This window comes from Symphodus melops (genome assembly GCF_947650265.1).
Source record: "Symphodus melops genome assembly, chromosome: 18".
In the NCBI taxonomy this organism is placed as follows: Eukaryota; Metazoa; Chordata; class Actinopteri; order Labriformes; family Labridae; genus Symphodus; species Symphodus melops.
In genome coordinates, this window is record NC_136708.1 from 17,514,414 (window position 1) to 17,639,199 (window position 124,786).

The following is a 124,786-nucleotide window of genomic DNA, read 5'->3' on the forward strand; positions in this document are numbered from 1 at the left end:
ACGCTGGGGGAGAGAGTTGGTCGTGTTAAGTTATATAACTTGTTACGGCAAGTTATGTGTTGTTCTCTGCTGTAAACGGCGTGGTCACGGCCGACAGTGATCGGGTTATTAAGTTATTATTTGAACGCTCTCGTCGTCCTTTAACGTCCGTACGGACGCTACAGTATTTGCGGATGTTACCGGTAGCCTACGTCTGTGTAAATAGCTCTTGTTATAGCGTGGACACCTGCGGCTTATAATCAAGTGCGGCTTATATATGTACAAATACATTTATTTACTTATTTTTAGCCGGTGCGGCTTATATCCAGGTGCGCTCAATAGTACGGAATTTACGGTAATTTATAGTGGGTCTATAATGATTAAAACAATGGATGGTGGCCACAATAGATTGTGTCTGGTTTTGTCTTTCTGTTTCTTCTCATTGCATTTGTTCTGATTTCACCCTTTGAGCCCCTCACACCAATTTGTCACATCGTGTTTCTAGGGACACTGCAGGCTGCTAGGCTAACTGCACCAGCACCCTGGTGTTCGCTCTTGCTTGCATGCTCGTAAATATATCTTCATCAGCCGTGAAATTCCCATGGTCTAGACTAGAGGAATTATCTTATCTTTTCAATAGAAGTGAAGCCACCTCTGGGTCAAGTTATATCCCCAAAAGCAATCAAAGCTCCCTCCATGGATGAAAAGCTCTCCAGTGTTTACTCTATGTTACGCCCGATGCTGGTTAGATTCTAGTTTGGCTCGAGGGGCTTCTACAGATAAAACCTTTTTTGGGTTTCTTGCCAAAATTCTGCGATGGAGTCTGTGTTGTGCTAGAGGTCGGCCGTTTATATGTAATAACAAATTCCATCTTAGTTTCATTCTCCATCCAGTCGGGCACGAATAGAACGTCACTGCCTAGTTTTTGTGGAAAATCGAACCCGGGTTCGTCAAAAAATATAAAGTTATACAGGCAACACAGATGGACAGTGAATGTTTCATTTTTTAACATCAGTTTACCGTTCTCTTACTAATGGGCTATCAAGCGGGAATGGAAGTGTTTTGGAGCTATATGACTGCAACTACAAAAACATTTTTCAGTATTTATTCATTCACGATATTCATATATCAGTCAGAGTCAAAGAGTCTGTAAGATCACACACACAACTTTAAGAACACAGGTCTGGTTGACAGTTAACTTTGTTAAACTTTTTTGTTTTTCTAAATGTTTCATTCTTTACTGAACGTTTGACATCAACCGGCCACCGTAGAAGTTCCCCTGTAAAAAAAACTTAAAAAAGAGCAGAGTAACTTCATCCTAGGTTTTAAACTTTTTGCCAGAACTTGAGGATCCCTGATTTGAACTCTGTTAAGAGAATACATTAGGTTTAATGAACCCTAAGTTGGCATACTGAATCCATTTCATCCTTTTCCCTTCTCTGAGTAAAGTAAAAAATTAAAACTAATTACAATCGTGATCAGAGGATAACAGGCAAGCAGCCAGCACTTCAGAGAGCATCAGCCACCCTTGACTTATTGGTTAAGAGGCCTTTGTTTCTTAGGGCGGACGCCTTGTGTCCACTTAACCTTGTGACCGCGACGGCCCACGTTGGTTAAACAGCGGTCTGTAAAGTGACTGAATGTGGCTCGGCAGGATTAATCAAGCCTAACGACACATCTGTAGGGAAGATCCTGGGGAGGAGGGAGCATCAATCACCGTGTGGAGCATCCCTCTCTCGCTCTGCCTCTCTCCCTCGCCCTGTCTCTCTGTTGTCTCTCTCTCTCTCTCTCTCTCTCTCTCCCTCTGCTTCTCGTCAGCTGTATCGACCAGCGCTTTGGGCCCTTGGTAATTAAAAGGCATTGATCTGCCTCAGCCGCAAGATGTTGGGATGCGATCATGCAGCAGTGCACACTGGGACCCTAAAAGAAAACAGGTGTGTATCTAAACATGTTTCTTTGACTGTGCCATGTACATTAACATTTAATGTGTTTTCATTCCACATATCTCTGCTTCACTTGGTTCTGCTTCATTTGTATTCTTTGCAGTGATTGCATTTTTATCGCTTACATAAAGCCACCTCGTTTACACAGTCATAGAGCTGTGTGCATCCTAATGCTCCTCCAGTGACGCTCAGCCATAAGGTTAAATATCTAAAGGCCTTTAGGTCAGCGCACTCTTTCCAAATTGGAGTTGTGAGAGAAAACAAACCAAAAGAAATGATTGATTGTATGCATACACAAACCCTGGAGCTTATCTCCCCATGGACCACACACACACACACACACACACACACACACACACACACACACACACACACATTCTCGCTCTTCTTTTATTCCATCTGAGTGAACACAGTAAATCTAAGTGCTGCTAGATTGCTAGCGCTGCACATTTTTCACCCTTCGGAGAGAATGAGAGTTAACAGGGGAGCCTTTGCCCGGGCTGAATAAGGACCAGCTTATACTATAAATACACCCCTGACTCTTTACTCAGTCTGACATACTGACTGGGTGACAGCGAAGGCCACACATATCCACAGCCTCCATGCTTGATGGACTTTCATGAAAATATGTCTCTAATTTCTGTTTATTTCTGGAGTATATATTTTCCTTGTACTGTGATAAACTGCAGTGGCCTTTCATTTGATGTCCGTGACTGAGTTATACTTGTCTGAGCCCCCATCTCTCCCCGACTCTGTCCCTCATAAATCCGATGAATTACCCAGTATGCCCCCCTCTTTCCTCCATTAACTTTCCCCTCCTCTTTCTCCAAATCCATCCCATCCCCCCATCTCTCCCTCTTCTCTCCTTCCTGAACGAGTGATCAATTAAGGCCCTGTCCAGCTCCTACTGCGCGTCAGCACTTTCCCTCCTCCTCCCTGATCCCCTCGTTCTGTCATTTTTTTTCTTTTTTTTGGGGTGTCAGACCAGACAACACACAGAGAGAGAGAGAGAGAGAGAGAGAGTGAACAGACCAAAGGTTGTATAAAAAAAAAAAAGGGAGAGTCCTTTATTTCCAGGATGAGAAATGCTCTGTACAGATGGGAGTGTTTTTGTGTGTCAGTGTGTGCTGGAAGGAGAACATCCTTCGCCAAAATACCCTGGCAGGAAAGTTTACTTTCCACCTGTCAGGAGAGATGACATTAAAGAGAGGAAGAGAGCAGAGACAGAGGATGAAGAGAGGTACAGAGATGAATCGTACAGTTGTCTCAAGACTTAATGTAGAAGTTCACAGCGAGAAATAAAATATGTATGGCCATTAGAGGCCAAGAAACATAATGTTCAGTCCTATTGAGTCTTTATATGCTAACTTAATCAGGCTACCAGTTGTATTTTCTAATTCTCATTAAATCCCATGAAAATCTCAACATGTTTATTGATCAAACAAGAATTTCTCATCTATTAGAACCCTAATACATTTTTATGTGCTTTAGTCTTGCATAATGATTTCTACTCTGCACTGTGAATGTGCTGGACAAAGGTAGAACATAGTCTCAACACAAAGGGAGAAAGGCTCTGGGTAGTTTAGTCCAATAAACCCAACACTGTCATCTCTGGCTCAGAATGCACCTACAGTATATGGTGCCTGATCGAACCTGTTTTGGTAGCTTGTTCACACATGGGAAGATGAGACCTGGCCTTATAGTCTACCACATAAACACCACAAGATGTTTTATGCAAAGTGTATGTCTAAACATATCTGAGCTTGAGGCTAGAGGCAAGAGTTCAAGGTTGATATGTCACAACAATAAAGAGCAGATGACAGAAAAGGGATGAGATCTGTGTGGGTAAAAAAAAAAAAAAAAGCAAAGTCTGCCGAGTCAGATTACTGCCCTATCAACCTGGGTCATTTTTCAAAAAGCTATAGACTTACATGAGCCATATTGTTATTGGGTTACATTCATGATAACATTAACATGTGACCTTTGCTTATATAAAAAAAAAAACATCCTTGGTAAATCACCATATATGTTTTAATCAACACCTGAATCTGCTCTCTTAAAAATACTATATTTTCCAATGCTTGTCATGAATTACAAATTCAGGTAGTATTAGGAGATAATAAAGATTTAGCCTTTTTGTTAAAACATGTCCTTCTAGCCCAATTATATATAATGATAATATCTTTATGGGTATTTGAATGTGTTCCACATACAGTGTAGAAAAGGACTGAAAAACAGAATTCACATTGTAGGGTTTTCTTCTTTTTTTTCATGTGATTTGCACACAAAGTAAAAAATGAAGATTAACTCCAGCCGTATCCTATTTGCTGTTGTACGTTGTTCTCCTCGTACAGTCAGGCAGACTGAGGATAAACATCTGTATGTCTCTGCTAACAGACTGAATACATGCTTAAATAGTTAGTTCACCTTGCTCAACTCACAGCTATCTGCCACTACAATGCAAAGAAACACTGCAGAGGTGCAGTATACAGTCACGTTTCTCTCCAGTTAAAGACTATCATGGGCTGTGTAAGACGTACATAACAACCTGCTATTTAAACGATACTGTTTTCCAAATAGCCTACAGAACATCACATTGTAATTGCTGTTTTTTCCCTGATATTTCTTTATTTTCCCTTTCATCAGAAATGCCCCAAAGCTGCTACCACATGGTTCTGAATTTTGAAGGGAGTGTGACGCAAGCTGTAAATCAGTAAAGCCCAGACACACTGAGCGTTTATACAGAGCACAAATGGTAAGGGTACACTTACACTTACTCTTTGATAATCTTGGGCTATGTCCGCAATCACGTCCTTGTTTTTTAACTATAGACTAATTAATTCACTCTATATGGAGCTATAAAGATGTAGACTTTTTAACCAGTAAAATGTCATTGTCCTGTGGTGTCATGCTCAGGGTCGATTATTGTTATAGTGTTGTACTCCAGTGTGGTTAAATGCTAATGTTAACTGTTGCTTAGCTCTAAAGAAAATCAAATACATTGTTTGAACTTGAATAATGTCCCAACAGAGTCGACATTATATTGTCTTTACAATAAATGACCAGCATCTGAGATTTCCAGATGCCATATGACGTCAATCAGCAAAACCTGTATTGTGAATATGATTTTTTTGAAGTCGAGGATGACATGCACTAAGGAATGGCAGGATCAGGCATCGTATCTGTGGTCACTGTAACAAGGACTGTATCGCCTCGATACATGGGACACCTACTCAGCTACCAGCACCCCAAAGTGGATATTTTCAGAGCACTATGGGCTACTGCATAGATTTCAGTTGATTGCTTGTGTACAATACAACTTGAATTTGTTAAAATGAGATTTAATTTAAAAAAAAAGATCAAAAAGATTTTGAGCTAAGCTAGGCTAACCATGTATTCATTTGACCTGCAGCAGAGACACAAGACAGTTGTTTATGTTGTCTGACTCTCGAAAAGAACAAGAAAGAGTTTGATTTGACCAAAGCCAAAATCATTAAGACCAATTTGACTTTAGTGGTTGCCATTTTTGTTCTGATGCTGAAGTTTAACTGTGCATTTAAACCTTTTAAATCAGCCCATTAGAGGCTGAGGTCATACCCAGGGAAAAACAGCTCTATTGAAGTCTCGTCATTCATTTAAGATGTGAAATCACTCATGATAACAGACAGCACTTTGATGGGATTTTTCTTTTCCAGACAGATTACTTTTTTTTTTTTTTAATGATCTCTCCCTCTTTTTGTGCCTCTAATGTTCTATTAAACACACACCATTTCAGTGTTTAAACCTTAAGTATGAAATCCAGTGAGATCTGTAAGTCTATCAGGACCTGCCGGATACAGTTAGGTAACTGTTCAATGAGTAATAATTGCTTCAAGCCTTCACTGTGGTGCAGCGACTGGCCATTGCATCATTGATGACCAGTTAATTCAGTTTCTTGTCGCGATAAGCACAGCACACTGTGCCCGCTGCTGTGCAGCTTTTGATCTCTGCTGATTGTTGCAGATTGGCAATCATCTCAACGAGATACGGCCTCGGATATTTAAAGTGGTGTGTGAGCAGAGAAGGTCTTCATCTTTTAAAAGCTGATTAGTCTTAAAGATTATCCAAGGTCTTTCAATTTGACGGTCATTAGATGAATGATAGATGAGATCATCTCCTTTTCCTCTCTGCTGCAGAGTTCCTGATCTTAACTTGGCATTTTTAATATCCAACTTCACAACATTAACAATTGTCAAGGGGGATGAACAGTCCGTCATTCTGAACTGCCCTTTGTCTTCTGTCCTTGTAAAAGTCTCTTTCTTTCTGCCCAAACTCTCCTCCTCACATCACTTTAAACGATGGAGTCTTTTTTCGACATGTGGGAGTGAAGGACTGTCTTCCCTGCTTGAGAAAATAAAACAGCCAAATGTCAGTCTTATTTATCTTGTCCTATCTAATGCCCATCTCTTTTTCTCTCTTTCTCTCCCTCGCTTTAGGATTGTTCTTTCCAGAGGTTGCATTAGAATCTTTTCTTTATTTTTTCCTTTTCTAACTTCTCTTTCTCCTGATTTCGGTGGGAAAATCTCAGTCAAAAACAAAAATCCATTCCACCATGTCAACATTCTGAGAAAGCACCCTGCTCACCTTAATCTCATTTTAAGTTCACTTTGTATCCCCTTCCTCATCCGTTTTCTGCTTTTATTTCACTTACAAAACACAATGTATTGCAAAGAAAACCCTTTGTATTTTTTTTTTTCCATTTCCATTTCTCTCCCGATCACAAATCACAGAGCCAACAGTCCACTGGAAATTGTTTTCCCTTGGATCCAGGCCCACTCCATCCTTTATCCAATATTTAATTCCCTTCATCCTTTCCTTTGCACTTTCTGCTCTTTTTTCCCCCGATTTCTTTCAGACAAAGTCTTTTGACATAGCCTCCACAAAGTTAGGAGCAGACATGAGGATCGAGATGGTGCATATGATGTTGAAAACGCTGAATGCTACCAGACACAGACGGTCGATTACAGCGCCTGCAAATTTCCACTGGTCGGCCATGCTTTCAGTCTCGTCCTGCTCCCGGAAACGGTCCGCCATGTAACGCACCTCCTCCAAGATTGCCTGCAGCTGGGGGTCTCCTATCCCTGCAGACGAGCAGCCTCCAAGCCCTCCTGGTCCCCCTCCAAAGCCGCCTCCACTGGACACAGTGCTGGGGCAGCCTACAGTATCCATATTGGATGTAGGAGGTGGTGGGGAGCTGCAGAACTGAGACGGGAGGTGGGGAGGCGGGCTTCCTGCCACTCGCGGAGGCCCTGAGGAGAGGTTATTCCTCTGTAGAGCCTCAGAGAGCATTGAAGGGTCGTCCATGCTCTGGAAGCCCATGTAAAGAAGGTTCCCGTTGTTGTTGGCACTCGACTGTGCGTGGAGGTGAGGGTGCCCAGCGTGCAGGGGCCCCGTCTGGAGAGGAGCCAGGTTCTGTGGGTGCAGCGGATGGAGGGTGGGATCTTGAGGGTTTGGGATGCTGCCGCTCTGGGAGCCCGATGAGCAGCGCCGCAAGTGGGGGGCACAGGGGGGCCGCTCTGGGTCGTCGTTCTCGCCTGGTCGCTTCATGCGCAGGAACCAGGCCACCCACTGCAGCAAAACAAGCTGAACCTGTGTGAGAAAGAGAGAGAAACAAAGACTTGTAAAAATCAAAGTTCTGGGTAGAAGGTAGCAGAATAATAACGCATACGAAGAAGCGATGGAAATCACAAGTTGCTTTAAAGCATTGAGAGCCACCCACATAGTTTGACTTGCACATGATGCTGGTTAAGCTTGTTGAACAGCCTCGTTTCATTGTCAGATTGATGCCAGTGCTGTTTTCAACCTTGCTTCTTCTTTCAATTTTCAGCTGCACTTGTATAAGAAGAAGTATGAGATCCTCCGGGAGGCTCAGTTTAAGCGCCTCAGGCAGAGAAGCTTTTTGAGCTTTAAATGAATTTCCAGCGGAGAGGACACTTAAAAAGACAGCATTAGATTTAAACGGTGGAGTCACTGAGATTGACTGCAAGATTACTGTCTCTTAAATATACAATCATGAGCATGCAGGAATGCTTCAGTAAACTGCAGATTTAAGATAAAGAGAAAATTAGCTGCCGTTTACAAATTCTCAACTTGTTTTCTTCTGCTCTGTTCTCCCCGTTGCTCACCTTGTCTCCTTGTCCAAATTATGGAAAAATTCCCTTGGAAAGAGACTATAGCAAATGTCCCTTGAAAAGGGCATACTGGCCTAACAGCATCCAGATGGGTGTCTGGTACCTAATGAGAGGCTAATATCCAGATGACTGCTCAATTAGTCTCCACAGAGTGTTTGTTAATTGGTCAGGTAAAGGGGCTTGTTGTTGCTGCTGGTGATGTTGTGTTTGTCCCTATAGCTGCAATTATGCTCTCTGTTGTTTCGCTGCACTCATCTGAACCACATCAATTATCTAGGTAATTGACCATCGAGTGTATGAAGAGGCCATTCATCAACAGAGCCTCCTTGTCATGTATCAGTACAGAGAGCCTCTGCGCTCTTTTGCAGCCAAGATATTTGTAAAAGTATTGATCAATGTAGACCCGCCAATTGTTGTCATTTGTTTATTTACATTTCGGAAAAAAAAGGAAAATCCTCCCATGTAAAAAAGAGACCAGCTATTCTCTAAACCAACTGTGCAAAACGTTTGTATTTCACGGCACGATTTGAGACCCATTTTTTCCACATATTACTATTTCACATATTCACTTTAGAGAGAAAAAAAAAACTTTTCTTTAAAAGGTCCTTGAACAGAAGTCAAGGAAAATAAGATGAGGGAGTCAAATCAAATCCGCCCACATATCCAGCGCTCTTTGAAACACTTCTCCTGTTGGAGTCAGTGCCGAGGCTTCTGAGGAACACTCAGGCAGACTGACACCGCCCGATGAGTCATAGCCAAGGAAGTCAGAGAATGATGAGAGAAAGGAGACTGACATGCAGGAGCACAGGTAGAGTAACAGATGGAAGAAATGTGACGAAAATGGCAGAGCAGAGGAGGGAGTGGATCTAATGCTGATAGAGAATTCTTAAAGCAATAGATCAAATCTGAAACAGGGCGACCAGCAGTTAACCAGGCATTACAAGCTGGAAAGCATGATGTATGTATCAGTAATACACTACAGGTTACGATGAATAGTTTGAGCACAGCCTCACCCATTTGGGCATGTTTCCTCCGTTTGGATCGTGGTGATGATACTGCAGAACGATGACAGTGGCGATGACTGACATCCCAACGATGATCATTATACTGGCAAAGTACTGACCTGGGTGAACAAGAGAACGGAGCAGTGCTATAATCATTTTGAAATATTCTTACTGGCACACACAATTTCCTACTCTTCACCTCTATTTTCTACAAGGTTATCAGAAAAACACTTGTGTGATTCACCAGTATCCTCTCAGCATGAAGTATAGCGAATGTGGGAGATCATTTCATTTCAGCAGGAAGGGCCTTCGAAAAAGAAAGCCAATAAGGCTAAAAAAGTACCATGAATTTTTGAAATGTCTCGGATCTACGGCTGCTACGTCCGCCTCCTCGTAGCTTCTTTGAGACTTCTGATGCATTAAACAGATTTGCACAGCATAAGGAGAGATAATTATTCCCCCCAAAATAAATATGCTGCCTTCAGCACTCTGATGATTATAAACCCACTCTTTTATTTATGCATTTTAATGACCAGAATTTGTGTCTTTAGGCAAAGATGGCAATACAACTGTGTCAGACTGCAAATTTAAGCCCAGCAAACATAATTTCCGGCCGGGCGCCCGCAATCAATTTAGCCAATGAAGTTTTAAGGCAAACAGATGGCGAAAATAAAGCTAGGCTCCACTGAGGTTTTTGGAATTTGATGGTTCTACAATTGTGTAGTTGTGTATGTGTTGTAGTGTCTACTAATCCAAATTCTTTTTATGGTGGACATATTGCAAATATTTCTTTACACACACCAGGAAGTTTAAGCCAGGAGAATTATTGCAGTTCTTGGTCCAAGATCTTGCTTCAGAGAAATATCTACACCATTAGACAAATGTGCATCTGATTTACAGACATTCATGGTCCAAGAGGATGACTGCTAATGGCAATTGGTGAACCCCTGACATTTTTTTTTTTATTGTAGCATCATGAGGCCTAATTGTGTCATGTCAAATTAACGATTGAAAATAACTTCATCTCTCCTCTGAACTGCCATTAATCCACAAACAATGACGAAAATGTCAAATACGACAAATCATTCTGATTAGGTGATAATTAAAGCCTCCAGCATAGCGTCAAACAACGGTGACATCGATTGGGAAAATTGTCAACTCGGAGAGAAGCTCATTTAACATTGATCTATTACTGCGCATATGAAATCATCTCTGGCTCCACTATGGAAAAGTAAAGCGGGATCACAAAACAAAGTCATTGTACCTTTCCAGAAGAATATAATGAAGTATATCATGGAGAACCTACTGTGCCTCCTTATCCCTCCGAGATACCCCACCCTTCAAAACCATACTCCCTGACATTTTATGGATGTCTACAGGTGTAAGATTTAACCTGTAACTTATGTTGGAGCAACCTCTAATAGTGCAACACATTGAATGAAAGCAGTGAGTAAACTGGTGTGTAATTAATCCTGGCTTGACCAACAGCTGGGTCACCAAAACCATCTTGGACACGTAATTCAAGTCCAATTATTAACTGCCAAATGGAAACCATGGAAACAAGGAAAACATCATGACAACAAATTGAAAATTATTCAAAGATCCTACATTGATGAAAGTGTTTGACATAATTAAACAACCAGCCTGTTAGGAACCATGTGAACACATACCTATGAGGGGGACAGAGTCGGATGTGGCCGGCATGATCTCTGCAACCAGCAACATGAAAACGGTGAGAGACAGCAACACTGTGATGCCTGCAGGTAGACAGATACACAGATATAAGACCTTCATTTTACATCTGCATTGTGCTCAGTAATCAACATCTTGACCCCTGCCTGAGTCCTCGTACGTTCTCATTACTACTTTCACATCAGTGTGTTTTGGTTTTTGATAAATGGTCACACTCAGGTTCCAATTATGTAAATGACCGTCGAATACTCAAACAGTGAATTACATCTTGACATTCTGTAACCATACAGCAAAAAAGCACTTCTGTACAGCAAATATAGCCATCAGCTATAGACACACACAACACACACACACACACACACACACACACACACACACACACACGCACGCAGCCCATACGCTGTGAAGATCATCTCCATCTTCATTAGTCCACCTCCACACAGACAGAATAAAGGAGTGCTTTGCTGGCATAACTCAGAAGCATTCAATTAAAACTCTTAGATGTAGAGATAAATTATGTCCACCTTTTAAGGAAATTAAAAAAATGCTTCTTTATGTTGTCATTGTTCTCAGAAATGGAACTTCTTCTGTTTGAAAGCCGTCTCCTCTCACCCTGAAAGCCCAGTCACTTTGTCCCCATGTGTCCTCCATCAGAGGAGTGACAGAGTCTTTTCCTGGAAGGCAGTGTGTAAGCTCTCTCCCCACAATCAATTCACCAGCCTTAATTACATCAATAGGTTAATTGGCCGTGTGTAAAAGACTTTGCATTTTTTTGTTTCTGTAGAGAAATGCTGCGTAATGCATGCTGTGTTGGAGGTTAAGGATGTGCTTTGACAAAGCTGTCGCTGCGTTCTATAGAGTCCCCTCCAACTAAAACAGTGAGTCACATTTATCTCTGTTTTTAGACGTTTTAAGGGAAAATTCTGGCTCTTATAATACAAACCAGAATACAGCCTCTATAATTATCTGCTGAGGATTTTTTTTACTTATTTTTTAATTGTTTTGTCTGTAAAAATGGGTTTTCTTTCATTTTGTAAAATTTTGTAAACTAAAGATAGTCCATAAACAATCATACAAAGCAAAAGAAAACTCTTTGTTTCCTGTAGTCAAGTATCACAAAAGTGCAAATACATGTATTCTTATCAGTTAAATGATGTGCTGGGGTTCGTTTACAGTTTTTGATAGACACATTTCTTTACATGCCTGTCTTAAATATAAATGTGGTAAGTATTTTTGTATGTCTCCAGAATCTGTTAAATCTGTGTTGGAGTCTATCCTGATGAGGACAATATTACCCATCTTGTGTTCTAAAAAGCGTAAAACAGATATTATCTGTTTGCAGCTGGTGTTAGCTTGCAGCATGGCTTCCTCCCTCTTTTTCCAGCCTATAATTGTCTGATTTGATTGTCTCCCACCTTTTCTTATTCCTCCGCCCCCCCTCCACTTCCTTTTCCTGTCCTCCTCTATCATCCTTCTTGGATTCTTCGAGTTTGAGCTTCCTTTATGTTACACTCTTCCCTCACCCATCCGTCTCCGCTCCTTCTACTCACATTTATCATCTCTCTGTTTTATCTCTCTGTCCTCTCTCTCAGCGCCACATTTTCTCCTCCTGCTTCTTTCAGAACACTTCTTCGTCTTTAGCGACACTCCCTCATGGAAACATGTCACTCATCCACACGTTCATTCCCCTTAAACTTTTAAAGTTGATGTGTGAAGTAAGCAGCACCAGTTCAGGAAGTTAATTTGGGCTTCACCTCATACACACCTAACATTTCTCACTGTCCACAACCATCGCCAAATGCAGCCTCCCAGTCTATTTAAGCTGCACAATTCCTCATCTCTTCCTCTGCTCTGTCCTGCATGTGCACCATCCCAGCTGGTCCCAGAACCAACCCAGCATCCACCTCTGATAGGGGTCAAGATATTCTCATTACTGCCTAAACCTCTCGTGGATCACAGGGGCGAGGTTAAAAAGGCAGAGCTTTGATTCAAAACTCCAGCTCTCATCTCCTGCTGTGAAAAACATTTGTATCCAACACGAGCTGTCAGACTTAACTGCAGCTTCTTTAAAGCCTCAAAGCCCAAAGAGTCCTGCATTAAAATTCTGAACAGCAGTCAAAAAAAAAACAACAAACATGTTTACAGCCTGGTCAAAAGAATGGTTAGAGCATTTTAAAACACATCGAAAGAGTTGGCCCTGAAACAGGCGGAGACGACTCACATCTCTGTATGAGCTACAAAAGCATGCGAGACCATCTGGAAGAAGATGAATTATTTCTACATAGGTACTGCATATATAATGTCTGTGACTGCTGCCATATGGTCTGTATAAAACGAGATTTACATCTCACAGACTGGTGACTGTGAAGTGCCTTTATTTACTGTTTAAATACAGCAGGAGGGTTTTCTTGTTACAGACATTACATATGCATGTGGAGGACAAGAGATGGGCTGTACTGCTTTGTGTAAGAGGGCCACTGAGACCGACACAAAATAAAACGTTCTTGCTGCAGCTTAAAGCTTACTTCCATTCATGACAAATGTCCAGGGGATGTCTTAGTGTAATAAACAACGGCTGTGGCTCAGCTGGCGGAGTCGGTCGTCTCTTAACTGGATGGTCGCGGGTTTGATTCTCCTTGGGCAAGAAACGTAACCCCTATTTGCACCCACTAATTTGTAGGAGCATAAATGGGATCGGTTACTTCTGTTAGTCATTTTACAAAGAAACCTCTGCCGCCAATGGGTGAATAGGTAAGCATAACCTGCAATGTAAAAGCGCTTTAAGTAGTCAGAAGACTATAAGCACTGAACAAGTTCAAGTCTATTCTCTTTCTTTTTTCCAAAGATGATGACAATGTTTCGTACAACTCAAATCCATGTTGACTGGGGAAGTCAGAAGACCGGCAAATGTATTTCATATTTGGAACTGAGAAACAATCCAGATTTAATGATGATGGAGGGAAGACAGACTGCAAGATTGTGCATCATGTTTCATCTTGATTAACGTCCACTGAGGATCACATTGGTTTCCATTGCTCTGTATTCCCTGTGCCAAGATCTGAGTCAAATAACTGAACAGCCCACTTCATACCGGCATGTCTTTTTACCCGCCTGAAACTGCTTCTTGTCCAACTATTTCCTCCATCGTCGCTCTTTTTAATTCACTTACCCAGTGAGATCTTCTCCCCAGAGTCAGCTGGCAGTACAAAGATGAGCAGAGTCATCGAAGACAGCAGCACGCAGGGAATGAGGAGGTTCAGGGCATAGTAGAGAGTCCGCCTGCGTATCGTCACAACGAAAGTCACATCCGGGTACGGCTCTTTGCAACAATCATAAAAGGCCTCGCTTCTCGTGCCTGGAACTCCTGCAAGAACAGAAACAGAAAGAGTCACTCAGCTGCTTCATGGCTGTATGTGTTTTGATGTTTCCACCTTACTCACCTATCAGGTCCCACTCTCCGTTGGGCATGTAGCCTGAGATGTCGGCATCGTTCATCTGAAGGTCCAGCAGCCAACCGTCGTATGTCCAAGAGCCGAACTTCAACTCACACCTCTGAATGTCGAAGGGGAACCAGCGCACGTCCACGTTACATGTACTCATAAAAATTCCTGACAGAGAGACAAAGAAAGACAAAAGAACAAAGAGGCCGAGAGACAAAGCTCCACAATCAATCGATTAAATGACAACATTGACCCCCGCAAGTCCCCGCACAAAGGTGACAATGAAAGGATGTATCAGAGGACCACTTGTGATGTGCTGGAAACCTGTGCTGAATATTAAGCTGCCTGTCAGAAAGATTCTTTCATACATTTCATATCTTTGCAGCCTTACAGACTGACTTCTTCACTCTGCAAAGGTACATATTTTATACACAACACTGCATTCCAAAAAAGAGCGCACACTGAAATTGGATTTTCATGAACATTGTGCAAGTCTACACATAGGTTACTGTGTGTGAATTGAGTCTGCAGAATGACTCGAGATTAGAAAGAAAGTCCCATCAAAGAAATGTGTTTAAAAGAACTGGCAGCAGTGTCGTTTTTCTCAGGTTTTAAGTATTCTTTTCTGTAAGCAGTAGAGGCTGTCCGCCTGGTGGTTCAGCAATAGAAAGAATCATCAACGGTGAAACTGAAAATGAGATTGCACGCATAGGCGAGCAAAAAAATAAAAAAATAAAAAAATCATGAAGACACACTCGCACCAGACATCCTCCTCCTCAACTGGGAGTCACAATGAACCTGGCAGTGGTCTCTGACAAACTCTGGCCCTCAAAGTAATTACTGAAATAAACGAATCAAGTCTGTGGAGACATTCGGACGCACACAGAAGCAAAATACCGATGAAGCCTCACAGCCCTTAAATACATTCATTATGAGGTCGCCGACATGCAAATCAGCCTTCAGAGCAGAGGAAAGGATAAGTTGGGAGAAGAGAAAAAGATGTTAGCAGGTTGGACTCAAAGATGAGCAATGACGCAAAGTTTAGATGAAGAAATACATTTTGTTTGTCTGAACACTCCCTGCCCTCTCAGATAAGGTTACTCCCACCACGCTTTCACAAAGGGTTTCCTTTGCTTCATGGGGATGATGTCTTTATAATTACTTCCATTATGAGCTCCTGAGTCACTCATTGAGGCTGATGGAGTAAAAGCGCTTTCTTCACAGTCCACTGTTCTGTGCACGTTCATGCAATCTGCTTTCCACAGATATCCTTGAAGAAACGCTCACAAACAAGACACTTGGATCTTTCCACAGCTTGGAACAATCTCCCCCCATCCCTCTCTCTCTCTCTCTCTCTCTCTCTCTCTCTCTCTCTCTATTTCAGCATATTCACATAAAACTCCATTCATTTGGAGAACCACTTCCAAGACGGCATTACAACCCCGAAGACAAAATCCACTGTTTGCAAATGTTACCCAGTTGAGATATGACCCATGAAACCTGTTACACCTTATCTCTTGTTTTACCAACGAACCCAAACAAAACAACAGAACAGCTTCTGCAGCTACGGTGTCATTCTTCAAACAATGGTGTGCAGCAGACACCTGGCATGCTCCACCTTTTGAATTATTTACTGTGTCAAACCTCCTGCTCCAAGCCTGCCACCCACGGACCTGTTGCCTTTTATTTACTGACGGTAACAGCCCCGGGAAAAAAAAGACCACTGGAACTAAAACCTGTCATGTACGAGGAAGGCAGAAAAGGCTGGTTTGCTGCTCATTCTTCTACACCAACTTTCCTGCTTTCTTTCTCATTAGTCCCGTTGTTAAAGCCTCTCTTCCTCGGCTCTGCCTTGTTTTATATTCCCCCTAATTGGAATGTTTTCAGATCGCTGTATTTACATTCAGCAGAAGCATATTAATAAACATGGCCCCTCACTGGAATTGATAGGGTGACTTTCCTCGACATTTTCTTCACAAGGCCATTCGACTCAACCCCCCCCCCCCCCCCCCCCCAACTGGCATCAGGGTTTTAATCTCAATCTGAAAAATCTGACGTATAAAGAGACGACTCAGAAAGCACAAAAAAGACATGGAAACCCAGGAGGTTTGACTTTCACAGGCTTGCACAGGTCTTGCGTTGAGGTAAAGATAGGAAACTGAGGAGGCGAGCGTCTCCTATTTATAGGTATCGCTGGGAATCTGTAACCAGTGAGTAACCCAGGGATCCTGTTTTAAACTAATAAAATATTAATGTCAATGTACAAACAAGGGCGACGTGCAGAGACTGCAGAACGAGATTCCGCCGTTGCACCGTGGGGAGCGAGGAGAGTGATAGGAAGGGGAGAGAGGGATGAAAAAATGAGGGCATGAAGAAGAAGAGCGTTACCTGGAGGCAGATACTCTGCGTAGCCACTGGAATTCACCAGCACGTTGGTCTTAAAGGTGGAGTCAAAGTCATCATCTGCACTGAGGAAGGACAGAAGGGGGAGTGACACTACTTGTTGGAATATAACGTGGATGTAGGAGGTGTGTGTGTTCAAGTGTTTGAGCGTGTTTTACCTGTTGTACAGCAGGATGTCTGGTGTCCACACCTGATCTGTGGTGAAGCGGAGGTTTTTTACGCCGGGATGTTCGCTCTGGTTCCACTGGAGGTAGTGGTCAAACCAACTCTTCAACACAAATACACACAGACACAGTCTTAATCCCTCTGGTCTACACAGACAGGCTGCTTTAGCTCCAGACTCCTCTGATGTCAAGTTGAGATCTAATAGAATCTATGCGAATAAAACGTCTTACTTTTATCATTTTTGCATGGGTAAAAAGATATTTGTGTATAACAGCCTCAAATCAAATATGTTTTGAGTGAGTCATTAACTTCATTTACATGTTATCGGCTGCATAACGAAGTTCAAATGAAAGCTTTCTCGGGACATATTTCTCACTAATGTCCTTACCATCCGGAGCCATATGTTAGTAGTCAGGACCTGGTTCTTCTCATCCTGCAAAACATTAAAGAGGACACATTATACCCTTTTCCACCTTTTCAAACAGTCTCCAGTGGTCTAAATGAAAAATCTGAGCTGTGCTTTGGTTAAAATATAACATGGATCAAGCACCAGAGGTGGTTTGTTAACCTGTATAAACCAGCTCTCTCAGAACGCTCTGTTTTGGTGTGTGTCTCTTTAAATGCAATGAGCCCTCCCGCTGAGATTTCCGTGTAGACATCACTCCTTTGTAGCGAGAATAAAAATGGCGGACCTGCGCAAATGTTTTCTAGGCTGGGGGTGGAGTCCATGAGTGGAGATACCAGGGGAGGGGAGGGGATTTTTTAACAGAATCCCACTGCGACGTCACAAGGACAGCACATATAAAACAGAGCATTTTTCTCTGTGTTGTGTTTCACTGTAAGATTTAAGCAGACCACAAACAAAGGATTGGATGGATGTATTTCACATTTTGTGGGTTGGTAGACTCTCAGGTTTCCCAAATAAATGTTCAAAAACACTGTAAAAGTGGATTTCTTATGATATGTCCCCTTTAAGAAAAAACTATGCATGTCTCTTTTCTTAATAAATTGTTACTTCTGCAAACTCACAAGGCAGCTCATTAAATCTTATTTTACATCCTTGTTAAGAGACATCAAAGCTGACTTATTAATCCAAAAGCTGAAAAGTATGTCACTTTTATGATCAATATTAAAGCTCCTGTGAGGAACTTTTGGTTTGTGTCAGTTTCAGCACCCTCAAAGCTGCACTTTATATCCCTTTGCTGATCTGGTCCCGTGTATGTATACGCAGCTTTTCTAACAAAAATGTCATCCTGCTGTCTTTTGGCAGCCAACTCATCACTTACTGAGAATGTTAGTGGATAACTGGATATTGTAAACAAAGGCTGTCTCTGCAGTGTGCTGTAAATCCCTTTATCTGTCACCCATCCCTGCTAGGTTAAAGACATTAAAAAATTACTATATAAAAAAAAATTACTTTAATGCTTTTGTGGATCATACAGAAGTGTAAGGATTCATTTTGATTGGTTTTATATTCAACTATATACTATATATACTATACTAATATATACTATATTCAAAATCACGGTTTCAGGCATATTCAAATGTATAAAGACCAAATGATGATTTCTAAAAATGTTTATTAAAATTAAGATACAAACTAGAGGCCTTCTTTGTATCCTGTATGTATGTGTCTCTAAATAAATACTCGTGCAACTTTAACGTAGATGTCGTACACTGGGGGTTTAAGAAACACAGCAGCTGTACACACTCACCACGTCCATGATCTGTATCAAACTGAGGGTGAACACCACAGTGAGAGGGTGGGAGTCATTGCCTACTGGCCGCTCCATCCGGTTGTAGTCCTTCAGGAGGTTTTTCAGCAGGTTCCTCTGGTGAGGACCCTGCAGTGACACTGGAGAAGCAGAACGACAGAAGAGAATTCAGAGTTCACCTGTGAGAAACAAGCAGCTCTCCTGCTGCTGACCTATAAGGTCAACCAAAGCTTTAAGAGACTCTTTGTGCTGTGATGGATTCAAAGGTAAACAAGCTTACATCGAATGCTCTATGCATGTCAGTGTTTCTAATTACAACGCTGAAATACTAGGTTCTTACAGTTCATGCATTACAGGATAACAGAACCAGAATTTCCCCCCTGGGGATTAATAGAGTATAAAATTCAAGAAAAAAAAAAATAATAATAATGATAGTGAGAACATTCACACGTTTTCTTTAACTGCTAAAAGCACCTCTGCCACAATTTGAGTCCTTGCCTTCCATCTCCTTTGTTTAGTTTGCATTTGCATCCTGCCGGGAAACAAACTCACTACTTGAGAGATTTTAAGGTCTGAGTCGGGCAGAAATGAATGCTGAAAATGAAAATTCTCAGGAACTCAACTTTGTTATCCATCAATACATCCAAAAGAAAAGAGATGCAGGAAGATATAATGATGAAATCAGCAGAAATCAAAACAGCACACTAATCTCAACTCTTATGGTCTAACCTTTGCTGATAAATTATTCAGGAGAGGTCAAACTCCTCAGTCAGAGTATTTCACATTGATATTAAAATATACAGAAAGAAATCAACTAACAGGAGAAAGATTCTGAGGGTACCCTCAGACAAACAAACAGCTATCTAATTAGACCATAAGAGACATAACTGGCACTAATGAGAGTATATTAGAGCAACAGTATTTGGAAATGCTCAGAGGTGCTACATGTAACGTGTTGGGTATAGAAATGTCTATGAAAGAAATAAGTGCCAGCAGACTGTGTAAACTACAAATGTCAGAGCAGTTTTAAATGTGAAGGTCAAATTTGCTTCTTTTATGCGTATTAATCAGTGTGTCCATCTAAACAGCTAATCCAAACATGGTGTATTTGTTCAGGCAACTGTACAAGGAACTGACTTTCAAATATATTGGATTTCTCTGCTTGTTGCTAAAGGGACGCAAAAAAACAAAACTAAAAAGAGGGGGTCTTGGACTTAAGGATTTCATTCAGTTTGATGTTATGCAACATAAATAATGCACTGGAAAGAAGATGCTGAACATGATGTGGATGAGTTGTTTTCATAAAATGTGGAGGAGTTGTTATTTTCTGACTTAAAAATGTGGGGGTTCTGAGTTTAGAGAGTTCTTGTTTGCAGCAATCCAGTCTGAAACTTTTGCCTTATCCGTCCTCATTCTAGACTTTTAAAAAAAAAAAAATTTAAAGTCTTACGAAAACAAACAAGAAAGGATTTTGCTGTCTCTGCCTGTAGGGAAAGTTGTCTTTGCTCTGTCATTCACTGTCCGCCTTCACATTCAGCTATTACTTCTGCTGCCCAGAGTTCCATCAGCTCAGCTGCAGCATCACATCACAACACAACACAACATGGAGTCAAGATGGAAGAGACGATCTATATGTGCGATTCAGTTGGTCACTTAGTAACCTGTTTTCTGTGGGATGAGATCCCCTGACATGCATGCAGATTTGAAGCAGAAGAGGCTCTGGCAATGAGGGAAAGAAAAGCTGTGATTTGTTATGAAAGCTTGGATTCTTCTTCTGTCATCTGCCTCGCGGCATAGAACAATCAGCCTGTTAAAACATCTACGCATGGAGGTGTGTAAAGGGAGGTGTGTAACCTCTGGGTCAACTTATAGTGTTTTGTATCCAGTAAAATGAACATGAAGAGAGTTGTCCAAATTGTACACAAGCAAGCAAACAGGTGAGCCAGATTCTCACTTTTCTCTTCCTGGCATTTTTTTCAATTCACGGAAAAAAGCATCTAGACCACTAACACCAATTTCTATTTAAAAAATGACAATTTGACACTACAGTGCCACCGCTGCAATCTGATTCCTAAAATCTGAATGAAGATAGACTAAAAAAGACAGAGAGAGAATGAGAGACAGACGTGCAGGCTCACCATGAATCAAAGCAAAAAATCCAGAGAGGAGTAGAGCCACCGAGTGCCACATCCTGGTGGATGAGGAGCAGGAGAAGAGGAAGCTCCGGATTATTGAAGGAAGAGGAGGAGGAAGAGGAGAAGGAGGAGGGGAGGAGAGGAGAGGAGAGGGAGGACAGACTCAGGAAGCTGCTGGAAATCCCCCGTCTGCATCCAGTCTGCATCCGAGGGAAGAGTGAATGAGCGTGTGGGGGGAGAGAAGGGAGCTGAGAGGAGGAAGAGGAGGAGATGTGGCTGCTCTCTCTCTCTCTCCCCCATCCCTCTCTCTCTCTCTCTCTCTCTCTCTCTCTCTCTCTCCCTCTCTCTCTCTCTCTCTCTCTCTCTCTCTCTCTCTGTCTCTCTGGGAGGTGGGACTAAAATGGAGAGAGAAAAATGTCAGGGATGGGGGCGATAAGGGTTGAAGAAAAGGCAGAAGGTGGAGGAAAGCAAAGTTTTAATTGGTTCGTCACCGTGAGTGGACTTTTCAAGAAAGAAATCTGAGAAAAGTAAAACAGACGACGAACAGGATTAAAAATGATTGTAACAATGATTGGGATTGATTAATAAAGGGGAAAGTGTGATAAAGTAAAGATGGTGGGAAACGTCGGCTTCCAAAGCAGGGAAAATATACTTTAAATACCAGGACAGACACAAAAACATGTCTTCAATCTCTGCTTAAACCTGTAATATATGAACCATATATGCAAAGAAAAATACATACACCTGTCCTTTAAGATGAATTAGACTCGCTTCTTGCTTATCCCCGTGTTCTGTCACTGTTTGTGTGATCGTTATAACACAAGCAACACGACAAATATATGACACAGAGGATACTGTCACACAATGCTGGAGCAGAGCTATGTGTGTGTGTGTGTGTGTGTGTGTGTGTGTGTGTGTGTGTGTACAGTGTGTGAGCTCTGCAGGGGGTGGGCTTTGAATCATGGCGGCAGACGGTCTCCAGTTTAATTGAGAAAGTGCTGGGCTCTGCAGGAGGGCAGCAGGAATGTGCATAGTTAAACTCTACTCCTCATTTGTCCTCACGAAATGCTGATGCAAGGGCAGAGGCAGCGAGAAAGCGTAAGACTGAGAGAAGGGGGGGGGGGGGGGGGGGGGGGAGGAGGAGGAAGAAAGAGTTGGACTGTATAATAGATTACCCTATTACTTCAACTGACCCTTCGGAATTACCCCTCTCCTAGGCAGCCTGTCACACATCCCGAGCAATCCCCGAGCTGCAGATTCACGCTCGGCTGCACACAGGATGGAGAGTGGCCCTCGGAGGCTGAAAGAAGGATGGCCAAGTCACCGGTTCAACCAGATAAAACTGCACCAAGCGTGGAGCCAAGACGTACAATGTGCTCCAGTAATGCATCATCAGAGGAAGAGCATCCTGTTGCTGCTTCTGCTGCATCGCTGCAATTCTGCTGCTTTAACGTGTGCAAAATTGACTTTGGGTTCATCTCTTTAAAAAGAATCCTTGTGCTGTTATGCAGCAAGCACCAGTGTGACACTGTGCCAAAATAAAAATTCATTACGCCTCATAAAAATACAGATTGAAGGCACTGAGGCGTGGGTGACATCTGGTGGTTTGTTGTCCAACTGCATGCTGGCTGCAGCTCAAGCAACACTGGGGACGCTAATTTTGGAGAAGGTTGATGGTGTTAATTAATGAGGAAGAAACTGAGCGCAATGAAACTGGGAAATGAAAGTAGCTAATGCTATAAACAGAGGGCCGATGAGAAAACAAAACAGGCAGATGAATGAAAACACTAAGATGAATGTGAAAAATACCATAATAGAAAAGGGAGTGTGGATAATAAAGAGAGTGCCAAGGAAGTTAAAGCCCTCTGTAATAATTCTGTAGATCGTAGTTGTATTGCTCAGCAGCTGTGGTGACTACTGCTCTCCTCTCTCTGCGCTAAATGCTGAATTTGGGCTCTGACACTGCAGCCATCAGCCACGAGGGCTGCTGTGCTGTGTGTTTTTAATTACTCTGCTGATTGGATTAAGCCCACTCCTGCAGCTGACACGTCCCCTCCACTTAATACGGTGTTATCGACGAAACCAGCACATACATCCACTGGCCTGTGACGTCTGATTTGCCAGATGAGTAGAGTAGATGAAGTTTTCCTCTAATAGACAAGTGTATCTGACTGTGGCAGCACTGGAAAAAAAGAATGTAAGCCCATCCATTTTAAGGTGTGAAATGTATCATTAACTACTGAAGTGCCGGGTTAATTAATCACATTTTAATTAGCAGTTTTTAAAGTTAATTATTACGAATTTAAAAACAAAAATGCTAAGGTGTTTATTTAGAAAGTACATTCTTAAGCTGAGAGTACTTCCCTTGCTTGAATCTAACACTGTTTTTATTTTGAAATAAATTAAGGATATTGTGGAAGATCAGAGGTTATTACACTAACTAAGAATGTTTGTTGTCATGGGTTGAATATTACTTTTGATTGACAACCGAACTGTCTAGCAGTTTTTTAAAGTGAAATGACACATTCAGAGATTCAGCAGTGTCGTTCCATCACTGTGACTACAGGGACACACTACAAAGGTTTATCCATGGTGGGCCTAAAGGGACAAAATAGATTGGATTCATCACAAACAAAAAGAAATTAAATTATTATTATAAGTTGTTTTTGCTGGATTTTATTTGTTTCCAATTACCAGGGTTTCTTGGAGAAGCGTTAAAAATATGGTCATTGTCCATTCTGTACCTGTCCATTTGTTGACATCAAATTGAAACCAAGATATTTTCAACCTGTTTTTTTTTTTTCATTCAGGTATTGTTAAGAAAATATTGTTACAGTTAGAATAATACAATGATTTTGTGGGCATTCATATTTTCCTTCAAATTCTCGGATGTTCAGGATGTTTTGTGTTTAACAGTTGTACATTATACACTCTAAAAAAAAAAGGACAGTCGCTGGAAATATTTAAAAATATATTTTCAATACTAATGATCTGTTGTGACTTTTATTCCCTAACAAAATAACAACAACTGAAATATAATGTGAATGCATGTAGGGCACGATACAGATAAAAAAGGATCATTTCTTATGTAACATGGGACCTATTAAACTGGACACCCAAACGGTGACCAGTGACCTTTAAACACACAAAGTACTTTTTGCCTACAGATTGGGTTGAAGCAATTAAAATGTTGACCAGATGATCAACTGGCACTCACTAAAGATTCGGGGCATGAGGCAGATTTGCCATTTACCAGCCACAGCAATTAGTGGACTCAACATCGCCCAGTTTAATTTCACTTTCTTAGCAGCCAAAGGATGATTTGCAATAGAAGAGTCCAAATTGAAGATGTGCTGGAAACAGGCCACGGGGGCAAGACGAATTGACATACTTAGCTCGCGGCTATAAGTCTGGATTTACAAGCGCTTGGCCAGAGGCTTGAATTAATTTGAAGCCGTGCAGCTGTGCATATATCCTATCAGCATCTTGTTAGTAAATGGCCAACTTCATTTCAAAACATTTGAGATCTCTATTACCACAGCAAAGTGTGAGGGTTTTCTCTGTGACTGTGCAAAGTCATATTTTCGCTGTGAACATGAGATTTCATCCAAAAGGATTTCATGTTGACAGTCGTACATTGAGACTGTCAGAGACTGTCGGGAGTTTCATGTCCTCAAAATATCAAAAACAACAAACAAATCCAGGCAGCAGCATATGGCCAAATCTTAAAGGAAAACACTTTGAGAAGAATTCGTATATTTTACATCTGGAGGGACATTTAGAAACCAGACTGCTAAGGCTTATAATATGTGGAAACCCACAACCCCTCCTTCTGCCTCTCTCTGTCTTTAAATACATGCTGTCTTCAGGATAATGCTTTTTTTTTTTTTATCCTGCTATTCTGCGGATCCACCCCACCCTACCAGCCTTGCTCTTTGGATCTCTCGATTTGGAGGGGGCTCTATTATCTCCACACCCATCTGTCACCTGGATTTAGATGAACAAATGATGCTGAATGTCATTGTTACGACTTTAATGCTTAATACTCATCCTCGCTCTGTGCATATTGTTTGGTTAGAGGTTGACACATTTGATGTTTCATAAGCTTATAAGTATCAGATCTCTGTCTCGCTTGATTAATCTGCAATGCTAATCTGCTGAATTGGTATTGAGGACCTTTATTCTCTTTTGAAGATTATACTTTTACATATACAAGTTTTATAACCCACTGGGAATTCACCCACAAGAGACTGGTCCAATATAAAACTAAAATAGATGAAAGAGCATCTCTTTTTTTTTAGGCTGTAACAATAGTTGAAGGCTGATTTTTGACACCATTGCACACTTAAATAAGATGATGTCCCCTCCCTCACTCACGCACATATAGGGAGGAGAAATACTGCCAATCACGCCAAAAAAAAAAAAAAAAAAGAAAAGGTCTTGACAGATGACTGTGAGATGATTCTTTGACTTTTGATTTGTGCAACATCTGCAACTTAAAGTCTTAAGCCCTTCAAGCTTTAGAGAAGATGTCCTAAAGCTGGACAATCAAACAGCAGGAACCACGGACAAACAAGGGAACAAACAGGAAGAAAATGTCATGGATATCCACGGGTATTTGCATCATGTGTCGTCATATGCAGGAGAAGTTCATAACCTCTGCTTGAATCACTGGGAGGGGCTGAATGATGCCGAGGCTGCTAACGGATTGCTGGAAGTTCATACATGCAGAGCCGGGAGAACTATTTTCAAATGAGCACAGTTGCAGCTGGATTACTTTTTACCTGTAAGTTCTATCTTTTGTTGTTTGAGAAATTGTTGCGTTTGAGTGCCAGCTGTTACAGGATTTTATCTGAAGAATCTTTTTGTGCTTCTGGCAGATGTGACCTTCCTGGACCATACGGAGATTGAACTCTAAAATAAGCAGGGAAAATTGCAAGATTTAAAGCAGTTGTCAGAAGACTGAAGGCCTTTTTTTTTTTTTTACTCCCGGTGGACTGAAAAGTCTGAATAATAGGTAAGAATAAGTGACTCTGCATTTTAATCAACCTATGGATAAAACTTTTCATCATTTTGCACTTGTTTCAAAGTTTGAGGCTATATCTAGATTATTACGAATTACTACGTGTGTTGACTTAATGACTTAAAAGTAATGTGTTGCATTTTACATTTTCAATCATTTTAAAGTACTGTATAAAACATGAGTGAACATAGGAGCTTTAACATATTAAGGAAGTCTACAACGACTAAGCTGTTAATAACTAAACCCTACTGGAGCTGTGTCCGTTTTTTATCTGTTGTCAACCATGTCGAATATTGTCCTTCTCTTTCTAGCTTCTCTATTCAAACATTAAAAAGATTTGGGGAAACTTTACCTTTCAAGTCTGTCATAATGGATCACTCCCCCTCTATGAACCTGTCAGTGGTGGATGGAGATGACGTGGAAGACCACCACCCACTCCTCCCACAGAGGATGGTCCACGCAGCTCCGACCTGCTCTCCACAATGTGGGATCCACCAAAACCTCCAAACTCCAACCAATCCAACTGTGTGGCTGGACAGGACCCAGGCCATGGCCACCACACCGTTGTACAATGGTCATCTGTACGTCACATGTTCACCTTGCTCCGGCAGACGGGGTGACAAAGGCAAAACAAAGAAAGGTGAGAAACGATCAGGCAGGAGTAGACAGAATCCAGCGCACAATCACCAGTGCAAAGCTGGAAACTCAAGAGCTCTCAGACTGCAGGAGAAAGTCACGTCTTTTGCAGACATCCCCCTGCCTCCCTGTGGGTCCCCCATTAAGGGCCCCTGCAGGTCCCACCCGGACATAAAAGATGAGGGCAGAGGACGCTGCATGTCTGGTAACGTTACTTTAGAGATGCACGACTGGCAGACTCTCCCTGAGATCATCATCACAAACAAAGATGACGACTTCCAGCCACACTGTGACACCGCCCAGTATCACCAGGACCTGCAAGAGGCCAAAGACCTGCTGCCCAGAGCAGAAAGATCCGGTCAGAGCCCCAGTCCCCCATCCAGCGTAAAAAGCGAGGGGGACGATAAAGACGAGTCATACTGGAAGACTCACAACATTGGCTGGAGACTGCTGCGAAGGAGGTCTCTGTTTTTGAGGAGGCAGCGGCTGAATGACTGCGCCCTGGCAGTGGGGATGTTTGGTATGGTGTTGATGGTGATGGAGACGGAGCTCTCCTGGAGCGTCTACAGCAAGGTCAGAAAAAGAGGAACGCAAGGCTGTGGCACTGAGAAATTAACCACAGAAATATAATGCAGTGATGGGCTGAAACTGTTTTCAAATATTTAAAAAAGTATGTTTTAGTTTGAGGAAAGGATCCCATCACTATTTTAAAAAAGTATTACTGACTGATACATTTTTAGTTCTGACAAAAAAACACAATAATCAGATCATTGTATGATTTCAAAAGCGAAAATCTGTTATTTTTCACATAGATGCTACGCTTTCCCACAGCCCGATCTCTTTTGAGTCAGTATGAAAAATTAACCTCCCACCATCATTTTATTATGACGTCATGAATGTAGATCATCTGCATATGATATGTATGATTACAAAGTAACATAGGATTACTGGTGTAGTTCTGTATATTAAGCTTTGTAATCATGGACGGTGTGTGTGTGTGTGTGTGTGTGTGTGTGTGTGTGTGTGTGTGTGTGTGTGTGTGTCTTACAGAGCTCAGTCTACTCCCTCGCATTCAAGTCAGTCATTAGTCTGTCTACGTTCATCCTGCTGGGCCTCATCATAGCGTACCACTACTGTGAGGTGGAGGTAAAACATTATCTCTTTATAATGACCTCTTGTGTTTTCTCTGGACAGCTGTGGCTTTGAACTAAATTTATGTGGAGCTGAAAACAGGCCCTTTGAAATAAAGTGACCTAGCTGGATCAGTGAATGAGAATCCTTCACATTTTACACATTTTGAATTACCTTTGAATATTCAAGTGCAAAATCATAAACAAAGGCTTTCAGTACATTGTAAACATTATCGGCCTGCTTTTTGTTCAAGCCCTAAATTAGATATAATCTCCATCTTTACTTCTTCTTTCAAGCTTAGTTAGTTTTTTCCTTAATGACCTCTTCTTACCTCTACGTAGCTCTACGTTCATGACATCGGTGCAGAGGACTGGCGGATTGCCATGACAAGGGAGCGTTTGGCCCTGATCACATTGGAGCTTGCGGTGGTGGCCATTCATCCATATCCTGTGGGGCTGTTGGCATACTTTGAGCAGACACTCCATCACATCCCGCCTCACCTGTCGCTGTCAGAGACCGAGTTGGAGATTGTGCTGGCTCTGCCCATGTTCCTGCGCCTTTACCTGCTGGGCCGTGCCATGATGCTGCACAGCCGCCTCTTCACTGACACAGCGTCCCGCAGCATCGGAGCGCTCAACAAGGTGGGAGGTCACACTTAGAACAGTAGGTGCTCTCTCTACACAATCTGGCATGGATAGTTCTGTGATGAAGTCATTCAATACTTTTAGATCAATACAACATTGAAAATGAAGCCTTTGCACTGTCCATTTTAAAATGACTTAAAAAAAAAAACTGTGACAGTGGGAAATGAAAGGTCAGTGTTTTGGGCAGGATTTCCTCTTTGAACGTTTCATGCACAACTGTTTATTTTTCACGTCTAGGTGGGCCGAGGGGTCTGTAAAGGTGTGACACTTGAGGTGTGACTATCACAGTTTTGCTCTATGAACACCAGTGGTTTCACATGCTGATTATGTCCCTCTGCTGGCTCTCCTCTGCTTTGTCTGCTTTCTTTTCCACAGTCGACAATATCCGTCCGGCTAATCCCTTCCCTTATAAGCGCTATTTAGGAGTGACGAAAATGACCTTTGCCTCCCCTGTGCAATACCAAACCCACTATCCATGTATCAAGCCAGATTGAGAATGAGTTTTCTCATCCCTCATGTCCTCTGCATTATATAATCATAATCTGACAGGTGCTATCCTAAATATACCGGCTGAGAGGCACCGACTGTCAACATTATACCACAAATGCATCCTGTTTCTGATCTTTAGATACACTTCAACACTCGGTTTGTGGGGAAAACAATGATGACCACGTACCCCGGGACAGTGCTGATGATTTTCAGCGTCTCTCTGTGGATTGTGGCAGCATGGGGTTTACATGTGTGTGAGAGGTATGTGATCATGTAGGAGATTACTGACTGAATCTAAAGAAAGCTCAAGGCCTCTGAGTGAATTCATATTGTATTATTGGATGGAAAGAGGCTGTACTACAGCTCTGATACACCTGATCTCTCCTGATCTCTCCTTAGTACTGATTATGTGACTTTTCAAGATTTAACACCAGCCACTGAATCATCATAATTATGAAAGTACAGGAGAAATGAATCCTTTAGCCAAAGCAGTCAGAGAAGTTCAGCTGGACATTGAAGAAGGTTAAAGTCACAAGTTACCTTATAGATGCAACTATTGCTTTTATTATCTAAAAATCTTTTAGCTGTATTTTTTATTTATTTGTGTCCTTTTTGTTCTTTGTTTTCGGTTTCAGTTCATTTAAAATAGTATTCTCAAGTTACCCAGTTTTCTATATTTCGTTTCTTCTTCCTTTACACCATCCATGTGGTTTATAGATGATATATACATTTCAATTAATACATAAAAAGTTAACTCCAGTTTTAAGCATACTGTAATGTTTTGAATTCCACAGAGATACCTTAAAAAGAATCGACAGATACAAATTCAGACAGAAATTAAATAGAAAAAAAGGATGAGGTCGGGGTCAGCAGGGGAGTTGTGTTTGTCTGTGTTTGTGGGTGTAGAAACATTAGCCTAGATGTATGTGCCTGTTTTAGTGCTTTTGTGTGTTTGCGTCACCGTTTCTTACAGTATCAGACAGGTTTCTATAGATGTTATTTTATTTTTCTCCCATCTGTCTGTATTTTTTGTGTGAAACAAATGAGCTTTCACCGAAACTAAGTACAATGTCAAGAGTTCATATTTGAGTCCATTTACTTCCCACAGACATCACAACTACAGAGACCTGAGCAGCAACTACATGGAGGCTCTGTGGATGGTCTCTGTAACCTTCCTGTCCATCGGTTACGGAGATGTGGTTCCTCACACCTACTGCGGACGCACTCTCTGCCTCCTCACCGGGATCATGGTGATACATATAGATGATATTTACGGGTTCTTCTGTAGCGGGTCAGCACATTTTGACTTATAATGTCTGTGACTCTCACAGGGAGCGGGCTGCACAGTTCTGGTGGTGGCGGTGGTCGCCAGGAAACTGGAGCTGACCAGAGCAGAGAAACACGTTCACAACTTCATGATGGACTCACACATCACCAAGAGGGTAGACACCAACAACTCATTTTATGTTAATTATTTGGCATTTAGATCAAACTTGTTTAAAAAAGAGAATTCTTGCATTTGTGCCTTAACATTTTTGAATGCATGTTTTTATTTATTTTTTGATAACATCAATGTTGGTGGCTCGTGGTGCAGTGGTTAGTGCTGTTGCCTCACAGCGAGAGGGTTTGTGGTTCATATCCCCGTCTGACAGGGCCTCCCTGTGTGGAGTTTGTGCACGTGTGGGTTACCTGTTCAGGGGCCCACTCCTACAGTCCACAGACATGCTCATTAGGTCAACTGGTGACTTTAAATTCTCTCTTGACCCCGAATGGGGACACACAATACTAACGTATTCAAGTCAACGTTCATGATTGGTCAGAATCTCCCAAGGAAGAATCAAGGAAATGAGTTATACAATAAGATGAAAATCACTTATATTTGTTATGCAGAATTTCAGAGAGGGACGCGTTTGTTTGATTATTTGTTTTGTTTTTGCCCCAATGACTGGGATTACGTAAAAAAAACCTAAACAGGAGAAATTCCATTTCAAAAACAGAAGATCTTTATAACTCTAACATCTGTTTGTCTCTACTTTCTGCACTTTTTAAGTTAAGTTTGTGAAAAATGTTTATAGTTTACTTGTCTTAATCAACTATGTCTGTGTTATTCATCATCTGCAGTAAATTACTACATTTTATTTCCAGGTTATGTGCATAAACATAAAATAAGTCTGTCGGGATGATTTTCTACATCCTTTCACTAGATAAAAATTGCAGCAGCAAATGTGCTGAGAGAGACTTGGCTGATCTACAAACACACTAAGCTGTCAAGAGAAAGAGATCACACCAGAGTCCGCATGCACCAGAGGAAGCTGCTGCTGGCCATCCACCAGTAAGACACTCAGCCCTCTTATAAAGATGTTCCTGCACAAGACAGTGCAAGAAGAGTCTGTTTCTCACTTTATTTGTTAAGTACTGATGCTGGTATCTCTATAACCTGTCACTTCTTAAGACTGCAATATTTATTCCATCAATTAAAAACAAGTCTAGCAATGCCAGTTAAAGTGAGTACTTAGAACGGGCAAACACAGCCTACTTTCTTGTTACTTTTCCATCTATAAAGAATTAAGCAAAACAAGCATCAAACAGCGCCATTAAAAACATTAGTTTTCTATGCAAATGTTACATGTAGTTGTTCTACAGATACAGTGTTTATTTTGTAAGACAAACAGCCAATGGTGCATAATGATTTTTACATTATCCAGTAATTGTTTGTCTTACTGAACACTACTTAACAATTTTTAAGTTTGTTTGATTTACCCGTACCTGCAATAGAAATAACCAAAAACAAGACAATTAAATCAATGTATTTTTAGTTCAACAGTAAATGTTTCAGTTGCTTTAAATCTAAGTCTATAAAAGCAGCTCAATGTGTTGCGCTTAAGGGTAATTTGTTGTTGATCTGCAGGCTGCGTCGAGTGAAGATGGAAAAGAGAACACTTATAGATCAGGCTAACACACTTGTTGACCTCTGCAAAGTGAGAGAGGCAAGTGAACTCTTCATTTTACACAACATCCTGTCAACACCTCAACCGAGAAGCATCTAATATTCCCTGATGCTTTTTGTCTCCCTTTACACACACTTACACGTACCCCACCGTGGGACCCCAATGCAGATGCAGACCCTGATGTACGACGTCCTGTACGAGGTGCAGGGCTGCAGAACGGAGCTGAAGTCGCACATCCAAAGCCTGGATAAGCACGTGGAGGAGCTGAGGGAGGGTTCCAGGATCCTGATGCCGCTCCTGTCCAGCACCCTGTCCACACAGAACTCCTCCATCCGACACCTGCTCCGGGAGAGGGAGGGGAAGACGGAGGCCACTGCTGCGAGCGTGGACAGGTAGAGGAAGAGGAGGATGATCAGGGAGAGTAGAAGGCTTCTCAGGATGACTTGTTTGTTATGCAGTAAAATTAACATAATGGGACATTTTCTTAAAGACATGGAGGAAAGAGCGGATCAAATGAAAGCTGTAGAGACACGGGTACGATTGTAAAATATCAGGGTTTTTGTGGCAAATTATCACATTTAAAAGTCTGGGCCATCATTTAGTTTCAGGACACTTCTAGCATCTTTTCTGGAGCCTGAGAGACAAACACCATTGGTTCTCAACTCTGGCAAAGAACATTTAATGCTGGTCAAGTATATTAACTAATCCTGCTTTAAGATATTTTAAGTTTCCTTATGTTTTCAAAGACCACCTGAATACTGAAGGAAAACATTACTGGTAGCTTTGTTGATTGTTCCAAGTACATTTATGTAACATCCCTAATGTACACAAACTCCAAAACATCGCCTGTAGAGATTTGGGCAACTGCTCACTCCCATGTCAACCCACCATCAGTAAAACACAATCGACCCAAGTGTGCCGTTTACACATTTTCAAAGTTTGGTGTTCTGATATGATGCCATCCTTACTGAATGATGAAACTCAACTTGTAGAACTATTAAAAATGATGCGACACTGCCTTGTCATGTGTGATGAATCCTTCCACAGTCCTTACAAGAAACAGGAAAACACAAAATGCTTATTTAGCCAAAACAATATTTTATTAAGAGAGGCAGGGATGGAGGGCGGAGTTACAGCAACAACCAATCTGCTGACATGAACAGTGGAAATCCATCCGCTCTCCGGTCCATCTTCAGGTCTCTTCTCAGATCAGACCGTGTCCCCGAGGCAGAAGACGCCGATATCAACCAGTCCATCCCCTCCTCTCCTCTTCAGCTTCAGAGAGGACAGCTAATGCTGCTTCCTCCTGAATGAGCACCCTGCAGGAAGAGACAAAGACAGTCAGAGCGCTGCTGACAAAAGAGAAGCCTTACAGTACAGAAATACTGAAGGCAGTGTGCTGATACAAGAGTCATTGTTCTCCACCATAGGACCGATTCATCAACTCTTCAGTGTCTTATGTTCACTGTGCAAGAAAAAAAAGGCAAACTAATAAAACATCAGGCACGAAAGTGGAAACTTGACAGTAGAGATTAGAGTAACATAACTCTGTACTCCACGGTACATAATTGTTCTCAGCCTTCGAAAGGGGGGAGCCAGTGGTCTAGCTCAACCCTTCTGCAAACCGAGGTCAATCTGGCACTGGAATGAGATTGGAAGACCATGATAGAGGAAGTCCAGTCACTTGGCAGTGCGATCAATAACTTTTGAAGAATCGGCAATAAACCCAATAAGCTGCTATTTTAGAGGTTGAAGAATCCCCGAAATGGAAACAATCAGGTCGATTGGGACCAGTAACTTATATTTCTCAGTCTCTGGAGGACGTTCTCAGAGCACAGAACTGTAAATGAGTAAAGAGGGTCATTCTCTCTCTCTCTCTATATATATATATATATATATATATATGCTACATTAAAACCTTTTGTTTGGCTCCCACTGCTAAGGCTAAACTGTTCAGCTGTGCTGTTAGTAGTTTAAATGTCAAAATAAGAGGACAGCTGAAGGAGTCACATCGTTCATACAGGAGTCACTTCCCCACACAAAATATCTTTCAAATCAGACTGGATATTTCTTTTTGTGCAGTTTGGACGTTGTGAGCGTCTCCATCCACACAAAACCATCAGTTAGGTTCTTGTAAAACAATGAACAGATTTAAGAAACTGACATACAGCTCGCACACAGCACTGTCTAGTACTGACACATTATCCAGCACAGCTACTAGAGACCCTTCTTTAAAAAATCATTTAAAAAAACCCAGCATGTGGTGCTTAAAATACTGACCCTCTGTGAGACGTGCTTTGCCTCCAGTGGGCTGACACAGGACTGTTGAACAGCCGACACACAGGACTACTGTCTGAGCGTGGCTGAACACTGTCGTGATCTTGTAGCATCCTAGAAGGCAGATAAGAGATCATTAGACGGTAATCATCACTTTCCTCCAGTGTTGTGAGGTGAATTTGCCGCAAAAAAACATTAGACAATACCTGGACACTTGACATCCATAAAGTACGAGTTGGGACTCTGAACGAGACGCTTCTTCTTGTGCCTCCTCTTTTCCTCCTCAGGGGATGGATGCAACAAGTCTTTTGCGAGCTGCAGGAAAAAAAAGACATTTAAAAATGGACCAACAAACTGCAAATTAATGTGACTAGCGACCATGCCAGTCAAGAGCACTGCTGACAAAAGAGAAGCCTTACAGTACGGAAATACTGCAGGCAGTGCACATGGCTATTGTCCTACACACACTGTGCTGTTATAAGAGTCATTGTTCTCCACTACAGGACTGATGCATCAACTCTTCAGTGTCTTGTGTTCAATGTGCAAAAAAAACAAAACACCAGGCCCAAAAGGGGAAAACTTTAACAGGAAAAGTGCCAATAATGGAGATTGAACAAGTAATTCAAGTGTCTGTACATAATTGTTCTCAGCCTTCGAAAGGGGGGAGCCAGTGGTCTAGATCAACCCTTCTGCAAACCGAGGTCAATCTGGCACTGGAATAAGATTGGAAGACCATGATAGAGGAAGTCCAGTCACTTGACAGTGCGATCAAGAACTAAAAAAAAAAAAATCAGCAATAAACGCAATTAATATGGAATTTTAGGGATTGAGTTTAGATCCCACTGGTAGTGCTAAACTCAACATCAGATCAGGGGGTGAATCTTTTGATTCGGCTAAATTTACTGACAACAAGCGTCTGTTACATATCTCGATTTTAGTATTTTAAATGCGCCATGTGAAGCACAAGCAGCTGATTTTTTTGTTTGCATGATTCTGCTAAATGAGAAATGAGGCGGTTATTTGTACTTCCAGGCTTCTCGTCAGGCCTACACATCCCGAATTAAGTAACTACGCCTTTCAAATCAGCAATGACTGATCAAACATTTGGCCATCAGTAGAAATTAAACCTGGTCAGTAAATTAAACGTTGAGGACATTATGAGGGGTGATATTAACATTTCAGGTCTATCATCAGATCCGCAGCTGAACTGGCTCCATGTTTGCGGTGTGCGCGCGGCCATCTTGTGTCACAATGCGCTCGCAATGCTCTCAAATGTGCACAATTATTTTGAGTAAAACTGTGATTAAAACTCAACGTAAAGCATCTAAAACCGACACCAGATGAATCGCTAATGTCTCGCGTAAATAATGAGCCGCTTGTGAGCTCTTTACGACTCAATTTAACGGTATAAATGTGATTATACTCAGGCCTCTCGATACTCACTGGCATGTTGGCGAGGAAATAGCCGCTGCCGAAAAGGAGGCATTACCGGAAGCGAGGGGTTCATATCGGTTGTTCCTTTGAGCACAAGCCGGACGTGACGATTTGTAGAGAGACTGGCAGCCATATTGGTAAGGTCGAAACTGTACAACTCCCTTCATCTAGTCAACCAAACAAGTGTCTAAATATACACAGTAACTGAACTACCATTATCATATCTATGATAGTCAAGGTTATTCACATGGTTTGTCAATAGACTTCTTTTGCGTGTTGTGAATTACATGTTGTTTAATGTAAAGCCTTAATCTGACAATTTTCACATGATGTGCTCCAGTGCCCCACTTAATGTATTTTTTTACTGTATTTTTTATTTGTATTATTATTTACCGAGAGTAGAATTCTTATTCTTATTATTATTATTATTATTATTATTATTATTATTATTATTATTATTATTATTATTATTATTATTATTTTAGTCTATGAGTAGAACACGTTGGACAGTCTGATCCACACTCCATACCAGTAGGTGGCGGAAATGCACCAATTCGTTGTTGGCCAACCTCCATAAAACTTTAAAGAAGAAAAAGAGGGCCATTTACTGCCAAAACAGAAATGTGGGACAAAAATGATATAATAATAATAAGAATTATATATATATGGGAAGAGGTTGTAATAAAAAAAAAATGGACGACACATCTGGATTTTAATGTGTCCTTCTGTTCAGTGACTGATTTTTTTATGTACGATAAGACTTTCAGTGTTTATAATGGAGACACAGGAACAAGTTAATGTATTGTTGTACTTTATGGTAGAAGTCTGTGGAAGCAGAGGGACATTCTCTGAGCACTCGGCCGCTATCCCTCTTCTTCTGTCTGCTCAGGGTTCCTTTTTTTCAAGTGGATCTGCAAGTTTCATGAGTTCCTTTATCTTCACATAACACTCTGAGTGTAGTGGGAAGTTGTTTCTCTGAAAGAGAGATCAGAAACAACACCATCTTATTTTACATCTTCCAATGACTCACAACTTTATTATCCCTTTAGATTTTATTAAGAACTGATATATCTGCAGTATGACATGAAGGGGATAACAAAGATATTATAACATTTAAGGTAACCAAATACCACAGATAAACACAAACTACACATGCTGTGTATATTATTGAGTGAACTGTGTGCAGTTCCCCACAAACTCACGTTTGTTTCTGCAGTGAGACAATCTCACCTCAAGACAAAGACGAAGCAGACCTCTACCTCCTCCTCCTGCTCCAACACTCTGCATCTGCAGTGACTTTAGAACCAAAGGCAGATACTTCTCTGTGATTCTGTTTCCTGCACAAACACACACCATGTAATCATTTTCATTTAAATCTTTACTAGTTATTTGAAGGTTTTGTTATTCAGTTTGTGCTGAGTCTGGTGATTAGCAGTTTGTAACAACTTGTTTAAAGTAAAATAATACATTCTTGTTGCATCTGTTCTAAATGTTAACAAAGATGTTGAAACATCATGACAATGTTAAAACTATTTATACTACCACTGTAGCTTTTCTGAAAATACATTGATGTGAAAGGTTTGGGTTTCCTTTTCAAACTCTGATGGATACACCCACATTCCCAGTGCTGGAAGAACTCATTTATCTTGCAAAAGTATAGTGCAAAAGCTCATCATGACAGGGAACTGTACTTGCAGCCAAATGTAAGGAAATCAATAGTTTGAAGCAGACATTGAAAGTAGAATGTATCCACTAAAGTCAAATAAAAGTGCGTAAAATTGTTCTTAAACTTGAGTAAATGCTCTTTGTTACTGTCAAACATGTCCAGTTACTGACCTGCCAGGTTGAGGGAGATAAGAGTTTTGTTTCCAGGCAGTATAAGCTCTCCGTCCCTGTACTGAGCTGACTGATCCAGCAGGGGGTTCACTGTCTCCTCCACCTGCTGTTGGAGCAGGACAGTCATAACTAATCAGTGTGTGGTAGCACATGAGAACCAGACAAAATTCTGTTTTTTAACCACTAAAACAAACCTCAGTCAGGCTGTTACTCGAGTTATCCTCGAGAAAAAGAAATGAAACAAACTTCAACTTAAAGGGGATTTTTCAGACGTTATGGTAAACATAGATCGAGGGGATGAAAAATGTCTCTGGTACCTCCTGTACAGGTAGTTGTTTCTCTTTACCTCCAAGCTTGCCGCCTTTATTTTGAGGCACCTTCACATCAGTGGCTGTGTAGACGTAAGGAGATGTACAGAAATAAATAAAAGACCCTGGCTAAAAGAAAGTTAATAGAATATGTTTATCCCGAACAGAAGTCATTACATTTCTTGTTCGACTTTGGGTTCTCTTTGGTGGTCGATGGTTTCTCGCCTTTTTTGTTGGTCTCCTAGAACAAAGCAACAGACTCCATGTGAGCTACAGCTTGGTCTCACTTTGCTTTTCCATTTCGGTGTTCTGGTATGATACCTTCTTTTTGCCTTTGCTGCTGCTCAGTGAGGAGCTGCTGGGGTCTGAGGGAAGTAGGTCAACAGGCGATTGGTCAGAGTCGATAGTTGACTGCAAAAAGAAAGAGTGAGAGAGGACCCAAAATGTTTAATGTTTATGTACTTTAACGATGCGTCAATTGTAGGGGAACGTGTGAAGTCTGTGAAATTAAGGGCATCTTTTTATAAAAAGGACTCTTTGATATCCAGACTAAGGATGTGTTTTATACACTTACAGACTGCGCTCTCTCCAATAGCAGCTTCCTCCTCTCCACGACTTCTTCATGAGTTAGAGCAAAGTCACATAATGTCTGTCAATTGAAGAATGGGAAGCTTATTAATGACACATTAGAATGAATTAAGCAGAATATAAATAAAAATAACATAACCACTTTTTTTAGATGCATTATCTCCCAGTTTAAAATCTAAAATGAAACAACGGTACCTCAGCCAGATGAGTAGCTCCAGCATCTCCTATCTGGTTGTTTGACAGTGAGAGGAAGAGCAGAGCCCGGTTCAGACGCAGACCCTGAGAGACAACGACAACACCTTAAAGGTCACGAAGAACGTACAGGGAGGAAAATGGAGTCAGGCTTGTGTTATACCTGTGCGATATGTGCAGCACCTTCATCACCGATAGAATTAAAGGACAGATTTAAGACTAGGAGGTTCTTGTTGGCAGATCTGGTTGTTGAGAGAGCTGATCCGATAAGGCGAGCGCCCTTGTCTCCTATCCTGTTATTTCTGAGGGACAAGTGAGTAATGCTGGAACAAAGAGAAGACAAAAAAGGCTTATTTTAACAAGCTGTGAGACAATTTTTCAGTATTCTTTTTTAAGATGTTTTTTATAAAGCTATTTGGGCCTTGATTAGAGACCAGCAAGTGGACAGAGTCCGGAGAGAGAGTGGGGCATGACATGCAGGAGGCTTTGGAGGACTTCAGCCTCAGTACATGGTGCAGGTACACTAAGCATTAGGCTACCGGTGCCTCACTCCTTCAATATTCTTTATTGGCATGAATATAATAGAGAAAATATTGCCAAAATGTCAAGGGATAATTGCCTAGAAAGGAAAACAAACAAGACAAACTACAAAAATTGAGGTTCAAAGTTGTAATTGTGTTATGTGATTGTGTGTGTGTAAAAACGTGTCTGCAGTTTGTGTTCTGTTTTTGTGTGCATCTGTGTATATGCACCTTTGAATAAGGTTGTTTTGTTTTTCTGTGGGTCAACGTAAGTGTGAGTGTTTTCATCTCTCATGTGTGTGTTTGGTGTTTTTTCAGGTTCACTTTGCTTGGCTCATGTCATGACTACAGGTGAGACGTCAGACAACAGCTATAATCTCACATTTTGGATGTTATCCTGGTGAATATGGAAGTTTCTCTTTGTCTATCATGTTTTAAGATTCAGGACAGTTTAATTGTCGATGTTGTGAAATGTTGATTCTCTGGTATTTATGGGATGATGTGAGGTAGTGCAGTGCCCTTTTTGACTATGAGAGATGTAGAGGTTTAATCTCACAGGCTGTCTTCAGAGAGAAGAAGGTGGTAGCTTTGCTCTGGAAGAGAGTTGCCCTCCAATGTTACAAAACTGAAACACAGAGGAAGAGAAAAGTCCATTTGAATGTTTAACATACTTTGGTGTCACTTTCTCTGCAACTCTTAAACATTTTTTCTACAAAACAAAGACTCAGCTTGACTGAAAGCAGAATCCTGTCACCTGAGGTTGGTGCATAGTGGTATTGTGTTAATCAGGGAGATTACTGATTGATCTGTCAGTCCAGCCTGCCAAAAGCTGCAACACATAGCGTAATTACACAACAAGAACAACAACAACAGTGACAGCCGAAATCTGTTCAGCTCTGTACTCACTGAAGGCTCTGCAGTCTGCTTAAGGAGGGAAGTATCTTCTGTAGCACCCTGGCAATCTGCTCATTTACCTTCCATCCTGTTTGTTTGTGTGTGTGTGTGTGTATGTATATGACAGATTTTTATTATTTATTGATCAGCAAGAAAAAATAGGAATGTAAAAGAGAAGAATGTGAAATCAGACACAAATATGTGTTTTTGCTCTTACCAGAAATCTTCAAGCTGTTGGTGCTGTGGGGGTCTGCACTCTCCTTCTCTATTTGGAGACATGGCTTCGACCAGCGAGGTGCGGCACTGATCTGTGACTGGCTGACCTCTGGTACAACATAGAGATATGATCATTATAATTAAACAGGCTTAAATTATATATATATTTAAAATTATACAAATACTATACATTCTGACTCACTGTGGATTGATCTAAATAAATTATTTTCTGAATGAACCTATTGTGCTTTTTTTTTAAAAATATATTTTCAAACGCCTTTACATACAAAATAAAAATCAGAAACAAGGTGTGCGCCCGCTTGTCCTCTTTGTCAGCATAAAGCTGTAAAGATCAGGATCAGCTCTCTCTTACCCATGTCCTCTCCTTCAGTTTGTTTGTAGGTTGAAATGTGTTTCTTGATGCTGACAGCTGGGATGTCCTTTATGTCCAGAAGAGCACAAAGACGAGGAAAATCTATCGCCACATTCCCGGAGCAGTGATATTCACCTGAAGGACAGCAAGTTTTAAAGCATTCTCTGTAATTCTTATTGATTACCAAACATAGCCTGATAATGTTAGGCTACTTACCAAAGGTCTGAGCTGGCGATTTTTCATTTGGAGTCTGTCCTAAAAAACAACAAAAATAAGCTGGAGTTTAGACCAACAGGATTTCATTAAGTGTGTAAACTTGTGACGAAATATGATTGTGATTGATATCTGATCTCTGACTTCAACTACAAGAAGAGTGTGTTTCCCCGACGTCTGTTCAGCACATACTGAGTTAAAATAGGACCCATACAGCTGTGATATTTATATCGTTATTACATGTATAAATGCTTTAGTGACTACCTGTTTACTGAAGGCTGATGTGTCATTGAAACTGACTCTAAGGTTGTTGTTGTTTTATATTCTGAATAAAACATCTGTATAAAATGAATGGTTTATTACCCTTTTACTTACAGTAGTCAATTGTAAAATAAAGTTTATATTCAATTACAAATTAATATAAAATCCAAAAAGCTAACGTTAGCATATAAGTAGTGAAGGGATGGACTATCAATTAATAAAAGACTAAATCTATTTATCCAACCTGCATTTTTCGAGGCTTCGTCCTCGGTATGCGACTTCTCTGTTTTCTCTTTTTGTTTTTTTCTCGACATTGTTGTTCTTAAAGCCGAAATAATAACTTTAGGCCAAAAGATAAATTAAACTGAAGCCGTTGTAATGGCTTCCGCTTAAGCGTCACTGGCGTTACTATGGAAACCAATACACGTTAGGTTTATCTATTACTGTAACTCTTCTCGCCATGTGTAAGAAGAATATTATATTAAGATATATTAAAAAAATTCTTTTATAATATAATGTGACCATAAGATTGCTAAAAGTGTAAAAAAAAACCCCCACTAAATTAATCCTGTGATTTCGCTAAACTCCCTCTTGATCTCGCGAGAGTTGGCGAACACTGTTAAGCGCAGAATGAGCAGACTGTATGAGGGTTGGGTGATAAATAAAATACAGCCTTGGACTTTTAAAATTTCCTTTGTAAAAAATATAAAATGTGAATTAAAAAATGTGTCATCCTTCATTAATCTACTGATACAGAATTCTATGAGGCGATTATTTGTTCATTGAATATGCTGGGATTGTTTCAAGCAATAGACAGTTACTATTCTGTATGTTGACATCTAGTGTAATTTTCTCTATAAAATCCTTCATTAATTTCTGAATTGCATCTATAATTTATAAAAATTCAGTCATAACTCCACTTGACATTTTGTTTAAGTAAATTAAAAACTATTTCAGTGAGTTGAGGCATATTCTTATAAACTATTTTAGAAATATTGAAAGCAAAACAACAACATGAGTTGTATTCACAATAATGTAGTGCTTTTTATTAAAAAAACAAAACCAAAACAAATATAAAACAAAAAAGTAAAAACCAACAGCATCATTTGCATGACTTAAGAATCATAATTACAAACTTTAAACGAGTGGAAGAAGTTTTTTTTGACAAACTGTACACATCACAAAACGTCCGCCAGTCTGCCATTTACAATGCTTGCATCTTATTTTGTGATTGTCTAAAAATAACTAAACAGATCACACAAAAACACACAAATACAAGTACAAGCATCGTACAATGACTGCTATCACAAAACGGAACCATTTCCTATTTGAAAGAAAAAACAAAAATAATAACATGATGTTGGGCTGACAGCTTAAATTCTGCTTCTTTCGCTGTTTAAAAATATCTTAACATTTTTATGTTGGTTTGTTTTTTTAGTGTTCAACACTTTGCAGCAAAAAACAAGGAGTACATTTCTCCTTTAAAAGTTATATTATTAACAATATTCAGTGACAAAAGGTGTCGTTGCTGAGTCACTGTCATGTCCAGATGCCTTCTGTGTCCGTTTGACATTCTTCTCGCTCATGCAGTTCATAAATGAATTTCATTTATAGTCAACCAAAAACTCCGCGTAAGTTTTTATGTCGTCAGGACAGTTAAGGTGAGATTTTAAAGACATTAAAAAATCAGTTTCCTCCAAGCTTAAGTGTCTTCATTATAATAATACAAACGGAAGAAATTACAATATTATCATTATTATAATAATCATAATACATTTAGGGCTGAGTCCTGTACAGTACAATACAAAACAAAATCCATTTTTCAAGATATTGCTTTTGGAGACACTCCTCAATGTAAAGTGTGTATATTTACATAACTTGGCACTGTACAGTCCCCCCCACCCTGTTCCCACCCCCCTCCCCGTTCTTCTCTCCCTCTGTCAGTGTCACATCCTTGTCTCTTTTCTTCTCTATCAGTTTGCTGCACTGGGACATTGCAGGCTGTCCCTTTTAAGCAGAGGCATTTGGGGAAAAAAAACAAACAAGAAATCTCATCAAATATCACAATTCTTTTTTTGAAACATTCTCCATGGCAACAAGGAACATAGTCTAAGACAAAAAAGTGATCCTCCCCCTCCCGATATACAGTATACACCCCCCACCCGTCTCACAGAATATAAGAAAATATGACCATCACGATACATTTCATGTTAAGTATTGTATTCCATAGTTTTCTTAAAACTGTTAATTGCCATCGAGCCCTTGATTTTTTTTTTCGATTTTTGTTTTTAAAAAGGTATATCTTCAAGAAATCTGGCAGACACACAAGAAGTGTGTGAGCACACACTCGCACACAAGGCAGTCAGGAGAGCACGGCTGTGTAAGGCGTTACAGTTAAAGCCGCTGTCCCTACCTCTGCACGCCTGATTTAGTTAAGCTGGTGAATCATGTTACTTCAAAAAAGAGGGGCGAAGCTGACTGCCTCACGAGAAGAAAACAAATTTAAATAAAACCTCAACAAGACACTTTGACTGACAAAAGCGCACACTTGATCTTCCCTCCCCTCCCTTTACTCGAAAAAAAAAAAACAAACACACCCCAAAGTCCTCGTCTGTTCCTACATGATTTACTACAGTATAACAGAGAAAAGAAAAGATAGACTTTTTAACTTGCTTTTTTTTTCCAGACTGCATCATCATCCAATACTGTGAGAGTGTTAGTGTGTTTTCATTATAGATACATTACACAGAGCGTCACAATATCCATGGTACCAAAGTGCAGTTCATCGCCCTCGTTCTCTCTCTAATGAGCAGCATCTGAGCCCACTGCTCAACTTGCATTTCTCCTATGCCGTTCCCCCTCCCGCTCCCCCCCCCCCCCCCCGTGGTCTCTCGGCGCAGCTCTTCTCTCGTCTTATATATATTTTGTCATTGCAGCTAGGTCCCACTAGGGGGAGCAGTTCTCCAGCATTCACATCCCTATTCACTGATACCTCCAGTCCCTATTCAGTACCACTTGTTTCATTTATGTTGCTTGCTAGTGGAATTCATCTGCCCATGTCTTTAATATCAACGTATTTAAGTGCATGGGTTTTTTTTCTCCTATGTTCATTAAAAAAAGAAACAGATTTTGCATCATACTTTTTAAATAAGCAAAAAGTCTGGGTCAGCTCTCGTCTAGTGCTCCTTGAGAACTCTTAAGAGCTGAAATTGCCATGGAGTCAGCACTTCCAAACCCCCTCCACACTCTCAGAGTTGAGATGATAGTCTTGGAAGAGGTAAACTGGAAGAGGCCTCCGGGGATACATTGTGGTCCTAAATGGTCGGATAACCCACAATGCTTGTGTTTCCCTTCTTGCTGTCTCTCCATTTTCTGCCCCTCGCTCATAAAAACAGAAAGGCAATGTGCTTGACAGGCACTCAGAGACGTTATTTTCTGCCCACGAAATCCCCGAATCCCAGCGTCCGTCGCCGTAGTCGTCGTCCTGCGCCCTCCTCCAGGAGATACGTGACATCTATGGCTGTTCAAAGAAAAGACGATGAGAAGAGACAAGGAGGAAGTGTTAGGACAGAAAGAATACCGGTACTATATCAAAGTGAGTAAATGTAAAGTGTTGGGGGGGGGGAAGAAAAAAAAAGAAAGAAGAAAATCAGTGCTTTGGGCCCTTCCTACAGGTATGCTCAGGAGTCGCTTTTGGCAGCCAATTATAGTCAAAACACAACGTTTTGTCATAGTATTTAATTATATTTTTAAGTAGTAATTTCGAATTAAAAACATTAAATTTGATTCTTTATCCGTTGTGCTTTATTTGTAAACACCATCTCAGCACTTCCTGCAGCAGCTTTACTCTTGAAGAGGCATCACAGTAGCTTTGGAAGGTTTTTACTACAGAGCATGTTATGGATAAGGCTTGAAATATTCAACCATTTTGGTCACGAACATAAATATTATAAAGAAGAAGGACCAAACGCAGCAATGTGTAATTTGTTACTCTTCTTTTTATACCAAACAGGCTTGGTCATTTCCCCAAACAGCTGGGAGTTGTTTTATTCAGACATAAGCTGCTGAGTGTTAGTGTTAAAAGTTGGTCTAGGTTTAGATACTTTTGGTTACAGTGTCACAGCCTGAAGCAGTGAAACAGCAGACTGTAACACGAAGTAGGAGGAAGTGACTTGGACAATGTAGCAGGTCTCCGAAGTGAAGATCCCATCTGTTGGTCTAAAAAAAAAATCTGACATGTAGACTGTTCTTCCTCCTTATTCTGTGTATTTTTCAGTTTCTTGCTCTAACATGAAGTTAATGCTTTAGTAATAGTGCAAAATGGTGAAATCAAGCATGTTTCAAGGATGTGTCAAAGCAAGTGATATGATGGTATCCCTTGTTTCTCTGTTGACCTACCCCCCTGCTTTGTTCCCGGTCCCTCACCATTCTTGCCCGGGGTTCTGTGCAGCAGATCGAGCAGGATTTTGTTGAGTCGCTCCCTCTGGGCCTCCCTCCTGCCCAGAACCGGGTGATGCAATGGCGAGGAGGCAGAGGAAGAAGGGAGCTCGAGCATCTCTCCTATCCTCTCTGTTGAACTCTCCTCCAGCTCCTTTCGCTCCTCAATTTCCCGCCCTTCCTCTTCGTCATCCTCCTCCTCGTCTTCGTCCTCTTCTTCCTCCCCTTCCCGCTCTGCTCTTCTGGGCTTGACGGACAGAAGTTCAGGATCCTCTGGCGCCGCGTCCATCTCGTCCTCCACTCCTCTCCCTTCCTCTCCCTCAGGAGGGAAGTCATCCCCTCGTTCGCAGGAAGAGCCGTCGTCATCGCAGCTTCCTTTTGGTCGCTCGCTCTTCCAGGCAGAGCGGCCGCCGTTCCTCTTGTAGTTGTCAGGAACATAGTGAGGCTGCAAAAAAGGCAGAATTAGACCGTGCACGAGCATAAACTGACTTGTCACACACTTCTCTTGAAGCTCTATAGTTTTAAAGAAATCTCTTGAATTTTGAGTTTAAGTGGCAAGGAAAGGATTTGAGTCAAAGCTTTCTAACTGAAACCCGAAATCAGTTACGTGGGTTTGTTTTGAAACAGCAACAGAAAGTCAGTGTGGTGTCTCTCGTGTGTTTCGGGTCAACCCCACCTTCTTCCACTGTGCTGAAGTTTGCCTGGACACTCTGTACAAGATCAGGAGCTGAGAATAAATGTGCTCTGCGCTGTAATATTAACCTTCACTCTTAAAATATCTTTCTCTGTTCATAAATCAGTAACAGATCCCCAGCGTGGCAAACATCCCCCCCACCCCCCCCACCCCCCACCGCTCTCACCGAGAAGTCCCTCTTGGGCGCGAGCCGCTTGGGAAAGTGGTTGAAGGCATATGGCTTGGTGCAGACTGGGTAGCGGTTACGGTGGATCTTGTAGAACAGGTGAGCCGACTTGTCCAAGCGGTAATCACAGATGTATACGTCCTGCTCCTTTACGTTCTTAGGCCGTCCTGCAGGGAGAACGCACTTTGTATCAGACAGCTAAACTGTTATGGTCTCTTTAATCTGCTGAAAATGTAAACTCATTTATCTAAACCGGCATGTTGAAGTTTACATGTGCTTCCCCTCACCTTTGCAGTAAGTGTACAGATCGAGGACACAGCAGGTTCCGACCACTGCCTCCAGCGGGATGATCTCGTAGAGCGGCATGCGGAATAACTCATTCTGGTAGAATCGCCGTGATGGAGAGTGATGCGTCTCATGAGGACGGAAGTAGTGGTGACCAAAAGCAAACCTCTCACCCCTTCAGAGTTCAAGTGAGGACAGGAAAATCAAAGAAAGCAATGCAACACAATGAGCAACAATAACAATTCCATTCAAAAACATTGCAGAGTGAATCAGGTTATTTCAAATACAACCCGTGATGAACATACTTTTCATTCTTCCAGAGTTTTTCGATTCGGAAGATGTCGAGTTTGTCTCGGTTGACGTGAGACAAGAGATGGTATGACTGTCTGATCGGCTGGCCCTCAGGTGATCGTCTGCTGTCTCTCATTAGATACACACAGTCACCTGCACACGAGACACAATGGAAACATTTAACACAATCACAAGAAGCTGACAGCTTGATAGAAAAGCCTTCTGACAGGTCAAACACACATGTAATAACTGAAATAAGAGTTTCAAGGTAGCAAATAAGGTAAAAGAAGTCTTTCAAGGGAGAGAAGAGATTCTCCTTAAAGCATTTTAAGCTCATCACTGTTGGGAGGGGGGTGGGCTGTTACCTTGATGTAGCAGCAGCTCATCTCTGAGTAGGCAGATGTAGTAGATAGAGCCAGCCTGGGCGTAGCTCGGCTGGGGGATCATGGGAACTTCCTGTAACAACAATCATATATAGGTGAGATGAGATGCGAGAGGTTGGTGATGATTAAAAACCAAACACTTCGGATACTAACTGTACGGATAAAAGAAAATGTTTGGAGGGGACAGACGTACCCTCTCTATGGGCCGAGGGTCACACTGCTCACACAGGTAGTGCTCTACTTCAGTCTCCAGCCTCATGCAGTCAAAGTGCTGCCACACCTACAAAGACATAAACAATTGTTGAATCACAAAAAGAGCAAAAGCAAATGAAAAAGAAGGAACATCAAAAAAATAATAAAAAAAATCGACATTTGGTATTGAGAGTGACATCTGTAAAAGAAGAGCAGCAATGTTCTGGGTCTGTTTTACAAGCACAAACACAATAGTAACCATCTCCTCTATTCACTACTGTGGAGGTTTAAATCAATATTCCTCCTTGTTTTCTTTGTCTAAAAATACACACAAAGGATTGCTCTACACTCTCCTTGACAAAGCACTGCTTAGTTGGGTGAAGTCTCAAGAGAAAGTGCTCACTAAAACAGATGTGAGCCTGGGATGAAAAAAGGCATCTCCTTCACCTGCCTTTTCAGTGTTGTTTCTGTATTTGACAGTCTGCGTCTTACCATGCACTTTTCACACTGGATCATCAGGCCTTCATCCTTGTACATTCCACAGATGCAACGGATGATGTCGTCGTCCTTGTCGTGGGAGCCGGGCCCTCCTGCTCCGTGGTGGTGGTGGTCCCGGTCCAGCGAGTCCGAGCTGTCGGCCTCGCTGGCTGTTTCACCGACGATCTCATCAATCTGGACTGCAGCTTCGTGACGAGCGCTGTAGTAGGCTTTCCGCAGCCGACACACGTCCCTGCCTACTGATGACTTCCTGCCGTAATATTTCTGAAGGGGGAAAGAAGGACGGTTGTAAATGCAGCAGCATTGTCATTTTGCCAAAATCAATCGAGGACAAAAACACCTCAAAACAAAGGAGACAAAGAAGACAGAGACCATATAACAAAAGCCAGACTCATGACCCCAGATTTAAACCTGCATCACTCAGTTACTCAGCGAAGACTGAACTACAACAAAAAGGACACTGACAGACGGATTTCATCAGCTGGCCTTCAGTTGGAAATGCCACAGCCCCGACTTCAACAATAAACCACACTCCCTTCACACTTTCTCCTTCGACTGGTATGAAGGGTCTTAGGAGCAGAGTCTAAATCTAATTAAGACATCCACTTCAAACTCCATTGACTGGAAGAGTAAGCTGCTCTGAGAGGTTTCAAGTACCACTTGTTTAAATTGTGAAGCTATACAGATGTAAATCAAAAGAGCCTGCTACATGCTCGCAGCGGATCAGCAGTCACAAAGTTCCGACCCACTCTGAAAGTAATTTGCATCTAAGACGGTGAAAAGAGACGATCAGACTGAGCTAGAGCTGAACAGTATCAGCTTTAATCATTGTGTTGATGCTTTTTTACATTTCATGGGTTCTAAGAAATAAGAACCAGATATCAGAGACTCACATGTGGCCCTTTAATCTGTGTTATTTAATAATAGAAACCGTAGCCGTCATGCCATCAACAAACTGCTCTTTCTAATAACTTTTTACATGAATCAGAGTTTCACAACATTTCGTTTAGTTTGAAGATCTAAACCCGTTTAAACCAGGAGAAACAAAGACTAAATAAAGGTCCTGCCATGTATTATAGTACCTGTTAATTAAAAAAGGCTTTGTGATGCCTGCAAGACAGCACAATTACAACGCGTGTCACTTCACTGGTGAAGAGGAGAATCTTTATGACTTGTAATAATATTATGACAAGGTTTGATAGGCGTGAAGAAAACAGAGAAAGATGAAGGTAGGCGAAGAACAAGGAGTGCAGCCGTCAAGAAAACAACAAAGCAACTGGACATAATTAGATAATTTATCCTCAAAGCAACAGAAATGTTTAAAAGTATTAGCTTCTCGTTTAAGTTCAGGTCCATAGAGGCCACACTTTCGAGAGGTTAATAGACTCAAAGAGAGTGATTTCTTCAGTTTTGGTGACAAGTTGCTAAAGTCTGTTCTCAGTTAACAGCATCCACCTACCTCAGCATTACGAAACACTTTGAGCATGTCGGTGTCGAACGCTTCGACAGTCTTGTAGTGGCCGGTGAGGATTTGCTTCTCGATGGTGCTCAGGTCCAGAGGGTCCGACACCTTCTCATAGTACTGGCTGTTTCTGAGAGCACACAAACACGGCAGGATTAGTCGGCATGACTCATTTAAAAACATACCAAAAACACCAGATGCTTATGAATCCATGACGATGTAACAAGAGGCAACAAAGAAGAGCAACACGCTGCAGATCTTGCGCTCTGCTCCACCTCTTCACCTGTTACTAAGTTGACCTAAAGGTTAGCATTTATAACATCATTTAGCTTCAAACATTCTCTTTAGTAACCAATGGGTGATGTCACGTCCATGTTTTATACAATCTTTGGTTTGCAGATATTCAGGGGTGACAAGTGGAAAATGTAGCAGATGTAGCCAAAGGAAAAAAAAAAGAAAAGAAAGAGTTGTTATTGTTTCGACACAAAGTGCTTACTATCAATACACGGACTGTCACGGCTCAGAAGTGTGGCACAAGATAAAAGTGTAACACGATGTGGGTGCTGCACACTGATTGACCAGATAACACTGGTGTCTGAAAAACGAAACATTATGAATGAACCAGAAAATGCAGTCCGGTTATTACACACTCTTACCTCTTCCTTGAGGGAAGGTTCACCAGCGGAGCAGCGAGTGTCTGGCCAGCCGAATCTGAGGTCAGACACAATAAAAACATTCCTGTCATTGTAGCTCAACAAATGGGATATTATCAGAGGCCCTGACAGACCTCTCGGTGTGAGATCAGGCCAGTGGTCTTAAGAATGACAATAGAGGGCTAAATGTACAGGTTTTGCATATTTCTCAGCACAGACACTTACCTTTGTAGCTGGTGATCATGTCACAGATCTCTTTGAAGATGTGCGCGAGCCGAGCAGTGCGTGTGACTTCTGTGTTTTCCTCAGCGGCGGCGAGTCTCCGTGTGCGGACCGACCGGGACGTCTGCAGAGCCGAGAACTGTGTCAGGAACACGTCTGGAAACGAGGAACAAGCAATTAGAAATCCCATTCTGAAGGATTGAATTTTAACACCGTTAAAACACGTTACACACAAAGCAAATAGTTTTCACCGACACTGGTCCAAACAGAATCTAAACAAATCATTCATTCAGATGTGATTAACATGGCGACGTACTTTACACATCTGTTCTCTGCCTGCCTCAGCCCCTGAACTCACCGGACTTAATGTTGCCGTCGTCTCGGATGACTCCTCCCCAGCGTGTGTATATGGAGAGGCTGCTGGTGTCCCTCTCTCGCTCGCCCTCTCGCTTCAGCAGCTCCTGTTTCTCCCTCATCTTCTCCCAGTTCCTCAAGAGAAACACTCGGTGCTTCAGCACAAAGTTCCTGACGATAGAGGTGGTGGAGACGTGTATGAAGAAAGTGTACGTGTGAGAAAAAACTGCACCGCACACTCAAAAGTGGTTTGCGTTGCTTTTTATACGCGGTATAATTAGACATTTGTTTTCCTTGTTTTAAGCTTGATGCCAGTCTCTCTCTCTCTCTCTCTGTGAATAGTGTGACACTGAGAGTAAAAATAGAAACATTTTCTAAAACTTTCAAATACACTTTGTCAGTAAAGCCGAGTGCAATATTTTCCCGTTTAAAGTTTTCAAGAAATATGTAACTTCGCGTCAATGAGAAAGGGTTTGTATTTACCTCTCCCTGTTGGACATGGGCTTCATGAGATGAGGGTAAAACTTGTTGCTGTCACTCGACTCTTCCTCCTGAAGATGAAGAAAGTTGTTAAAAATGTGACATAAATAAAGACTTCTAAAGCATACATGTTGTATGCTTAAAGGTATTCCACATTACTTTTTTAGGCACCTTGTGGCCCACTTAGAGTACCTCTGAGACACGGACATTTTCATGCCCTACATAGAAACTGCACCTGATATTCAATAAGCCACAGCCAGACTTGGTCGAAACTTTATCAATCCAGGCCACAGCTTCAGCTGGATGACAATATGCTCGACTTTCAAACACAAAACAGCACCAAGGACTCATTCTCAAACATCTCAAGGTTTTTTTTATAGCAAGAGACGGTTCTTTGTCCCTTACTCGTTTCTTGAGCTGGTGTTTCGACTTCCTCTTCTCCTTTAGTCGACCCAGCCGCCGAGTCCCTCCCGTCTTCGGAGGCAGGCCGTTAATACGCTGGCTCTTCCCTCCGATGATTCCCCTGCAGCTCTCGGAGCCACACTTACACACTTGCTGTACAAAGTAGAGGGAAGAAAGTGCAGTCGGTTACAAAGGAGATACAAGCAGCAGCAGCAGAGATCGCTCTTCAAATGAAATGTTTAAAGTGCCGTTCAGTGAGGTGAGAAGTGGGTGATGGTGCCTCACCTGCTCTTCCGTGTTGAAGGAATGGAAGTTGTAGTCGTAGGTGAGCTCAGTGCCGCTGGTGATGTCCTTGAGAGCAAAGAGGCCGATTCTGTACACGCCGTTCACCGACCTAGGAGAGGGGAAGTCACAGGGAAGTCAAGTAAGGAGGTGTGATATTCACATGAATTAGAAGCAGGTCAGTGAAACATGCTTATAATTTGTTGTTCAACATTTGAGAAGTTTTGTGTAAGAGGGGCAGAAGGTAACGGTCCAATTTGATTTCAAAATGCTGAACAAGCCATTTAAGAATGAAATAAATGAACGATGTTGAAAAAGGAGAGGGGGACTCTCCCTGTTCGAACTCAACAAAAAGCAAAGCAGCGCTCCAGATTTTCGCCAGTCTACTGAGAATAAAGCGCTCCTCTCTGTTAGCCGGCTGCTTGATAATTTATTCTTTCTATAGGGGTAAAAAGCTGCTTCAGCGCATTGTCTTCAACCACTACAGCTGTATCTAAGGCCCGGCTGCATGTAATCTCTCTTCTGTGACAAGATGGATGACTCGTCAGGCTTTGTGCTGAAAATCCTCCATCCTTTTGGAGTCTTTTATTTCAGCACAGCCGCTCTACTTTACACACACGCAATTACACAGCCATGTACTGTCCAGTTCTCTAGATTATGAGCTGGAGGACAGATGACAATGTGATAGCCCTCTCTTTTTGAGATGTTCGCTGTCCTTTTGAGGGTTTAATGGGTGTGACACATTTCAACGTCTAGAGGTAAAACACATCTAAAAAAAGGAAAATAAAAGTCTGTTTCCAGTTTTGGAAAAAAAAAAAAAAAAAAAGTCAGGCACAGCCGATGCCAGCTCAGGCTAAATCTCCCGCTGCACTGGATTTAGACATGCTGTGAGAACAAGCCCCCGGGAAACCAGTGAATTGTTTTGGCGTGGTGCGAGGGCCTTTAAGCCATTTAGGTCTCTGAACACTGGCAGGACTGACTGAGGTGATCTCATCAGATTACCATCACACAACCACATTAAGGAGGTTGGGGTTTGGACACCGAGCTTTCTAGTTTACAATGAAGTGCACCTGCTACATGTGTCCCTTTTAAAGCTTGTGTGAGAAAGCCAAACTAGGGCAACATAATACTGCTGAACATACTGTGAGACGACTTATCCCCAACTTGTGTTTAAGTGGTTGAACTGTGTGGCTGATAAATCAGGACCCAGTTTACAGGTATTAAAGTACACACAAAGAGAGGTTTAGAGCCCAAAGACTGATAGTAACATGTGCTCACATAAGGTTAGCCCTGTTCTGTGATAAAATGAGCAAGGAATCAGAAATAACAGAGCTACAGCAGGACTTTTTCCGGCTATATTTGAATCCTACAGTATCCAAGTAAGTCATTCTCGACTTTCTCGTACTTCCATTATTCTTAGTTTGCCTCTTACAGAGTAAGACATTAGCCAGCCCACCCCTATCATCAGCCTCACACACACATAGCAATTAGCTGAACACATTTCGGTAATAGGCTAGTATTTTCCAGTTCGTTAACCATAAATGACGGAAGCATTTAGAAAAACAAAATACAGAATTATCAAGGTGGAACATTTTCCAATTAGCTTCTCTCGCTCTCCTCTCCCAACAACCCAACGAGACTCCCAGCTTCACTTTGTTTTTCAAACTGTCTGCCCCTTTAATAAACTCTGAATGTCAACGTACCCGATAGACTTTAAAAGCTCCCTGAGGAGATTTTAGAGGACACGCACGCACAAGAGCGAATGCAGATGATGAAATAAACTGTCCCACCAATTGTGTAACAGTATTCCATTAATCTTCAGGTGACAGTAACACCACAGTACGCTGCAATGAACCTACACAGATGAGAAAGAAGAAGACTTCTAGCTAATAAACCTGGATATAAACAACTCTTGAGTTTAAGGGTTACATGATCCTCTGTTAGAAGAAGACTTCTTGTCCGCTACAGCTCATCTATCTCCTCTTGAAATCACTCAATATTTAACAACACCACCAATCACAACTTATGTATCAAAGGTTTTCTATCATCGGGAGAGCAGACTTACACACAACCAAATAACCGTCTGCTAAAGATCACAGGAGGCACAGATTTACTCCCAAACCCCATCAGATTACCTGCTCATGTCTTCTTCTCATTGAACTTAGAAACAGAACACACACACGTCCTTATGGGCAACCGAGCATGTGAAATAAACAAGCCAACAACAAGAACATCGAAACGTTCACCACAGAAAAGTGCCCTGCAAACATCTACCTGTCGGTCCCAAAGCTTATTACCTGCATTGAAACATAAAACAACCATGTAGTAGTACCCGCAAAATTAAGGATCATGGCTCACAATTTTTTAATAGTAATCCATTTAGACAACATACGTTTTAGTTTTGAGTTAATGCGTCTATTATGTCACCGATCTGTGACTGGATGTAATGCCATCTGACAGTGGCTTGTGGGTGAGAATTATTAACCATTGAATGAAAAAAAGAAGAAGAAAGCATTGGTGAAAGATGCTAGCATAACGAGTGTGAAGCTTTGACAATCAGAAGCGGAGACAATGGAGACCCTGCAGTTGTCTGTGTGGAACATGAAAAGAGATCCAAACTCTGTCGGGTTCAAACTGACAAACACAAGCTTTCAACAACTTTGCACAGTTTGAGACTGAGGCACCCAAACTAAAGTACATCCAATGAACAATCAACGGCACGCTTTGACACCGAAGGATGGAGTAACTGAAGAGCTCCATGTGGTCAATGAAGAGTCATTTTGCTTGAACTGTCCAACTCGCTCAAGCAGCGAATGTCAATACTCTAATAAGGACTGAATCAACGAGCCCTCACTACCATTGAGGCAACTCGTACTTTGTCTTCAACTATAGTCTTAACACTGAGTCTATAATGTCCTACCAGCAGCTGTCAATCAAAAACAGACAAAGACGTGCCAATCAAGCAGGCTGAAAAGGAGCATGGGGGTCGATAAATGGATTTTCTAATGTAAAAGCACATTTTACATGCCTCAAACCTCAATGACCCACCATGTGTTTTAGTGACACGAATTTTGTTTTGTTTTTGAAATATATCTCCACAGGGACCTTTCACATGTGACACTCTCTTCTTACTCTACTCCTAATGGAGCCTGGCCCAATTATCCGCCCCCCCTAACAACTTTGTGGAAACTGTTCATGCTCGTGCCTGAGAGGGCTTAGCCAAATCTGGGCTTTGGTGAGAACCCAAAAGCTACACAAGGCATCAGGAGGTTTAAAGCTGCCGTGAACACCCACCACTTCTGCATCTCACAGTTGGGTTCGCAGCTGTGGTTTATGAAGCGTGCCTCATTGCCCATTCGGTAGCTGTCGATCACCATGCCGCTATCCAGGTTGAGACAGTATTGGCCACTGTGGGAGAAGTACTGCTCCATCATACGACTCCTGAAACGTCACAGAGGAGAGAGGTGGAACATTCATTTTCATATCGAGATCAAGTCTTGAACTGAGGAAGTGAAACAGGGGTATTCGTTCTAAATGTTTGACAGCTGTGCTCTTATTTTGGTATGTGTGCTACCCAAAAAGATTCTCTGGCCTCATTTTGTCACTGACTCACCTAAACTCCTGTTCGCTGACCACTTCTCCCAGATACTCGATGATGAATTGTCCAGAGCGAAGTGACTCTTTGGTGCGGATACCCCAGCCCTTGCCCTCGGCACGGAAACGCTCCAGACACTGGACCCACTCATGTCTCTGGATGTGCTGGTTGTCACAATGATCAGAACACGGGCAGGTGCTGGGAGAGCACTCCGCAAAACTCATCCTTGGGGAACAAGCAATTTAAAAAAAAAAAAAAAAAAAAGGGAGGTTGAGGGTGCGATTCTTTTGTCCTGAATCATTCCATATCTTACACATTTGTTTTATCACTAAATGAATTAAATCCTCTTACATATGCACACCTAAACCGAAATGGAAACCTGCTTAAAGACAACATAATGCAGGCATTTGCATTTACCTATTCAGGCAATCATCCAGGCAGCCTTTTTCAGTCTGGTCCTCACGAGGTTTACAGCTGCACGTCGTTGTTTCATAACCAGAGAGGGGCTTCACATCCACATAGACATCTGTGACACAAATGGGGGGATTACCGTTTTACATGTCATTATTCACACTATCATGAAGTGTGACCAGCTGTGAAGCCATTAGCTGTTTTTGTGTTTCTCTTTTATCAAAACGCTAACAAAAACAAAACGACTATAAAAGTCCAAGCAACACAGACAACCACAGCGGAGCAACCAAGACATGAAAGCACATGAACTGATCCTGCCATGAATTACATTCTGGCTGCGTCACTGGAACAAAGCTGGATACTTACTCGACCTGATCTTTTTATAAAGAGGGACATCAGGCCTCTTGTAAAGCTGAAACACAAAAAGACAATAGTGAACAAAAAGGGGTTTAAGGACATACAAAAAAAAAAGCCTTTCCTCCATGGTGGCTGTACCTTACAGAAGACTTCTAAGTCACTGAGATTGAGCATGAACAAACTCTCAAAGCTTTTAGTGGTCAATATGATTAGTCACCTGATCGTGTTTCCACAGCCATAAGATGTCGTAAGGCAACTGGAAATCAATGCGCTTCTGTCTCAGGTACTTCCCTTTAAAATGAAAGAGGAAATGAAAAACTTCAAAACATAAACCTTCAAAAGAAAGAGTAATACCTAAACTTGTGTTATTTTCTAAAGGCCTTGCGCTGAAATGCGTCTGTAGGGGTTTTGTACGCTGCTCTTACCCAGATAAAGAAAACTTGAAGGACATTTAGTGTGCTGACTTTTCTGTCTCAATTTCAAAAGACACATCCAAAAGAGTTACACGATCCAAGTTTGAATTCTCAATGACGCACTTTGTGTTTACCTGCTTATAGAAGCTGGTAAACTGTAATAACCACAGGTCAAGTTCTTATGAAACAAGTTGACTCATCTAAATAACTTTGATGAGTACAGCCCTTCATTTGGCTGCAGTTAAAAGAACGTTTGTGGCTTTGACTTTGAGACGTCATATAGAAACTTGGGTTAATGTGGTGAGAACATTTTTGGGTACATAAACTTGTAACACCTATATTACTAATCACTTCTGAGAGTTTACAAGAAAAGGCATCATGGTGCTGTTTAATAGCAGTAAAGAGAGTCTGTCGTTGTTCAATAGATAGTCTTAAAATATGAAATCTGCTGCAGCTGAAGCAGTACTGTAGCTTCTGTAAGATGTTTTTTTTTCGGGGAAGCAAAGCAGTGGGCGGGTCAGTGTTCATGTCATATCATGGATGTGTAACCAATCTATGCCAAAACTTTGCACAACAACACAGATGATCAGAACTAAAAACAGCAGAGGGAACATAAATAACGCAGGTTTATATCCTTTTTCAAAGAGCTGGTTGATAAATTCGGCTGTGATTAAATTTTTTAAAGTAGAGGGTACATTGCCCCCCCCCCCTCCCAAAAAATAAAATTGAATTTTACGACTTACCGACATGTATAGGAGCTGGAAACAATCCATGCTCGTGCTCCCCTGGTATGTATTCAAGCTTCTCTTTCTTTAGCTGCAGAAGCTGACTCCGGGGGCTACAAAGGGTTTGAAATGGTTAAATGCTGAAACAGTTATCAAGCACTACTGCTAAACTGAGTGTTGTACATTGATATCTGAAGTTAACAATTATATGGGGGGGGGGGGGGGGGGGGGGAAGACTTACTCTTCAGTCTTGTACACATCGGAGTAAAGTCCTGCTTTCTGAAACTTCTTCTTTGGGGGTCTGGCTGGTCTCTTCTCCCGTTGGTTGGTTATGGGAATGGGCGGAGCTTCTTCCCTGGTGGCGGTGACTGGAAGTTCGGGGGAACAGGGGTCATCTGGCTTGCTTTCCATTGACCTAAAATAAAAACCATGATTAGTTGGTTTTTTTTGTGGTGATTTCACCATGTAACTGTTCCTTTACACATCAGTGGGGACTTTAAACTTTAGGATTCCCTGTGAATCTCAGTGTCTCACACACAAGATTTTTGCTGTATAAAGATTATTACACAATAGTGGGATAAAAACTTGCTTACCCGTGAAATTGCTGGAGCTCGTCCTGGGTAAGCCAGCTTATTCCTGTCCCTGTTTTGGGCCTTGCCACCTGGCTGCCCAGGATCTCCTCCCTGTCTGGCAGTCTCTCCTCTGGCTCTACTACTTCCCCATCCTCTTCCTCCTCCTCCTCCTCCTCATCTTCTTCCCCATCATTATCCCAGTGCTTCCTCTTCTGACCTTTTTTACGCTGTCCCTGGACCACCGACTCTATAGCATCCGTCACAGTGTCCCCCTCCCAGCCTCTGCCCCCTGCTGGCTGCTCTCCCGCTCTGTCTTTGTGCCGGGTCTGACTCGACTCAGGCACTGGTGGTGGGGATGGTGGCGGGGAGGGTAAAGGATGTTTCCTGGGACGTCCCGGGCCCCTCTTTTTCACCATGTTGTTTCCTGTGCGAGCCTGCCTCTGCAGCTTTTTGGCGCGCAGGATTTTGTTGACGTGGTGCAGGCTGTGTTTGGAAGGCTGTGCCCGATGGGAGTGGTGAGACAGGGAGGCGTCCAGGCAGTAGTCCTGTGAAGGGGAGAGGCAGGAGGAGGCAGAGTTGTGGGAGTGAAACAGGGAAGGTTGGTGATGGTGCTGCTGCCGGTGATGCAGAGACCCTTCAGGCCCTTCAGGGGTTGAGAGTGCAACACCTCTTGTCTGGATACCTAAGGGCCCTAGTGAAAGAAACAGAAAATAAATGTCTCTAATATACCATTAGCTATAGATTTTTTAGTTTTATAAGTTGCATTACAGCCAACAATCAGAAATCTTTGTGATACTTTCCTGTCATTTAACATAGTGATAAAAGTGAACACCGTACCACTGATGTCTATTCATTAATAATAACAAATTGACCCTCAGTTGGGTTGTAAGAATTTATCAGTACACTGTGTCAAATGTTCATTGTCTTGGTGTCTTGTCTTGGACATGTGACTGCAGGAGCTGCGGGTTTAACCTCCAACTCGACCACTGAGCACAGCGACCCCCAATTCACAGAGTAAGCTTATTATGTAACTAATAAAAGGAGAACAGCAGCTTTAACCATTTCCATATAACTATTCCTGTTTCTAGTGAACGGCCTGTGCATGGTAGGTCATCATGAATGGTGTGCAAACACTGATTACGTAACAGTAGTAGCTGAAGTAATAAATAATAAACAGAATAAACATTTTTTGATTCCCTTTTTTATGTTTCACTTCATCATTAGACTCCCTTAAAGTCCTTCTTTTTTTTTTTTTTTTACCTCTGCATCACCCTCTACAAACACTCCTCTGTCAGGGAGTCTATCTACTTCCATCACTCTTCAACTTGTCTTGTGTGGCAGCCCAGTCCCCAACCCTTAGCCTCCTCTACCTTAATGGTGCTGTCTGTGACCGCTGGGTGACCCCATGTCCTGAGCTCTAATCCTGGATTACCCTGCTGTTGTTTGAACTGCATCACATTGTGTCAATTGGGACCTTACAGCCTCCTATCGCACTTACTAACATGCAAATACACAATAGTCGTGTAATCCCTTTCATTTTTTATTTTTTTGGAAGTCAGAAATACTGTGACAAATATATCCTCAGGATCGCCCCGAGAAGTTGGAACCGACACTGGGACCAGACAAAAAACTCAAAATGGCTGCCACGCGCATCAACATTAAATTTGAAGTTGTACACAAAAATGTTTATTAGCAATGTAAGCCTGGCTCACACTGCAGGAGTTTTCAAAATCCTTCCTGTTTTTAATTTGAGAAGCGTCGCACACTTTAAGAGAAACAGGATTATCTCACAACAACAGCTCCCTTCAAAATCTGAAAATCTTGGCACTTCACACCCGACAGGATTTCCTTTAGACATGCTCCTATTACACTGTCCTCCCACATCTCTCGGGGTGATTGTAGTCACACACGACCTTTGTGATGACGTTATTGTCAAGCTCTTTAACTGTAAATATCAGGCGTCCCCAATCTGCTCGTTAAGATTGGATCTTTATACGACTCGCACGGTAACAAGCAGCCTCGAGTCAGGATGGAAGAGCGATTGTCGGGATGGAAGAGTCGGACCTCAAATCGGCCCGATCATCCTGCAGTCTGAGTCAGGCGTTCGTCTGGTTTGTGTAATTAAATCAATCACAGCTGGGACATCTGACTTCCAAAGTGAATGGAACGTAAAGTTTTAGTATCTGAAATACTGAAGCTTGAAAACACAGATCTACATTTAGATTTATATTCAAACACTGCCACGTGGAGACAAAGCAGCAGTTGTTGACAAACCTACAACACAGCAGTGATTGTTCGAGTTCACAGAACTTTTCAACTTGCCACACTTCCAAACAACCCTGCAGGGAAGTATCAGATTTCTTTGCAATCAGCCAAAGCCACACTTCATCCTGCCCGCATTGTGTGGACTGTCTGTTTTTCTAGGTTACCTTTCTGGTAGCTTGGAAAATACTGCCCAATTATTGATAACCAGGTCGTGTCATTTGAAGTATTCTCTTCACACACGTGACCTCCCACTGCTTACAAATGCACATCATTCTTAGCAGGGGGGGGGGGATTATTCACTCACTCTGAAAACATGAACATTTCCGAGGCTCCTCACATCAGCCACATGGAAAGGCCTCACCATTGTGGGCTATTGAGGGAAATGTCTACTAAATATAGCATGCTAACAAAACACTCCATCTCCTTGGCTCTTGCAGGAATGCAACATTAAATGTGGCAAATGGCAGCCATGAACACTCACACAGGAGCCAGTTTAAGTCAGAGCACATGTTTGGTTGTTTTTTTTTTTTAGCCATGCCCGTAACCACTAGTAAGAGCTACCAAATGTCAGACGAAGTTTGCACAGGGGATGTCATCAAGAGACCCCCCCCCCTTTAGAATAAGTCTATTGCACTTAGTATTTTTTTTTTTTGCACAGACAGGGAATAGCTGGGATAGCTGAAACAACAGCACAGATGATTTCCATTGCTGTTTGATCCAACCACAACTGATGTGTGAATGGTTCCAGTTCTAACCACTTCACCATCTCTCAGTTTTATGAAGGATTTTCAACAGAATTCACTGTGCAGAGATCAAACAAGATTTGAGAACCCCCCCCCCCCCCCCCCCCTGCTGTGCCACATGGCAGCGTCTAAAAGAGTTATTGCCCAAATATGCAGCCCTGGAATCAGTGTTGGACCTAATTGATTGCACACTGTGCCAGTTTCACCAAAAACTGTGCCGAGCCATGAAGCTCATCTGAAATCAGCCAATCAGATTCAGGCACACGCTTCTTTATACAGCTACATCAGAACTATTTTTGGAAAGTGAATTTGGTCCACAATTGACTCCCTAACCTTTGACAACACTCAATTTAATTTGTGTCATAAGAGTTTCTGTTCTAAAAGGTGTAGCAGAGCTTATGCATGCTTCTGGGATAAAATGGAATGAATTGAATGCCAAAAATAATGAAATGCAAACAGCTCAATGCTGCCATCGTTACTGGTCACATTGATGTCTAAATTTTTATGTGAATATGATCTGAGGTAGGCAGCCCTTTTACAAACATTGATTTGAAATGTTACTTGAACAAATTGAACTTGCCTAACTCTCTCCTTTCTGCTGATGTTGAGCGGTCGTTCCTCATTGGCCGGTCTATGCGGGAGAAGCTGGAACTCTCTGCAACCACCTCAGCCTTTTTGCCCCTGCCCCCCTTCGCCGTAGTGCGGGTGAGAGCGGAGGCAAATAGATTTGTAAGATTGGGAGAATCATGCGCTCCAGGCTCGGTGTCGTCCGTCGGCGTGAGGGGCTCCTCATCCTCGCTGTCAGAGCAACCTGCCGGGTCTTCAGCCCTTCTATCTGAGAAGGGACCCTGGCCAGGTTCGACGTGGCCCCGGGAAAGTTTAGAGTAGTCTGCTTTCGAGCTGCCCATCCTGAACCACGACTCTACTGGGTGGTGGCCTTTTGAGCTGCTGCCCAGTGCGAGCCGGGAGGGGCCGAGGCAGGACATGGAGCTTTCTTTGCGCTTGTACCTTTCTGCAGAAGAGGATGAGGAAGAAGAAGGAGAGTTGGCAGAAGTCGTAGCGGGTTGCTTGCTGGCACTGGTGCTGGAGTTGTCTCGCCCGAAGCGGCATCGCTGTAGAGATTCTGCCATTCCTAAACTGCTGGCTCTCTCTCCTTTCCCTGTTGCTCCACTTTCAGAACTCCCTGCTCCGGCCCTGCTCCCTGATCCTCCTCTGGCTGCTTCCTCTCTGTCCTCCTGGGCGCAACGCTCTCTGTGTTTGTGTCTGTGTTTGTGTTTGTGGTGCCAATTGAAGGACAGCTCCGAGGACATGGGAGGGAACAGGACAGGGGACCTTCCTCCGCCGAGGTACTCCTGCCTGAGCAGCTTGTGTTTTTTCTTGTGAAATTTGGAGGGGTTGAGCAGGAGATGTGAGGGGTGATGATGATGCATGTAGGATGTTGGGGGAGGTGGGGGGAACGAGGGGGAGTGGTGAGAGTGGTGGGAAGGGGCTGTGTGGGGAGACTGGTGGTGTGGGTGGGGATACAGAGCACTTGCTGGGGGAAAGCCTCTGTAGTAGCCCAAGCCCAGGGGCCCGGAGGAGTAAGGAACGCTGTAGGATGGGTGATAGAAACCACCGCTTGAGAGGGGGAATCCAAGCCCGGCGACAAAAGGAACCTCTGACATAGAGTCCCTCAGTTTGGGAGGCCGCCCGCGTTTTTTCTTCATGTCTGGTTTACGAACATAGTGCAAGGGGTCGCATGAGTATGCGGGATGCGAGTAGAAGCTGCCAAAGTTAACCCTGAAGATGGTAGGAAGGAGATCCCTGTGCACATAATGATGTGGAGGAGGTCCACCTGTGCCTCCTAGACTACCACTGGCCCTGCTCCCGGCCCCTGGCACTCTACTCGTTCCTGCCGCCACGCCAATTCCGCCGCTGAGCCGGTGTCCCATGGTTCGGTGAGCTATCCGTATTTCACTCAGCCTCACGACAATCTCATCCAGCTCTGCGAGGAAGTCCGGGTCGAGCCGTCGAGAACGCAGCTGCAGGTACTTCTTCTTACGTTTCCTCTTCTGCCTCTTGAGTTTGTCGTAGCCAGGGCACCCATGGTTGCGGCGTTTACACTTGTGCTTATGTTTCTCCTTGTGTCCTATTAAGGAGGAGGAGGGGGCTGCGGGGTGAGGTCTCCGGGGATCGGGGGATGACCTTGCCCCGTGAGGGGATGGGGAGGGAGAGGGATGTTCCCTGAGCGCAGCCGAGTGTCGCCGCCTGCCTCTGGAATTGAGGCCGACCCCCGGACCCATGGCTGAACCCATGACCCCTGGCATTAATAATCCACTGCTTACTCCATGTGGCATCCCGAGTCCACCCAATCCACCCGGCCCTCCTGCTTTCTCGCCGCGATCAGAGGTGCTGTTATTGTCCGTTCCTATTCCACTGTCGCTGGGCACCGTCTCCTCACTGTGTGACTCGCTGACTGGTGACGGAGTGGCTTCCTTCAGCTCGCTGAGGGGGGCCGGGGAGGTGGGATGGAGCGGCCTGGGAGGGGAAAGCTTATGATAATGGTAGTGCTGCCTGTAATGGTGGTGATGATGATGGTACCCACGGCAAGAGGACTTTTTCTGGGAAGCCGCTGAAGCCATCGATGATGAGCTCAGCCCTTGGTTGCGCGGATTAGGAGCCGAGAAGGTCGGGGGAGGAAAGGAGAACGTGCTGTGGCTGTGGTGGGGGATAGAATAGTGAGAATGACCTGCAAAGTGCACCGAGCCGGGCTCCACAAAGCTGGCATCGCTGATGGGGCTGTGGCCTCCACTTGACTGCGAGAGAGAGGGGGAGGGAAAGACCTCTGAAGAGGAGAGCTGGTGGTGCTGCTGGGACTGTAAATGATGGTGATGGAGGGGCGAAGTGGCGTTTGGGGATAAGAAAGGGTCTGGTGGTGGGGTTGAAGCGTTCATCGACAATTTTGGTTTACGGCCTCTCCTTTTCCCCATATATATTGTGCCCTTTTTGCTGACGTTAATCTGCGGCCCCAGTTTTCCCCCAAAAGAAGCAGCCAGGGATGACAAGGATTGGGTCGCAGCTTCTGCAGAGCCAACGACCCCGCTGGTGACACTTTTAGGGGCTTCCTCTGTTCTTGGGCCCAACAATATTTGACTGAGGATGCGCTTCCGTTTGACACTCTTCATCTTATTGATCTTGCCTATGATAGTTTTCATGATGAGCTGCCCATTTCCTTTGTTGCGGAATCGTTTATCTCCCATGTCCCCTGCCTCGGGGGCTAACGTGGGAGGCTGACCCTCCTGGGGCAAGGTGGGAGGAAGGCGCTTAGGGCGTCCACGCTTTCTAGGCATCGGTTTAGGGGGGTTGAGGTCCACCTCTGGGTGAAGAACCGGTGGGTCCTGTTCTTCTTTGGACTTCAGCAAAGATGAGAAGACCCTGGAGGGAGCAAGCTTGTTAGGGAGGCACCCACGGGCCGGCGCGTCAAGTGTTGGCATTTTAGATTTTGGCCTTCCCCGTTTCCTAGGCTGGGGTGGAAAGAGTTGTGACGCTGTACTTTGTGGCACAGGATTTTGTCTGACCTTATTTGGATTTGGAGGCCTCCCCACAGGTCTTTTAACTGGCGGCAACTGGGTTTCCATGCTTGAAGATAAAGGCAATATGGTATTGCTCTGATCGAAGGGATTGTTTGGATCTGTTCTTTGACTCTGTGCCCTGTTCATGAAACGGGACCAGCGGGGTTTCCTACCCCTGCGTTTTTTAAGGGGTTTGCTGTCCTGCTCTTCTGGAGAGTCCACAGATGAATCAGGAGAATCATCTCTGAGAGGCGTCTGGGAGCCCTCTTCACCATCTAGCTCCGGTGAAGACGCTCTTTGTCTTACAGATTCAGGGGAACTGCTATGCCGACCGAGACGACTTCCATCCAGATTGGGACTGCGCTTACTCGGACTAGAGCTCGTCCCCCTTTCTCCTCGCAGTGACTGGTTACCGGCCCCCTTGTCTTTTCCTTCTGACTTTCCTGTGTGAGGGGGGGACTTGGTTAAGTCTCTGGGGCCGTCTCTGTCCTGCTCCACCTCACTTGCGCTGCTTTCTTCTGCCAAAGGTGGACTCGCTCGCGCATGATGCCGTTGTGAGGGAACAGGGGAGCCCAGGTGAGTCAATGCACTCGCCATCCTCTGCTCAGCTGAGGTGATGGAGGAGGACGAAATGGGACATGACGGTGAAGACGAGGTATGGGGTGAGCAGTGAGCTGTCCGCGACTGTGACTTTGAAATGCCACTGTTGCCATTGTCACTGCTGCTGTCCTTTGACATGACCGAAAGGCGGTTATTGCCAAAAGTGAGTGCGGGGCTGCTGCTGCGACTACTGCTGTTGCTGTTGTTTATGTTGTTAGTGCTGCTGCTACTAGCTTTCCCTGACCCTTCCGTTTCCTCCTTTCTCAGCGGTGTCAGAGCTGGTGAATTTTCCATAACACTGTCTTTGTTCCTCGAGCCATAGGGTCGACCGGGTGGTCGTGAAACAGGAGGCGGAGGAGAGAGGTGTACAACTCTCGAATATGTGTTCCTATTGGCCAAAGCCCTGTCTCGTTGCTTGGCTGTGGGGGCCATAAACCCAGAGCTTGGGATAGAAGGAGTGGAGTCCATCTTTCCAGATTTGGCTGGCTTGGGGGTCTTTGATGGAGGACATGTTGCTATGAGTTGAGCTAATTTCTCAGTGACTGTTGGTGCTCCCCAATTTTGAACACCTTTGTCCTTGTCTCTCTGGCTATCAGTGCTGTAGGTGTATTGAGGAGGTTTCACACCATCAAAGATGGGTTCCTGTGGCACAGGGAGTGGAGGGGAAGTCCGGGGGTTGGGTTGTGAAGCTGATGTTTTCTTCCCAGAAGGATGTGATTTGCTGTCTGGTGGAGGGCGGTGAAGGTTCAGGGGCCTCTCAGATGTGTTTGTGGATGCTTTTGTGTCTGGCTTTGCATCAGACTTGCTATCCGACTTTGGTGGACCCTAGTGGGGGAAAAAAAGCAACAGTACTTTTTATTACGCATGTTAATCCCATCCATGTAATCTACCAGGTGCTTTTTTTTTTTTTCAAACAATTAATTGATGATTTTGTTTTACGGCAAAGTTTCAGGAAGTTGTGACAATTCTTTTATTTAGAAATTTACACATCCAGTTGGCTGAAGTGTTTGCAGGGAAATAAAACCTAAAAAATATTTGTGGATTACATTTATTTCAATTAGTTAACTTATTCATTAGTTGTATTACATCTTATTCTAAATCTCATCCAGTTTCCAATATTTTTTTTTTTTGCTTGACTCCAATTTTATGAACACAAACGTGAAAATGAGACAGACGCTGTAGGAATAATGCTACTGAAGCTAAAAAGCAAAATCTTAACCTCAAGCAAAAGACACCCAGTGCTAAAACAACAAACAATCAATCAGAAATAGGTTTTTAGTTCTCTTTCATAAACTGCAATTCATCGATGGCATTTTCTGTCCAATGCTTCCTCTCTGCCATACCCAATGGGGAAGTTACATTCAGTTCAATAACACTTCAGATCAGGGTCAGATTGGGGACAGAGAGGGGGAGCTAAAGAGAGAGAGGGAGGTCGTGTGGGGGGGGGGGGGGGGGGGATAGGACTTGGCCAGTCAGAGACAGAGGACAGACGACATGCACGGTGTGAGATTGGAGGGGGCGGTGCATGATGAATAGAGACAGGCCAACAGCGCACACAAAGACTAAAGAACAATTTATGCTTTGCTCTTTATATGTGCAATAACATTGTGATTACTATGGTTACGTTGTCAGGGACCATTGCCTCACGGATGACTGACTTTGAAACTGTTTAAGGAAGTAAGGTAAATGTACTGATGTATGTACACAAGGTCTAAATAAATAAATCCTTCATGGTTTCACTCCTTACCTTTTTCGCTGGAACGTTCCCATTCACTTGTGATGATGTGGTTGTAGTGCTGGTTGGAGTGGGCGCAGGAGGGGGAGGAGTTGGAGCTTTAGCAGAGGGGGTTGATGAGGATGATGGGGCTGGTTTGTTGACGCTTGCACTCTTCTCCTTCTCTTTTTCCCTGCTCTGTACTGCAACCTGGCTTTGACTGCCCGGCCCGTCCCCTGAAGCTCCGGCGCGGTTTCCACGAGAACCGCCTCCTCCGCGCCCCGTGTGCCTCACGGTGGCCTTGAAGGCTGGTCGGCACACATAATTCTCGAAGATCTTCGGCGGCTTCGTCATGCGTTTTGCTTGAAGGCCAATCTTGAGCTTCACGTTGCCCTCCGACAGGCTGCTCTCTTTGATGGAGAAATGGGACTGGTCACCACCTGCACCTCCGGGCCCGCTCGCTCCTGCACCCGCAGAGACGGCGGCCGTTCCCTCCTTTTCCCTGTCCCTCTTCTTCTCCTCCTCATCTTCTTTCTTTCCCCCACCTCCCTCCTTCTCTCTCTCCCCTGTTTGGGTACCTAAGAGCAGAGGGGGTGGAGTTGCGGTCCCTCCCTGGATCTTCGCATCCATCGGGAATTTTGGCGTGTGTGCAGGTTTATTGGGTAGGGGATGTTGTGGTTAACAGGCAGAGTTTTTATAAAGGGGATGGGTTGGGGAAAAGGGGGGGAAAGGGGGAAGGGGGATAACAGTTAAGGTGAAGCTCTCCTTGACTGGGGATGGCTTTTCTCCCGTCCTCGGCAGTCCAGCCCTCTTTCTCCGTCCTTCAACTGTCGGAGAAATAAGAGAGAAAAGAGACAGAAGGGAGGAGAGAGCAAAACAATTCCACATTAGCCACCTTCAAACAGAACATCAAGCACGCACTGACAGTTTGGAACGGTTCCCTGCAACAAAGAAGTATAAAAATGTCTTTTAATGAATGATGTTGGAAAGCAGACGGAGGACAACAATTTTTATCATCTGTTTAGATAGAGGCTGTCCTTCATTCTGTCTGGGTGACTTTTTATGGTTCGTTCGTCCTAACAGGCTATAACAATGTGTGACCTATTTACACAGCGAAGGATCGCCTACCTGAGAAATGTAACCTTAGGCTCAAGGACTCTGAATTGTCCACCAAAGAACTACAAAGCCCTCAAAGTCCAGAATCAATAGTTAATCCCACAGTGCTGCCACATCCTTCTGAGGTGTTACGAGATAAGATGCCAAATGAGCAATCCCTGAAGTCCCCTCATTAGCTGCAGTGAAAATGGGTGCATGCGATAGTGTCGGACATCCCTACGTGAGCACAGCAGCAGCAGAGAGCAGCACGTTTCTTAATTGTGCTCCTTAGAGGACAGAACAATTCAATGAAGTTGTCTACAGCTCCCAATGGCCACTGAGTGATTTAATGCGGATTCGCCCCCAAGCAGGTGCTTTCTCCGGGTGAAGTCATTTGGAGGCAATTCAGAACTGTGACCTCAGCACATTGGGCCCTCTGGGACTAGACAGAGGATCCGACTGCCTTTCCCAGCCTTCGCCGGCAGCAACTGCGAGTGAGTGATAGAGCGTCAACGTGCCGGCGGTTTCTCTGCGTCCTACATTAGCAGAGAGCACTAAAGGAGCTACTTAATGGAGCCTCTGGAAAGTCATGCAAGTCGTCACATCAGCTAAGTGTCAGACGCAGAGGAAAAAAAACAACAGAATCAGCCCTGCACAGTCTTAGCCCATGTTTGTTTTGGATTATGACTCTGGAAAACAGTAGTAGAGATTTTTTTTTTTTTTGTTGAACCACACAGTAAATGCAGCCTGACTTTTGGAGTCTGGCTCGTAGCTCCCCCACGCCCTCTTCTCCATGTTTTCTTCAATTACTCACTCCATTTCGCCTCAAAACTGTAGACTCCCCCTTGCTACACATACCACACTCAAATCACACCTCCCTCTTTTCTTTAACACTCCATCAATTTCTGTGTGCTTTCACCGATTTCTTAGAGCTTTTCCCTCCTCTTCCTGTCTCTATTTTGCAAACTTGGAACGCAGTAGTAACAGCACACAAACTAAAGTCACTGTGTTCCTGCTCTAATCCAAAACACATTTCACCCACCGCCACCCTTCCTAACTCTGTTCCCTGTGCCCTTCTCCGAGTGACAAATGTTGCCCTCATTCTTTTATACTAAATGCTCACAGACACACAAGCCGCTTCCGCTGCCTAACAGCAGCTATGCCAAAAATAAGCAACTGTAGTACCTTACACTGTGGGTGCTGCTGACACAAGTGGAGAGAAAAAAAAACCTCCTGGAGAGTCAAAACAATCCTCTCACCCAGGACATTTACTGGCACATGTTGTCTTCAGATGAACATCTGTCGAATAACTCTGTCGTTCATGACTGATAAAGCGTTTTCATGTTTAGTATTGAGGTACTTCTGTACAGTTAAAGGATCCTGCCGTCATTTAAGTTTCACAAGTCATACTTTAAGACATCAAAAAGAGCTCTACAAGAGTTACAGTCAGATATCAGTCATGTATGCCTGATGGTGGCTTTCACTTTAAGAGTAATACTTGATGTTAACATACATTACTTTTGGTTATGTTAAATCAGTGAAGGATTATTACAACAAAGAATCATCTCTGCTTCAACGTTGTCTGTATTTTTTAAGTTGTTCCAGACTGTAAACTTTTACTAATTCCTTTTGCTACATTTCACAACACAACTTTTACATCTACACTGGACGTGTTTTATATCATTTTCTTTTGACTCTATATAATTCACTTTATTTAGAGTTCTAATGTTTACTTTGTTTCCTACTTTTTATCACATTTAAAAATAGTTCCATATATGCACAAAACAAACTGTAAACTGATTCCTTACTGTTAAGTAAATCCAGATTTTAAAACTCTGAAAATAAAACGTTTTAACGGGTATTAACAGGAATAACAGATACCAAATGTAAAGCAGAGAATCAATAATCAATATCAGGCCAAGGAGCTAAGAAATGGCAGAGCAGACAGGAACGTAGTAAACAACTTCCCGCGCCCCCTCCCATTTCTTATCCCTTACTCCCTCCCTCCTTTCACTCCCTCCTCACTTTTGCACACGTTGTTCATAACTGCTGATTTCCCCTTGGCCATAGCAATAGTATCCAACCCACCCCCCACCTTATTATTCACATGAGGGCTGGCGTCTGCCCTCAGAGCGCCGTGTCATTTACAGGGCTTTTACTCCATCGGTATTGGTTTAGAAGGGGAGGGGGGGGTGCCAAATTCCTTTGCTACTACCATTAGTTTGTGCGGAAAGTGCACAAACCTTACGAGAGGACTTGAATGGAAAGGACACCAATAACGTGTGAACCTCGTAGGTTCAAAAAAAATTGCATCAGAAGGCTTCAATACATCGGAGCAGAATGACAGGTGTCAGACAAGCGGCACCGTCTGCGTCCTTCAGCAGTCCGGGGAAGTGAGCCCTAATTTAGTGTGAACAATTTGCATAGAACATCTTAAATAAGTTCACTGCTCTGTTTAAGCAAACAACTTTGGTTGGCCAAAGGAACAGACCAAATAATGTTGCTTTCTGTTTCCCGTACAGTCGAACACTGCCTCTCATGGGAATAACACACTTGTCTGTGAACACATCGCCTTCATTTTCACTTTAAATTCAGCCCGTGATTAGTCATGTTTACGGTCTGAAACGAAAGAAGCCCCGGCCTTCTGAGACGTGCTTTTGCACTTTCTAAAGGGGGTGATGCATGCAACCGAGTAATGATTTGCAAACACATACTCATGCACAGTGTAAACATCTGCAAGGTTGACCAACAAACAGTAAACGCGAGCAGATTGTGGTGAATCTGCACCGATGACAACAGCGACAACATTACAAATACTTGAGCGGTCATATTATTCACTCACCTCTGTAATTGTCCAGAAATGGTGATCACATTATTCCGCCGTGTCCTCCCTTCGTGGGTATCAACGTGGTGGCCACATTTTTATATCTTCCAAGCACTGAATTGCAAAAACCAAAACATGGGAGGAGAGGGGGGAGTGTCAGATTAAGACTATATGTTGAATGTGTATTTAGGACATAGATTCAAAGTGTATGCCGTTTTACTACGAGATCATCCGAAATACACAATCTGTCCCTTTTATTTTTATTCGATTGCACAGCAAACGTACGATCTGTCATGACAAGATGATCATCTCTACAAACATCAGACTGACAGAAAAAAATAAATCAGTGCAGCTATTGACCGCCAACTATGTTTGATTGTTACCCTTTGCGTCTACCGCACAAACTTGTGACCGTGTGAACTGTGAGAGCATCCCAAAACACATTTATACATGTATGACATGCTAGTAAAACGCGAGGTTGTACAGTGATGACACTTATTACAACCCATGCACAGAGGAAAGGCTTGTGTTTATTTTGTAACAGGCTAGTAGCTAACGTTACATTTTGTATCAATGGCAGCGGCTAACCTAGCCTGCTCGAGGACGACTTTAGCCTTATTTATCCCTGTGAAGCTTTAACTTATAGTAGTAAATACGCGCAGCTATTAAACCATTTGTGTAGGCTGAGTTAATCCGTGACACCACACTGTGCAAGTGATGTACATAATCTTACATCTCCGTCACTTTCTCGTAGACACTCGTGTTACTACATCTCAGCTACAGCAGCTAACGATGCACTAGCAAGGCAGCTAAATCAGAGAAGAAAAATAACCCAACGTTGGTTCAAATGCAAAAGCACAATGTGAGTAAACTAAGATTCACACGCAATATTAAAAAAAATATGGAGAGTTATATTCCAGTGGCATAAAATATGAGATGCAGTGCCGTGTAGGTTATTAAAAAAAAAAAAAAACACTAACTGTCAACAAAATGGCGGCTGCGTTGAATCAACAGAGATCCGAAATGGATCTCCCTCTATTTCTTCTTTTTCTCGGTGGTAAAAAAAAATCCCTTTTTTTCCTTACAGCGAGTGGTATCTGTGATATCTCCCGAGACGCTCCGTAATCCTCTCCGACACACCGTTAGCTGGGCCTGGATGTGTCAGCACGGGCCTCTCTCGTTAATCGGGCCTCCATGTCTGCTGCTCAGCCCCGTATCGCTACTGTGTCAGTACAACAGTCCCGGAGAGGAGGGAGGGAGGGAGGGAAGGAGGGGAGGACGGACCGAGAAGGGCGGAAGGGAGATGATGAGAGGAGAGGAGGAGAGCAAATGTCGGTTGTACGCGGTTTGTTGTTGTTGTGGTCCCAAGTCTTTGAGAATAAAAAAACATGTCTGTGTTTTGTTATTTGACTATTTTCAGTTGCCGTTGAATGCTGCTGTTTCAGGCGGGTCGAGGACGCAACGGTCAACTGTCAAACCTGCGACGCTGCCTCTGCTTTCAGCTGCTACGAAGGAGAAACAGCGTCAACATAACGTGATATGTATATATGGAAACAGTACAGACAAGCATCAACAACCCTATAAATAAATCATCCTGATGATATACATTTACATTATTATAGTTAGGCGAGGCTTCTGTATAGCCGTCCGTGTTTTGTTTGCAGATTAATTTTGACAGTTTGTTTTTTGTGATGCGTTTTTGGATGTTATGAAACTATTTTTTAAAGCTGTGTCTTCATTTTGTTCTTCTTTTGTTGGGAATAGGTGTTTTATAGAGATGAAGTGATTCAATCAACATATATGATTCACGATACTGGGTTCACGATACAATTCTCACTTACTGTATTTATTTCACAAAACGAGACTGCATGGACAAATTAGGACTGAGAAGATTTCCTCAGGGGTTGCAAACCTACTTTTCACTGTGGTTTGGCCTTTTAATGTGTTTTTATTCTTCCTGCAACTAGGGGAGGTGATCGAAGCTTCTCATTGTGCTGTTGATTAGATGCTGCATCATGTTGGATGTGCTATTTGTGCAGTCTTTCTGCAATATTTGCAGCTCTATCATTTTCTGTCATGGGGAAGCCAACATTTTGCTCCACATGGACACTCACCATATTATTGCATTTCATTTTTTAGAGTACCAATGTGACACCTTTGAATCGATTGATTCATCACAAATGTACGATTAATCATTTGTGTTTTACACTAACGCACTGGATATTGTTTTTCATATTCTAATCCATATTGGTTTAATAAAGCGTAACAAAACAGTCATTGTGTTCACTTATTTAAAGTGTAAAAGAAACAATACATATTGATGACAGCAATATGTAAAAAAGCCTTAAATATGTACTCAGTGAATCTAAAATGTAATGTGAACCCCACTTATTGTCAGACATAAGGGTGTGTATACAAATCTGAGAAGAATATAACCTCAGAGATGAAGGAGGTGTAGAGGTCAAGGATCACAGGGTAGGCCTTCAGTAAGCTTTTAATAGCGAGGAAGATAAAAAGACCACAACATATTCTGTTTTAAGAAATCCTTTTACCAAGAACCTCTATGCATAACTGTGTATCTCCATCATTTTGAGAATCACCGGCAGCTCAGTGCTGAGTAGTAAGTGCAATCAAAGTCAGTCATTCAGACATCCACCTTTGAAGCAGTGTAGCGAGAAGGGCACTACACCTCCATCATGCCGAGGGGCTTCTATGTGTTAGTTACAAAATGAATACACTGGATGAGTAAACATAAAGGTTCTCAGCAGAGAGCGGCTAATATATGCGTTTAATTCAACAGCAGTCTCTTGAAAACAATGGAGGAGGTAGAGGTGTTGGCCCTTTTCTTAGCTCGCCTGTCTCTCCTGTTGCTCTGTCCGAATGAAGCGGGCGTCGTGAGGTTCTGACATGGGCGGGAGGCTGTTGTCGACACCGTCAAGGCTTTTACGGCACACTGGGCAGGTATCATGCTGTGACAGAGAGAGGAAATGTATTGATTTGAAGTTGAAAGCCAACAGCATCCAAAGTTGAAGCTTAGATTAAAAAAAAAACGTTGTGTCTCCATGTGTGATATGCTCTGAAGAACTAGTGTACAAAACCTTTATCCACATTCACTCATCATCCTCACCTGCTCCAGCCAAGGCACTATACATTCACTGTGGAAGATATGAAGGCAGGGAAGCTTCCTGACAGATTCACCCAATGAGTACTCCTCCCTACATACCGGACACTCCAGTCTGCAGTCTGACACAGAAAAAAAAACACAAACAGTAGACGCAACACATTCATGAAATACACAATGAGTCATTACTCCTAATCTCTGAAACCATATATTTAAATAACACTTATTTAACCTCCACTAAGTAATTACAATTTAGAACAAAAGACTACACTAATGTTTCCTGTTTGTTTGTTTTGTCATGTCTTTTCTTTTTTTGTCTTTTAGCTGGTTGTTAATCACCAGGATCAACATGATTGACTGATAAATGCTCATGAATATGCAGGTCTCCTCTTTGCAATAAGAAGGAGAAAAGAAAGACACATGAGGAAAGAAGAGATAGGAGAAGGTATAAGGTTGGAGGAGAGGTGATATGATGATTTTGATGTGATAAACATGAGAAAATATATCAAGGAACTCAATAACAGTAAAAAGATACTACAGAGGGACATGAAGAATATGTAGCTACACAATATGTGGTTTGTTGATTGTCTTATGAGTAGAGAACACACATGAATGCCAATATAGCCAATATGTCAAATTAAGAAGGAGACGAGGGAAAGGCTGAAGAAGGAGAGGAAAAATATGAGGAGGATATATGGGAGGAAGGAAGACGTGAAAAGGTCAGAACAAAAGAGGAGGAAAAGGCACATCACCCCAATCAATGTGGGAACACGAAATCAAAGTAAAAAATGATCATGTGATGTGGTGTTTGCCACTTTGTGCACACCTGTCTGTTCTTGAGAAATGCAAACTGTTGGCAGGGATGAGATCATGTCCTTCTCTGCAGGAGGGGGGCCAGCGTTTTCCAACTGTCCCAATAACTGAGTGAGTTATGAAGAAGAAAACAGTGTGATACATATGTAAAGAAATGAGGGAACACGGGGGCAGTAAAACAAGAGTTTCATGTTGATGTAGAGAGATGTGGATGTGAAGACAGACTGAAAAGGGAGGCAGTAGTTGTTGGCCTTCAATGTAAGATGCTAAAAGAAAGGAAAGAAGAAGGCACAATGGTCCAACTTATCATGAGGCCATATGCTCAAAAACCACCACCTCTGATGTCACTGACCTCTGTGATGACAACATCCAGACCTCCCTGACCCCATGCATAATCTCCAGGGTTTCCATGCAACTGCAGCATACTGGATCTGAGTGAAACACAGAAAGAGAGCAGCAGAGAGACGGGAAGGTTCGCACAGAGCTTAAAAAGAAATCAAAAGTCAATTATGCAAATTCAAATGTTAAAAGGCATTTACAGGGCAGCCGGTGTAGCACCCGGGTTTCCGTTGTTGGCAAACAGGCCAGACAAGAACTGCTGCACGATCCTTTGAAAGGACGAAGAAGGAAGAAAGCACAGCATGCCATCCATTTTTGATTATTAAGGAGTCAGTAATCCAAATGATACATGTAGTTGTTTGACTCAAAATAACAAAAGCCCAAAACAAATCACGAGTGTCAAACAGCCTAAAGGGCGTACAAAAAAAGAGGAACAGTCCCATGACCACTTTAATAATAATTATACTTATTAGATTATGACATGAGGGAAACTTCAATTTGGAAACTTGATCGATTTATATGATACAATTACTGTATAACTGTATTGTCATAACAATTTAACTCAATTTGAGTGTTGGAAAAGTCTTTTTTGTTTGTTTTTCTTTGATTTAAAAAATGTGTTCTAGAAATATATATTTATATTTTTCACACACATTGACAATAGCAACCACTCCACCAATTGATTGACCTTTTAGCTTAAGATTACGAGCCATAAACCCCAGACTTGGCAGGTGCTTATCCCCGTTTGTTTGTAAGGCTTTGTCCTGACTATTGAGTACTGTTGCTGGAAAAGTGGAGTCATGACCTCATCTAGAATCATGTGTTTCTATTAAATACCAATTTGACAAGTAACATGTTAGCATAAAGGGCATGCATAATAGTTTCTTTCACTGCATGTTGTGAAATTAACAATAAGTCTATCAAATTGTTATGACTATCCAAAAACACAAATTTTGCCTTAAGTATGCAGTCAAGGTAGAAACTTCTAAAATAAATGCTATTGCAACTCATTTTCATTTTCTGTGGTATCTTTTTCATCTATTTATAATTTATATGCACCTATAAAAATAAGTACTAAAAATACCCAACCTAACCTCTTGTCCTCTTTCCATGTATCTTAATAAATGCCCTGGTCCTTATATGTATAAATAATGAATGTAGAAAAAAGAAACATTTTTACAGTGTAATCTAGCCATGTCGAATGAACTTTTAGAGAACCATATAAAATGTGTAGGTTAAAGATAAGTCAGATGTTTTTGTTTGCAGTGAAATTATGAAGCTAATGTGTAACTTTACTGTATGCTTATGGATGTTACTTTATCAGTCCCCCTTTCATCTCCATGCACTAACTCACAAGACACAAGTATAAGAAATGTATAAATGACTAGCAGTCAACACTGTGAGTTAAGCACACACTGGTGATGTTTCTGTGTACCCTGTCCACGCACCCTTCCACTGCAGGCCTCTGCTCAGGCCTGGACGACCTCTCATGCTCAGGCGGGAAGGACAACTCTTCTTCTGTGGCCTCGACAGCACCGGGCAGTACTGGAGATGGACAGCTCTGACCTGCAGATATATGGTCGCCGTCCTCTAGGTCTGACTCTGAAGAGGGCGGATTTGACAGCAGAGCCGAGCGCTCCATAAACAGCAGCTGCCATAACTTCGGAGAGCGACCACAGAAAAATATGTCAAACAAAACGCCTGTCAAAGAGGTGTGTTTCTATTAAAGCACCATGTTCAAGGACATACTTCTGAGAACAACGAGGAGTTTGAAACTTCACTTGAGGATGACACACTGTCCTGCAGGAGACTACACACAGCAAATCAAACAAGTCTGCATTAATGTCAAAGGAGCAAAATAAGAAAACGTCATAAAAAGCTTGAACTTGCTTCCACAGTGTACAGCATACATTTAAATGTATTTGAGTAAAAAAACATTCATTTAAAGCAGAGTCCTACCTGGAGTCTTCTTCAACCTCCTCAATGAAGCCGGAGTCACATATGGAGCAGACTAAATCCTTTAAGAGAAGAAAAATCCTTACCAAAACAATGTGGACACTTTAATTGCTTCAGTGTTATACCTCCACAAATCTGCGGCTTTTATTCTAGAAATATTTTACGGACCTGCTTTGTGTCTTATTTCTTGTTTGCATTACAGCAAGAGAAATGTATGATGTAAGTGATAAACTTTGTTTTATGAAACTGCATCTGAACCCTGAGGTCAACAGGATGAACATGCTGTCACTTTTGAAGGAGAAATTTGTTTTTTCTAACTGTCTCCACCAAAAAGAGGTAGCCTATAGATCAATTACACAAACAAACGCTAACAGAAATAAGAGATGCATCATAGTATCTAAATGGTCAAATTGTTTATTGGATTATCCAAGGACAACTTTGATCCCATCAAGGGACCTCTTTCTTGTCATCCTTTTTACTCTCAGAAAACTTGTCACAAAAAGGAAGCATCCAAAGGAATTTACACATTAAAGTCTTATATGCAGTCATTGCAGCAAAGCTTCATCCAGTCTTTCTCTTTCCCACAGATAAACTCACTCAGCATCACTATCACGCACATGCAAACACACGTGCGCTCTGCCCCATCATAACACCGTCGGTGCGTAATCGTGACAAGAAAAGCGTCAGCTGCGCAACTGCTGTAATCGGAACAAATTGACCAACAACAAAATCAGTTAACGTTAACGACTAAAGAGACACATGAGAAAGCACTGGTTCAAAGCACCTATTTGCGGCTCTGTGGTATGCAACAGTTTAGTGAGCCCTGTGTGTGTGCCGCTGCTGGTGAATGTGGTGTGAATGTGGTGACGCCCAGACAGACCCTTTTACGTCTGTCACACGCAGTTGACAGTAGACAACTGGACAAAGTCGCCAGCAGTGGTGCTTCTAAATATGGCAACGCGAACAGAATTGACGGTCTCTCTCTAATGTGAGATCTCTGCTTGTGCTTTACGCACAAAAAACACCATCAACACCTTGATATTTAGATACTTAATTGATCCAAGTAAGTTTGACTTAAGAACAATTTTTTTTAAAAATCACTATGTAAACTTTGACAAATAAGGGAGCTCTAAAAAATGTAATCTCACACACACCCCCTGGCCGCGTGGATGATCCACACAGCAGAATGTGTGGAATTAAAACACACTCTTCAATGACTCACCGGGAGTTTGGGGTTAGTTTCACATTTACAGCAGTGACAGAAAAAGCGGTGTTGTGGGGTGTCCGCAGCCTCCGCCATTTTCACGGTGAAGCGCAGTGCCCGACGTGCAGCCCATACAAGTCTCCCACGGAGAAAAGAGAAAGAGAAAAAAAACTCTTTCTGTGGGTCAGAGAAATCCCGCTGGGTGAGGTGCCCTGCTCATGAAGAAAACAAACGTGCAATTGGCAAATTCACATCACTGATGTACAGGTACATTATCCTCTTATTAAATAAAATGGTGTATATTTGTAGACGGTTATGTAGGCTTTACACCTTTACCTGTTGATTCAGGAGCACACTTGCTGAAACTATAATCTTGTAAAAAGAACCCACCCACAACTCAAGAAAAGGGAACACGTTGCGAAAATTTTAAATCGAAAAATGCAGCTCACTTCAAGTTTGTATGATGTCGCCAGCGAATACAATTATCGAAGAGGCTTTTTTCCCTATTTTTAAAAACAAGCTAAGCACAAATATACGGTAGTTGATGAAACCGGAAGCTCATCTACCTTAGAGCAGAAAATAACCCGTTTCCTAGCAACGCAAACACTTGTTTTCCTTCATCTAGCAATTTGTTAAAGAAGCGTGTTTTTCTTTGAAATGTTAACATTGAGTGACAGAAATGATTCCCATGTCATTTAAACCTTGATAGCCTATATACGGATTTGGTGTAATGTTTAAAATTTAGCAATACATTTATAATTTAAATGACGCATGTTTAAGCTTTAAATATAACAGAATAGTCTAAAAAGGAACAAGAATGAATCAAAATGGATCAGAAAAGACTGCCATTTACCTCCAAACCACGGGGGGCAGAATTTAACTACTAAGTTATTCAACCTTACTTAAAATCAAGAACAGATAAACAAAAAGTATGACATAATTTGTAGCATAATTGATATATTTGATCACCAGAATCAGTTTGAATCTTTTTTTACATGACACACAGGAATAAAATTGTTCCAGTGTTTGCTATTTAATTGACAAGGTAATGAATAAATCATGTCAATTAAAGCATGGATAACTGCAGTAGACTGTGTAAGCATGACAATATATTTTATTAAAACCAAGACAGTGACATGTAATAATCATAAGAACCACAAGCAACACCAACAGAACAGTGACAGATCCATTGAAACCCAAACAACAAATGTTCAGAATCTTTACAGTATGAGCGGGTTTGGCAATAATGTAAATTGGCATTCTCATTGCAAATAATAATAATAACAATACAACTTGTTAGTTTTTACATTAAAGCAACAATGAAAATAACAGAAGCTGCTCAGTTAAGGATCAAATATTAGAATGGCAACATTTCAGTGCTCAGCTTTTTAACTTCATCTCAAACAAGAATCCTCACAAACAAAAACAAATGTACAGTGGAGTTCTCTTTACCCCCCCACCCACCCCCACTTGGCACACAGCTTTTTTTTTTCTATACAAAAAAAGAAGCACTTTCCCTGCATTCATTGACACAGACTGCGTAACACTAAACACAGCTTTAGCATCCGTTTGTTTTCACCTTCAGTTTTCTGTTGTTATTTTTTTTCTTTAAATGAATATTTGTTTGAACTCCTGATTTTAGTTACTTCATGGTTTGGCAATGCTTGTCCTGTACACTTTTAGAAATTAGCTAACCCCACCTCTGTCTCATGCACGTGCCTTGAAGTTCTTCTGCTCGAGGGGTAATTAAGGTTCCCCCACCATCAAATTCTAATCCGCTGTTGGGAAATGGATACCTAAGTGATTCTCTATCAAGCTCAGAGGGCCCTCATCTTTCTCAGACTCCTCCTCTTCTTTCCCCATCAAGCCCTCTCCGTCTTTCTATCGAGGTGCGGTGAAGGCCCCCTGTGCAGCTGTGGTGGCCGCGGTGGTAGCGGCCTGGCGCACAGCCTGATTGGACATGACTCCAGTGGCAAACTCAGCCTGGGCCTTCTGGAAACTGGCATCGGTCTGCCTATACAGACTGTGGACCTGAAGAGAGGAAGAGCAGAGTGAGCTGACACCGGATACACACACACAAGTTCTTCATCATATCAATCACACTGAGATGCTGAAAGGGATACGCAGAACATGATATCTTGGCTTTTCTTCAGTCTGTTTGTTATCTACAGACCGCTTTGTGGCAGGTGGACCACCAGGGCACGTGGGCCTAGGTGGAAAACAGCGACAGTCCTTCTTCCCCTCACGTTCTCAGACCAATTTCAGGATATAAGACCTCGTGGATCATGTCACTGTATCTCTTAATGGTCATCCAATCATTATAAGCTGTGTTGAAAACAACTTAAAGCACAGTGCTCATAAATATTTTAGTAAATTGACTTAGACCTACGTGTCCCTGACTGATAGTTCAAAATAAATCAATACTTTAGCTGAACTAACAACAATGACACATTTTGCTCATACGTTTCAGAACTAATCATTTAAGTGGTACACCTTTAATCAGAAGTTTTAAAGCTCTTAGGAGGAGTTTCCCTCGGTTGTAAAACACGCTTATCTAAGTGAGCTACAATAGCAATCGTGACCATAAGGAGAAAGATTAACTTTGATTTTTTTTTTATCTCCCTAACATCGGTCTAAGAGTGTCCTCCCTGTCAGAACTTCACTGAAGCAACAGTCTAATTTACATGGCATATTGACATTTTGATCTTCTTAACTTTATATTCATACTGGTTGTGCAGTAAGATTCCTAATAATGTTAGAAGATCACTTTGGCAGTAAAAAGCCTGATCCTGGTTCATTCTTCTTCTTCTTTGAGAAGTTTCATCAGCACAAGTTTTGTTGTAATTAGCCACCAGGTTTCTCTCTTTATAGTAACACCCTCCTGTTTTTTAGTCAATACGAGTATCGTTCATCTGAATGCTTTTAGAAAAAAAACTACATTCATTTTTTTATTAGAAATATTCCAAATCATTAAATCAGTTTTTTTTTTTACCTTCTTAAGCATGAAAACACCGATGGCAGCTTGGGCCGTAAACAGGACGGCGTTCATCATCATGATCGCACCGACAGGGACGCTGGTCTTCAGAGCAGCCAGACTCACAATCCATCCACTGAGGGAGGGACACAGAGACACAGATTTAAAAACGCTGGGTGCTGTGCGTTCATCTTTTCTCTGCAGATAACAAAACCACAGACAGATCTGTGAATGCAGGTTTTCACATAAATACTCTGAACTGGGGTGAGAGATGCATCCCGGGGACAGTTCGGAGTATTGGTCCTACCTGAAACCCCATCCAGGGATCCCGATGGTCATGATGACGTAGGTCACCACTTGGGCAAAGAAAACGAAGAAGAAGACGAAGAAATTGAAGGAGCTGTCACTCCTAGAAGGGGAGAGAGAAAATAATGTTCAAGAGAAAAACAAAGCAGCAACTTGATGACATGAATGTCAAACGTGTTTCTTAATATCACTCTTTTCTGTTACGGTTTCTTGTGTTCCAGTTTATTATGAACTTTCTGCTCCAGACATTTATATAGATATATTTACAAACTAATATTTTGAGCTGTTTGACGATCAATCACCAGTGTTAATTTGTATAGCACCAATGCAAAACAAATGTTATCTCAACGTAGTTGATTATCTTTATCATATTACAAACTGAGACTGCTGTTTCAGGGCAGTTTGAAAAAGGGTTCTCGCTAGTTTACATCCATCGACTTCACACAAGACTAGACTGAAGCTGTCATTTCGTAATAACTGCAAATACATGATATATATATATATATATATATATATATATATATATATATATATATATATATATATATATATATATATATATATATATATATATATATACATACACACGCACACACACACACACACACACACACGTGTTACATTTGGTTGACAGTTATTTGAAGCTTTAAGACTTACCAGTATGCAGATACACACAAATACTGACCTCATATAAATGCAAAAACACACATACTGTAAATGCTCTTGAAAGTTTTGGTAAAACCACGATTTTGCAACCAATTTCCTCCATGAGGCAACAGCATAATGTACTGAGTTTTCTCTCAGATCCGTAGCTCTCCTTGTTTCCTAAATCCACTTCCTCTCCTATCTATCAGTTTTAGTTCCTTTAAAAGCATGGAACATAGTTTCAGGCTTCAACTAGCGTTTTTATTAGGCGTGGAAATCCATCATTTGATTATCCATCTACACATTCAACATGCTTAAAAGACTCCTTCTGTTTTTTTTTGTTTTTTTTTTAAAGAACAAAGTGTTACAAACACCTGAAGGCTTTGTAAACAGGTCTGTACCAACAGACAAAGGAGCAGGGGGTGAAGAGGATGGCCCAGAGGATGGCGAGGCCCAGACCGACGCCGCCTGAGGGGTCCACGCAGAACATGGCCAGGGAGGAGATCAGGTTGAGGAGCAGTGTGCAGGTGCAGACTGGATTTCAAACAAAAGATAAAAGGCAGAAACAGAGTGAAAAATGATCAAAAGCACAACAGTGTCAGTTTAGGGATCATCGAGCACTGCAGGGAACACAAACTGAACCCACATTTTCCTTCTCTAAAGAAAAAGCCAACTTATTGTTGCTGATGCAATATTACGCTAATTATTACCTTCTTTTTTCCTGCTGCTGCAGTCAGAGTTTGCTCTTTTGGTTGTCCCTTGTTCCAGAAACAAAACTTTTATTCAGATAAATGGGATAATGAATGTATTTACTTTCATTTGTAACAGTCAAAAAAGGACTGAAATAAAAAAAGCCCCAAACCAGGGGTCTAGGACTGCTGCCAGGCCTTTGAGTGTTCTGCTTTCATTTGGCAAAGAGGAAGTTTAATAACTAAAGCTTTAACTTTAAGGGCTGATTGTGCAGATGGCTAATTATCTAAGTAGTTCATGAATGTGAAATCAGCAGCATCAGCAACTTTTAAGATTCAGAAATGTAAAATAATAATGTCAAGTAGAATACTAAGGGGGTAAGATGCATTTGTTCCATTTTTATTTTCCCTTTGTCACTGTGTTCATTTTCTGCTGACTTGCAGGTTTTCTTTCGCTTCCTTATTCTTTCTGGTTCTCATTCACCAAAAATGTCAAAATAAGTTTAAATTTAAAGCTAAAATTTAAAAGCTAAAATACGCAACATTAACCCCTTTCAGACTGTTTTTTTTCCTCGCAAAATTGCCGTAACAAACCTCAGATGTCATCGTGTCTTTGTATGGCATAATGTAAGTGTCTCAGTTGGTGAGTTCACATTGCTTTTGGCACAGCGGGAGCCACACACACACACACACACACACACACACACACACACACACACACACACACACACACACACACACACACACACACACACACACACACACACACACACACACACACACACACACACACACACACACACACACACACACACACACACACACACACACACACACACACACACACACACACACACACACACACACACACACACACACACACACACACACACACACACACACACACACACACACACACACACACACACACACACACACACACACACACACACACACACACACACACACACACACACTGTGCTACCCCACTGACTCAGCTGAAACGGTCTCGCCTCTGAAGCACCTCTGAAGGCGGTTTAAAGGGGAAATAACTATGTTCCCAGATTATGCTTCCGCAGCATTTAGATTAAAGGTGAAACAGCAGTCTGAATAGAGCTGTTCATTTTATTTCATAGCATAATCAAAATGTGCAAAATTATACTGAAATGTTTCTTTTCAATAAATATGTTTCTGATCTGTCTTTAAGTGTTTAGTTTAGTTTTTTAAAAATCATTCAGTCTCAATCCAACAACCAATCAGTGTTAGCATGTACATAAATAGCCAATCACTGACTCTGTACCAAACTTGGATCATAAAGTGTCGAGGTGACTTGTGGGGGCAACCCTCTCCGTCTCTCACTCACTATCTTTGCTTTCTATCCTCGTGTTCTGGTGTTGAAACTACAACAGCGGTGCGGCGCCACCTGTTGCTACTTTAGAAGTTGTATTGATCAGCTGTTAGTCCGTCCGTCCTCTAAGTCCCACATCGGTACAGATAGTTAGATTTACAACCATTCGCAGGCATGCTTTGTGTCATTTGCTCAGCGTAGTGATATGAGTTAGCAGAGAGAGAGAGATGTTTTTTGTTTTTTTATCGAATGGAATAATCATGTTGCTTGCTGCCACTTCAAAACACCTCCGCCTTTTTATCCAGCATGTATACTGACAGAGTGTGGAGAACCTTAGCACAATGAACATTTGATTTAGCTCCAACCATTTGAACTGGCTCTTGCGCAGAATCCCGTGCGAACAACAGCTGAATCGACTGATTCCAGTTTGCTCTCGCTAAAGTCGTCCACCTTGCAGTTTTTAAGTGTCAGAGTTTTAGTACAAACTTTTGCGCTTGTTCTCAGTTACAAAACCCCTAATACCATTAACAAAACTTAAATGTTAATGGGTGTAGATGTTAGTCAGTATACTTTCACGACGGCTAAGATCAAAGAACAGAGTATCATCCCTTTAGCCGTCACATCACCGAAGCCCTGAGAGAGCTTTTTAGATCTTTGTAATGGAGTCACATGACAGCGGTTTTGCCACAACGATCCTGAGGATTCCCACCACAGCACTTAGTAAGAGTTACAGGAACTCACACATCCAGAAGTAGTACATGAGGCTGACGATGCGCTGGAAACGCTGCGTGATCTCTACATTGATGTCCTGGTAGAAACACGGGCCCACAGGGCAGAACGCCGGCAGAGGGGGCCAGTTATTCTGACGGGCTGATGAAGAAAAGAACAAGGACGTGTCACAAGCAGTAATCTCTTTGATGACTTCCAACATTTTATTTGACTCCTCCTCATCTTACAGGCTCCAGGTCCCAGGCTGTGCGACTCGAGCTCCCTCTCTCTCCTCTCCAGCTCCCGGGCCTTCTTCTCCAGCTCCTCCTGCTTCCTCAGAAGCTCCGCCGTGGTTGCATTCACCGCAGTCTTAACACAATAAGACAGGAAGGTAAATGATGCATCACATCTGCATGTTAAGTTTAAGAGGGAGGTGGAGTTCGAATGGGACAATGCTGTCATGAGAGGTTCACAGAGGAGATGCTTTTAAGGTACACATGGGAATGTGTGTTTGCAGTGTTATCTTGGTGATGTTTCTAGAAAACAAATGCCGGTTTGTTTGTTTTTTACATTTAAAGTAAAGTTAAAAATCAGACTGATGAACATCTGCCCATCTCTGGGACAGTGCCTTCCTTAATAAATCATTTAAATAGAGTGCTTCACTGCTTTTTTTTAGGTCACCAGCTGTACACAGTGAAACTAAGAGGATTTATTGATTCTAATATTCATAACAACACTTTTATTACAGTGAAGGCCAGTACTTGTTACGATCCAATAACAGAGTGAGTACAATTCCAATTTCTGCTCCCAGCTGTCACTGAATGTGCTGATATCCATGTCAGGAGATGAGACCTGGTGTAAAAAAAAAAAAAAAAAAAAAAAAAAAAAAAAGGACAAGTGCAGCTGCTTAATAATTCAGAGTGGGGGTTTACCTGGGAGTTGTAGGAGCCATAGTTGCGAGGCTCCGTGGGTGTTGTCCTGCTGGGTGGGGTCTGTGCAGGTACAGACGGAGCAGAGGGAGAGGTGGCTTCATAAGGTGGAGGAGGCTGGAACATATGTAGTGAATAGATGAAAACATCATACATTAGATCAGCAAAAGACGTATACTGTACGAGTTTCAACACTGAAGAAGGTATTTCATCTGTCTTAATCTTACTGTTTGGCACTTTGGATCAACTGTGTTGTATGTAAAGTGCTGTATAAATAAAGTTGTGTTGATTTAATCTAGAGTCAAATTGGGAACCAAAAAGCTGTGCTCATTAAAGGGATGCTGCAAAAAATGCTTTTTATAGTTACAGTTTTGTATCTTAAGGATAAGGTCTTATTGTTGCTTGACGTCTGTGTTTGTCCAAGTCCGAGTTTAGTTCCTGTTTCTTCTTTATATTCTGATTGCCACAACTGACAGGAAAGACATGTGGACTGACGATGTGTCCTAGCAACAAACCGCCCATGACAGAGTTCTATAACTAAGGCCCAAGCTGTTTCCTAGCAACACAAAACTCTACCCACTAAAACTGATGGGTAGAATCACAAACATTTATTTTCTGTGTGTCGGATTGATTCCTACTTTCATGGACATTCGTTTGATAGCTGAAAACTTCACTGCTCTGTCTTCAAATGGACTGTTATAATGAAGAAAAAAAAACTCTTAGTTAACTTTTTAAATGTCTACAGCACAAAACAAGCCACAATAATCATGGCTGTTTAAATCAGAGCGGGAAGATTTCACATCGAATGTTATGTCGTTAAAGATTTATTCTTGCCTCGTTCGAGACGTGAATGAATTAGGGATGTACCAAGTCATTGGTTTAAAAACAATCATCTTTATTTGAATGTTTAAAAAAATAAATAAATAAAAAGAAGCTATCTCTGGAGACAGACAATGACAATAAAAGTAACTACTTTAAAATAAAGGCAAGACTTCAAACTAACGCATCAAACACTGGCTCAATTTCCATGATCACTAAGTCGAAAAAAATATAGACTCTTTCCAGATATAATATTGTGTTATGAGTGGAGTGGATGATAAATGTATGTCTGTGGACCCCCCTCTTATGTCCCACTAAGATGCCTTGATTAGCAGAATATTTTCCCATTTGTAAAGAACTTAATCATCAATTTCCTCCTGTATTACGTAGAGATCAGAAAGAAAATATCATACTACTCACCCCAGTTGTAGTAGTACTATTATCAAATGGGTTGTAGAGGTCCAGTGTGGCATAACCTGTGTTACTGCTGTGTTGAGTCACTGCAGGATCCTATAAGACACAATAAAAAGATTGATTTAATCGGCACAGTAATAACTTGGACTTTCTGTTGCATTAATCATTAATCATAAATCAATCATTCTCTGTTGATGGGAGCTACAAGCAAACACTGTACATATCAAAGCTACAAGTGGGGAAGAGGCCCCTCAAAAGTCACATGAGCAACAACACGCCTGCTATTACACGGAGCCACCATCAATGGTTTTCATCCATTACAGGCTGCTCTCTGACACAGGCTTCACGGCTCCTGTCACCCACCTGGAAAGGGTTGGGGTCTTCCATCGGCTCTGGAAAGCTCGTGTATTTGGACATATCGATCGGCTGGTCGTTCAGGGGGAAAGCTCTGACGTCATGTAGCCACCACTTTCTGCGTAAATGTAAAAGGTGGTCACGGTGAGAATAAAAGCAGCCGTCGGCCCCTCTTCCTGCTGCTTTTGTTTTATTTTCTAAGTGCGGCCGGTGAAGTCTGTTTATCCGCCCCTCGTATGATCATCTCTCCGCAGTTTAGATAACACATAAAAAAAAAAAAATCAATACAGCCAGGTCGATGATTGTGTTCCTCTCCAGTCCTGGCTGTGCGGGGTTTCGATGTGTCGTCGCCCGGTTCTCAGGACGGCTCCGTTATTTTCTCGAGAAGGAAAAACAACCGAGGTACAGGAAGTATATCCAGCAGAAGACCCGGTCATGTGACTGCTGCTGCGGCAGAGAGACACGTGGGAAAATGGTGAATGCACGAGGGCGGGGCTTACAGTGTGGCCTGTCAGTCTCTCCTATATGAAAAGGCTTTCAAAGTGTATCCTGGCATCATCCACCTGGGGAGGATGATGAAGAACCGCTACAATACTGCAGTTCTATGAATGGCCACTGTAGGGTACCTCCCAAATAATAATATAATATAACAATATGATATAATGATAATATGCCTGCCAGTCAACATGCAGGCAATGCTCCATGTGCTTTTATACAAATTCCAATATTTGCATAATAAATGAACTTGTTCTATCATGGTCCATGAGATTGGATTCATCACATGAGCTCTTTTCTCCTCTTCAAGGAAGTTTACTCTTTTTTTTTTTAATTTAGTCATTTTTTTCTAAATAACTTTTGCATTCAAGTTTTATGTACATTTTTCAGGAATAAAATGAAAAAGTTTGGGGTTTTTTTGCTCTTTTAAAATATATATACATATATTGTATTTAATGCTTTACTTTTGTCTGAACTATTAATTCTCTATTACTCTGTGTGTGGTTGTCCATACAGCAGCTTTCACGTTCTAGCCTATGTTCTATTGGCAGCTCTGATGGACTTTTGTAGCTCATACCAGGCACGCCTCTACTCTTTGATGTCCCCTGACTTGAAACCTGACCATAGCCCTTTTTGCGCTGGTCCCAGGTTCGACTCCTGGTCATGTCACATACATACATACATACATACATACATACATACCATAGACTGTAAAAATACATACACACATGGTTTATGTCATACTCCACTCTCTCCTTACATTGGTCTTAAAATGTTATTTCCCCCCTTTCCTTCCAGTAGATGTCCCTCTTGCACCTCAGGAAAGTAAATTCCCAGTCTCAGCTGACTGTGATTTTTAGAATGGATGTGGGATTTTAGCCACAGGTACTGTTAAAGTTTTGGATCTCAGGTAACAGAAAAGAGACCTTTTCTTCCCCTATCATGTTCATTAAAATCATTGAATATTCATCTTTAAATTGAATAGTAGTTGCTTAATGCTATTTTCACTGAACATTTTTGCTTTACAGACAACTCGAAGACATTTCTAGAGTTCAAATTTTGGCTCTTGTCTTTTTTTTTTCTCATTGTTTGTTTGTTTTTTCAATTTTGTTTTCTGTCACATCAAGCATTTTTACATGCTTAATGATTTGTACAATCCAGCCAGATCCCCTTTCAGTCTGGTCTTTTTTTTAAGTCACATGGGGTCACATGGGTAAGAGAAGTCATATGATTTCATTAAAGGCATAGGCTGGAGTGTCAGTCACCCACACATACAGCCCTTTTCACATGTATGTTAATTCCCATGTTACTTCATGATCAGAACTGCACACAAACTGCCTAGTCATGCATAACTAGGCACAAACTGATGGCCTGATTGATTGGATGGAAATGTGAATACAATTTATAAGGTAAGTGTTCAAGACAATTTCTTACAATGTATACCCTCCTTTACTTGCTTTAGTCTAATAGAATCACACATACTGTATGTTTTCTTATCAGAGGCTTTCAGCTCTTTATTAAAGCTGTATGATGTCTTAAGGCCAGGGCTTCACTTTTTTTCTATTGTTTTTACAGTTGCAACACTTTGTCAAGATGTAATGCACCACGTATGGTTCACATTCTTAAGTTTATTGAGGACTGAAGATTATTAAAAACAGAGCACACAATATTTTTGTACTGTGTTTAACCGGAACACTCTGTTAGAATGCAAACTTGGCAAAGACTAGAACTGTGAATTGACATGCATGAGACATTGGTTACTTAATCATGTTAGTTGATAAAGTAAAGCTTGCCAATTTACCAGCCAGATCGGTCTCAGAAGTTTGTAATCCATTTTATACAGTCTTTTGTCTTATAAGCTATCCATTTTTCAGCCCAAGCAACCAAGCAAATGTTACCTAATAAAAGTCCACACACAGGGTTGGTGACCCTGTTGATGTTGGCCTTAGCTTTCCACTGACATCCGTCACCTTCCCTTTTGGCCAGCACTACTTTACTGGAAGAAACATTTTGCCTTTTGTTGGAATTTATGTCGAGGAGGATTCCAGTTGTTTATTTTGAAGACACATTCTTTTCAGGTTATATTAAAATGTCCTTCATTTAATTTTGGTAAAGCGAGCACAAGCATCTATGTTGTGTCATCTAACTGAACTGGCACACAACCTCTGATTTGTTTAGCCTCATGCCCTGATCTAGAAGCATTGATGTTTTCAGTCTGACTCCTGTGACTCATCATTTCCTTGTCCTGATATGTTTGGGTGGCCCGGGTTTAAATATTGGTGCCTCCAGGTCCTCAAAGCGTTCCTCAATCAATTGAGCATTGCAGTGCTGCCTGAGGGATGCATTGGCATAAACAATGTTTATGTTCAAAGTGACCCAGCTAACAGGTCCGAATACTAACATAAAGGTCAACAAAAGATCTGTAAAAAATTAACGTAAAAAATGTTTTAATTTAATAGGAATTTAATTTAAATGTTGTAAACAGAACTTGCATCACCTTTAGTTCAGTGGCCTATAAGGAACTTGAGTAGGCTACTTCCTTCACCGCAAATGCAGAAACACACAATTACCCACAGGGATTATTGAGAACAGTCAATCATTAGGAGGCCCAGAACTCCCTCTGTTTGCTGCGCACAGTAGCCTATGTATAAAGTGGGACACACTTCACAGAGGTGCTTGTCTGAAAACTGAGTGAAAAACCTGGAAAACCCATCACTGCCTGTGGAACATTGCAGCACTTTTCTCAGGAAATGCCAAGAGATCCTGAAGGTCCATATTTCACAGCAAGACATGGTTTTAACCATGCAACTGAGATTAAGTGTGTGTAAAAGATACAATACAAAGACCCTAAATACACATTTTCAGCTAACAGTGCTTTTTTTGTCTTCAAATTTCAAGTCTGTTTATTTATTTTGTTTGCTCCCACTATGTTGAATTGTGGGTTTTGAGAGGCAACAGCTACAAATCTCTAAGCACACTGTAAGCAGAGGAAGCCACTAAACACTTTGTACCTGGGTGCAAAGCCAAAGAAAAAGGGTGGGGGATTTTTTTTATTGAGCTCATTCTGTAAGTAGGTACAGCTGGAACTGGGAGCTTGCAAAGTGTAACCTCTCTCAACACTGAAATCTATGAAATCATTTTCTCATGACCACCCTCTTTCCTTTTTTTCCCCTTTCCACTCCCTGTTTCCCTTTCATCTTTGCCAAAGTTCTATTAAAGCAGAGTTTGTCGAATAGGAATTGTCTTCTGGGGTTTTTGAACTTATTGACATCATATTGTAAAAAACAAAAAGCACACAGAGGACAAAGTATGGATTGCAAAGGAGAAACGGAGGGAGGAAAGGGTGGGGAATAATCTGGAGAATAAGAACGACACAGTGATGTAAAGTGATATGCTGATGGATGACAAGGGAAAGGGAGGAGACAAGTTTCTGAACGAGTGTTTAAAAGGAACCAACACTGAATTCATAAAAAACAGTTTATTAACATCTGAAAAAGAGTATAGAAACTGCAACACAGCTTTTAAAAAAGGAATGTGTGAAATTTATCTGTGACACATAAAAAAGTCAGAGCGTACATTTGCGTAAAATGAAGCCTTTCACACAGTGAACTGTGTGTGTGAGCTCCGAGCAACATCTGACTCGAGAAGAAAACAAGAGGAGTTAATGTAAACCATGCATGAGGCACAAAACAGGAGGACTGTGTGAGTCACTTGAGGAAAATTTCTTATTCCCTTCCATAAACTCTGGTGCAGACAACATCCCCAGCAGTCATTGTCTGGAAAAAAACAACAAGAAATAGAGTTTCAACATTTGGTATCATTTTGCATTTAGACACAAATTATTAATGGTTTATAGTTCATAACTAAGGTATATTTTACTATTAATGATATAATGTACTTATACTTAATTGATCATTAATGATAACACATGATTCAGAGCTTTCACATAGTTGTGACAAGGTGTTTTTGGTTTCCCAGTTTGATACACTTTAAGACTTGGCTGTTTAGATGTTCTTTTGGAAGCTGTAAAAAATCTGCTGATAACTGTACATAGCTGTTTTTTTTACAATATACTGTAATAGGATGGAGAAACGTTTTTTTTGGAAAGTGTACATAACCTGACAAGCCGGGAAATTCTATTTTTTGGCTACCGTAGCTTGGCACACTGTCACAGTGGCTTGGTGAATGCTGGATAGGGTGAGCCAAAAAGGGTGGCGCTGCAGCCAACGGTTAAACTACACTTCCAATGCTCACAATATTTTCAACCAAGTATGAACGTTGGGAAGATTTAAACTTTTTCTACAACTTGGCTGTTTTTTGTATTTTGGTTTACAAACATTAAATGACTGCAACTTTTTTTCTGATGAGGAGGTTTGTATTGGAGTTGTTTGCCAAATATTCACCAGTATCAGTTCTCCATCGTTGGTCAACTCTCGGGTCCATGATGTCTTTGGCCCATCGCCTTTCTGTACTGTCTGTTCGCAGCTGATTTTTGTGTCTGTTTCCCACGTAGGAACACTCTGCAGAGATTATATAAGTACAAGATTCATAACGGACACAATATAAGTGCTTTGAACACTATGAGGCTTTTGTAAAGTTGGGTTTTCCTCATAACTGGTCATCTTTGTGCTGATTACTTCACGTCACAAGACTTTATGGATCTGTCAGAAACAATGTCCTTCACCACTTACTCAGCATGAACAAATGAAGAACAGATCCTTGCATTATCACCAGAACCGACTCTGGAGGTTCACTGAAATTATTTCCACATGTCTATTCAGAACTCTAGCCAGTTATGCTGCCCTTGGCCAAGCTGGTTTGCATCTATTATCATTACATAGGAATGTTGTAAAAGAAGTTCAGGGCTGTGTACCGTGCAAAGACGTCCATCTACTGTGGTCTCACTGAAGGACTGACCCACGGTGAACGAGACGTGGGTGGTGCGGACACTGGTAGACGTTTTGATGGAGAGACTCTCACCCTGCTGGGTGATTTCCACTGCTGGGCTGGACGCTGCTGCTACTGCAATCTTTCTCAGGAAGACATTCACACCTGTTCACACACAAACAGAAGCAACATCATATATTACACACTAAAGAAACATGCCAATGATTCAGAAAATAAAAGCTCAAGATTAAACAAATTCACTTAGAAGATGCTTTTATCGAAAGCGGTCAGAGTGTATGAACAACACAAGCAAGGATCAAGAAAGGAGGAAACCAATGCGGTAACTGCACTTTAACAGCTTTAAGTTCAACTGGATACAGGTGCTGACAGGCATTGCACAGAGGCAAAGCACAACATTCAACGGATGTCGAGAGTTCTAATCAGCGTCAAACCATCCTAAATAAAGCAATATCATGATCAAACAAGACCATAATCGTCATCATCAATATCATCAAGTCCGGATGTGTTCACGAGAGAGCTGGGCCTTTAGTTTTTTCTTAAAGGCGTGAAGGGACTCTGCAGACCGAGTGGAGTTTGGTCGTATGTTCCACCTCAAGAAGCGACAGAGGAGAAGAGTCTAGTAAGCGTCTTGTTGTGAAGGTTGGATTAAACGCCTTTCATTGGTAAAGCATAATGGGCAGGAAGGAGTGCAGATCTGGATGATAGAGTTTAGGTCGGAGGAGCAGTTTTTGTCGCTGTTTTGTCAGCAGTCAGACTTCAGAGCACTACAACACTGTTCGACAGCAAAGCCGGTGGCAAAATCATGAATTGCCCAATTTGAGGGAAATCACATATATTTTGTGTTTTATTTGTTCTTCTATTAATTCATAATTTCTTATATTGTTAACTATTTGAATGTGTTATTCTTGCTCAATGCCACGTCTCTTAACATTGTTAATGTTACAAATGTCTTTGTAAAGCACTTTGAATTCATTTTATGTATGAATGATGCTCTTGAATGAACTTGAATTTCCTTTACCAGCATGCCAAGCCACTTACCAAGCTCTCCTTCCCGGAACACTCCATCCTTCCCTAAGACCCCCCACCAGCTACTTCTTCACCATCTCCTGCCAGCTTTCTTAAAACACCTAACCTGTGCACTTCTGCACCAAATTTACAATGTCACGTCACGCAGTAATGCAGCTGCAGGCAGGGAATGTTTGAAATGTGTCCCCCTTTTTTTGCATTCGATACAACTATTACATACGAACTTTTACAGTCAAAAATCAAACAGCAGTGAGTCCTTATAGAATCAAGTCACAATCAAGTTCCTGTCACCCTTTCAATACACGTTGAAGTCCACGTAACAAAGACAGGAATAAAGCCTCTGAGTATTCAGAGCTGTCTGTGCTGCTGCATTCCCAAACACTAACAACTTAACTTTGACCTAAAATGTGATTCACTTCTGTGCTTCATGACTACACAGGCTGACATTTTTTTTGCAAATGAACTTTAAGAAAGGAAATCTGCATTGCCAGTTTCAGATAGTGGTTTCCATTAATGAGAAACACACTTGATATATACATGAGTTACAACATGGAAAACCACTGGTATGTTCTTTCTAACCACTAATTACTGTTATAGTGTTTAACACATAGTTCAACCCAGAGTTAAAATTCCCTCATCATCTGCTCACGTTAAATGTCCAGGTTTGATGCCTCTCAACACCTAATTAATTCAAGTCTCTGATGGTCATTACAAACATAGCTGCATTTTGAAATCATTACAAACTTTGCAAAAGCCGATGAAAACAAATATGGAAGACTGGCCCCCATGTGTCTCTCTGTGGTTGCTTTGTGTTTTGAGCACATATTGTTTATCTTTGTAATCTAAAGTTCTGTGTTTCTTTGTAGCATTATATATTTGATTTGATTCCCTTCCCCAAGAAATACTTAATAAAAATGGTTTAAAGAATAAATAGATTATGTTAACTTGTATTTGTTGGATGATTAGAGATGAGATGGTTTATACATTTATAATAATCTAACTGCCAATTGACCTTTGAGTTTGGGCCCTTAATTAACTAAGCTTAACAGACTCAATGAGATCAAGACCACCCTACAAATCGGATTAAGCTCTGAGCATATTTGCTCATAGAGTCTTAGCAGAGGCAACACACACACACACACACACAAACACACACACACACACACACACACACACACACAGCCATAGACTGGATTGGAGAGGCCCAGGGAAGTGAAGGAAAGTCAGCCTCAGAGCCGGCTGGCTGCTGGGGCCCATGTCGAGGCTTAGTTCCGTTTACACTGGCTCTAATTACAACCGCATGAGGAGGACCCTGCTTCAGATGAGTTTAATCTAACATTCCTCCACAGGCTATTTGTCTTCAGATTTTTTATGGATGCCACTGACTGGCCCTCACCTGACCTCCTTCTTTTCCTGCTCTGCTCCCTGTTATACAACCTCTTACAGCTTTACAAGACCCTTTCCCCCCTTGGAACACAGGGCAGGGGCAGACCAATTAAACCACAGAGAGCCACTTCAGACCACTTTGGTTCTCCAGTAAACCTCAAAGCCAAGTCGATTTCCGGCTGACAATGACATGATTGACAGGTCTATGTGCGGTTGATGCTTCCCTTTCCCCCTTTTTTCTTCAGCATTTTGACTGTGGGGCTTGATGATGCATTACAAAACAAGTTAATACCTATCTTTAAAGTTGTTTTCAAATTAAAGATTTTGCATGAAAATCAATTTGATCCAAAGTTTGTACAAATGGAATGAATCCCTGTACTGTTGGGAAACTTTTTTTCTTTGCAAAAAAAAAAAAAAAAATCATGCAAAAAGCATATTCTGCATTTTCAATATACATACAAAAAGTGCATCTATCAATACATGCGTGTATTACTTACCCAGCGCTTTCAGAAGTTCCTCGAAATTTACCGAAGATTTCATCGTCCATTTTCCTGAGAAATCTGTGATTTGCTTCTCCATGTTGATGCTAGTTCTTGCAGAGGTGACACTTTAGCAGACTGTAAATGGTCTCTATCAGATTCTGAGCGTCTGTCCGCCTTCGTTCACCGGTCGAAGCCGTCTCCCTTGTCAGCATCAGCGCCTGCTGTGATTGGCTGATAGCTCGTCTGGACCTGATGTGAGCCAGCCAATCCAGAGGCTGGATAGCAGAGAGGGACTTTCCCTCTGATTCCGACTGTAGCCTCCACCTCTGTCAGCTTGGTGAAAGATTTAGATACGAGCTGGAAAATGTGCTTCCAGTAAGAGCTTTGGTTTTGCTCGGATGTAGTTAGTAAACAATTGTTTTTTTGTTTGTTTGTTTGTTTTGTTTTCTAGTTGTGTGTTAGTCTATATTAGACTTAATCAGGAAGTGGGCTACAGGTTGCATTAAAAATAAGAGTATTAATTTATTGGAGTAATCCCAGCCTGAGGCAAAATCTGGAATGTGAAACAAGATATCAGGGTAACTTTTCATGGGGGGGGGGGGGGGGGGGGGGGGGGGTGGTAGGTTAGCTGGAGGCAATTCGTTTGTCGGGTCATCATTGTTTTTAGTCTGAAATTAAACCCTTTAGAAGATGAGAGTTTGTTAAAGTTTAACCATCATAATCACTGGCAATGCTACAATTTGTTATCATTTTCGTTCATCCAGCACAGACTCCAAGTGTCCTTTTAGAATTATTTTTCTTCACATGCATGGTTACCTGTCTGAAACGTAAACAGCCTCTTCACCTGAATATTTTGGGGACTAACACTGGTATCTCTCAGCTCTCTCATCTTCAAACACACACACACACACACTTGGCCAAGATTATTTCATCAAGTCTGGATCACAAGGGATGCCTCTGGGAACTTGATTCAGAGCATTCAGCCAACAAAAGGAGCCATGATGTTATCAGTGCTGGTTGTCTCAGCATTCCTCCCTGTGGCACCCTGCATGCAGATACTGTACCCTACTATAGGGTTTCAGCAACATGGGAATAATCCCCATTGGGTACTTCGTAAAGAGTAGCTTACATAAATGCAAATTAGACATACCATACAGGCCGGTATTCACCGCTGACTGACCTCAGACTGAGACATGCAGGGGACATCTGCAGCTCAGGGAGGAGAACAAGAGGAGAATGGACGTGATGAAAACCCAACACTGGAAACCACTGTCCCAGTAGTTATGACAACAGATGTGGTTTCATAAAGCTGTGCTTGCCCTGAAGGCTATCTCCCTTTGTAAAGACTATGCTTGCTGCCGATCCCTGTAATGCAGAAACAGGGGTTAGGTTTAAGCAAGTAGAGGAGAGAAAGAGGAAACAATTTGGTTTGAGTGTCATTTACTTCCATGTCCAGCCAAGAATCATAAGTCTAACAGAAAATCAATAATAGCAAAAGTAAAAACAAATAAAACTGATACAATAAAAAATACAGCTAAGTCTGAGCTTACAGAAGATTTAAACTTTATGTGTTAAAGATTATTCACAATTTAAGAATCATAAAGGTTACTGAGTTTGCATTTAGGCCTACTACTTCAATATGTATTTGAATAGTTTCCTGCATACAGTCATTCTGATGATGGTTTAAATGTTGTCGAGATTACCTTCGGTGAACATACACCTGTCAAATTTGTTTGGAGAATATTTAGCTTCATGTAGAATAAACTTCATCCAGCGAAACGCCTCATTCAAAAGAATTGTTGAATAAAGCGCCACCTAGCGTTGAGTTGTAGCTTACGCTGTTTTAGGGACTTTCGGAGGGTAGTGACGTGTTTAGGTTCGGCCTTGTTTTCAGAATAGAAACTGTGAGAAAATTCAATTAGGGACCAGAGAGAGAGAGAGAGAGAGAGAGAGAGAGAGAGAGAGAGAGAGAGAGAGAGAGAGAGAGAGAGAGAGAGAGAGAGAGAGAGAGAGAGAGAGAGAGAGAGAGAGAGAGAGAGAGAGAGAGAGAGAGAGAGAGAGAGAGAGAGAGAGAGAGAGAGAGAGAGAGAGAGAGAGAGAGAGAGAGAGAGAGAGAATGAATATAGGGTGGTCATTACTTCAGGAATAAAAAATTGTGTAAAAACAAAAATCTGGACACCAGTCACGGGTTGTGAGGCAGTCATGGACTTTTTATCTTCGATATATTATTATTTTAATAATTAAGGTACTTTAAAACGATACCAAATCTCGACTGAGGGGGGCAGCTATGTGCCGAAAGTATTTTTCTCTGACGGAAATACAAAAGAAGAAGTACAAGCTGTACATGTTTCCGGCCGGACAGTTATTGAGCGGGCACCAGTCTGATCATGGCGAAGCATCTTCGCTTCATCGCAAGAACTGTGATGGTCCAGGACGGCAACGTCGATGCGGCGTACAATACTTTGACCAGGTGAAAATATTTATATGACATAAAACATAACGCATGGTCGTCGTCGCCCAGAAAATGATGAGCTAACTTTAGCTTAATTCACGTTAGCCTTCCGCTCAATGTCACAGAGTTGCGCCTGCGCAGTGTGGCCATAGACGTTACGTCTTTGAGTGTGGTCACATGTTTGTTTTTTATTTTATGGTTTCTGTAGACTAATACAAAGCTGGAACTGTTTGAATTTAGGTTAACTGGATGTCTGTTTTTCCCCACATGGGCTAAGAAATTATTCATACTAATTTACTTATTATGTAAAGTTATTTCCTCATCCCTTTATCTTCTTGTGTTAGTACTTATTTTATTGTAAGTGTAAAGCACAGACTGTAAATACGGTCTAAACCTTCTATAATGTATCTATGGTGTTGATCTTTACCATTTTCTTCTTTGCAGAGTCTCTTAACTGGAGGTTTTTATTCATTGGTGCCAGTGTTTGTTTTCTTACCTTTTTTTTGACGTCATTTTTTGAAAAACCTAAGGTCCTGCATTCTGATTGGTTACTCTTAATTTGGAAAAAACAGACATTTGTGTCCTTTTTAGGGAAGGGTATCGTTATATTGTATTGGTAGCGGTATCACTTATTTATATAACTTATCAGTCGTCTTATATTACTCTTATTTTGGTGCAAAAACACAACATGAGATAGATAGATAGATAGATAGATAGATAGATAGATAGATGGATTGATACTTTATTGATCCCGAGGGAAATTCAAAATACGACTCATGTAAGACATTAAATATATAACTAGAGATCTGACAGAAGTATAGACTAGCAGCTCCTCTGCCTCATTTAGCTTATTTCTTGATAATGGATTTTTGACAGTAACCAATGTTTTAACTACCTGCAGGATTCTAAATCAGGATGGAATTACTGAAACCGTGAAGCATAAGCGCTATTTCGAGAAACCGTGCCGAGAACGACAGCGGAAGAACTTTGAGAACTGCAGGCGGATTTACCACTCGGAAATGGCCAGAAAAATAGCCTTCGTCTCAAGGACAAACAGAGAGGATCCATGGCTCGGCAATTAGGAAAATACATGTCGCGTGATGAAAGAGGGGGATACCAGTTGACTGGTTGAGACCGGGACCAGCAAGTGGAAGAAGCAATCAACATCATGTCACTGTCATAAAGAAATGGATTGGGCAAACTTTGGGAGATGTGGCTTTCATGCTGCTACATTGTTTTACATTCAATGGAAGTAAGTGTATGCCTTTATTGGCATGTCAACGATGGACAATATGTGTTTTGCTGTCTATATGGATGTCAAGAGAAGAGCAGTGCTTCTATTCTAGACAATTCTTGTACTCTTTCATGGTTGTAATTAGCAGGTCTGACATTTTGTGTATGAATATTGCAGATGGAAAAAGCCAATAAATTTATGACAGTATCCAAACCTTACATTTTGAAAAGGTATTTATTATAGGTAAGCCTCTAAACACGTTTTATTTATTTGCAGAACATCCTCTGGTGCTTGATTCATGCTACATTTTGACGAAAGCACAGCACAGGTGTTTTATTTACTACACAGGGACTGTTTGAAAAGATGGATAAGGGGGATGATATTGTTGTGGAATTTTTTCCATTACCAAAGAGTGAAAATAAAGAGTGAGAAGATCTATTAAAAAAAAAGAACCCCAAGATCGATCTGGTCTCAAAATCTGGAACATTTATTCGAAGGCAAAATAAGCGTTCGAAGACCTCTCTCTCTCTCTCACACGGTGAGGAGAGAAAGAGGCCCCGAGAAAAGGCAAACATGAAAACGTATACATTTCCATCGCACTTCCCCATCACGCCACATAGAGCCACTGCCCACCTGGCAGGGCACAATCTATCCCCTAGTGTGAGAACAGAGACTACATGACTATTTACCATCTCCCAAGGCTGAGAAGGAGATGGAGTCCAGTGAGAAAGAGCCTGGGTGACTCTTCCCACATGTACAAATGGTGAGAAACAGAATAAAGGGAATGAAATTATCTAAAACAAAACACCCAATAGGCTGTGCATGTAGTAATCTAAGACATTTCAGATACATTTTATATGACATATGCTATGATACCTTCGTACAACGCATATAGTACACATGGAGTAACATTTTCCATAACAATATGTCCTCTTTAATAGAGGGGGCTCATGTGGTATTCAGACCCAGAGGGGTTAGCAGCAACAACTCTGAATCTGGCTCATTGTGTAATTCTTGCAACATATGAAAAAGTTATATTATAAATGTATTTTGGCATTCACTATGAATTTATAACACAGATCGTCAATTCTAGAAATCTGATTGGCCACCCTAAAATCCTGAACAATTACATTTTGCCTTGTCAGGGACTGGTGTTTGGACTGTGTTACAACAGGCTGCTTAAAGCTTTCTTCTCAATTCACAGCTGTCTATTCCATTTTGGTAGTCCTTTAAAATGTGACTCTGATACATCTGTTTTTTCAGAACTGAAAGAATTATGCAAAGAAGATTTGCATATGCTATTTTAAGGTTTAACTTATACATGGTAGGCTACTATAACGTGTATTTAATACGTTAATATAAGTATTGAGAGTAGATACGAAAACATTTCTATCTCCATTGATCTGGCCACCTCTGCAGATGTCAGTGGCACAGATTGGCCACCCCAGTCAAAAAGAAACTGGCTCCATCACTGGTGTGACCCCAGTTCTGTGTGTGATCGGACAGCCTGTGCATCATCTCGTTTGCGGCACAGAATAAAATGTTCAGCTCTTACAGTGAGCTGGTTGTAAAAGGCATTATTTTCAAGTGATGTCAGGCTGACAACAATTTCACCTCTGCTGGTGATGTGTAAATAAGCCATCTGTATTTAGAATCAGTTCATATTAATCAGGCATTATTGTTATTAGCCTACTATAATCAGGGGTTAAATCGGTTATGAGATGCCACAGGTTCAACCCCCGTTTCCGGCACGTATCCTACGCATCCTGACAGTCTGCTTGTCAGGAAACCGTCTGTGCTGTTTCAAAAGACGAAGAGGAGGGTTTTATTATCTGCTCGAACTCCCTCTTGTGCTCACCAGAGAGGAAGCATTGTGATCATTTACAAGACAGGAGAAACTGTAAAAAAGTGTTGACAGAATTTACGGTCAGTATGAGCGCGTATGAAGATGTGTGCATGCGTCCAACTTCTTTGAAAACAGAAATAGACAAAAGAAATGCACATCTTTCTAAAACAAAAACGATTTGCTCCGTCAACCCCCTCCTCTTTTTGGACTGCCTGTTCGCTGAGATTATGTAATACAGGAGCAGCTCGTGCACTTGGCTACTTGTCTCTTTTAAGATGTCATTCCTTTTGGGAAGATAGTTCAAAACGGACACATTGAATTGAATCCCTCTTTCTTTGCAAATGATACAGTGTTTCAACAAGTAGGTGAAAAAGATGCATCACAATATTGTAATCAATAAAAAAATGAATTTAAACATTTACTTTTTTTAAAAATTTTTACCCTTCTCCAAAAAGTGTCTCGTGATTAAACCTGCTGTTGAACCAGAATTGGCCCGCGGGCCTCAATTTGACCCTCCAGTGGCTGATGCTGTCGTCCACCATTCTGGACACTCCCACAAGCTGGACACGTCTACTGTCAGACCTCCAGCTTCACCACTGGGAGCGTTGAAGTGTGCATTTGCTCACTTTTAAAGTAAATCATCATTCCGACTTGCTGACTCACTGTATGGGAGGTCTCACTGCCCTGTGCCTGTGTAAGGAAAAGGGGAGCAATTATCATCATTTTACACTGAAAGTCACTGACTGTCCTCTGCTTCCAACGGTTTTAACCCAAATAACATGATAACATAATGGCTGCTGCTTTTGCTTTGTTTTAATGAAACAACCTTTCACCTGAATATTTTTTTAAAGTTCAAAGAATGTGCAAAACACATTTTCTCTTTCCACTAAAACGTCTATTTTGGCTATTCCAAAAGATAAAGGAGTAGGGCCTGTGCTTTTTTTTCTAGCTTAAATTGTGGCTTAGGCTATACTTTCTCTAAGAGGCATTATAATAAATACTACAGTAGAACATAAAGGAAGCTTACTTTCAGCGAAGTCAAAGTCCCTTCCCAAAAACTGTCTGTCATGCAGGTTAAATCTTTACAATTGCATAATAGAACCAGCCTAAAGCTGTTTAGGCATTGTTCAAAGATATCTGCAGAGCTGGTATTTTTCCTCTAGTATCCATGGGCCATAAACTGTTGAATTAGTTTCATTGTGATGGCATGTAAAAAAAAAAAAAAAAAAAAGTAGTGCTAATGATAGTTACATTTTAAGACAATACTGTTGTTTGAACTATAATTAGCAGGATGTTTAGTCTTGAAAACGGTATGATAAGCTGCTTGAGACTTCAGTAAAGTTAGAAAGATATTCACAGACTGGCTCCCTCCCTCACACGTTTGGCTGCACGACTTTCTTCTTGTCATGCAAACAACTGATATCAGCTGTTAATGTCACACAATGTGTTTTACTTTACACCATAAAAAACGTACTTTTTGTTTTAATCAGCTCCTTCAGCTTATCATTAGTTGACAAATCCTCCTAAAAACAACAGCATGACATCGCATATATAACAGCTCAACTTTGCAAAGACAGGCTTCAGCGTTAGGCGATCTTATGTAACTGAATAACATATGTCCAAATTCATCTGTAGGCATATGATGACATCTTTCATCATCATAATCTGTATTTTAAAGACTATAACCGCCTTAACATGAATAATAAAGAGACTTGAAGTTCTGGAACAAATACAAAGACAAGCCTCCTTTTGGCTTGATTCACTGAAACCTGACCAAACTTGAGTCACACAGCCATGTGAGTCCTGATTTGTTTAATTATTATTGCTTGGTTCATCATATATAAATAAGGACGGTATTATTACACGATGTCAATGCAACCAGGACGATCATATGACCAAAGGGCTCGACTATGACCGGTGTCTTTAAAAATAGTTAGGTAGTATATTTGTGATATCTTTTTTCTTTTTTTACTGCAAAAGGATATGTTACATTTGTTACAAACTAAAGAATATTCCACTTTAAATCTCCTTTCTATTCATCTCTGTGTTTATATAGCCTATATGGTTTATATAGGTTTCTATTCTCTATTATCAGATAATATTAATACTTTTTTTTGTCGTTGATGATAATAAATGTAATTAAACAGATTGAGAAAAGAAACAGACCAACTCAGCCACGCATAAACATGTCCTCTGAAGTGCTGGCTGATAAAGCTAGACAAATGGATCCTAATTTACATACAAAAAATGTTCTGCACATGCTGCCAGCCCCGTGCTTATCGTCCTGTTCTGCACACACACAGTCACACAGCCTCACAGCCACACCACCTACACGTGCCGATGTTACAGGGGAGGAGGGATCTACGCATTTACGAGCCAATCGGCGACGGGAATGCCGCTGATTGGTCAACGCTTTAAGCCAACGGAAAACGATTGAATGTCCTTCCAGCCAATAGCAGCGCGACAGTGTTTCAACACGTGTAGAGCGAGCTGTGTACTTTCTGAACAGGTTGTACGTAGCTGTGCGTAAACAAGAGCCCAGGCTTTAGAAGAGTCACTGAAGCTGAGCGTGGACTGGATAGCGGACGTCTGCTCACCTGTGTGGTCACAAAGACAGCCGAAAAGCCTCGTTGAAGTCTCTTTTTTGGTTCTACATACTGAAAACGTGCGATACCTGCTATTGTTTTCGTCTCCTTGGTACATTTTATTCTACTTCTTCTAAAAGGTAAAGAACTCCGTCGATTCTCTTTGTCTGTGCGTCAGTTGTTGATGCAACAATTGGCAGTTTTCCAAATCTTGACAGCTATAAATTCAGCTTTTATTATGCTTTATTCTCTGTGGCAACTTTTGGTCAGAATTTCTTGTCTGTTAGGCTATAATAATATATATATTTTATAGTATTTGTGTGTGTGTAGGTTTATTATTTAGTATGACATAACAGAGAACAGTATACTATCGCTGAACGAGTTATATCACTTTATATAATATGCAGTACATATTGTGTTAATAATGTTGTGTATGGAATAACAGTTGTTACAGATACAAATATTGTCATTTTACAGTATGATATAAACATGTTTATATTCGTGGAGGTAATGCATTTTTAAACATTGTAGTCAGAATACTTGCAAATCTAAAGGTGCATAACCTGTAACTTTACATTATTGCTTCAGAAAAAGCTTTCATGAAATCAAGAATAAAAACATTTTTTATGAAGCATCACTGCAATTGGTGCTTTAGGTCATGAAGTTGTCAAAAGTTGTTTTTATGACACATCAAATCATTCAAGATAAGCTACAAACACACCTTAATATTAATTCAAAAAACAGGTAAAGGGTCTGTTATGTATGCTGAGGTAAGAGAAGGTAACAGCGTATGTACACATATCTGTCCTCAGATGACTCATAGGTTTTTCTGTCTGGTCTGTACCAAGCACTCCATGTGCACAAAGGCAGCACACCTACTTTCTGTCATTGCCTGAGCTGACTTGTTGAGGAGGGGGCAAAGCAGGCCTTTGCACTATTCATGTGATCTGTGCTTCAACATCTTCTGAAGAGCAGCAGCACAGAAACATTTGTCGAATCATGGTGACCTTTCAAATTGCACTAAATATTTTCAGAAAAATAAAACACCTCAGGGAACAAAATTAATGTGAATTCTGAATTCGTTGCTTTTTGCATTTAGAAGACACCAGCAAATGTCTCCATCGAATACTTTCATTTTTCTAAATTTTCTTTTAACTCATAACAATGTCATAACCCTTCCTGATTGATTTGGCCCTGTGCCAAATGCTCTACCGCTTACATTTTTAACTTGTGAAATTTTGTTTTGACTTTATTGTCTCTTTGTCTCCATAGATGAACTCACTGAGCTGTTCTTCCAAATGGCCATCCCATGACTCGCTCCCTTCCACCTCAAGCTTTCTCCACAGTGAGAGCGAGCAGACTGAGGATGAAGCTGATGTCTTCTCAGAGGGAGAGGGAGACAGTGTAACAATGAGAAAGTCCCCCTCAGGCGATGAAGAAATCTCCCTGTCTCGAAGATACATTGACTTCCCATCTCATTCAGACCGCCTGAGGTCCAGGAGCGACAAATCCAAACACTGCAGTGACAAAACTGAACTTCCTGGCTCCACGTCGTCTCCAGTTGTTGCCATGTTTGGATCATCAGCGACACCAGGGGACTTGGCCTTCGCGCAGAAAGTGAGCACCCTGAAGTTAATTACTAGATGTTTGTTTTCATACATTTGCCAACAACATTGAAGGTCATTTAAAGTATTAAAACATGTCTTTCTACTTACTTCCTCAGTGTGCAGATCTGCACAGGTTTATCCATCCTTTGCTAGAGCTTCTACATAGACTAAAGGCTGGCAAATTTGACAAAGGTGAGTCATTGAAAAGCTTAAATCTCTTCTTAGGTTTTAGCGCCTCGAGTCCTGTAGTTAATAAAATATGAGTAACATTTTGGCTTCATATTTATTTGTTATTTTTTAATTTTGGCAGGTTTATCCAGTTTCCAGCAGAGTGTTGCCATGGACAGATTACAGAAGATCCTTGGAATACTACAGAGGCCTGAAATGGGGTAAGACCTTCACAAATAGCAAGCCTTGTGTTTCACGCCTGTGGGAAAGGGGATGTTGCGATTAAAAGAAAACTAAAAACACATTTTCCCTCTTCCGTGCTCTTTTTTTCTACAGTGAGAAACACCTCCATAACCTGCTTCAGATAGAGATGATGCTAAAGATTTGGTTCCCTCATGTGGCATTTCGTTCCATACATACACCAATTCAGACCACCACTCCAAGAGTCCTACAGCGCTGGCGCAAAAATCAGCTTCACATTCCTGTTAAGGTGAGCGACCTGCTATATTACTGTTACCATATTTTCTGTGCTTTCAAGCACCCATGTGAAATGGGGATGGTCAATTAAACAGTATTTATAGAGCAACATTCATACAAGGGGATTGGTTAAAAGTGCTAACAAAGAAATCCAGAAACAAAAGAACATAGGGATGCATAGGATGAGATATGTTAAAGTTAGAGTTACTTAAGCCTGATGTTTGATACATGTTTTAAGTCCAGAGGAGTGGAAAGACCCCCCCTAGAAATCTGAATGGACATCCCAGATGTCACCTCAAAAAATAAACTATGATTGGCTATTTACCCTGTCAGAGGCGGGACTTGTGTTCAATCATTAGTTGTTGTTTTTTTAAACCGATGTAGCATATTTATTTTGTTTGTAGTTTAAATTTGAAATAAAAACAGTGCATCTATTTCAATAAACAGATTAATAAGTGAATGCACTCTGTCTTCCATTCAATGAACTATCTGGCAAAGTGTTGGGACAATTTATGGGTTTTTGCAAGTAAGACTGTGCATGAAATTTCAGGCATTTTTTTTAAGTACATGAAATCGTGACTTTGAACATCTTTTTGTCTATTAAAAATGTAAGCTAATGTTTCCATTTCCTTGTGTTATAAAGTAGATATTATTGGTCAGGTCCCAGATGGAAAATAATTGATATTAATTTGTGTGTGTTTGTATGTACGTCACACTTCAGGCCACCCCTGCATAAGTCAGTGCCCTGATTGGGCCACCCCAGTCAAAAAAGTCTCGACACGCCCCTGTTTTGCTGCCACGGCTTCTTTTTTAATTTTAAAAAAAGAATGTGTTTATATAGTTACGGAAAAGCAAGTTAATGTCATAAAAGCCAAAAATCTTATACTGTATAGAAGGGTTACACAAAGCTTGTTTCCAGGAGCGTTAGAGGTTTTGACTTAATACCTTGGTTTGTCATGGTTGTTAATTTTGGTTTTACTTTTCCATTCCAGAAGAGAAAGATGACCTGGTATGACTCTGACTGCTCTGGCGCAGTCCCAAACAAGTACAAGCACCACCGATATGGAAGCTATGGAAGCGGCCAGTCTGTTACTCCACTCAACACCATTTCCACACCCTTACCTGGATTGACTAAAATACTGAAAAGTCCAGCAAGAGATGGAACACACAAACCAGCTGTACGCAGACTTACAGCTGGACACGAGTTTACAGACATTGGCTCTTTAATGAGGCGGTCGTACTTTTGTAGTGAGAGAGAAAGTGAGAATCTGAGAACGCCCAAGATTTTTCTGCACTCCTCTTGTAGCAGTCCAGCAGCACAGGACAGCTCAGTATCTACAAGCAACGTTTCTTTATCTTACTCACCTTAACTGGCCTTAGCTGACTCCCCTAAACACATGGGTGTGCAGCAGCATGCCAGCAAACTGACAGCAGAGGGTGCGCGTGATTGCGTAAGTATAGAGCTATGAAAAGAGTCGGTCTATATTGGCTGCAAGGCATGAGACAGCAGAAGATGAAGAGAAGAAACAAAGTGAGACATTTGTTCATCCCTAAACATCCAGTGTCTGTTTTTCATCACATTGGTTATTGCACTATATTTACAAAAATGTAATGCTTGTCTTTAAGAGTGTCATTTTTTTACACTTTGACCATGTTAAAGGATGTTGAATATACTTAACACATAATGTGTTAAAGCTACTGTGCTCTGTTTTTATTTTTTTTCCACATCATCCCAAACAGTAAAAACAGGATTCAGTTTGTAATGCATGTTTTATGCTTAAAATGACCTGACCTCTTTATATCATCGGTTATATATTTGAACTCTTTGTTTTCTTTTTAACGTGTTTGAAAATTGAAAACTACATGGTGCTCTAACAACGAATAGAGAAAATAATTGGCAGCTTAATATACAGTCAAGTTATTGTTAGAGCCCTTGTACATTTACAAACATGTTTACTCATGAGAACAGACGATTGAAATGAATTCAGTAAGCAGAGCAAAGGCATGCTACAGTTAGAAACAAACACATTTACTTTACTAAGTGTGAAGAGCACCTTACATTAGTGAGTACTTTTTTGTTTAACCACATCTTCCTTTGTATGTGAATGAGAATAGATGCACTTTCACTTAGTTTTCGAAAAAACAAAGTGGTGCACTATAGAATCTGCGAGTATCTTGATAGTTGATGAAAATGGGATGCTTGGCTTGATTTGTCATTTGCCTTCTTAGCTACACGAGTGAACTTGTTTTGAACATAAAGGCTTGAAAGGGTTAGAAATGTAACTTTACATTATGCACATTTCTTTGTTTTGCTTTTTAAATGTATCATGGGTACAATATATTTAATCCTTTGTGGATTGGTAAAGATGTAACTGATCTTTGGATGACATGATGAGGAAACGTTACACATTTGGTCAAATTAATATATTACATTACTACATTATTAAATATCTTTTTAGGAGTATGCATGACAACTCTGGATTTTATTGGAAGACTAGGGCCAACAAAGTCAGTCTATATTGGCTGCAAGCACATTTGCTTTACCAAGTGTGAAGAGCACGAAAAGTAATTTAATCTTATAATCAGGCTTATTGTCACTAAATCTCTAAATGTTGTGTGTCTCTGAGGTTCAGAACGTCTTCTTTGTCCCTTTGAAAATAGATTTCTATCACTGTCATGCTGTTTCAAAATTTCTATCAAAGTGCTTTGCTATTTATAATGACAAAAACGACATCATGGAGATTTGGTTTACAGATCATTTTTGCTTCTGAACACGTTTCATTTTTAATGACATTCGTACCATAATGTCAGTCTTTAAAATCCAATATCATTCATATTGAATGGTCTTTTATTTCTGGTTTGTCACCAGTCAGCCTTACATGATCTTTAAAAACAAGTACAATACTTCACCAACTGGTAAAATCATCTCACCATGTCATATCAAACCAAATGTGCCATTGTGTAGATTCTCTTTGGCCACACCATTAGTTATTTTTTTATGGGCCCTGAGATGTGTTAATTAATATTAAGATAAGGAACAACGGTGTGGTTTAGTGTTGTTTCTGTGTATGATATGCAGAATCATATAGTAGGTTTTGTAAAATACAAAAACAAGGTGAAAGTTGAGAAAATGTATCGTACATTTGAGTTTTTATTATAAAGTTTCTTTTATTTAAAACATTCTTTCTTTTGGATAAATTGTTGTCATTATTGGTTTTTGCCTGATAAAGCACATTTTTTATGGATTAAAAAATATGAGAACAGCTGATATGATTTATGTTTCTTGATTTCTGCTGAAAAACACTCCAAGTCCAAATTCATCTATAGTAGGCTTGTTTATTTTATTTTTTATTTTATCTGCCTTTAACTTAAAGGGTCTGTTTATCCATCTGTTACTGACTCAAGATATTTTATCCCAATAGCATCGGCTGAGGCTTTTATTTCCCAGTCATTATGGCTTAAAGCAGTTCTATGATGCATTATTTGAGTTTAATGATGCAAACTGTGCACACTTAGGTTATCATTTACTTTTTACTGTTAAAGTGTAATTATTTTTGGGGAGCACATCCTCCATGAGACAATAAGTACAATTTTGGAAGAATACCATGCACCTCTTTCCTCACACTCCAGAGCAGTTTTGGGGTTTGGTGGTTTGGGGTTTGGTGCTCAAGGGTCCCCTGGCAGTGCTCAGGAAGTGGACTGGCACCTCTTCAGCTACCAAACCAAATTCCTTGTAAATATAATGCACTTGGCAATAAGACCGATTCTGATTCTGAAAAATTCCCTAAAGCATTAACTACTACAATGACATATCATGAATCAGTATCAATGTTTCTACCTTTTTAGATTAGTTAGAATAAAACAGCTGTGCTCTATGTGTGTCTAAGTGGTTGACATCGTTTCTCTTTTCAAATGTATAGTTATACTGTATTTCCTACACTGCTCCACTTATTGAACCAGAAACAGTCTCCCCTGCGTTTCCTGCAGCAGGTGGTCTTTGATAATTGTCAAAACCTTCCGTGACGTTAGGGGGCGCTCGAGCCACTTTGAGGTTACGGAAGTGCGCCTTCATCGCGGCAACAAGCAGCGAGTAAACAGACCCGCAGACGTCGCTAGGCGCCGAGTTTCAGCCTTGAATGCTACATGATTTTTACCATTTAGTGCGACTCCGGAGTTCACGTTAACTACTATATAGACGTAGAAAGTGTTCAAATAAGCTAAGCTAACATTTTTTAACCTTACAATGGCAGCTGAACGGCTGCTGCTATCTGTGCTACATGCTAAGCTAAGTGCTAGCAGCGGTTAACTTCAGTTATTCTTCGGGGATGAGAGAGCGCAGCGCGAGCTCCTTTCGGACATGGCTGCAGGAGCTTCCGGTGGCTCGTTCGAGTCCACCGTGGACAAGAGGTTTAGATCTGTCACCAACACGATGGACTCAATTCAAGGACTGTCAACGTGGTGCATCGACAACAAGAAGTACCACAGCCTGATCGTGAGACACTGGATCAAGTGTTTGAAGAAATGTGAGTAGCTCTGTCTGAACTCTGAAGCACGTGATGTATAATAATAATAATAATAATAATAATAATAATAATAATACATCTTATTCATGGGCGCCTTTCAAAAAAAAACCAAGGACACCTTACAAGCAGGGTTAAAAAAACATTCCCCTTTGTAAAGTTTTTTGTTGTCCCAGTCCGATTTCCCATTAGGGTTATTTGTATTTTGGCTTTTTGATTATTGCACACATGTTTAGGAAACTTATACACTACCCTTAAGCATGGTACCAACTTGCCGAAGGGCTCTTTGTTCAGATTTGACTTCTTTATTATTGTTGTTATATATTATGCATCACTACTGTGTTTTCATTAATATGGTTAAGTCAAAGGTAATGGATCTGGCAGTATGAAACTACACGTCGGTGTTCTGAATGTCCATGCAAACTTTATTTAGTGATGTTTGGTTCACACTGGGTGTTTGATGGAAATAGAAGTCAAAGCACTGTTTTCTTTGTCCCCAAACAAGTTGTTCTTTTTATTGTATTACTTGTACGACTTTTTAGGATGTTCAACAAATAGTAAAGATATGACTCACAATTGAAATACAAGTTAAGTTGCTCTGTTCTAGTTTATGTTGTAATGTTGGGTGTTAACAGTGAAGGTCAATTCTTCTTCTTTTTTTTTAAAAGGAGTTTTGATTTCAGGTCTGTTCATCAGAAAGAAAGTCAACCTGATATCATATTCTCCCTTTACAGTCTCTCACTGCTTCATTGATTGACTTGAAAATCCATGAATCCATCATTTTTGATTTGAGCCCGAAAAGGAACTTTAAGACCATTTTCCTCATTATGCAGAAATACAGCATTAAAAACGAACAAGCAGCAGAGTTGCTTTAGATTGACTTTGTACCTTCAATCTCAGTTAAAACTTTTTTTTTAAATGATAGAGAATGGCATTGGTGATATCATTGTTTTTATTAACCTATAAAAACATTTCTGTAAAGTTAAGACAATAGAAAAAATACTGTGCCTACTAATATATCTTTAAATAAAAAAAATGTCCACGTTATTTCCAAACCCGAGCTCACGACCTTGTGTGACATTCACATGAGCTTGAGTTAGTCTTTGTTTTTGTGCAGTTGTTTGCCTTTGTGTTGTAACTCTGTGTTCGAGAGGAAGGTGAGAGTAAAGTTTGCCTCTGTTTCTGTTTCTTTCTGTCACTGCTCTGTGTGGACATGAAAACAGACCTGTGCTTCTCTGTCGTCTTTCGCAGAGCGCCGTCTTTTTCTTCGATGTTGTGCACGTTTTACCTTGGTTACAGAGCTGTTGAGTTTATTTGTTGACTGAGACATCATTAGGTAAGCCTTTGCCTAAAGGTCTGACTCGTGACTTGAAAATGTTAGTTTACTGTTAGGATGTCGCAAAGTTCCTGACCCCTGACATTTCTGAGGCCGAGACCACGAGTAATCATTGTAGTCGTTGAGGAATTCACTGCAGAGTGGTCAAGGTAAACAAAAAAGGGACAATAACTTTTTGTTTTATCAGCACCTTTATTTTATAAATCTATAATACATTTTAAGAGAAATGTGTCATTAATTGTTAATCAAACATGGTGATAATTTTTAAAGGTGTTTTTTTCTATTAAAAAACGATTCTAAAATGAGTTGTTTTCAGTTGCTCAAAATGTGTAAACATATTTCTTTTTTCTCTGTAATTCAAACATCTATTTTCTAGAGAAACATAATTCCTGTTAAGACATTCCCTCTGTCTCTGTGATTTATCTCTATGGTTTGACGACAAAGTTATTATGAGAAAGTTTGGGACTGTTATCAGTAATGATCATAATAATAACAATCTTTAGCACTTTTCAGCACAGGTGACAATAAAAACTAACAAGCAGCACAGTAGCCCAGTGGTTAGTGTACGGATGATGTAGTCCTCCAAGCAGGTGGCCCGGGTTTGAATCCAACCTGTGGTCATGTCATTATTCTTTCACTCCATGATTTCTGACTCTATCCACAAACCTATCAAAATAAAAGTATAAGTCCCCAAAATAAACGTAAAAAAGGAGTGAAAGAAAACGTTTATTTGGCGTGATCTTATAGCCTTGATCAATGGTGTACATTGTTTTTACAATAACTATATCTCTGGTATTTTAATAGACTATAATTTAATGGAATAATTTCTACGTTTGATTGTTTCCTACTGTATTCACTTTTCTTTATTAGTTTTTGTTTTACTGTCTTTACTGTTTGAGTTTTTTAGAGTTTTATCTTTTGTCTGCACGTTGGGATTTTTATGAAAGAAAATTGAATTAAAAGAAACTTTATTTGTAATAAAGTGGAGTTTGAGTTAAAAGCAAACAGACAACAAGAATCACAGATTAAAAAAACAAACAAGTTCAAATCCTAGGAGGAAACGTTTTTAGTGAGAAGAGAGTGTGATCTTCTCAGCCAGGTTTTTTTTTTGGCCTAACTGAAGAGGTCTTTGTTTTTAATGAGTGAATATCCATCAAGCATCTTTCAGGTGTTGGTTTTTAAATAAATCCAAATTACTGATGAACTCATTTTCTTCCATTACTTCTCATTCTTAAAGCTTTCTTTATCATGTCAAGCAGTGCTGTCACGACTTTTTTTTTAAATGTAAGATCAACTCCTTGTTCTTTTAGCACGCGCACATGTTTTCATGACTTCCAAGGTCGGCTGGTTGATTTTGCTGTGACTGGCTGTGTGAAAGTGTTTATCAGATCTCAGAGGCGGCCAGGCCTCACTTTTGTCGGCCTCTTTTCTGTTTGTGATGTTCAGCTCAAATATTGTTTTCCTATCAAACCAGTTTTGTTTTTTAAAAAAGAAATCACAAACTGAAACAACAAAACATAAATTCAACACACAAACAAAGCCATCGGTTTGCCTTGTAGTAACATGACAGTGGTCTCTGAAGTGATCTCATTGGGGCCCGTGGACTTCCTTTTATTGGTTTACCCGTTTGTAAAGCAACCTTCCAGAGAGCTCTTTGTTTTGTTGATATGTTTGTTCATCTGGTTCGAGGCGCGTCTTCTTCCATCAGCTGGAGGATTTAAAGAAGTCAGTGGAAACTTTTCCTCCGCTGGGCTCTCTTTCCTAAGTTGAGGTTATACAGCTGTGTTGTGTGTGTTCTGAAGATATGTCGAGTTACACTTCGCTGCCTATTAAAACACTTCTAACTCCTTAACATATTTGTATTCATATGTGAATGTATTATTACTATATTTCTACCACTCTTCTATTGGTCCACCTGTTGACGGTTTTAATTCTTCTGATATATTTCTGTTTTTCACTGTGTAAATACTAACGTTAAATATTTGTTATTTTGGGATGCTTATTACACTTTATAACACTGAAAGTACTGTGGAGAGTTCGGGGTGGATCTTTGTTTTGTTTATTTATTCTTTAATATGATATTGGCATCATGAATTTGAAAATATTTAAGTCTGATATTAACACTAACATTGATTTAGTATCCATGAACATTAGTATCAAAAGTATTTAAATGAAATACTACCGATGAAAGTTCTCTGTTGTTGTCATAAGAAAGAGTAAATGTGACTGTCTTGATGTTCATGTTGCGTAGTCTGATGTTTCATCCACTGAACACACGAACAGTCAGGTCAGATTTCCCTTTAAATGTTCTTGTTACACTGGTCAGACGTTCGGGTGTTTAATAAAGTGAATTCTTTTCTACAGACGCTCGACTAGTATCCCAACAACAATCATGTTTGTGGCTGAATTCAATCATTGCTGTGTTACCAGATGAACAAATATAAACCCTGAACTGAGGACGTCAAAAAGTTCCACACTTGGAGACGTTGGATACCATATTTTGTAACAATACGATGGCCTTTATTTTAACAATCGCTCCTATTGAAAAGTACCAACCCTTTGATAGACTTTGGATCTTCAGTCATAATGACTGTACATATATATATAGAAATATAGAAATTGTCCTCTGTGATGGGTTGGACTGAACAATTTGTGACTATGATTTGGAATCAGGTCTCCATATCATTGGATTTGATCTAGAATCATTTTGAGGTGTAAAATCTGGTGTGACTCGCCCTGACCAAACTGTTGAAACCACTGAAGCTTTCTCCTTTTGAAATGGAGCCAACAGAGTCTAACATGAGCTGTCTCTGTCTCCTCCTCCAGCTGACCCCTCTCAGAGGCTCAATCTGATCTACCTGGCAAACGATGTCATTCAGAACTGTAAAAGGAAAAACGCCATCGTTTATCGCACCGCATTTGCTGAGGTGCTTCGGGACGCCTTCTTGCTTGTCAAGTAAGTATTTAGATGTGTTTGTATGTTTACTAAAAAACTGGAGATAATTTTAGTTTGACTTTTCTGTCCCCCTTCTCTTCTGGCCTTATTCATTCCTCTAACGTTTCAATAAGCTGATGTCATGACAACCCAAATGTAAATAACTCCTCCTGCTGTGTCATCCTCTCTCCTTTCTCCAGCTATGAAGGTGACCCTAAGGTGATTAAGTCAGTGGAGAGGATACTGTCTATCTGGGAAGAGAGGGGGGTGTATTCGGGGACGCTCATCACCGAGCTGAGGAGTAGTTTAGTCAAAGAAGAGTCTCCTCCTGAGACCCCCGTGGAGCAGAAAAGTAAGTGTATTAACTCTTTTCATTCCTCGCTGGCCTTTTGACATTTTTATGAACACACAGGAGAGCAGACTTTGTTTGCTGTCTGAGCAAGGTGAAATTGAATATCAGCTTTGTTTTTTGCTGTCCTTTCTGAGGACATGAGAGTTGAAGTGAATTGACCTCAGTGGGCTTTTTTTTTTTTTTTTAATGGATGAATAGAAATAATATTTAATTGATCAAGAACCAAGCAATCAATAACTCATAAAAATGAATATTTTACATTTTTATACTTTCTTAAAACACAAACTTGATGCTAATGTTTAGTCTGTTGTTGGTTTCTTTGCTACTATTATAAATGTTTAACCAATGTTTCCTTCTTTATAAAGTCCTACATGTAATAGTAATACTGAATGCTGTGTGTGTTGATGTGAACCATATTCATGTATATTATGTTTATTCTTATATTTTAAAGCTCCAGTTGAATCAAAAGCAGACCTACGATCCAAAGTTGTTGCTGAGTTTGTGGTAAGCCGAGCTGATCTCTACAGATCTTTTCTATAGTATCGTGCGAGGCTGATTTTCATATGTGCCTGACACTGGGGCTGACTGCTCTCTCTGCTTTAGCCCCAGGCACTCCTCGACCAGCTGTCCAAGTACAAGAGATCTGTGGAGGATGTCGACCTGAGAGAGAAACAGCTGGCAGCTATGAGGGTTGACATCTGCAGTACTGAGGCCCTCAGAAAGCTCAAAGGTGCCTTCTGATGTCATGTTTGGGCTGTCTGTCCCAGCGCAACGCGCACATCTTCCTTGGCTTCAACATCAGCGTCGTGCTTTCTCTTTCTCGCGTTGCCTCTAAAGTCAGCCTTTCATGATTGTTTTTCTCGCAGACAAAGCCGGAGGAAAGAAGTTCTCCAAGGACTTTGAGGAGGGAAGTGCGCAACTGCAGGAGTTTGTAAAGTTCCTTGAGAAAGAGAGTCAAACAGGTCCTCCTCTCTTAGAGGCTCTCAACAACGCCGATATCTTCTACGAGATGCAGTACAAGGAGGTCAAGATTGTTGCTAATGTAAGTCCACTTCTTAGTGTGCCCACAACATGCAGAGAAGCTCTTTGATAGGGTGGAGTAGACATCTGTGCTTCATTGTCATCTGTGCATTCAAGATAGTTTCCTTAGTTTTAAGACGTTAGTGTAAACTTTGAAATGGAGTGCAAACCTAATATTCAAATGCATATTATACATACATGAAACATATTAATGGGGAAATATCAGTGAAGAGCAGCTGTGTTGTTGATTTAATTTCACACTGTCCATGAAAGCATTTTTATTAAGTTTGAATCCTGATGTTCTGATACATGAGTTTCTCTCCTCTACAGGCCTACCAGACGTTTGCAAACCGAGTGTCCCACCTGAAGCGTAAGCTGGACGCCCTGAAGGCCAACTTACCGGACCTGGACGACTCCCCAATCCCTTCGCCCTCCGCAGACGCCCCATCTCCAACGGGCTCAGAATCCCCTTTTCATGGCATGGAGCTGGCTGAGCCCGATCCAGATCTCGATGGCTCTGCTATGGACGACGAGGCGGAGCCACCAGCCCCGAGCCCCCTGTCCTCACCCGGAGGATCCCCCAGGCAGATGGTGACCGTCGGGGAGAGTGACAAACTGGAAGTGGAGGATATGGAGCTCTCTGAGGAAGAAATGGAGAGCGGAGGGATTATAGGTGAGAGTTCTGTTTGTGGTTATTTCTTCTGATGCCCGGCATCAAATTTAGGCAGAAACGTCAAAAAATTATGTAATTTAGAAATGCCACCAAAAATGAAATGCACAAAGGCAAAGAATCGTGCACAGAATCTCTCCTACCACAGCGTTCATATGTCACCCACCCAAGACCATCCAAGCATTTCTTCCTATCTTATGCCATCCAATTTTGGAACCACTCCACCCACGTATTCATCAAATTAAAATTAGATGCATCTTCTTAACAGCCAAATATCTGCCAGTTTACAGATTTTATTTTTATTTTTTGGACACTTTTGGTTACAGCAGAATCTGTTCGATATCTTTCTTCACACTGATCAGAAAAATATTACCCTTTTCTCAGCCTTTACATGAACTTTTATGCTTAAAAAAAAGTCTAAAGATCTTTTTTTTTTTTTACTCATATATTAAACAGTACGTAGCTGAGACTGGACACCAGGCTGATTGTTTTGGGCAGTTTATATATATATATATACTCCAGACAAGTGAAGGGATAGTTAATTTAGTTGAAGTGGGGTTGTCTAAGGCCAGTAGTTACTGAACCACCTTCAGTAGATGCTGGCATGGAAGCTAGGTAATACATCCCTGCAGACAGGACCGCAAGTACCTCGCAATGTAGCTCAACAAGTACCTCATGCAACCCCACTTCCAAAGAAATAAACAGAACTACCTCTTTAATAGAGGAAAGAAGCATCAGAGTCTTAGTTACTTTAATTAAACAGCATGCATTATATCTTAAGCCAATATCTGACTTTTTGTCAGTTTGAAAACATAAGCATCTGATAAAGCTTTTTATTGAAACTCTTTTTGAATGTTTCTGGGAAGAGAAAGATTTTTTTCCTACGTGTAATCTGCATAATTTAGTGTTTCACAGAAAGCTTGATCGACTGTGTCACTGTTTTTGGCAGCATATTCCCCTCCATTCATTTTACTGTCTTCACCGGTCCCATAAATAATCTGCTTGTAGGAAAAACAAGGGCGACATTAATTCTGTTGTATAACATGGAATATGAAATCACCTAATTCGTCTTGTTTTATTACATAAAGGGCTAAACTGAAAGCGTCCACATTGTCTTTCTCGTTCGTGTTATTCTTCTCAGTTGAGGAGCAGACTGAGCACCCAATGCACCCAGAGGTGCGTATTCCGGTCCCTGTGAAAACAGAGCCATCAGTTGTAACAGAGCCGTCCGTCTCACAGGCCACGCCTCCTGTAGTTGCTTCCACAGCGGCCTTGGAAAGTGTTGACCTGGGTAAAATCGGCTCCATCCTCAACAGTTTAAGCTCGGTCATGAAGAGCTCAGGTGAGTGATTTTTGCAACGTTTTCTAATAACATTTGACTCATTGTTCCACATACTTCCACAAACAGGGACTTCAGCTCCCAGCATCCTCCTGTAAAGTACTTTATGCTTACAGAACACTTGATAGGTTTTGGTTTCTTATTATAAGATGTGATTTATCCTTGTTTGTTTCACAGGACCATCAGTGGAAAGTCCTCCCGCAGCAGTGAAGAGCACACCTGCTGCCTTCGTGGCTCCCCAGGAGGCCAGTTCACTTGTAAACCTCCTCTCCAAGGTGGATGTTAGCCCTGCTGATATCCTCGGTGCTCTCGCAAAAGTGCAGGGCAAAAGCAGCCGTGAGGGTGAGAATAAGGATTTTGGAAACCTTTTATGAAAATAATATCTGTTACAAATCGCATGTTTATTGATTTTTTTATTGATTTTTCCCCCCCCCTTTTTTTATTTAGGGATCACTTCAGTTCTGAGCAGCCCGGCTGCAAATGTCTCCTCAGACTCCTCCAGTACAGGCAAGATTCTTCCCTCCCCCTCTCCCTCATCCACATCTAAATCAGCAGCAGCCTCTCAGAGCCCGTCTCTCTACCCTGTTGCATCCATGCCTTCTTCACTCAGCTCCACTGTACAGCAGAGCACAAGCTCCCAAGTGACCCCTCAGGCTGCAAACCCAGCCTCTGCCCTTGTCCAGGCTCTCCACAGAGATATGGACTTAATCACAGAGCCAGAACTGTCCTCTTCTTCTCAGAGTTTAGAGTCTAAAATCCACAGCTTTCTTAAGGGGAACTCTGCTTTCAGTGCATTTGACCTGGGGCTTCCTTCACAGCCAGTGCAGGGAGGGGACAACCTCAGCCCAGCACCTGGGCCAGACACCCAGGAGGGGACTCCAGTGCGTGACGAGGGCGGAGGCACTCCAACTCAAGATGAAATCATGGACAAGCCTGTGACGGCGCCGTTCTCTTCCGGCACAAATCAATCATCATCTGTTGGAGAAACTTTTGAAACGGCTTCCACTGTGTACCAGAACAGCAGTCAGCAGAACCCCAACCCTCCACAACAGCAGGCTCACCTGCAGCCAGGTTTGGCTCAGAATGGACAGGTCTACCAGCCATACCAATATGGCAAACAAGAGTTGTCAGAGCATGGGATTACTGCACCGATTGCACATTACCAGCAGATTTCTGCACAAACAGGAGGATCAATGACTGGAGAAAGAGCCCCAGGCGGTGCCAGCAGCACACAGACAGTCGATGGCTTTCAGGGGGGACATGATAGGAGTTGGTATGGGGACATTTACCCCAAGGGACTCTCTCAACAACCCGGAGGCTACAATCTTGCAATGCCTGGAGAGAACCAGACATCGTCACTCTATCCCTACCAAGCAGGGGAAATTCAGAAACCCCCAGAAGTCCAGCAGGGTTCAGCTACATCCTGTGGTTTCTTCACAAACCCCCTCCCTCCTGTCCCAAACCTCGCTCTTATTCCTCATCGCCTTGACAACTCTAGTGCAGCAACAAACAGCTCAATGGTTCCCATGGAGCAGCAGCGGATGCCCCTCCCAGGACCAGAGATGATCCGACCCAGGGTAGACAGTGTCATCAGTGGGATGGTGGTCCACGACCATCAACACAAATCCCTGTTTCATCCAGATGATCCACAATATGATCGAGATCATCCTCGCCCTCCTCACCCGCAGGATTTACGTCCCCACCCTGACGAGCTGCGCTACCACGAGGAGCCTTGCTACCAAGAAGCTCCTTTCTTTCAAGAAGACCCTTACCACCACCCAGAAGATCCGTATTACAGGCCAGGCAGCCCGCCGCGCCACTACCCAAGAGTCCGAGGCCGCCTCACTCCCCCTCTCTCCCCCTCAGAGGATCCGTACTACGCCCAAGAATACCAGCACCACAAACCCCCACCTCCCCACTACACTCCGAGAAGACCTCCTCCACCGCATCATCTCGAGATCCGTCATCCCGGTCTGCACCCTCCACATCGGCCTCCCCACCCAGCACACCATCCTCGCCCCAGAGGCCCGCCACGCCCACCATTTCCTGGATTCCAAGGTGGCCCCGATCCCAGGTTAAGAGGGAAGCGTCCGGGTCCAAGGGGAGGGGGCCCAGCTGGTCCAATGTTCCTCCCAAAAAGACCCTTTCTGCCCCCGAGGTACTGACAGGACTCGCAGCTTTGAGCTATACAAGTCACTGTGGACATCAGGAAGGCAGGGAGGGGAAGCCTGTGTCCAATTGATGCCACTGAATCTGGAATGGAAAGAGGGGGAGTAACTGAGGTGGGCCTCGGCAGACAGTTTATACTGAGCAATGAAATCAGAAACTACCAGAAGAAAAATGGCGAAGAATAAAGGATGTTGAGAAAATTGAGGAACACGACAGACAAGACGTGGAGAGGTTAAAGACACCGGAGGTTCTGAGAGAGCAGCTGAGCCGAAGACAGAAGATGAAAGAAAATAAGAGGTGGATATATATATATATAATTCACTTTTCGTGTTATTTGCTCGAGTGTGAAGCATTGCATTAAATAATTTGATGAGATTCAGTTCGACACAGGTCAAAGTGCTTGTGTGCATGAGGTCAAAGTTTAAGTCATTATGTCCGAGAATTTGACTTGGAAGATTATTTTTGCTAAGAGTAACAAAAGAATGTAGTCTAGCCAACCTTTCTGCTGTTATTTAGTTTCTCCGTGAGCAGTTTTTACTGCTTTTCTTCCATATCAGCAGGACCTCAGTAACTCCTGCTAAAACATTGATTTGCTTTCTCCCTTTGAGCAGGAAGAACAGAGTGTATGTCATAGAGTTTATGTTCCGAGGTAGCATATTTTATGGTAATTAATTTTTCGTTGTTCCAACTCCGAATGTTCTATATGTGAAGCGAAGCTCTCTGTTAGTGCGCAGTATTCCTCCGGCGATAGTTTTCCGTCTCGTTAAGTTCCTTGAAGCAGAGCGGCTCAATTGAAAAAGAAGGAAGAGGCGTTGAGAGTCATTTTTTTTCAGCCTCCCAACACCGCCGCAGAAGAAGTGCATTTTTTGGAGGGGATGAAGAAACTCGTCTTCAGTTTCGTTTTACTTGTACTGTCTAATAAAATCTGAGTTCTAAAATGTGTGTGTTGTTTTTCCTCTTTCCTCTGATCACGTGGACATGAGCACAAACGCCCTAAACAGTTAGTGATTGTCCGTGCGTCACATCTCAGTGTGCCTCAACTAAAACATTCTTGTATGTCCAAATAGTTCTGCTTTGTTTCATCACAAAACTTAATGTATGTTACAGAATTGAACCTTTCTATGAAGGACAACAGTTACCCATTTTGATATGCAAAAAGTGATTTAGTTGAAAGGAATCTCCTGTTCAGTTTACTTTAAAAGTCTTGAATAGTTGTTACAGTGCAAAATCCATTCTGTTAAATTCTGTAGGGTCTCACAAGTCTCTGAAAAGATTTCAAAAGTGTAGATTGCACTCTAGCCTGTGTGGACTTTATGTTCTGACGTGTCACTGTATTGTTTGATTTGTCATTTATTATGTCGTAGATTTCCATCGGTTTCCACAGACGACAGTGAATGAAGCAAACTCTAAAAGTCTCTATTTTCCCCTAATACTCCACGGTTGAGTTTAGAGGAGACTCGTGATTCACCTATTTAGACTACCTCTCCTGGAAACGGCTTAACAGTTAGACAAACCTTTTACATGTGGCCTTTAAATTGAGTTCTAATTAAATTCATGTTCCACTAAATCAACATGTAACACAAGTTAAGCTTTTGTATTTTACCTGTTACGGTTCTAACTAACAAATCCATCCAACAAATCGTTTTTTAGGCTTGACTTCCTCTGCAAATATTCGTCAAAGCGTAAACCTGTCTCCCCTGTTCTGCTGTAAAAAAACATTTGTTTCCTTCCTGGCCTCTGAACAGACCCCTCAAATGTCCCTCACTCTTCAATGGAAGAGCAGAGCAGCTCTATTTGAGGCCAAAATGACTCCACTGCAGATTTTATTGTAGGAAGAAAACATGTCATTAAAACCAACGAGAGTGATCAGAGGATTACAGAGTTTAAACACCTACTTGATTAAGGAATGATTCTTTGAAAACGTTTCTGATAAATTGTAAAATATCAAATTCATGTTAACTGCTACATAAAAGAGCATTGTTCAAATAGAATGTTTTATGGAGTTCTCGAATATTAGTGACCAGATTAGCCAATAAAAGATTATACTCGTACTCCTACAATGTACTTTTTTGGAGAATGAAGTTGTTGCAGATATGTAAATCCACTCAAGCACTATATCTAAGCGCTTATTTAAGATACTATGTCATTTTTTGCTTTGTCACAAATCCAAGAGTCGTTTTTTATAGCACATGATCCTGTAGAAGTTGGTGCATTGCTTTTTAGTAAAAACAACAGCGACCCAACAGTGTAGGTCAAAATGAGCTCAAGCTTAAAACGTCCACTGTTGTAACAAACGCATAACAGCAGGTGTAATATTTATCTAAAACCTCTCGTATGATAGTTAAATTAGTACAGACTCCGTTTTATCAACAATAGGCCGTTTTGATTGTGGAAGTCGAACTTTTGCTTTAGTGAGGATTTTAAGGATACACTTTGATTTGTAGTTTTATTTAAGGGATCGGAGTACTTCGTTTAATCACCGCTGCAAAGGACCTAATCACACATTTATGGATCCACTTCTAATTAAGACGTCCTTTAATCATGAATCAAGCAGCCTTCTTTGCAGGAGAATTAAGTTTCGATTTTGTCCAGGCAACATTAGACATGAAGAGAAGTGAAGCCAATAATTAATGTCAATCAGCGTATAAACGTATTTTCGGCGTAATAAAGTAGGGCGTTTTATTAATTACGCGCGTATCGTTGCCAAATAGTGAACGTCACTTTTATGAACAAACAGAGCAGCACAGGTGTGCACACCGTCGCCAGGTGTCAGTAGATCGTCCCACAATTACTGAATTAGTCTGCTTTTTCGAGACGAGCACAAAAAGACAGATTGTGGAGTTTGTTAAATACTTTACCCACATTGAGTTATTATTTTTTCTGCCCTGAATGTTTCATGAATACTATTGATTTGGATACATTTGGCACATTGAACATTATTATTATACATTTTCCCTTTTAAATGGAATAAATAATATGATATGCCTTGAATTCTAACCTAATTCCTCTTTCATCCTCTCCTCCCTCCTGTTATCCTCCTCAGGGATCCGGAGCCACACTTTGATGTGTCTGCTGATGTGATGGGGAGACCTCTTTAAATCCTGCTCAGCTAGCAGTGACAGAAACTCCTCTTCATGGTCTGACTTCAGTGCTGTGCAGCAGCAGCTGATGAGTAAGTCTCCTGTTAAAAACATCAGACACTGGCTGGCACCAGCAGGAAATCAAAACAATCGATACAAAGCTGGGAGCAAATTAAAATAATGACACATTTTCTCTCTGTTTGTGTGTTTACAGATTTTTGTTTGGAAGGAGCAGTAGAAAAAGGTTGGACATGCAGAGCGACCACATGTGAGTAAATACAGCCAGGATTAAACCTTGTACTTTCCTTTCAAAATCTATTTACTGCATGTTTTTAAGGAAATAAAGTTGTATTGTTCAAATAGAAATAAACTGTTTTGTCATCATTTATTTAACTGTGCATCTGTATCATTTCCTCTACATGTTTTCTTGAGCATTTGGTAAAACCCTGGGACTTTTTGACTTAAAACATTGTTTTAGTTCTGTTAAAAAAAAAGAAGGAATTATCACTCCATATGTGAGCGAGGTTGCATTAAATGATTTTACAGCCATAGTAAAATTAATGTTTTCTTGCTAAAGAAATTACACTTTTAATTGAAGACACTTGTTTTTAAATCACGCTCATGTCAGATAAATTTAGTCCATAACTCCTAGATAATGCGTATTACTTTATCTTTACTTAATCTAATCTACTTGGTGCTGCGAGTGTTGCAGCACCAATTGTATTATCTTCCTCGAAAAAAAAGAATAAGTTTAAACTCTTGCAGAACCAAATAGATTTTCTTTTCACTTTGTGTTTCTGGTAGGATATAAGGATATCTGAGGATATCGGGCAGATAGAGATTGTTCTTACTAACAGTGGGTATATCCAGTCTTAACTCATTGAGACAAATATTATCAGAAGGTAAAGTAAAATGTGGCACAATAACAAGATGTCATTTTACTTTTGAAATATGAAGGGGTTTTTTCTGAAATTGAAGCGAAACTTTAATTTATAATCTACTAACACATTATACTACTTAAAGCTAAATGATCTGTCAGCGTAATTCTCTTAAAACGTAGCCTACAGATACATTGCAGTGAGTTAAATTAAAAGTCAAGTATATTTAAAGAGAACCTTTGGAAAGCTTTTGAAACTGGTCACCAGATGTCGTTGTTGTTCAGCTACACTTAAATAAAAAAAAAAAATTAAAAACACAGTACAGTTTAATAGCCGCACGAATCACGGTTTTGTTGTTTTGCACAGATGAGGTTTTTTTTTTTTTTTTTTTTTTTAAATTTTCAGTCATTTATACCTGATCAAAGCCAGATGAAGTCAGCGTTGGCCTCGCTTGCACTCTGGGCTTATATATCGGGGTTGAAGGGCGGAAATAGGATTTAGTGACTGATGGCAGATGGCAGTCTTAACATCAGAGACAAGCCGAGGAGAGATTCTGCTGCTGGGAATAAAGGATTTAACGGAGCAGGCAGAGACAGAGCTGCACTGTGTTTAGAAAATGTACTGTAATGTTGCAGCCGTTGCTTTGGTCCACATCGTGACTCCTTTGAAGTGTCGTCGGGTGTGTGCAGCAGCCTGCTGTCATGAGGGCTCATTGTTTACATGCTGTCCAGATTTCAGAGAGGGCGTGTGCGTGTGTGTGTGTGTGTGTGTGTGTGTGTGTGTGTGTGTATGTGTGTGTGTGTGTGTGTGTGTGTGTATACGTGCGCGCGCCTTTGTGTTTCCCTGCGAGAATTACGCCCCCTTTTTTCACTTATTAAAACGTGTTTTCCCGCATTCATTCAAGAA

At 41.4% G+C, this 124,786-nt stretch overlaps 11 protein-coding genes and 1 long non-coding RNA gene across 16 annotated transcripts; 5 read left to right on the top strand and 7 right to left on the bottom strand.

The window, feature by feature from the left end:
* Nucleotides 1-5,298: 5,298 nt before the first annotated feature.
* Nucleotides 5,299-20,895, bottom strand: chrna11 (cholinergic receptor, nicotinic, alpha 11). The gene is made up of 10 exons (XM_079367558.1): nucleotides 20,650-20,895; nucleotides 18,512-18,651; nucleotides 17,185-17,229; nucleotides 16,790-16,899; nucleotides 16,617-16,696; nucleotides 14,229-14,396; nucleotides 13,958-14,152; nucleotides 10,767-10,853; nucleotides 9,106-9,215; nucleotides 5,299-7,550 (listed from the first exon to the last, which is right to left on the bottom strand). Exons 1-10 carry the CDS (start codon nucleotides 20,699-20,701, stop codon nucleotides 6,813-6,815), a joined length of 1,725 nt encoding a protein of 574 aa, XP_079223684.1. The 5' UTR covers nucleotides 20,702-20,895; the 3' UTR covers nucleotides 5,299-6,812.
* LOC306839085 lies at nucleotides 10,738-11,731 on the top strand. The gene is made up of 3 exons (XR_013781151.1): nucleotides 10,738-10,828; nucleotides 11,362-11,476; nucleotides 11,573-11,731. It is a non-coding gene; the product is annotated as an uncharacterized lncRNA (long non-coding RNA).
* A 4,659-nt stretch (nucleotides 20,896-25,554) lies between the features above and the next one.
* On the top strand, nucleotides 25,555-31,913 carry LOC306838966 (small conductance calcium-activated potassium channel protein 1-like; the record flags this gene model as incomplete). The annotated part of the gene is made up of 11 exons (XM_079367406.1): nucleotides 25,555-25,663; nucleotides 25,981-26,878; nucleotides 27,356-27,451; nucleotides 27,778-28,077; nucleotides 28,318-28,353; nucleotides 28,709-28,830; nucleotides 29,678-29,819; nucleotides 29,901-30,011; nucleotides 30,774-30,901; nucleotides 31,478-31,547; nucleotides 31,686-31,913. The coding sequence occupies exons 2-11, from the start codon at nucleotides 26,039-26,041 to the stop codon at nucleotides 31,911-31,913; spliced, it is 2,073 nt and encodes a 690-aa protein (XP_079223532.1). The 5' UTR covers nucleotides 25,555-25,663; nucleotides 25,981-26,038.
* Nucleotides 31,914-32,595: 682 nt separating this feature from the next.
* On the bottom strand, nucleotides 32,596-35,343 carry rps27.1 (ribosomal protein S27 isoform 1). Its single transcript, XM_079367572.1, has 4 exons — nucleotides 35,238-35,343; nucleotides 34,001-34,109; nucleotides 33,798-33,908; nucleotides 32,596-32,836 (listed from the first exon to the last, which is right to left on the bottom strand). Exons 1-4 carry the CDS (start codon nucleotides 35,241-35,243, stop codon nucleotides 32,808-32,810), a joined length of 255 nt encoding a protein of 84 aa, XP_079223698.1. The 5' UTR covers nucleotides 35,244-35,343; the 3' UTR covers nucleotides 32,596-32,807.
* Nucleotides 35,344-35,938: 595 nt separating this feature from the next.
* lrrc71 (leucine rich repeat containing 71) lies at nucleotides 35,939-41,087 on the bottom strand. 2 transcript variants are annotated; one of them, XM_079367559.1, is made up of 17 exons: nucleotides 40,875-41,087; nucleotides 40,373-40,411; nucleotides 40,157-40,291; nucleotides 39,785-39,892; nucleotides 39,580-39,655; nucleotides 39,428-39,502; nucleotides 39,230-39,298; nucleotides 38,316-38,475; nucleotides 38,156-38,239; nucleotides 37,941-38,021; nucleotides 37,694-37,783; nucleotides 37,550-37,613; nucleotides 37,382-37,455; nucleotides 37,259-37,285; nucleotides 37,065-37,170; nucleotides 36,459-36,565; nucleotides 35,939-36,203 (listed from the first exon to the last, which is right to left on the bottom strand). In XM_079367559.1, exons 1-17 carry the CDS (start codon nucleotides 40,942-40,944, stop codon nucleotides 36,114-36,116), a joined length of 1,455 nt encoding a protein of 484 aa, XP_079223685.1. In that variant the 5' UTR covers nucleotides 40,945-41,087; the 3' UTR covers nucleotides 35,939-36,113. The 2 variants fall into 2 exon arrangements, with proteins under 2 accessions (XP_079223685.1, XP_079223686.1); XM_079367560.1 differs by having other exon boundaries at nucleotides 40,157-40,223; nucleotides 40,875-41,030.
* Nucleotides 41,088-41,649: 562 nt separating this feature from the next.
* Nucleotides 41,650-72,526, bottom strand: ash1l (ash1 (absent, small, or homeotic)-like). Of its 3 annotated transcripts, none has more exons than XM_079367551.1 (27): nucleotides 71,382-72,526; nucleotides 70,315-70,410; nucleotides 66,411-67,204; nucleotides 61,093-65,488; nucleotides 57,526-58,195; nucleotides 57,174-57,347; nucleotides 56,951-57,045; nucleotides 56,012-56,085; nucleotides 55,804-55,849; nucleotides 55,444-55,552; nucleotides 55,045-55,251; nucleotides 54,726-54,872; nucleotides 51,435-51,543; nucleotides 51,153-51,302; nucleotides 50,751-50,818; nucleotides 50,272-50,438; nucleotides 49,917-50,069; nucleotides 49,695-49,749; nucleotides 49,036-49,168; nucleotides 47,571-47,840; nucleotides 47,080-47,166; nucleotides 46,869-46,959; nucleotides 46,518-46,656; nucleotides 46,215-46,387; nucleotides 45,928-46,094; nucleotides 45,056-45,512; nucleotides 41,650-44,150 (listed from the first exon to the last, which is right to left on the bottom strand). In XM_079367551.1, the coding sequence occupies exons 3-27, from the start codon at nucleotides 67,005-67,007 to the stop codon at nucleotides 44,059-44,061; spliced, it is 8,826 nt and encodes a 2,941-aa protein (XP_079223677.1). In that variant the 5' UTR covers nucleotides 67,008-67,204; nucleotides 70,315-70,410; nucleotides 71,382-72,526; the 3' UTR covers nucleotides 41,650-44,058. The 3 variants fall into 3 exon arrangements, with proteins under 3 accessions (XP_079223677.1, XP_079223675.1, XP_079223676.1); XM_079367549.1 differs by having other exon boundaries at nucleotides 45,029-45,512; XM_079367550.1 differs by having other exon boundaries at nucleotides 45,029-45,512; nucleotides 71,277-71,398.
* Nucleotides 72,527-73,050: 524 nt separating this feature from the next.
* rnf115b (ring finger protein 115b) lies at nucleotides 73,051-78,323 on the bottom strand. Of its 2 annotated transcripts, XM_079367562.1 has the most exons (10): nucleotides 78,066-78,323; nucleotides 77,748-77,941; nucleotides 76,529-76,587; nucleotides 76,319-76,379; nucleotides 76,018-76,229; nucleotides 74,770-74,838; nucleotides 74,583-74,661; nucleotides 74,244-74,337; nucleotides 73,424-73,539; nucleotides 73,051-73,265 (listed from the first exon to the last, which is right to left on the bottom strand). In XM_079367562.1, exons 2-10 carry the CDS (start codon nucleotides 77,823-77,825, stop codon nucleotides 73,143-73,145), a joined length of 891 nt encoding a protein of 296 aa, XP_079223688.1. In that variant the 5' UTR covers nucleotides 77,826-77,941; nucleotides 78,066-78,323; the 3' UTR covers nucleotides 73,051-73,142. The 2 variants fall into 2 exon arrangements, with proteins under 2 accessions (XP_079223688.1, XP_079223689.1); XM_079367563.1 differs by lacking the exon at nucleotides 74,770-74,838.
* Nucleotides 78,324-78,825: 502 nt separating this feature from the next.
* On the bottom strand, nucleotides 78,826-87,366 carry scamp3 (secretory carrier membrane protein 3). The gene is made up of 9 exons (XM_079367561.1): nucleotides 86,925-87,366; nucleotides 86,568-86,657; nucleotides 85,332-85,445; nucleotides 84,648-84,768; nucleotides 84,433-84,561; nucleotides 82,029-82,188; nucleotides 81,011-81,112; nucleotides 80,722-80,839; nucleotides 78,826-79,760 (listed from the first exon to the last, which is right to left on the bottom strand). The coding sequence occupies exons 1-9, from the start codon at nucleotides 86,976-86,978 to the stop codon at nucleotides 79,611-79,613; spliced, it is 1,038 nt and encodes a 345-aa protein (XP_079223687.1). The 5' UTR covers nucleotides 86,979-87,366; the 3' UTR covers nucleotides 78,826-79,610.
* Nucleotides 87,367-90,873: 3,507 nt separating this feature from the next.
* Nucleotides 90,874-95,468, bottom strand: crabp2b (cellular retinoic acid binding protein 2, b). The gene is made up of 4 exons (XM_079368468.1): nucleotides 95,228-95,468; nucleotides 92,284-92,462; nucleotides 91,814-91,930; nucleotides 90,874-91,186 (listed from the first exon to the last, which is right to left on the bottom strand). The coding sequence occupies exons 1-4, from the start codon at nucleotides 95,307-95,309 to the stop codon at nucleotides 91,136-91,138; spliced, it is 429 nt and encodes a 142-aa protein (XP_079224594.1). The 5' UTR covers nucleotides 95,310-95,468; the 3' UTR covers nucleotides 90,874-91,135.
* Nucleotides 95,469-97,538: 2,070 nt separating this feature from the next.
* Nucleotides 97,539-99,116, top strand: mrps21 (mitochondrial ribosomal protein S21). Its single transcript, XM_079368642.1, has 2 exons — nucleotides 97,539-97,682; nucleotides 98,566-99,116. The coding sequence occupies exons 1-2, from the start codon at nucleotides 97,600-97,602 to the stop codon at nucleotides 98,744-98,746; spliced, it is 264 nt and encodes an 87-aa protein (XP_079224768.1). The 5' UTR covers nucleotides 97,539-97,599; the 3' UTR covers nucleotides 98,747-99,116.
* Nucleotides 99,117-103,236: 4,120 nt separating this feature from the next.
* On the top strand, nucleotides 103,237-108,854 carry ciarta (circadian associated repressor of transcription a). Its single transcript, XM_079368350.1, has 6 exons — nucleotides 103,237-103,469; nucleotides 104,602-104,946; nucleotides 105,053-105,128; nucleotides 105,247-105,325; nucleotides 105,441-105,594; nucleotides 106,574-108,854. Exons 2-6 carry the CDS (start codon nucleotides 104,602-104,604, stop codon nucleotides 106,949-106,951), a joined length of 1,032 nt encoding a protein of 343 aa, XP_079224476.1. The 5' UTR covers nucleotides 103,237-103,469; the 3' UTR covers nucleotides 106,952-108,854.
* Nucleotides 108,855-109,617: 763 nt separating this feature from the next.
* On the top strand, nucleotides 109,618-120,860 carry rprd2a (regulation of nuclear pre-mRNA domain containing 2a). Its single transcript, XM_079368803.1, has 10 exons — nucleotides 109,618-110,104; nucleotides 114,264-114,393; nucleotides 114,573-114,724; nucleotides 115,176-115,228; nucleotides 115,328-115,454; nucleotides 115,591-115,766; nucleotides 116,075-116,417; nucleotides 117,556-117,756; nucleotides 117,931-118,095; nucleotides 118,201-120,860. The coding sequence occupies exons 1-10, from the start codon at nucleotides 109,939-109,941 to the stop codon at nucleotides 119,916-119,918; spliced, it is 3,231 nt and encodes a 1,076-aa protein (XP_079224929.1). The 5' UTR covers nucleotides 109,618-109,938; the 3' UTR covers nucleotides 119,919-120,860.
* Nucleotides 120,861-124,786: the final 3,926 nt, after the last annotated feature.

Coding starts and splice junctions, on each gene's coding strand:
- chrna11 (XM_079367558.1), bottom strand. CDS start 20,701: ATGTGGCACTCGGTGGCTCTACTCCTCTCTGGATTTTTTGCTTTGATT. Junction 14,153..14,228: donor CGGAGAGTGGGACCTGATAG/GTGAGTAAGGTG, acceptor CTGTTCTTGCAG/GAGTTCCAGGCACGAGAAGC. Junction 9,216..10,766: donor CGACTCTGTCCCCCTCATAG/GTATGTGTTCAC, acceptor TTGTTCACCCAG/GTCAGTACTTTGCCAGTATA.
- scamp3 (XM_079367561.1), bottom strand. CDS start 86,978: ATGTCCAAATACACGAGCTTTCCAGAGCCGATGGAAGACCCCAACCCT. Junction 84,562..84,647: donor CAGCCTGGGACCTGGAGCCT/GTAAGATGAGGA, acceptor TTTCTTCATCAG/CCCGTCAGAATAACTGGCCC. Junction 80,840..81,010: donor ATCCCTGGATGGGGTTTCAG/GTAGGACCAATA, acceptor TCCCTCCCTCAG/TGGATGGATTGTGAGTCTGG.
- rprd2a (XM_079368803.1), top strand. CDS start 109,939: ATGGCTGCAGGAGCTTCCGGTGGCTCGTTCGAGTCCACCGTGGACAAG. Junction 110,105..114,263: donor GATCAAGTGTTTGAAGAAAT/GTGAGTAGCTCT, acceptor CTCCTCCTCCAG/CTGACCCCTCTCAGAGGCTC. Junction 118,096..118,200: donor GGGCAAAAGCAGCCGTGAGG/GTGAGAATAAGG, acceptor TTTTTTATTTAG/GGATCACTTCAGTTCTGAGC.
- mrps21 (XM_079368642.1), top strand. CDS start 97,600: ATGGCGAAGCATCTTCGCTTCATCGCAAGAACTGTGATGGTCCAGGAC. Junction 97,683..98,565: donor GCGTACAATACTTTGACCAG/GTGAAAATATTT, acceptor AACTACCTGCAG/GATTCTAAATCAGGATGGAA.
- crabp2b (XM_079368468.1), bottom strand. CDS start 95,309: ATGGAGAAGCAAATCACAGATTTCTCAGGAAAATGGACGATGAAATCT. Junction 92,463..95,227: donor GGAACTTCTGAAAGCGCTGG/GTAAGTAATACA, acceptor GTGTGTGAACAG/GTGTGAATGTCTTCCTGAGA. Junction 91,931..92,283: donor TAGATGGACGTCTTTGCACG/GTACACAGCCCT, acceptor TAATCTCTGCAG/AGTGTTCCTACGTGGGAAAC.
- ash1l (XM_079367549.1), bottom strand. CDS start 67,007: ATGGATGCGAAGATCCAGGGAGGGACCGCAACTCCACCCCCTCTGCTC. Junction 49,750..49,916: donor CATGATCACCAGCTACAAAG/GTAAGTGTCTGT, acceptor GTCTGACCTCAG/ATTCGGCTGGCCAGACACTC. Junction 47,841..49,035: donor AAGTGTTTCGTAATGCTGAG/GTAGGTGGATGC, acceptor TTCCCCCTTCAG/AAATATTACGGCAGGAAGTC.
- rnf115b (XM_079367562.1), bottom strand. CDS start 77,825: ATGGCGGAGGCTGCGGACACCCCACAACACCGCTTTTTCTGTCACTGC. Junction 74,839..76,017: donor CAGAGGCCTGCAGTGGAAGG/GTGCGTGGACAG, acceptor GTCCTTTCAAAG/GATCGTGCAGCAGTTCTTGT. Junction 73,266..73,423: donor TAGTGCCTTGGCTGGAGCAG/GTGAGGATGATG, acceptor TCTCTGTCACAG/CATGATACCTGCCCAGTGTG.
- lrrc71 (XM_079367559.1), bottom strand. CDS start 40,944: ATGTCGAGAAAAAAACAAAAAGAGAAAACAGAGAAGTCGCATACCGAG. Junction 40,412..40,874: donor CGAAGCCTCGAAAAATGCAG/GTTGGATAAATA, acceptor GTTGTTTTTTAG/GACAGACTCCAAATGAAAAA. Junction 36,204..36,458: donor TGCTTCGTCTTTGTCTTGAG/GTGAGATTGTCT, acceptor TCTCTCTTTCAG/AGAAACAACTTCCCACTACA.
- ciarta (XM_079368350.1), top strand. CDS start 104,602: ATGAACTCACTGAGCTGTTCTTCCAAATGGCCATCCCATGACTCGCTC. Junction 105,129..105,246: donor GGCTGGCAAATTTGACAAAG/GTGAGTCATTGA, acceptor TAATTTTGGCAG/GTTTATCCAGTTTCCAGCAG. Junction 105,326..105,440: donor CTACAGAGGCCTGAAATGGG/GTAAGACCTTCA, acceptor TTTTTTCTACAG/TGAGAAACACCTCCATAACC.
- rps27.1 (XM_079367572.1), bottom strand. Junction 33,909..34,000: donor TATGGATGTCAAGTGTCCAG/GTATTGTCTAAT, acceptor TCTGCCTTCTAG/GATGCTACAAGATCACGACA. Junction 32,837..33,797: donor CAAAGCACGTCTCACAGAGG/GTCAGTATTTTA, acceptor CTCTTCCTGCAG/GGTGCTCATTCAGGAGGAAG.